We start from the raw sequence: 141,434 nt of genomic DNA on the forward strand, positions 1-141,434 counted from the left end.
TGGTCAGAACAAATATGTTGCGATTTTTTTCTTCTGGGTTCTAGGCCCGCCCCCTTTTAGAGATTTGAATTTTGTATTATTCCTCTTTCTTCTTCCCCATTGTTTCATTTTCTTGTTAAAGATATGGCTACTTTCTAGGCTATCAAGGCTGACTGATTATCAGGTGAGCTAGGGTTAGATCATCTGATTTGAATCAACATTAGACTTACCAGTAAACGACTCGCGATGTAAGCCACTTGCATTTCTGGCGAGAAAAATCTCGCGTTCATTGAAGTGATAACTGGCATCAGGTTGAGCGCACCAAACAATCGACACCATAGGTAGTGATGGGAATCGAGTTTATTATCCGGTTTGAGCTATAAAAATTTATTTCATATTCATTTCATTCATTTTCTAGACCCACAATTAAACTGAGCACATGTTGAGGGAACGAGATGTGAATAATTGCGTAAACCAGCGTCAATCCGGCGTCCAAATAGAATGCATTTTCGATGTAAAAGGTACCTTTACCCTGCAATAAAGACACCTTGGTCCATATGGCGCCAGGAAAGATGGATTAATCCCTATCTAAAGTCATAAAAGTCGGCCCTACCTCAACCCATAAAGTGGTTCTCTTGACCATTGCCTCAATTTCATCTTGGTTGGTTTTAGTGGTGCGGTACATGCGAATCGCCTCAGAGAAGAACCACAAACCATCGGTAAAAGCTACACAGTAGAGGTACTGAAAGAGTACTTGGTCACTGGAAAATTATTTGGAGACTGAGTTACCTGATTAGAGAGCTCCAATCCTTTCGCGGATTTTCCTGAAATGTGCATAAAAGCGAAGAGTCGGAAGATAAGGCAGATGAAAGAGGATAGGACTCGAGAGAAGATCGCTGCGCGTTCTGGTTTTCCGAGTTTTTGGGTTTTCCAGAGGAAATAGCCAACACCAACCTAAAGCTCTTAAAAGTGAGGTAAAATCATAAAAAGCGGATGAACTTACGTGAAGAGATGCGCAAAAGGCTTGAATGAATCCGTGAACATTGGTGAAGGATCCCTTGATCTGAAAGTTTTGATTTCCGGTCATTTTGACCATTTTCAGGAGTCTGGAGGTCACATTTCAAGTTTTCGATCACTTTGAAATTTTTCGAGGATATAAAACAGACCTAAATTGACTAATACAGTCACAGAATTTTTCGAGATTTCCTAATTTTTCAGCTATTTCCCGATATCTGAACGACACGTGGTTTTTTTTCTTTTTCAGTTATATATATTTCGTTTATTCGAAGGATTTGAAGAAGTACGGAGTGATGGTAACCGGGGAAAGAAAATAGTAAAAAACGAAGCTAAGAAGGACTAACCCGCAAGAGTTGATCCTAATGTGGGGAAGGAAAAGAGAGATAGTGGCAAGATCAAAGGGATGGGGGCAAGTCAGAAACGGGTAATCGAGATCTCAAGAAGTTTTTGGAATTGTGAGGGTGGTAAGAAGGTGGGGCAGTTCTTCACAATAGCGTTCCAAATTGGGATCGTTTGAGAAAAACAGTTCAAAGTGGTCTAAAAAAAAGTGCCTCTCAAAAATCGGTGAATAACTGAAAAACTAGGATTTTCGAAAGTTTTGGAAACGCAAAATTATTAATCTGGGCCTATTTTGCACTATCGAAAATTTCAAAAGTGATTTAAATCTTTACAACCGAGCTATAGACTTTTGAAAATGGTCGTAATGTCAGAAAATCAAATTAACATTACGATTTTCTGTGTCTTATGGACTTTATGGCTCTTATTGACCAGTATTATAATTGCCTAACCCATACTTACTGTTGCTTTCAAAAATAATGGAGCAGCCACAGAAAATAGTAAAGATAGGACCGCGTGAGCTGTGATTTGAAACTTGACTCGAAGTGGCTCCGAAATCCTCGGGAGCACCGATAGAAGGAATAACCCTCCTACCAACGCATGCGGTATCATATAAAGATGGTCCTTGTACATTTTAAAATCAGACCATATCATTGTGATTAGCCCGACTTACGGGGGGGTGGGGGGGGGGGATAACACCAGTCGAACACTAAAGTCTCGACTGGTTCTTACACGAGTAAGTGGCAAATATAAGAAGCTCTCCCTGGGCGAGCACGGAGGTTTTGGAGGGGGCTAAGGGCCACAGAGATGGAACTAGAGAAAAAGAGCGCGAGCGGCGGGGCGGGCGGTCCATTCGTCACAGCACATCGCGGGGCAGATGGCTCGCGGAAGGAAAACCGAACGTGGTGAAGAACGTGGTGCACAAGAGAGAAGACACACAGAGGCAAAAGAAACGGGACGCGCCAAGTCGTCTGGGTGGGAGGGTGATGGTCAGTAGTTGCGCGTCCCTCGGAGAAGAATTCCCAAATGCCACTCTCTTTGAGCATTTCCAATGAGCTCCCTTGTGTATATGTCACCGTTTGCGAATGTGTGCTGGTGGAAAAAAAGAAGAAGAGAGGGGATTGAATTTTTGGGAAGAACGTTAACCACAAACAACACACTTACCATAACAAACAATAATAACAACGATAACAGTGGTGTGCAATCATTCTTTGAACAGTTTTTCTGCTCTCCCTTCCAAAAACAGGAATAGCCTGGTCTTTTGATTTCCGAAGAAAGCAAACAGTGGGCATTTTTTGAATGTTTTGTGTTTTTATCCGTGTTTTCACATGATTAGAGAGCAGATATCACAATGTTTAAAATATGGCTCTGAAAACTTCTACAACCATCAAGAATTTGACCCATTCTGTGGAAAACTGATATACCATTCTCTACTATAATGGCTTGAAACTTTAAACTCCTATATCTCACTTCCTGTATTAGATATCAAAAAGTGGTCGGCTGACAAAATATTTATTATAATATTTAAAAAAATATTTGCCAGTTGACCACTATTTTATATATCTCACAGGGACCAAAATAAATTGGCTCAAAGTTCAAATTTGTAATTTTCTTTTTGTTAGAGAAATGATAACAGTAAACTTTAAACCCATATATCTTAATTCCTGTGAAAGATATCAGAAAGTGGTCAACTAGCAAAATCTTTGTTATACTATGAAAATATTTAACCTCATTATATTATTTTCACGAAAAAAAAACGTTAAAATTTTGAAACCTGGAAAATCGCTTCAGAAGAAAATTTCAACATTTCTAAAATTAAAATTCTTGAATTCTTAAGTCCAGTGTTTTTATCTCACGCTTTTGTCTCGAAGCGATTTTTCGAATTTGCAACAATTTCCTGGTAGTAGCCGCTTTTAAAGAAGGGTAGGCCTCAAAAAGTAATTTTCTCATTTCTTTGTTCATAGTAGCCCCCAGATGTTAAACTGCTGGGCCACCTGTTGAATGTGCCATGTTGCTACCAGAGCAGGGGCAGATGTAAACCCTAAAAACTGTCCTGTCTCCTCTACTTTGAAATTTTTTTCAAAACTTTTTCTCTGAACTTTGAGCAATAATTCTTCAACACTGATCTTTTTTGTTTTCTGCAATAGATTTCAAACGAGAAAAAAAGCATCTGTTTCTTCAATAAAAATTCACATGTTTACTGGTGTCCACCATTGAACCAACTCTCAGGACCAGATGAATGAAAATATTCATGTTTTGATGTATAAGAAATGTGAACTTTCTCTCAAAATTTCTTTTGCATTGTTTCATTCTCATAATTTTCTGTAAAAAGCTTATCATTCGCCTTATCATCCGCCTACGAAATGTTGAATATCAATTTCTATTTCTGAAATCGTATCAACTAATCCCAAGTACACATGTTCTGTTCAGCGATTTCTAAGTTTAGAGCCTTAATGTGAATAATCGCTTCAGATACATCATTCAACTGGAATAGGTTTATTCGAATCACGTTTTCTTTCTCTTTAATCTAGAACAGAATTTCAGATTTTTCGAATTCATTCGTACATAGTTTGAACTGTGTTCCAGACAAACCAGTTCGGAAGTTCGTGTGGTAAACAATCAGAACCCTCTAACATTTTCCCCCTGAAATTTCCCGAAAGTTTGCTTCCTTTTCCGGTCTAGACCTGATAGTGTTCGTAACACAATAGGATTATTGTTTATAAGCCAGTTCAAAAATTTATTCATTGCTCAGTAGATGAGCCTCTCCACCATAGTAAACATTTTCTTGGGCGACTCGAGATATTTTTTATTATTTTTATGAATTTTTTTTTCTTGGTCCAAATTTGAGAAACCTCTGTCAAAATGTATGTCTATCTTCATACGGCTCCATCATCTCTTCCACAACAAGAATACTTGTATAGAATCAGTCAAGCTATCATGATAGAGCTATTGAAATCCACTTGGCTCCTACTTGGTTCCTATGAAGGTGAGTCAAGGCATACAGTAAACAAGTTGGTACTTCTTTAATTTCCGCTGCACGGATATGATCAGTTTCCTTGTGTTCTCATGTGTTCTTCAAACTTTCAGCTGCTCTGAATGATCTAACGTCTTCTAAAACTCTTAGATCGTATGAAGCTATGTGGGAGATTATGTGGGAGATCCTCAACATCATACATCTCTGATGGTTGAATGTTTCTTCTTTTCTACACGTTGAATCCAGCCCCGGATAAAAAGATTAATTGTTGTCACAAGAACGTCTCTTCTGTTTCAAGTTTCATCCCTATCCTCAACAATTGCTCTTCTCTAGCCGAGAAGAGCAACTGTCATCAACCACCAAAATCTCTCCGCAAAAAAATTGACAGATCGTCCTTTTCCCTCCACCTCTTTAAATTTTCGTAAAATTCTTATCATTCAGTTGTGATAACCTCCAATCAACCTCCCCACCTTTCATCCCAAGGACCAGCAACGAATGTCTGATATTATTGAACCTACCCATCAACGTGAGTGACACATCTTGATACATCTTCATACTTTTGAGTGTATCATAAAAACCACAACCAGTTTTTCTGTTATGCATGTCGAAAGAGAAGTACAGCTCGAAAAGGATATGGCGGAAGAGAGGATTTTCTCCAATTTTCCGTTCAAGTGCTCCAGAAGGACCCCCCTCCCCCTAGTCTAGCAAATTAATTAGCGTTGGAGGGAAACGGCTCAGCATACATTTTTACATGCTTGCGCATTAGTCGAAATAACTAATTTTCTCTGTTTTTCACAGTTTTTTGTGTAACATTTATGCAGTACCGGTCAAAAACATATACGAAACCGTATTTTTCCGTTGATTTTTTGCCATTTAGATGTTTTTCAAGAGTCTTGAACTCGAATGTCAAGTTTCCGATCACTTTGAAAACTTTGGAGGGTGTTAAACAGACTTATATTGATAACTTCGCTTTCACAGAATTTTTTGACTTTTCCTTGTTTCTCAGCTATTAGCCGATTTTTGAAAGACACGCCTTTTTGACCCGCTATTGTACTAACGTGCCGAAAAGGAGTCTATTTGGCCTTTTTCGTACTGACACAAGAAAAATCAGGTGTCTTTCAAAAAATCAAGAAATAGGTTTAATCAGGAAATTTCAAATATTCTGTAAATGGAGAGTTTTCAATCAAGGTCTGATTTACAGACTCCAAAGTTTTCAAAATGATAGGAAGCTGATCAGACGAGCACCAGACTCATGAAAATGGTCGAAAATGGTTGAAAATCAACTGAAAAATCTTTACTCAAAAGTTTCTCGCACAAAAAACCCAATTTCATTAGAGGAGTTTTAAATCCCAAACATTCTAAACAACATCAAACTATGTTGTTCTTTGATGGGAGCGGGACCACAAAACGCCTACCAATGCGACGACTTCCTTCTTATCCAATTCCGGCAGCAACACAAAAAAGTAGCATTTTTATAGAGCTCAAAATAGATTGACCCCTACTTCCCACTCGTTTCTTGCTCTTTTCTCCGAATGTAAAAAGTTACTGGTTTCATTTGCCAAATAAATAATAATCGTTTTTCCAATATTTTCCTTTTTTGCGAAATGGGTGTCGGTGACTCCCCTTTTTCTCTGCCTTGTCTTTTGCTAGCGCCACTGCTTGTGTCTGTGGCCGCGTGGCGCAATGGATAACGCGTCTGCCTACGGAGCAGAAGATTGTAGGTTCGAATCCTGCCGTGGTCGAAATCTTTTTCAATTGTTTTTTTTGGATTTCAATTCGCTTTCAAGCATTTTCACTCGCAAAGTCAAATATATCTTCCTCTGATAGGAGTAAGTTCAAATTGTCAATTTTGAGTTCAATTATTAAGATTTCAGAGGAAGGTATGTAAGTTTTGTCAACTAATAAAATATTGGTCACATTATGATAAATCATTTGTCAGTTAACAAGTTTTTGATTTCTTTCACAGAAATCCAGTTAATTGGGCTCAAAGTTGACAGTTTGCGCAGGCATCTAATAGAGGAAATACATTATTACTCAATTCTGGAACTTTCTGACACAGCTTTACACAACGAATTCATAAATCAGACTATCTGGAGGCAACTGTCGCTAATTCTATCTGATCCGGGTGCCACATTCCGTCACACTTCTCTTCAGTTTCAAGTGTTTTTTCTTGATGGTTCTTTCTCCATCCAAACCAGATTGAACATGTGTTGTTGTTTCTTTTTTTGTGACCCCTGACTCATCACCTACTTTCTTTTTTTTTCATTTACCTCCTTGATGTTCGGTGGTTTCTAGCTTCCTGATGACCTTTCATTATTTTTTTCATAATTTTCTGTCGTACACTTCTTATCAGTGACACTCCCTATTGACGTAATTAGAGAAATTTCCGGAACTGGACTGAAAAATGTTGTCCCTGGTCTATAAACTTGCAGAGTTCAATTAAGGTTTTGCCCAGATAGGTTGGTTACATTGCCTCAGGGTAGTAGGAAAGAATTTAGCAGTTTTTTATGTTCAGCAGTTTCGGTTTCTGAAACCGAGTACTGTAAAAATTGAACCTTAACCTCGTCAAGTTTCCAATCACTTTAAAAATTCTGGAGGGTGTGAAATAGACCTAGAATGAAAACTCTGCATTCACATATTTTTTTGAAAATTTCTAGTTATTCAGCTAATTGCCTATTTCAGAAAGTCGCCTGCATTTTTCTAACGTTTTTATAGCTAAAACAAAAAGAGTGTCTTTCCAAAATCGGCAATTATCTGAAAAATTGGAATTTTCGAAAGTTTCTATGACTGCAAAAATTCCAGTCTAGTCTTTTTCGCATTCTCCAAAATGTTTTGAGTTATCGGAAACTTTGCAGCCGAGCTCCAGACTCCTGAAAATTGTAGAAATGGCTGAAAATCAGCTTTAAAATATTGTATCAACGGGTCCTGTATGTATAACTGAGCTTGACATATATCTGCACTGTCTACCGTATTTTCTAAAAGTTCTCATGGTAAGAATGGCCGAAAATCCATTGAAAAATAGGTTTTTACATATCTTACTAAACCTAACTGTATATAATAAATTGAATTCTAAGAACATTTGTACAACCTTCAAACCCAAACGACCCAGAAAAGCATCATTTTCTTTAAACAAATGATAAAAACCATCTAGTGGGTGACCACGAAAAAAAAAACGATTCGATGTGAGAGTGGCGTTAGGCCACACACACACACACATACACACATGAGAGAAATGTGCTCTTTTTCCGGCCCGTCTTTTCTCTTTCTTCCTTGTTTGTGACCCAAATTCGAACGAGAATATATTGAGGAAAACGAGAAAAGAGCGGCGACGATTTGTTTGCTTTTTACCACCATCGCCTCTCCTTTTCGTCGTCACACCTTTCCGGCCGCCGGGCCCATTATTGTTATCAGTACGTCGAGGCCTTTTGATTCCATTCTTTTGGGTTTTAGTTTTCAATTTTTCGCAGACGGTTATTAGAATTTTAAGACGGGTTTTATTAGATAACGTGTTATTGTGAAAAAAGGTTTCGTCGTTTTTTGAACTCTCAATTTCTCATTCTAGTGAAATCAACCAAGACAGATCATATTAATAATGTCATCATAGTTTTTCAAAATGCGTGACCTCATTATTATTCTAGGAGAGTGGTTTTGAGTCTACTGGAATTAGAAATTTCGGGTCATTAGGCTCAGAAAAATTTTGAGAAGATACAGTACCGGTCAATAAGATATAGGGCCAATAAGATATAGGGCCTATTAGGATATACAGTATCAGTCCAAAAGGCGTTCAAAACCGTATTTTGAGCCGATTTTCAGCCATTTTGACAACCTTCCGGAGTCTGGAACTCGACTGTCAAGTCTTCGGCCGCTTCCAACACTTTGGAGGATGTCAAACAGACCTAAATTAATAACTTTGAATTCACAGATTTTTCTGAAAGTTTTCTCTGTTTCTCAGATATTTGCCGATTTCTGTAAGACATCCTTTTTTGAGCCGTTTTCGCTCTGAAAATGTTAATTCGCCAGAAAGCTCAAAAATATATGTGTATATCGTGTTGACTTGTAGGGTATATTTCATTTTCCGTGAAAGATAGAAAAGAATAATCAATTGACAAAGTATTTTAAATATTATAATGAAAATGTTACCAGTTAATCACTTTTTCATACCTTCCGTAGGAAATCAGATACATGGGCCGAAAATTTACGAACTACCGTAAAACCTGTAAAAGACTTTCTTCTGCCACTTTTTACCAAATTCCTCTTGTGAAACAAAACACTAACAGTTTTTTTGTTTATAAAAAATTCCAATGTGGTTCCACCTGAAAAAATTCTCAAGTATTGCGATATAATGCCAATTCTCGCCCTCTTTTTTACCGGTTACGGTAAAGGTCTTGGGCATCTCATTTTACCGCTAGTCACAGGAAATCGCGAGATAGGTACTAGGAGAATTTCTCGTTCATCGTCGCCACTCGTTTCGTTTTTATATAGAAAATGAATACAAGTATTGTTGTATACATGTGGTTCTCCCTCATGCCTCCTCTACCGCCGTCGTCAAGATATTCACGAGGCGCTAGTCCTTCTACACCAGCTGAGGAATGTTTTTGTGAATACGATTATGCGATAGTAAAGAGGGAGAGAGAGAGAGGTAGAAGAAAAAGTAGAAGTGGAGGAATCAAACGCGAGGGATGGCCTAGAAAGTGAGGATCTTCACGGCGGGACCCCACTGGGCTTGACTGGCTTGTAATGTGTTCCGCGTGATCAGACGCCACAAGCATCTTCTCGTTACTGGATTCCGAGACAAACTAAGAATCGTCTCCTCCTCCTCCCTCCGATGTCCGATGTCTTCTTTGTCGAATTGTTTCCCGCATCCCTCCAATTCACAGCCAATTGAGACTGAAGACTGTGGATTTTTAATGTTGGGATTAGATTGAAGACGACTTCCGCCATTTGTACAAGGACAAACTTTAGTGTGATGGACTCTTTGAAACAGACCGTCCTTAAAATGTGCTTTGGACCCCTAGATTAGCCTAGATTCGAGAAATTTAATCGAAGGAAACCACTTTTTTGGTTTTTTTTCGATACAGTTTTCTTTCTTATTGTTTTTATCGCAACTATACATCTCGACCAAACTGGGTGGAGGGTGCATACTATTGGCTCTGGGTGCACATAATAAGGTTGCTTGTTTTGAGCTCTACAAATAGTAGTAGTAGTAGTCAACTACAGTTTAGTCCGTTTTTCGGGACAAGTAAGCTGCGAAAGTGCACCATGTTTTAGGAAATGGACCTTTTTAGGATGTAGCTAAAATGTTGAATTTTGTTCCTATATCAGAAGTTGATATTTTGATCTGTACTCGATTCTCAAAAAAATCAAAAGCCTCAAAGACCCAAAAAGTCTTTAAATGATTTTTCAACTTTCTCGATTGATGAAAAAAAATTTTGCGATTTTTTCTTTAAATTAAAAAATTATTATATTAGATTGGTAAAAAAATAATGCGCGTTTGGTACTAACTACTTCCAATTACAGCTGGTGTAGTTCTTCAAGAGAGACATCAAAACTTTGATCATGCGTTGGCAGTAAGTGGCGGAAAATTATGGAGAAAAGCCCTCTGATTGATATCCTCTTGTTTTAGTTTTGTGTGAGGTTGAAAGAAATCAAAAACGCGCATTACTTTCTTACCAACCCAATAAAAATGACGGTTATATTCTTCTGACAATATTATAAAGACGGCTGCAAAAAAAAATGCAATCTTGGGAATATCATTTTTTGCTGATAATAAAAACCGAAATTAGGTCAGAAGCATAGAAATCTTAGTTTCATCAAAAATTTGAGAGTTGGAGATAATTAAGAAAGGGTGGGCCAAATTTTAGATTAATGTTTAAAAAAACTTTTGGTTTTAAATTCTCACATACCGTAAACACTCTAATAGAATTCTTATAACTTTTAACTTTAAACCAAATTACCGTATTTCTTTCAATAAAACCCACCCAAACCATTAACTTCGAACCAATTTATCTCGATTACTCTAGAAGATAAGAAAAAGTGGTTAGCTAACAAAACATTTTAATGATGTAAAAAGCATTTTGTCAGTGGACCACTTTCGGATGTCTCTTACAAAAAATGAGTTAATGGGGCTTGAAGTTGAAAGTTAGGGTAGTCAATCTATTAGAGTGCTTACAGTATATTTAAGAAATTCCATAAGTCAATTTATCTCGGTTCCTTCAGAAGATAATAAAAATGGCCAACCGATGGAATATTTGTAATATTAATATAAGCATTTCGTCAGTTGACTACTTTTAAATATCTGTAACAGGAAACGAGTTATGTGAGCTCAAAGTTGAAAAGCATTATATCAGAGTCTTTGGTATTTTCTGTTGTTTTTTTTCTCCCAGTCAAACTGTCACCTTTAAGCTCAATTAATTCAATTCTTATGAAAGATATCAAAACTTTGTGAACTAATAAATTATTTATCGTAATCCCACCAATATATTTTATTAGTTGCCACATTTCTGATACCTTTTACATGAATAGAGATAATTGAGCTCAAAATTGACCGTTTGATTAGGGGCATTCTATTAGTGACTCTTGTAGTCTAAAATAAGAGAATTTCAGACAATTTTCTTATATATTATTTGAGCTCAATTATCACTTTTCCTCAAAAAATTGACTTTTTTTAAGTATTCTATTAGAGCGTTTAATGTTTTATTTTAGTAATTCAGTTTCCAAAGTATTTTTCCCTGGGCTATATTTCTAGACCCAATCCTCCTGTCCGATCTTATCTCCCCCCCCCCCCCTCAAATGTTTTTATTACGTTGTCTCGTAAACCTATAAAAATTCTATCCATCAGCCCACCCTGACAGATGATGTATATAAACTTTGCTCTAATTGTGTGCCGATGAATAGTTGTATATGATGGATGAAGCCGTGTGAGAAGAACCGTCATCCTCATCATCATCGTCTTCTCTCTTCATTCACAAGTTTTTCTTTTTCCGCGCACTTACCTCTCCTCCGCATCAAAACCAACCCATCCTTCTCTCTGTCTCCCGTCCCACTCCAATGTTTACCGTCTCGTGATTTGGCCGCGTTCCAACAGTCTGACCGCTCATCCGCGTTCTGCGTCTCACTATCGACTCATCTCTTTTTTTCCGCATACTCCCGTGGGTGATCTGTGTACTCCGCAACCCCGTCTTCCTGTGTGCCGCCTCTCCCGACGATCCGACGGTCCACCACACCAATCGGTCTGTGTGTGTGTTTGGGTGTACCAATATACGTATATTCACGACTAAACTATTTGATCGCTTTTCCTATAAGTGCGAATTTGAGACACTGTATTGTGTTTTTGTTTGCATGTGTTCAGTAGTTTGGTATGCGCGTGTTGTTGATGCCAGGCGAAATGTTGATCCGGTTGGATCCGAAAGAATTTTGCAACATCTGCCTCCATATTTACCCTTGATTTTGTACTTTTTTATAAAATCTAATTATTTGAAATTCTGTTAAAAATTTTTTTGCATTGTCTACAGTGATAGAAGTTAAGAAGCTAAAAACTTCTATTACTGTAGACAATGCAAATTTAGCTAGCTTCTCGCAAATGGTCAAAATTACCGGAAATCAACTGAAAATACGTTTTTATATATATATTATTGACCGTTACTGTAACTGAGACGATTTTGAAAACTACAAAGACGTTTCATATTCTCAAATCGTGAATTTTCAAATCTTATCATACGTTTCACTACCTATGAAACGTCAGCAAACCCGGTTGTTTCCTTTTTCTTTTTTCCCGATTTGTTTTCCACGATTCTTTGGCTTCCTGAATCTCTCATTGCACTTTACTTACTATAAATAACCATATTTACTATTCCGTCTTTTTCCAGAATTTTCATTTCACTTCATCTGTTTTAAAGCACAAACAAAAAAATGCCTTCAAAAGGTCGTGTTCCCTCTCTCTTAATTTTTTTTTTGTTGATTTGAAGCGAAAAACACGAATTCCGAATTCGTTCTAGTACTTTGCAGTTCCTTTTTCTCATGTCCGGTTTTCCAGTTTTCCTTCTGGAGCAAGTTTTTGAGAGCAATTATGATGTGGATGAAAAAAACAATGAATATTCGGTTGTTTGTAGACTTTTAAAAAATGAGAAAAAAAGCTGTTTGTTTAAACTTTTCTGACTGACCTCTTCCGTTGAAAAAGCAGTAAGTTTTGAAAATATTTCATTTTATTGTTTTTGAAATGAAATGAGTTTTTAGGCGCATAAAAGGACTTTTGATGTTCATAATCCTAAAAATCTCCGTTCACCGTCCACATTTCCTTGAGTTTCAAAATCATCGGCTCTAAACTAACATAAGCTTTAAAATCTAAAATATTTTGGTAATTTTCTGCTTCCCTTATTCAGGTCCGTTCGGAATCTACGAACCCGTAGAATCAAATCTCATTATCTGGTTCATGGCGTCTATTCAATTGCTCTTAGCTCTCAAAATTATTTACTTTCATTTTAATGATCTTACCAGATTGCTCATCTTCAGATAATGATATCACCCGAGCCCTATTTTTGGTTTTCTTCGAACAACGAGTACAAGATGCACTGAACTATATAGGAATTCGAGCAACTTTTCTCCTTCCCTCCGCCCCTTTAAAACTCATTTCTTCCACCTCGACAAGCAAATGATTTCATATTTGTGAGTTGACGTATGTTCGGAAATTTTGTGGAGAACATTTATCTGCCCCCTTCTCGTTTTCGGATTTTATAATTCATTTCAATTACGCTAGGACATTTCAGCTGCTGTCGGGTAGACGGCAAAAACTTGTTAGGGGGGCCTGGGTGTCCCCATTTGTTCACCTGGCTCATTTTCTCCCGCGGAGCACCGCTATTGTTTATGTCAAGGTCGGACGCCAAATTCGAACACTCTTTTCCGCGGAGCTTTAGGTTTTATCACACGTCACTATTAGGCAGGGGTGTCTATTTTCATTTATTGACAGAGAAAGGGAAAAGCTGAATTTCAGCCTGCTCTCTCTGTTTTCCTCTTTCTCCTGTCACAAATACACAAACTGACCCTTGGCTTCTGAAGATGAAGAAGGAAGGAGAAGTCTGGAAAGCGAAATGAACGCGTTTTGCCTACGGAACGCTCCACTCTGAAAAATAGTGAAAATACTACTATTTTCAGTTCAGGCTTTCAATTTCTTCTTCTCCTCTCCTCCCACTTTTTTGTCTATCCAAGCGCTCAATATCCGTCCATAATGAGAGTCGAAATTGTTTTGCCCCCACGTCCCCTTTTTACTATTTATTGCTAGTCTTGGTCAACATCGCTGTGCTCGTCGTTCTTTTTGAAAAAGAATGTTGCCATTGATATATGATGAGCAAGATGTTCTAGAAGTCTTTTAGAGTGAGAATCTCTCTAGAGTGGGCAATAGGCCAGAAACCATGTGGTTACGAAAAATGGTTACGAATCTTCTCCATCAGCCTAGATTCCCAGTTTAAGCTCGAATACCTCTGTTTCTGTAAGAGATATCAAAAATTGTTCAACTAATAAAATATGTGATATTATGACAAATGTTTAATTCGTTAACGTATTTTTAATATCTCTTATACAAAATCAGATGATTGAGCTTAAGTTAAAAAGCAGGGCGGCGCTCTATTAGTGCTCTTACGGTATTTCATATTATTGCTGTCAGAGAAAAGAAAGGTTGAAAGCGAATATCTTGTTGAGTTAATCTTACAGGCACAAATGCCAACTACCGTTTCGTTCAATTCTATTTTTAATATTATTCTTCTATTTTTTTTTTACTTTTTCGTCGATTTCCGGGATTTTTACAATTATTTTTATCATTTTAATAATTTTTTTCTGATTTAAATTTCAAACAAAGATGAAAATAGTTAAAATATTGAGAAAATAGGAGAATAACTGTTGAAATAGGTTGGAAAAATACGGTTCGCTCGTGAGCCTCTAAGAAAAAACATCGAACGAGATAACCGTTTTCAACCTTTTTTCCCAGAAAACGATAGTATCGTATTTTCTTTAATAGAATCCCATCGAATTTAAGCTCAATTATTTTGATTCCTGTAGGAGATATCGAAATTTTTTCAACTGATAAAATATCCGTGATATCATGATAAATAATTCATCTTCTCACAAATTTTTAATATCTTTTATAGTAATCAAGATAATTGAGCTCGAAATGTGAACACAGGGTGACGCGCTTCTAGAGCTTTTACTGTAATTTAGAAAGTACAGTACCCTTCAAATTTTGTGATAAAAACATCCTTAATCATTGTATTTTTTTTCCTTCAGAATAAGCAAAAAACGGCACATCCTGAATTCTGAATCCTGAATCTCAATCCTAAAAAAAAGGAGTCTCAATTTTCAATCAGGTGACCCTTTGCCACTCCTTCTCTTTCTCATTTTTTGCCCCCTTCTCTCCCCGACGCCTACGCGCTTTAATTCTATTCACGGTACACTATGCTGAGTGGAAACCTTTTTGGCCCGAAGCGACTGCATCTGATCTAATATTCTGGTGTATCACGTAACTCTTCTTGTTGCTCTTCCAGTGGAGAGAACACTTTTTTCCATTAATTCATCATATTCCAACTCTTTCTCTCAACTCGCGCGTTCAAGCGGATCAAATTATTTCATTGGCGCGGGATAGAATAACATGGACGATTGGCAAATGAAGAGATGGCCCTCCGCGAGCTCCGCCCATTTTCGCTGTTAATTTCAGTCACTTGAGCGATATTGTCTCTTCTCTCCTCCCCCCTCTCAACTACCAATTGCATTCCAAAAGCTTTTTGCTATATTGGTTTCTCTATTCTCCTTATTTCCTTTATCTTCATTTTCTGAATGTCCATTTTTAGAATGCTCCAAGGAGAGTAGAAGCAGATGACGTTGGCATCTATAGGCTCATCTTTTTTTTTTCAAAAAATCCGTATTTCCTGTTGCATAAACATCTAAGCACTCCGGAAACGAATTCTTCTCCATTTTTTTCATATTTCGAATGAAAATTCCTCTTCATCTCACTCAAAAAAAAACCAAAAAGTGGTGAACATTTTAATCCGCTTTTTGGGAGAGCGCGCAATTTTCAAAACCATTATCCTTCCTGGTTCCTCCAATCGGTTTTGTACGCTAAACGGTTCTCGATAGGTTTCGGTATCCGCCACTAAGAATCGCCAAGCGTCACACATACCAACTAGTTTCCTATATTTTTCTATTCCTCCTATTCATTTCTGTACTTTTGTCCCCTATTTTCACAACTTTCTGTATTGTGAAGAATTGAATTGTGTTTGGTATTCTCAATACATGATCGCCGAATTTCAGGCTATTCAACCAGTGTGAGGAGGGTGGGGGGGGGGGTGAATCATATATGATTACTGTAGTGAGTATGTGTTACCCTTTTCATTCTCAATTTTTTTAAAATTCTTTAGAAACTACAAGAATGTTTTTGGCGTTTTTTTAGACTGGTCGGAGTCATTTTTGATATTTTTCTGTGGCCCAACAGTATAGTTCAAGTCACTTTTCCATTTCGAAGCTCAATTACCTTTTACGCTAACCTTTCTCTTCAAGAAAAAAATTTCTTAGAACTCTGAAAAAATTTTGGAACACTATAATTATGTTTTCAAAAAAAAGATAATTTTGTTTACTACAATTTTCTGGAACCTATAATTTTGAATGAATTTCAAAAAAAAGAGAAAAATCGAGAAAAAGGAATTCGATTCTCCCTCAGCCTCGAATTTCAATAAGATCTTGAGAATTTTTCCTTACAAGAAACCAAGATATGTTTACTTTTCAAAAAAAAACACTGAATATTTTTTTCCCATCGATTCGAAAAAGTTCCCAAATTTTTCATTGTGTCCTAATCCAAAGTGCATTGTCCAGAAAAAAAAAGAAAGTTCGCTTCTGTTGCGTCCTATACATTCCCATCACAAATGGAAAAAATGGGATCATGTTTCCCCATCCTTCTCCTGCGCCATTCCATTTTGTATGTTCAAGAGAAGCATTCTCTGAAACCCGACCTTTCCCGTTTTCTATTCGAAATGACCCATTAATTGGCAATTTGCGATGGTTTTGATGCCACATAGCCTGAAAGACAAAATATTTTATTCTCAAAAATAGGCAAAAACTTGTCAGACGGTCCCATCTCGCGCATTCTAATGATGAAACTGCGCCTAAAAATGCGAGTCTTACAGTAGAGATAGAGAAGTGCTCCCGACCTAATTTGGTATGAATGACGTGCTCCATGCAGCTGAACTTGTTGTGTCGTCACAAAGAGAGAGAGAGAGAGAAAAAGACGTCGTATTTTGTTCGGTTTTTTTTCTTTAAAGAAAAAAAAGAAAGAGAGGGCTTTTTCACGCTATTTTCGTTTTTCATTCATGTGTTTCTAGTCAAGAACAACTCATCGAGCAAAATCTTTAGGGGCTACCCGCTCTTCTATTCTCTCATTGTCACCCAAATTGATCCCCAAATAATTTGCAATTCGTTTTGATACCCGGAACCAAACCAGGAAATGTTTCTGTTTTAATTTGTAAACCATTCCTAGTCCAACGACTACTAGGATTACCTCTTACATTGTAAACCCAGATTTTGATGAAATTGTTAGAATAGGTTAATAGAAAGACTATCTGGACACGTCTAAAAGCTTTAGAATCGGCTAGACAGAGTTTTGTGAAGTGTGAAAAGTATCGTATCTTCGCAAAATTTCATACAAATTTTATGAAAATTGTACTGTTAAAATTCTCTGAATTGGATATAAATAAGGATAGATTTGAAAATTTATGAAATATCGGTACCCATCGCGAGAGTGTTAAAAGTACTTATTTTAGCTAATTTAGCTCTAAATTTTATGAAAGTTACACAGTTCAAATTGTCTTATTTAGAACTTCAAAATGAGTATAAGCAAGGCTATATTTGAATTTTTTGAAATTTCGGGTTGCGCCACGAAAATTTCAAAACTACGGTATCTCGCCTAATTTTGGTCGAATTTTTATTAAACATATACAGTTAAAATTGTCTTGTAATGAGCTTAAAAATGAGTATAAACAAGGCTATTTGAAGTTTTTGAAATTTTGGGTCTCACCACGAAAATTTTAAAAGTACTAGATCTCGACTAATGTCGATCCAAATTCTATGAAAATTAGACGGTTCAAATTGTCTTATCAAATTTTGCAAAATGAATATAAGTGTAAAAATATAAATTTTGAAAATTTTCGGGTCCTATCACGAATGTTTGAAAACTACTGTACATCGGGAAGTTTTAGGTTCTAATGAAACTTCATATTTGAAGAAATTTCTTGAAAAACTTTTTTTTAGTTTCCAATTGTTTTTTGTTGGAAAGACAGTCTTTCAGATTTGCTAATCTTATACTGAAAACGCGATTTTTGGCACTGAAACTGATACAGCTCGGCTGAAACTGTCTAAATAGGCTATTCTTAACCTATCCTGAATTTTTTTTTCTCAAAATTTAGGTCTTGACGTTCTCTCGTGAAAACGAGCCAGTTCCTTATTTTATTGTTTACCTTTCATTCTTATTGTGCTTATACATAACATCACCAACAACATAAAAAAATATTCCTGAGTCACGGTCTTTACCAGTTTTTTTTATTCTTAATGTTTATTTGGATTACTCATCTTCACTTTTATTGAAAAAAGAACCGTCCATTCATTCCGAAACAATTATATAGTTCAAGCCGCGACCGGTATTCCAATTCTGTTGCGAATTCCAATTTCATACGAATCAATCTACCCAATGTCCGATTTAGATTGATGAGTTTGTCTTGAAAAAAAGTTGGAAATTGATGAGACAAGAAGTTTTTTTTAGATTTTTCTATTTTCACTATTTTCAATTTGGTCTTCTGATCGTAGATACTTGAGTATCTTAGTCTCCATTCCTTATTGTCTTCCTTGATACAGGATCTTCTTGTGGTTTCTGGTTCTGAGAATCCAAAAACTCAGTTCTCTTTTTTTGGTTTTCCTTTCCAGGACATTCTGACAAAAGATAAGATAACCTGTTTCGTCGAGAAATGCAAGGAGAACCAAAAAAAAAGTGTACTCGATATCTATATATGGTCGAGATGAATCGTGAGAGATAAGCAATTGTTATAATTTATTAGCTTCTAATATCCACACCTTTTCCTTCTTCTGATAATCCATCCTTCCACGTATTCCCTATTTCCAAGTCCCTCCGGTCCCCAAAACTTCTCGGAATCCACTAATGAAGTTACCCACTAACAGATCTCAGATGGTGCATCGTCCTATCTCCAACAAGTTGTTTGAATCATAAGATGACGAGAAAACACACACAACAGAGGGGGAAGAAGGAGAAGAAGAAGAAGAAAACGAGAAGAAGCAGAAGGACCCCTTGTTTCTTCCTTTTTTGCTTCTTCTTCTACTCCACCATCTCCTTCTGTTTTCAGTGTGGTTTATATGACGTGATGTGATGCGCTCAGTCAGAAAGAATGAGAGAGGACCACTGGCATTTTTCTTCTTTGGGTTGCAATTCAGTGTTTTTTTCTTTTTCCTTGTTGTTCAGAGATTCCTATAGCATGCCATGTAGCCATTTGAAACAAAACGCTCCAAACAAATTTTGACGTCCACAACGCTTCAGAATAATTGGTTGAAAGGAAAGAAGAGAGAGAGAGGGGCCCCCGCAACCAGTTGTTCTATTTTTTGCAACAGAAGTCTTTAAAGAGTCTGGAGAAGGAGACAAAGTTTATTGAATTGTCTGTCAGTTTTGTCGTCGTCTTTTTTTTTTGGTTTGAAATTTCAACTTTCAAAGGGCAAATTTTCACTTTTTCTTAGATTTTTAGTATTAATTTATCTTCTTCCTCTCCAATCTGGAACCCTCATCTGGTGGTCATCGTCTCTCGGCAAACTCCCCTAATACAGAAGCTTCAAAGATCCCGAATCATTTTCGATCTTTTTTGATCAGACAGAAAACAATCCGAAATACGGAAGAGAAATGAAAAAAATTATATTGAGAGCTCAAAATTTGGCTCAAAATACAGAATTTTTTATACCGGGCCTTCCGGGCCGGGCCCGGGCCTTGAAAATTTCCCCAGGCCCGGCCCGGCCCGGAATTTTACAAGTATGCCCCGTTTTTTTCTAATAAAAGCCCACCCAAAACGTCAACGATGACCTCAAGTATCTCGCTTTATGGCAAAGATATAATAATTTTATCAACTGATAAGTTATTTATCAACTATCTATAAAATCGTATCAGTTGACAACTTTTCGACATATTTCACAGAAATCGGGAGAATTCAGCTCAACGTTGACTGTAGGTTGGGCTTCTGTTAGAGGAAATACGGTGAAAATATTTTTCGGAATTTTTAATTTTCGGACTTTTTGAAAATTTTCCGATATCTCGATACTTCAATAATTTCGATAATTCGGTGAGTCAAAAAATCAAAACTTGACGTGTTTCGAGAAATTTCAACTTTTATAGGGCGCATTTTCACTTATTTGTTCTTGATGTCATTAAATATTTTTCCGACTACCAAGAAAGAGGGTTTTTCCAAAATTTTCAGAATGTTCGGAATTTTTTAAAACTTTCCACATTTTCTGAATAGTTTAGGATTACTGTAGACATCTCCCAACCTTTTTTCCAGTGAAAATTTTAGAAAAAATATTTGAGGCTCTCTAAAATTTCTAGAGAATTCTTCATTCTAAATCTCTGGCTTTAGTCAAACCAAAAATCGAAACTTCACGATGATTGAAAAAAAATTCCCACATTTCCATTTTTTCTTTTTTTACCCATTCAGTCTGTACATCCTATTATAATGCCAATAATTTCAAATGTCTCCTTTTGTTGATACTTCACACGCTTGGAAAATGTTCTTCAGTCCCGGATACATCAGTATCAGTACTGTAGGAATTTCTAGAAATCTTCAATTTCTATATTTGTCTCCCCCACACACTTTTTCTTTTATTCTCCAACGCCTTCATTACAATTCATGAACGTAAGTGCTGCTTCTCATTCCTATGCAGTTTCTTGGAATTTTGTGACGTTCCATTCCTTACTAGATGTTCTCTTTCTTCTCCTTTTTTCTCTCTTTTCTTAAATGGCACTCAGATGACAGCCTCTGCATTAGATCTTCCTAAAAATGACATCATACATCATGTGAGTAGGCGGAAGGACCACTTCTCTTTTTTTCGGTGCTGTTTCTGGAGTTGGAATCAATTGCTCTCAATTACAAAAACATTTTACTTTCTTTTCATTTCTCGTTTTGAACTTTTTTTACTCACACTAATCTTTTTCAACTTGTCGTCAAATTCCATATGAACCTAGAAGTATTATTGCAGAACCTACGCCGCCTCCGATGGCTACGTTCCAGCGTGTTAACATGCCCGCGCAGTTCATGACACCTTCACCTTCCACATTGAACGACATACATTTGGCATCTAACGACAGTGACAGCAGTACCAGCAGGTAAGGATCAAAAATTGAAATCGTAGGGATAACGGGAGAAAATTATGAGAACCTTATGATTTCTTACCATAACCTACAAAATGAGCTAGTTGAGAAAACGATAATAAATTTGCGGTCACTGTAGACCAGAAAATCGTTTTCATTTTTAACAAAAAATAGTGCATTAGCTCAACACATTTTGAAAAAAGAAGGGGAATAGAAAATAGTGGTTACTGTAGAATTTCGAAAATGAATTTCCATTTACAGGAACCCGTGAATAACGGCAACAAATCAAGTGTTTTCATAATTTTAAGAAATTTCACATTCCGAGTTCTAAAAATATGATCCCTTGAAATTCTTGAAAATTAGAATCTTCTTTAAATTGAGATGTCCTAAAAACTATAAAAGTTGGAAAATTCTCGAAAAATACAATTTTTCAAATTTTCAAAATGTTGAATTTTCTTATAATTTCAAATTCTTGAAATTCTGAAGATTAAAATTTCTCAAATTAAAATTCTAAAAATTCTCAAAATTCTTAAAATTCTCAAAATTCTCAAAATTCAAATTTCAAATTTCTTAAAATTTCTTAAAAATTAGAAATTTCATCGAAATTGAAAACTTTAAAAATTTAATTTATCCTACGTTTTCAGAAAGTCTACAGTTTTAGATTTTTTGAAAAATCTAACTCTCTGAAAAAAACCAAAATCTGCTAGAATTCAAAAAGTTTCATGTTTCAAAAAATTCATATTTCTTCGATCTCCTAAAAACGCTAAAAACCCAGATTTTTTAGAATTTGAAGAAATTAGAAAACTCTAATTTTGTTGTTAGGAGTTCAAAATATTCAAAGGCAGGAAAATTTTTCATCCATTGTCGTTATCTAGGGATTAATGTAGAATTTGCACTCATTTTCATAATTCTTCAGTAATGCCTTACTTTATTTTTTCAAGTTTCCAAAACTAGAAAATTCTTGCAAGATCTACCTTCAAAAGTACTTTTTCTCCTAATTTTCATTTTCAAAAAATAATTCTGCGTTTTTGGCGACCCCCCTAGAAGACGTGCAGAAAGAAAAATTAGATGTTTCTCATTTTTTCGCTTCTTTCTGATTTCTTCAAGAAGGATACAAATAGGATCCACTTTCCAAGCAAATTAGCTGCTCTTAATTTCTTCTTTGGTTGAATCTAGTACTATCTAGGACCTTGTAGTGGGCGGGACATCTTTTATTATTGCCTTCTATTGTTTTTTACGACTCAAAACAATATAATATCGAGGGAGTACTGTAGTGATAAAATTTGAGAAAAATATTCACTGAAATATACAAGAATCGAGAGTTGAGAAGGCAACATAAAACGATAAAAGAAACAAAAGATTCATAGCACACACACACACGGACAGTTTCATATTCCTTCCTTTTCATCACTTTCGATTCTTCATTCCCGCCCCACCTTGACGCCCCGGAAAATTCCAATTGACCAAGAGGCTAAAAACTACCTGGATTGTCTTCTCTCGTCCTGATAAAAAGATTATTTGACTCTCTCGGAAAATTGTTCCCGCCTCTGATTTTTCTCTTTCTTATCATCACAAGACTCCACGACACAGAGGGCGCGAACAAGGAGAAAAAAGAAACACCTTTGTCCTTTTCCCTTGTTCTTCCTCCAGCGATCTTCCCTTTTTCTTCATCTCCATCTTTTTGATATATCGTTTTGTATTGAGAAAACGATATGTTGGTAGAGAAGAGCTGTTTCGATCCTCTTCATTCATTCGCTCGCGCCAAAAGAGACACAATTTCCACTTTTTTACGTCATAATGTCCCAGCTGGGTCAGTTCAAACGAATAGGGTCAATCATTTTGCACTTATGGTCAATGGGTTCGTGTTCTGCTCATTAAAACGATTTTGATATATTGTACATTTCCCTAGAAACCAATCTTCCTTATTCCTGATAGCTTAACCTCCTCGAATTCTTATCGTTTTCTTTCTTTTAAAAGGTGCTTACCGGAACAAATTGACAGATGTTTTAGATGCAAACGTGGCGGTTCTCTGATGATGATAGCGGTTTTGAAACATGTTTCAGCTTATAGTTCAAACAATTTTGTATTTTTTTTTCTAGTATGGAGTTTTAATAAGTCTATCGTCACGATAGTTTCATATCTATATCTATGAAATTCACTTCCAAATCACAATTTTCGGTTCTTAATGACTTTTACGGCTTCACTAAGATATAACGGACCCATGAATAAATAGCAGTCCGATGAGAACAAGAAAAATTGAGTGCCATGAAGTTTACAAAGTAAATTTTTCATGGGTCCCTCGAATTGGGACCGTAATAGTCATCAAAAAACCAATTTTGTTTTGAAATTAGAAATTAAAAAATACAGTGTCCCTGAAAATCAAGAACTTTTTAGAAATAATTTTTATGAGGTGTACTGAATGAGCTCATAGAATTTATACTAAAAGATTTAACGGAACTTTTGAAGTTACAGTAATCCAATTTGGAACTTTGTGGACAGTGAACATTCTAATAGGATCCCGGCAACTTTGAGCCCACATATCTCAATTCCTGTAGAAGATATCAGAAAGTGATCAACTGACAAAATGTCATTAATACTATCACCAACATTTTTGCAATTGCCAGATTTTTGGTATCTCGACTACAAAACAAGATAATTGAGCACACATTGCACGGGTAGAGTGAGCTTCTATTAAATTATTTACGGTATTTGAATTGAGAAACTTAGATTAAGTCTAAGGGAAAAGTGTTCAGTTATATTCCAATTATAGGTTTGTGAGATGTGCTTCACGCAATATGTGACTCCTGTCACGATTTTTGCCCCTCTCAATATCCAGTTTTTCATAGTTTAGCCCTTCCGTTTCAAAATATAACCCATCTCCCCCTAAAAATTTATCTTTATATATTTTAAATTACACTCTTCTAACGCCTTTTATCCACCATCTCCGTTCCATTTGGCTGGTTCTCATCTTCCCTCCGTTGCAAAAAAAAGAAAGCAAAAAATAAAGTGCATCTTCTCAGAAATTGTAAGATGAGACGATGCATAACAATTTGTCGGCTCGACTTGCCCCTTTAAATCAATCATACTGATAGATATGAACCGTGTTACAAAAAAAACGAATAAGCAATGTGGACGGACTGTGTGGCATTTTTTAGAAACACATTTGCAAGTTAGATTTTTCTGCCACCATCATTTGCACTCATCAATTTCCACACGTTTCCCCTTTTTTTCTCTCTGTTTACATATTTTTGGGACTCCCTCCTCGCTCTCTTTTCACAGCTTTTGCCTGTCAGAAAAAAGAACAAAGTTCAGTTCATTTTTCATTCTTCTCGTTCTGCTTCACTTTGGAACTTTGATACATTCAATGAGAGGAATGATGTTCCAGGGATAACACAATATGTGACGTGTACTCTGCAAATGGATATGCAGCACGCACGTCCCCAGAAGCTAGTTGGCTCAATCATTCTATTCTCCCCCGCGCGAGCATCATTTCTCAGTGCCTGTGGGCTCGAAAACTTTTTTGCTGCTAAAATAGAGAGAAGAGATACACATCACTATGTTTCGTTAAGAATTTTTCTGATTCAGGGTCTTTAAAACTTTTTTGAGTCATTATTCAGGGATCTGAAGAGATCTATCTCCAAAAAAAAATTCTGAAATTTCAATTATCTTTTCCTAGTTTCTCGGATTTTCTAGACGTTTTTTTTTCAATTATCTGGTCACGGGGGTGTTTCCAATTTATTGGGCTCCACCCCTATACTCGAGGTAGAAGAGGTTTCATTGGAATATGTCATTTTTTTTTGTCCCCCATGCATCTCATATATTATAGAATCATTCACTTTTACTTCATTTTCTCTCTCTCTCTCTCTCTCTCTCTCTCTCTCTCTCTCTTTCATTACATTCTACCGTATTTTTTTATCTCTATATTTTCAAGAAGTCGTCGGTGAGCATGTCTAAAAATGGATCATCCGATCCGACGACGGACAAACGGGAGAGAATACGCCAAGAGTTTTTCAGAAACATTCTGAAAGGGTAAGCAGTTTATGCAACGTGTCCTTATTCCAATCATTCCCAATTCATGGGAAACCGAGGAAAAAATAGAAAAAATGTGGATGGGAAAGAATAAAAAATCGTACGGTTCTCATGATCATAAAATTCCATTCCCTCCCTATTCTTCCCTCCTTCTTCCACCATTATTTCCATTCTTTCAGCTCTGGCCTCAGTGGTAGAATCGGCTCAATGGATACATCGGACGACGGTGGCTCAACGTCATCTCGACAAACGCCTCCAGAATATCCGAGCCCGACACCGCCGAGCAACTCTCCTCCTATAACCTCTGCATCCCTCGAGGCGGAATCTCCAATTGGAGATGAATACAGCAACGAGAATGACGTCGACGATAGATGTGCGAGCTCTGGCGAAGAGAAAGTCAATATGAGCGGTCTCTGCACAGAGGATGAAGAAGATGGTGATCCGGAGATATTGGATAAGATGAAAGATTGGATTGTGCAGCAGGGATACAATATGATTCCTTTCGACAAATCAATCAAACTTGGTGCTGGAATGGTCTTCGTCCACGTCATCGATACTACTCTCCGCGTGGAATTAGGCGATAATGAGAGTAAGTGTATTTCAGATCTCAATTAAATTGTTGTGGCCTAATGAAAAATCCAGTAGTCTCGGAGCCCACCCTATAAGTGCACTTCGGGCTCAATTATTTCAGTTCCTTCAAGAGATATCACATAGTTGTATACTGATGAATTATTCAACATAATGATAACAATATTTTATCAGTGCACAGATTTTTGATATCTTTCGAATCTACCGAGATAAATAGGCTCAAAATACACGTATAGGGTGAGCTTCTATTTGAGCGAAGACGGTAGTTCTTAGTTAAAGGGACGTGGGGCGATCGGTTAGATTTTCAGAGGTGGGTTTATGGAATTTTTACTAAAAAATAGCTAATTGATGATTCAGTAAATTTTGAAAGAGATCAGACTTAATAAAAGAGACTTGAGGGGATCTGAATAGAGAATCTTCAGACAGTCACTGAACCAACAAGAAAGGTGGTTACACGTTTGTAGGGACTTGGTACCACCCAAAACGCTTACAATTATCTTGAAACCGCGTAGTAGTACTGTAGTTTGAGACCATGAAAAAAATTCTATGAGAGAGAGGTCTGAACGTTATCCCCTAATGAAGTGTTTTTCGTAAAATCACCAACATTTTATTCGTTGACAGATTTTTGATATATTTTGAAGGAACCAAGATGATTGAGCTCAAAGTACACGTACAGGGTGAGCTTTTGTTTTGAGCATTTACAGCTCAAATTAAGTTTTATGAAATTGTTATGATTCCAGACCACAGTAACCCTAGGCATTCCTAAAATAGATGTAGACATCTTGCGTGGTATCACGTCACTATCCCGTTTCATTTCTCATTTCTTTCTCCTCCCAAAAAATTGTTCTTATATCCTTCTTCTGGTTCAATCACATTATTTCCCTCTCACACGAAACAATTCTAATTGAGCCCTTCTTCCTATCGTACCAATGTCGTGCGTCTCGTACATGTGTCTATATTGGCATAAAAAAGAACCGTGGTTCCGACTCCGCCCATTTTCATTTTCTTCAGACCGAGAGCTCCATTTCTCCGTTTTTTTCAGTCAGTACGGGGCTCATGGCTCGACGAGGAAATGAGCACTTTTTTGTGCCGCTACCACCGCCGGCTTATTCTTTTTTTCATGTCATAAACGAAAAAGTCGATTCGTGTTCTGGAGTAGTTGCTCTTCTTCTTCTCTACTGTTTCTGAATATCGTGCGGGAGCCTATTGAAACTTTTCATATCATTTTTACTACAAGTAATTAGGTTAATGAAATTTTCAATTAGTTTCTTACCATAGTTTACTGTAGCTTTGTTTAAGAAATTGGATTCTAGCATGTTGACATATTTCAGTTTTGCCGGGAAAGATCCCTACATGTAGGTCCCACATCCCAAATGTCATATCTACTCAAATCCACCTATGCATCAATCTCACGTGGGTCCCGCCGTCAGAATCTCCGCTTTCTTTTTTAAGGAAATGCCTCCTACGTCATCCAAAGAACATTATTCTTTTTTTTTTCGGAGCTCATAGGGCCCCCACACTGCTCTCTGCTTCACATTAACATTTTGCTTTGTTTTTGCGTAAACCACCAATCAATTTCAAAGCGCAATTTGTTTTTCTCCCTTCTCAAAAAGACAATTTAGAGACATCTCATCTGCTCTTTCTCATTTCTTTGAACTAGTGCCACGTCATACGGAGAATGAGATTGAGGAAAAATTGTCGTGTTCCGGCTTTTAATGGTTTCTCTTTTTTCATCCGTCACATCCTTCTTGATGTCTTACTGTAGTTCCCATATTCAGCTCGAAAAAGAAGAAAAGTTTGGCGCCATGGTCCCGCCAGGCCAGAGGCGAGATAATCGAACATACTTCAACAATATTCTTCAAGAATACGGGCCAATTACTTGGGTCATACCTCCAAGATACTATCGACATTTTTCCTTATACTTTGGAATGTTTATCGCTCCGAAGCTCACATTTCGTGGGTTGGGTCCATGTGCAAAGCTTATTTATCAAGTCGAGCAAGACAATATATGTTGGTTGAATGGGTTTTGAGAGACGGAAAATTAATTCTCAATAAGATAGAAAAACGTATTTTGCACTTGAATTTTGTCGTTTTGACTAATTTCAAGAGTCTAGAGCTTGCCTACCAAGATTCAGATCGCTTTGACAAGTTTAGAGGGTATAAAAACCTCGAATAAAAGCTTTGCATTCTCAGATTTTCTTTAAAATTTCCAGTTTTTCAGCTATCTTCCGGTTTCTGAAAAAACTCCGTTTTTGTACCGGAAAATGGGTGTAATTCAAAAATCGACATATAGCTGAAAAACTAGAAATTCAAAAAAAATGCTGTATATGCAGAATTCTCAATCTATGCAAAATTTTTGATCTAGATGTTTTACACTCTCCAAAATTTTCAAAGTGATAGAAAACTTGATAGCTAACCTAAAGAATTTTGAAAACGATCAGAATAGTTGAAAATCAACTGAAAAATCAGTTTTTGTATTTCTCATTGATCGTAACTGTAGATTTTCTACGATTTCACAAATTTTCAGTTGTTCTCGACGGTTATGGATCCATCCTGATGATGGGCAAACCTGGTCAATATATTCGACCATTCCCATTCCACGTACCGCATGGAATTGGTTGTTATCAATTTGCTGATGGAAATGAGGTAAGTACCTTGTCATACTGTAGTTCCATACTCAATGGTGTAGTTCAGACTGTATAAAGTAGCTCTTTTGATATCTTTTACCGATAAAAAATAGCATATTTCAGCGTCTTACTCACATTGTCTTTGCTAGCGCTCACTTAAACCGTGTATTCAACCCAATGAACGTAAGTAGAACAATTTAAATATATGCAAAATTTGGAAAATTAACAAAACAATTCAGGTCCCTACACTTCGCTGCTTACCAGCACCAACTAATCATGATCAGGATGCACCATCAGGATCGGATGAAGAGAGTCGCAGAAACGGTGACAGGAATAACAATGGGAGTGGCAGCGATGAACAAAATTTTGAGAAAAATGAAAATCATGGAAACGCTCAAGGACGATCTGACTATGGGAATCGCAATTCGGGACGCGAGAGATCGAATGGGCAAGTAGAGGAACAAGAAAATGGTCAAACTGGCGGTCAATCCGAAGGGCAATCCAATGAACCAGTTGAGCAAGCAGCTAGCGGACCATCTCAAGACTACCGTAATCATGGACACCAGCACAATGGCCAGGATTATCGTCGCCATGGTAACGGACACTTCCATAACGGACAAGGGAACCGTCAGCAACATGGAAATGGGAATCAGAACAATCGCGGTGGCAGAAAGCCAAGAGGAAACGGGCATCGTCAGCATGATTTCCTTGCTCCTCGTGATAACCATGGACAACAAAGAAACGGTGGACAAAATGGTTACAATTGTCATCGTGAAGTTCAGAATGGGAATGGACATCACAATGGACATCGTGGACATCATGTGCAAAATGGAAATCACAATGGTTATAATCAAGGAAGAAATGGGAGCCGACGTGGGGAGCACCACCGTAACCACCAAAGAGGATGGCAAGGACACCAAGGGGAATCTAGCAGCAACAATGGCTATTTCGAGAACATACAACAATTCCCACCCCTTCCATCTCAGGATCAAGGGCAGGTGATGATGGTGGCTCCTCAAGAAATAAATCAATGGGAATCAGGACACCAGGGACCGGTTGTTGATGAAGCTCCAATGACGCTGCAAAGAGCTCAGTTCCCGTCACCAGATGCTCCGGAATTCCATCCACAAGGATTTGTCCACGAGATGCAAATGGATGACCAAATGGTTCAAATACCCAATGAAATGATGGTGGCTCAACCCATGATGAACGGAGGGATGCCAATGCAAGGGATGGTGCCAAATGGTGCAATGGTCCCAGTGACGCACGGTCATATGCAAATGCAGCCTATGATGCCACCAGTTGATGTTCACGGCAATCCAATCTACTCGGTGCCACCTCCACAGCCGGGAATGATAATAGACGGAAACCAGTATCACAACAATTGGAATGTCCATTATCCACATGTAAGTGTAAGAATGTTTTGAAATGAATCGTTATAAAATTCTTACAGCTGATACATGTCGATGTCCCAGAAGAAGCATTGGTCATGAAACAGCCAACCCAACAGGATACTCATCCGGCGTACATGATGTTTGGTTTTGATCCGGTGGATGTAAATGGGGTTAGTTGAATCTGGAAATACAACATTTTTCTAAAATTTTGCAGTTTTTTAAAAGAAAAAGCTTGATAAAATAGCGAAAACCATTTTTTCTAGTCAAATATTAAGTTTTGCAAATATACAATTACCTACTTAGGCTGATAAACAGCATTATAAGTGAGTAAAAAGCCCCGTAAATCGTTCCCCCGCTAGTGTTCGGCAGGGCGCACTTGCACACCTAGCTATCGATTTTACGTTTTGTGAGGATTTTAGTAAAACACTTAGCTTTTTTTCGCTTTTTGTCTGAGAACTGAATAAAAACTTTGATAAAATCTCATAAATTAATTTTTCGAACATATTTCTCTCATAAAAATCCTCATTTCAGTTCTTGCGCAGCATAGGACTCACCAATTTCATCCAAATCGACGACAGCGAGATCCAGTATCATGCCACGGTCAAAAACCAGGAGGAGCTTCCTTCCAAATCGTTCCTCGTGGAAATCATGCGGGAACGCTCGCAAACTGGACAACTTCTCTTCGAAGTCTTCTCGCTCCAGCCAAACACTCGCTACACAATCACAATGTGTGCCAGAATGGATGCCAGAAAGCTTCGTGGACCTCCAACAAAGCCATTTGAGTTTCGTACTGCACCAGGACGTCCAGATCCACCGAAAGATCTACGGAATATCCACCGTGGTTTACACTACATCAAAGTTGCGTGGAAGGCTGGAAATAACAACGGATCCCTGATCTTGTACTACCATTTGGAGCTCTTTGCGGATGGATGCAGCGAAGGGCAACTTATTGAGAGCAAAGAAGATACTGTCGAGATTCTCAACTTGAAGGAGCACACAGCTTATGAAGCTCGCATCACTGCATTCACTGCCCTGGGAGAGTCGTTGGTTGGGCTCAATCGAAGATTGTTCACCAAAGGTGTGGGTCAGCCAAAAAAGGCACGCAACCTTTGTGTCTTCCCTGTCTCCCATCGCTCTTTTGCTATCACCTGGGATGAGGATCCAACCAATTACTATGATCTCGAGATGTACAATTGCTCCACCAACGTTAGTAAGGTTGTGAGAAAAGATCTTGGCAGCTACCGTACCACTGTTGGAGAACTCCCACCCAGCACGTTATTCCACTTCCGCGTCAAATCAGTGAACAACGATGGAGAATGTTGGTCTGAGGTTCGTGAAGCGACCACCCAGAGAGATTTCAATGGTACCATGGTTCATAATGGAAGAACTGTCCCAATTCCACACCCCGCGTCGAAGCCGGAATTCGTTGGATTTGTAGATGGATGTCCAAAAATGTCATGGGGCAACCAGAATTCAGATGGATCAATTTATACAGTACAAGGAGCCACCAAGGAAGACCCGAATAAGTATATCAATATGTATCAAGGACCGGAGACCAGCATTGTAGTTCTGGACACAGCCATCCGCTACATGCAAGTGCTTCGTACAACACATGATGGGGTAAGGGAGATTATTTTCATTCAGAGAAAATGATACATTTTTGTTACAGATCAGATGCGATAAATCGGTTCGTGGTGACGTCACAAGGGATTCCATTTCTCTTCGTCCTGATCGAGTTCAAGATGTCAAGTTGTTCTTCGTTCGCCAAGGTGTTTTGTTGGTTCAATGGACTCCATTCGACACGGAGGTATGCATTCAGAGAGTCTTTTCCGTCTTGCATGATTTGATTTCAGAAAATGTTCATTCCGAATGGAGGCAAAATTGTCTATTACGTTCAACGTCGCTTTGCCAACACTAACAGCCACTACATCGCGTTTTTCGACGAATCGGATCAATGCGAATTGGAAAACATCCCCGGAGAAACTGAAGTCACCGTATACATTCGCGCTGCTATCCACGTCGATGACAGTTCTGTCAATGGAGATTGGTCCCTGCCAGCCAGAATTATCACTCCACGAAGTCCTCCAGTTGCAGTTCATAATGTCAAATTTGATTCCAACTCACGCCTTCTGTCTTGGGAGAGTTTTGATCAATGTGCAGATCTTCAATTTTCTGTGAACATCATCCATACTGAATCGAAACGCAGCATCATGAAACTTGTTACTACATCCAGAAATGTGATTGTTGAGGGACTCCAACCAGGAGACGAGTTCTCAGCAATCATCAACGCTACAACCAATGTTGGAAAGTCGCCAGTCGTTGCCAAAGATTTCAGTATCCCAGCTCTAAGACCAAGCACCCCAGTCAACCCAATTGTCCAGAAGGTCAAGACCAATGAGGTCACAGTTGCATTCAAAGCGTCGGAACCAAACGGATCACCAGTGACTGGATATATCATTCGATTGATGTTAAACGGAGAATTCTTCCAGGAGGATTTCGTGAGGCCGGAAGAGGTGGAAATCAATGGAACATTCAAACACAAATTCCAAGAGCTCAAGGCCAACACCAACTACACTGTGTCCATTGCCGCCAAGAATGCGGCTGGTATTAGCTGTAAAGTAGAAGTCCCCGTTCAGACAAGATCCGAGCCACCTGTAGCACCAACGTGAGTTGATGAATCAATGTTAGTATAGATTAAACCGTGTGACGTTTTTTAGAATTCAATGTCGTCCAGATGCATACCAATTGAGATTGAGCTGGGATGACACTCCGGCGAATGAGGATTTAACCTACAAGTAAGCCTTTGCTGTGCTCTTCTTTCAAAAACCTAAATTTTACAGATTGTCTCGCTTCAATCCTGAGAACCAGCAATCTAGCACCGTGTACCAAGGCGATGATCGAGTGAAGATTGTGAAAAATCTTAAAGAGGATACCAAGTACTTCTTCACATTGGTTGTCACAAATAAGATATCGGGAGCTTTTGCAACTTCTAGACAAACCGAGTTCCGAACCAAAATCGCTCCACCGCCGACCATCAAGAGGACCCCGATAATTGTTCTGAAGGCAGGAGAGACCCACACTTATTTGGTGGAGTGGGAAGACCATCTTCCGGAGCAGCCACAATACGACCAAGTGTATTGGCTTCAAGTTTCAGACGCCACGATTGACAGGGCTCCATGGGTTACTGTAAGCTGATTTTTGATGTTTTCCTCGAATCAAACTCCAATTTTCAGGTCTATTCTGGAAAGAGACCCTCATATGAAGTGGACACCAAGGATTTCAGCGGAGCTCTCCATGTAAGAGTGTTGTGTTATCGATCGGAGACCATGAAGGGAAGCCCATCCCCAGTTGGATACATTTCCAATATCCCACCAGAGGTACCAAGAGAGGAGGTAACAAAAAATGTTCATTTTATGAAAGTAAACAAGTATTTTCAGGAGCCCAACGAAGCTGGAACACCATTGTGGCAACAAGCTTTAGCGCAGTGGTTCAGAGACTTGCCTGCTTCCGTTGTTACAGTGAGTTGCTGACAAATAAATCGATATAATATTCAAAATAAAATTTTCAGGTTATCATCATGTGCATTTTTGTGATCTTCTCCGTCTCATTCACGGAGAGTCCCATGGTTTGGCTGGCCGACAAGATGAATCCGTCAAGTCATAACTACGGATCCGCATCACCATCAGCGATGCCTCCACATTGAAAAATTTATAAATTTTGGAAATATTAATTATATTTATTGGATATCTTGCTTTTTTCTTGCTTTCGTTTTCTCACCCCATTGGTTTCATCTTCAACATTTCTCCACTCCCCATCCCGATTCTTTTTTCCAGACCCCCTTTGATAGCTTTAAGTTAGACTATCCCTACAAGTACACCGGCGCATACATGGTTTCTGCTGTTTTGAACGGCCATCGATTCCCAATTTTCTATTCCAAATTCTCATTCTGAAGCTAAGCTTCTTCATTATCTTCTCTATCGCATGTCAAACCCCCCACGCTCTCCTTGTCCCGTATCAAATGCCTCTTCGTCCCCCGGTAGATAGATTCCAATTCTTTGTCCTCTCTAACAGTAACGTTGAAATATGTGTAGTTTCTGAAAATATGTGTCCCAAACTTTTACAAACATTTTTTTCCTTTTTCTGTCTCACCCCGGTTGGTCATAATTTAAAATATTTTTGTGTGTTTCACTTTTAAAAATATTTCGAATCGCTAGGCGATCAGTCTCTTCCCATCCCTCCCCACATCCCATTTCTCCCTCCGTTGATCGGACAACTCGTTGATTAAAATCCCCATTTCCAAGGCATTCAAAGCCTGCCAGATCGTTGCCGACTCGAACATTTTTTTGTAATTTAATTTGTGAAACCGTCCCCTGAAATTGCTTACAAGTTCCTAATGTTATTTTTCCCCCGCTACTTTGATGAACGCATTTTATTTGGTATCCTTTTTTATTTTTTGGTGTTGTCGGATAGAAGTCTTAAACTGAAAAAGACCATCAACCTTTCAGATTTTTCAGCGATGGAATTATTTGTAAGCTATTCCGAAATTCATCCGAACTGTGAAAAAATGAATTGGGAAAATTGGAATAAAATTGAAAAATCGTTCAAACTACTGATCTTAAAAATGTATTTTTAAAATTCAGGTGTTTTTTTTTGATTTCAAAAATTTTAACTTTGGGAATTGTTGCATCTTGCACCTACAAAAACCTGATAATCACTCGTACATCAAATCACAAAAAAAGTGCCGAAATTTGACTTTTTAAAAGTTTCATATTACCAATCAGACCTAAAAATGCTAAGTTCCTTCGGAAGATTTAAAGGCTAAAATTACTGTACATTGTCAAAATTATATGGAGCTTGAGGCGGGTGTGTGAGCGTAGTACGGTAGTTGATAATATTTTTCAGTCACAACATGCCCTTCTTCTACGTCACTTTAGATTTCAGCTGACATTTGAAACTCCTTACAGCGTCCAACAAGAAATTCAATTGATGAATGTGGTATAGGATTTTAATCTTAAAGGAAAAACCGAAAAATATGAGAACGGGTGTCTTTTAACCTCGAAAGATAAATCTGTGACGGCGAGTCAACATCACCTTCATTCCTACGTCAAAAATTGGTCGGGTCGAAATTCTTCCAGAATCGGAATTTATAAGGGACTACCGTATTTTGTCAAATGGGAGCTCACGAGAACCATCAATTTTGAGCTCGATTATCTCGATTCCTGTGAAAGATATCGGAAATTCGTCAACTGATAAATTGTTCATCACAATATCACCAATGTTTGATCAGATGTCTAAATTTTTATATTTCACACAAGATTTAAGATAATTGAGCTCAACGTTGTCGGTTTGTGCAACCTTGTGTTTGAGGGTATAGTCCCTTATACATAATTCCGAATTTTAAACTTTTTCTTTTTTTTTCAACTTCTCTACAGATTGTACAAAACACAATTCATACCTATCTGCAAACATCATACACAAAATTTAGGGATCACTTTTATGTACATCAAACCACAGAAAAATGCTGCCAAGTAAACAGAATTTGAGCGTTACATGATTCATTTTCAGAACTATCGAATTTTTTTTTCAATTTCCTGTTGGACGTCATTTGGGGATCCATCCGAGCGAAACTCATCAATTTTTTGGCATTTATTGTGTTTTCAAATTCAATTATTTGTTAAGTCTTTTCAAATCCTTATAACCTTCCAAATTCCAAATTCGTTCTGTTTCTGATTGAATTTCAAAAATTGAGCTTCTGACTCATATTGAAATACAATTTTTAGTCAGATTCGGCTCCACTTTGCAGAAAGTCAAGTCGACCCCAATCAAAATCTCCTCGAAATTTCCGTTAAATCACGAAAAGCGTTTTTTTTCTACTTTTTGTTATTGTTTTTCTCATCTTTCAGAAGCCACTACTTATCTCCAGACAGAATTCCCACTAATAGTCAGGTGCTCACAATCAGTCAGCCGAAATTCGGTGAGCCAAAATTAATGCATACCCTCCAAAAAATCTCAAAATCTGGTGTGAAACAAGCGGACTGAAACAAAGAGTACTTCATATTTCTTTCCGCTTTCAATTTTCAGAAATTTTGGTGTCTCATCTTAGATTTTATGAGTATATTACCTCAACTTGTTTTTCGCATAAAAATATTCCTCTAGAGAATTTCGAAAAAAATATTTTGCCGCTTGTTTTTACAGTATCCCTTCCTCAAAATATTCCCAATTCTCAGGGAAACAAAAACTTCCGCAATCCACTTTGAATGGGTCGGATGGGCAATCCATTTGCCTGATGACCTCATTTTTTGAGAGCTAGCCGGAGTCTAAATTCATTTTTTTCAGAAGCTGAATTTTGGACTTCAACCCCAATTTCAAGATAAGAGAATGATTTTTTGCAGTTTTACCAACATTTTCCGGTAACTTAATATTTTATGGAAAGGTTAAATTCAACTATTTTTCCAGCGCCAACACTGACATTGAGAAAGTTCCACTTGTTGCAAATGAGGAAATTATGGAACACGCTAAGGAAAAAAAGACTGTTTATCAACGCATGCCGGAAAATGAGCAATCAAAAATTCCAAAACCATCTCCATATCGAGAACTAGAGATGATGATGAACTCGAATGAGAAACACACCAATGGAGCTGTCATTGGTCTTGGAACGTTGGGATTTGCCTACGCGTTGGTTGCAATTCCAATATTGCCATATGAAGACCGGATTCTGAACTTGTATGGGATCAAGGGAAAGTCCGATGATCAGTCGGAGCCAGGGAGTCCAGCTAAATGAGGTTTTCTTAATTTCGAACATTTTTCGTGTTTTTAGAACAGTTCTTGGCAAGTTTTCATATTTTTTTTCCAATTTTAAGCTCAATTATCTTAATTTCTGTGAGAGATATCAAAAGTTTTTCAACTGTTGAAATGTTGGTGAGGTTTATAAAAGACAATTTTTCAACGTCTTTCAGAGGATTCAAGATAATTGAGTTCAAAGTTAATGATTTGGGTGGTGTTCTATTAGAGGTAATACGGTATTTTCCGTTTTTGTGAAATATCTTGGGTCAGAACAACTTGTAGCTAAAATATTTAGCAAGTTTTGAGACATGAGAGATTTTCCGGTCCGATTCCGCTCTGAAAGACTTTCATGAAAAACTCAGAAACTTCATTTTTGATGCCATGGTGCTAAATAACTTGCCGATTTCTAAATTCTTCCTTTTTTTCAAAATTAGAAATTCCTACACCCTTTTTGTATCAAGTATTTCAAGAACAGCCCAAAAGGTTTAGTAATTTCAAATGTTCTTTTGCTATGTTGTATCTGACAGTAGCCCATCTCAACCTTCGAGCTCAATTATCTCAATTCCTGTAAAAGATATCAACATTTTGTCCACTGATAAGCAATAAAAAAATCATCACAGTTTGTATCTTTCTGAATCCCGCAAATGGAAAAAAAATCAAATTTTTGTAGTCAAGATATATTTTTTACTTGTGGTCACTAACTAATTCGGTTTTCTACCACTTCAAAAATTTAACGAAAAACATTCGACATTCCCTAAAACTAATTTCTTGCAGCCGCCAGAGGAACAGCTTCCAATCTCACCTTCTCCTCTCAATCATATGCTACCGACCGAAATATAAAATCTTAGAAACTATCTAGAGGCCGTTGCCGCTAGTTTCATATTTTTTAAAACCCCTCTCATGCCAATGAAATGTTGTACATCTGAAAATTGTAAAATAAATGATTTTTAAAACAATTCTACCTTCATTATCATGACCCCATTCGTTTGTCCGCGACCTCGTCATCGCCCCAGCCGTGTTGCTCCCCACGAACCAACAGCTGCTTTCGTTCTCTTCTCCTCTGTTGGCATATCTTCTTCTCCTTTGCCTTTTTCTTTCTCCATCTTCATCTTCTTCTTCTCCTTCCATCCCACTCCATAAAAAAAGCCCCGATTACACTAGTGCGCCGTCCTTTTCGCTTCGTCGATCGCGTGTTCTTCTTCTTCTTCTTTTCTGCGTCCCGTCCGTGCCTCCCCGAGGCTCTGTGAGATGAAAAAAAAAAGCGAGCTTGCCAATTGATTTATTCTTTTTCATTTGAAGAATGTCTGTGAGAGAGGAGAAGATGATGAAAAAACCAAGAAGATGAGGCATCAATCTCATCTTCTCTGCATTCGCGTTTGCCCCCATGGAATAGCTTTCATTTGGCTTCCATCACCTTTTTGTACTATTGAAGAGAATTAGAGAGAAACTGAGGAAATGCGGCTCCCAGAATTTTAGGGTTTCCCATAATCCTTTACACTCCTTTGAACTCCCAGATGGCTGGTTGCTAGAGCAACCGTTCAAATCAGGCATCCCTCCATCTCTTCGCGGTCGATTCTTCTTCCTCTCACATGTCATAGAAATTTGTTTTTTTTCTTTTCCATTGCCATCGCATGCAGTTCGGCTGTTCAATTTCCTCGTTTTGCTTTTTCATATCATCTCTACCCGCCATCTCTTTTACCGACGGTTTCGTGTTGTGTTTGTGTCACAAGATCATTCCGTTTTCATTTTAATATCATAGAAGAGAACCGTTCTCGAAAAACACACGACACGGTTTTTGGTCGTTCGGTTTCTCAGACGGTTTCTATGGTGAAAAGAAAATGAGGAGAAGAAAAACAACGAACGACGACATGAAAATGCTTGTTTGAACAATCTGATCATACGACAGAAGTACTGCCCTCAGGGAGAGAGTGTGTAGCTACCGTAACCTGTCCGTTGGGTGAAGATAACTAGGTTGTGAAGTTAAATAAGCTATCTTTGTGGATGTTATCTACAGTTCCGAAAGACTTACGTATGAATTGGTTCAACACTCTGTGAATAAAACGTTGGTTTCAGAAAGTTGAGTATCGTCAAAATCTTGAAATTTCAACAACGTAATTGCTCTACTCGAAACCTTCCGTTCACACAATTTACCAGTTGCAGATCTTTTGTTATCTTTTGAAGGAAACGAGAAAATCGAGCTCCAAAGGCACGTATTGAATTGGCGTGCAGATTGAGTCAATTTGGTTTGACCTAGTTTTCTTGTAACGGCTGAGTTAAGTCATATCAAGACATAACGTACTTTTGGAATTTTTTAGCTTTCTCTAAAAATTCTAAAAATTTGTAAAACCTTCAAAAAAGCTAATTGACAAATTATTGCAAACGTGGGAAGAAATGGCTCAGACTGCAAAAAGTCGTCTAACTGGGGAAATGTAAAATTTTCGGGATCACTATAGACGCATAAAGTTTTAAATTTATTTTAAGAGAAAGCGCTATCTGATTACTGTAGGCTCGATTCTGAATTTGGTACATTTCGATGAACAGTGCGAAGATTCTCGAGGTCCACAAAACTTGTAACAAAGAGGTTTCCTAGCTTTCAACCTTGAGCCATTATATCTCGGTTCCTGTCGAAGATATAAAAAAATTGTCAGAAATGATGTTGTCGGAAATGTTTTTTGGTTGACTGATGTTTGATATCTGACATACTGAGTGAGATAACTGTGCTCAAATGTGGGATTCTACTAAAGCAGATACGGTTGTTAAGAACAACTGATCAGAACATACAGTGATTCTAGAAAAAAAGAAAAATATATATATATGGATTTTTCCGTCTTGGTAACTCCGGAAGGTGAACTGCTATTTCTAGAAATGAACAATATTTTGTTTTCAACTGGCCCGGAATCCCACGAAAACTTGAGAAGAAATCCCACAAGTAAAGTCCCCATTTCTTCTCTTTCGTGTATTTCTATTCTCCCGTCTCCTTGAAAAAGTGATCTGGACCGGATCAGCCGTGATATCACAGCTAATCCTTTTCATCACAAAAACTGAAACTAATCCAGCCAATCCCCAGTATAATACTCGAAATGAAAATATCCATCTTCTTTTTTCATCATCTTTCCCTTTTCACTTATTTATTTTTTCTCTTTTTTTTCCAACTTAATAGTTCCCCGGCACATGATGCGCATTCAACAACGAGTGCTCTCTTCTCAATATGCATAATTGGCTTGCCGCACATCCCGCTCCCTCCGATAAAAAATAATGGGCTCCAGAGAGAGCCGAGCCTTATTAAGCAGGTGCTTTTCCCCTTTTTCCATACTCCTCGTCATTTTCCTTTGCGGATCGATCCTGGACGGCTTCTCCTCCTCTTCGTTCTCTTCTCATTTCATCTTTTGCCTCTTGTGTTTTTTCTCCTGCTTCAAGGTTCTCTGAGGAGTATCGATTCGCATAATCTGACGGCACGGGGCGCCGGGAGCCGTCGTTTTCAAGGTTTGGTGTGACGACGTTAGGCTGAAAAAGGGCGTGAGAGCGGTCACAAGTGTGTTTACGTGTGTGCGAGACGAAGATGTGCTGTGCACATAAAGCTTGCAAAGTCGAGAGCATTTCTTGAATCACGTCTTGATGATAATGCTGGTTCACTTCTTTTTTTTCTTTTCCTGGAATATCTTGCGGATGCGAGCGTCTAATTTCTCTTGGTTTCTTCATTTTCAACCGGAAGTCTATCTTGAGGGTTTTAGTTGGATTTTGTTTCTGGATTAATTCTGAATAAAGTTTATTAAAGTTTTGGTTTCATTTTTCCCAAAAATCACATATTTTTTTCCATTCTTATTTTTTTAATCCACAGTAACAGTCAATTAGATATTAAAAAGCATTTTCATTCGATGTTTGACTATTTGACCGTCTTCAGAAGTCTGGGGCTTGGTTGTCGAGTTTCCGATCACTTTGAGAACTTGGGAGGGTGTAAAACTGATCTGGATTGAAAATTTTGAATTCATAGAATTTTTGGAAATTTCGATTTTCTGTTATTTACCGATTTTTGAAAAACGCATTTTTCACATTTCAGTACACAAACGGGTGTTTTGGAAATCAGAAAATAGCTGAAAAACTAGAATTTTTCAAAAAAAGTTGCGTGAATGCACATCGAGGTCTGTTTTACATCTTCCAAAATTTTCAAAGTGATCGGAAACTAGACAGCCGAGCTCTAGACTCCTGAAAACGATCAAAACGACTAAAAAACTTTAAAAAAAAGAATTTGTATATCTTTTTGACCGTTGTTCTGTAGTTGGATAACATTTTGGTTTGATTTTTCCTATTCATCACTTCTCTTTTTTTCAACCTTTTGATTAAGAATCAATGTTTTTTCATTATTATTCTTTTTTGTCCTATTCTGAGTCACATCATCCATTCATTCCCTTCTCCCTCTTCTTTGCCGTTAGGTTTTTTTTTCTGAACTCATCATTTCATTTCGCTGCAACATATCAAACGTTATTTTTCCTATTCGGCTGCCCAGTCTCATTACGACCCTTAAGTTTTTCTTATCCCTCTATCAGATAACATTTCTGAAAAAAAAAATTTCTTCCCTATGTATCACATTTACGTATTACTTATTCTTTCATTCGTTCTTATTATAATTTGAAAAATAACCGAGTTATTCCGCGCTCACTTAGCAAATTGGAAGCCACGTCTCCCCCGTCCACTGTCTGGTTTCGCGTCGAATCTTGCACATTGGGCGCAATACACACACGCGCGGTGTTTGCGTACGCCTTCATCGACGCATAGGCCGAACGATTATTGTTGGCGAACACTTGTTCTTTTCATGGCTTAAACAAGCTTCTTCATCGTTTTTGTGATATCGATTTTATTCAAAATTTAAAGAAAATCAAACGCGCTACGTTTTGATTGACTTTTATCCTGTTTTCAACACTTTGAAGTAAAAAAATTGTCCTTTCAGAAACCGCCAGTTTCTCAGCATCGTCACTTCATCAAATTCAAGTTTTCAAAGCAAGCAAAGTGGAGTGGGAACAAGCAAACGGTTCGGAATCAAATGAGTTTTCAATTTTCATGAATTTTTGTTTCCAGGCGAGCCGTCGGGCGGTGCGTCGTCGTCGAGTAGGTTCAATGGGCAAGAGCTGTCGGTGAGAGACGTTTTGATGGGAAATGTGCCGATACAGGACAGAAATCGTATACTTCTCGAGCAACAACATAGAGCTCGTGAAGCAGCCGACTCTCATGCGAGGTCACTGTCGATGGGAGCTGAAAGTCGCCGCAATGGGACAGGTAAGATGTTTTATAGTTTTAAACAAGACCAGCTGCACGATTTGGCGCCCATAGAGTCAACGGTCTTGTGCGATGATAAGTTTTATAAGAGTCGAAACATGCTTAACTACGTAGTATACTTGTCGATGGGCCGATTCCTAGCCGGAACCTAGGGCCGGCTGATGACTTGCTCAAAAATTGAAACCTTGAGCAAACCAGCATACAAGATGATAGAGCTCGGAGAGCTATACAACCTCAGTGAGAATCGACAGGCTCCGGGAGCGGTATTGTGGTCCGGTTCGGCATATTTTAGGCGGGCCCGTATATTGAATGTCTGCCCGCACCCGGTTACTGATTCGAATGCCAGTCGAATCTTTTCGGAGGTTGTAGAGCTCGCCGAGCTCTATCATCTGTTATGTTGCTTTCTCCATGATTCCAATTTAGAAGCAAATTATCAGCGATCTCGGGCCGGCCTGGAATCGGCCCATTGACAAGCATGTTGCGTGGGGATGAATCGGATAAAGTCTATCTCAGAAGAGACTATATCCGGCGGTCCTATGATACCGTTTGTCCCAAAACGGTACTCCCTGTCCCATCCATCCTAGAGCGGCTTCTAAGGGAATGAGACAGTGAATTAAAACTTTTGGGACATATGGTACTATCATGGAACTAGCGGTCCTATGTTGGAACTTGTCTTCTGCGATAGGCTTACTCAGTTAACCGCCGAATGTTTTCATATTTTTTTTTCCAAATTGAGTTTTTTAATGTGTCCAGTTGACACCAAGGCCTGGAGACCGGGTTTTCAGAAATTTAGCATTGAAAAAAATCCAGGAATCAGGTTTGCAACAATTCTATTGAGTTTGTCAACCTCTTAGATTTCTATTTAACCGAATTTTCTAGTTTTGATGGAGATCAGGCAGGAATGACCCCGCTGATAAAGTAGTTTTCCCAATTTCAGCACAAGACTCCCTAGAAAATAGTGCCGTGAATGTCACGAGGGGTGTTACTAGCCCAAATTTGCAAATTGCCAGAAATTTTGGTTGTTTTTGATGCCACGCGTGTTCTACAAAACGTGTAATCGAATGCTATTAAACCAGAGCTCTTAAGGAAGTACAGTCTCGATTCTTGACCATTTGAAAACTTTCGATTTTCCTAGAAACTATAAATGCGACGTTTTTCAGAGTTCCAACAAATGCGGATGAACGGATTCAATGGTCATTATCAAACAGGCACAATGCAACCAGGACCCAACGGAGCATTGGTTTACGTTCCCAACACTCACCATCATTTTGATAACCGAAGAGAATACACAGACCCCCCACCGCTTTTAGCTCCGGGTGTTGTGTCGGATATGGCAGAAGACGGAGATAATGACTCGATTCTGGACTCAATTTCAAGCGTTATTGAAGCTGGAAAGACAATAATCCATATTCGTGACATCCAGAAAGCCGCACAAAAACCGACGACTTCACCAAAACCAACTCCTATAAAAAAGGAGCATCGTCAGAAGCCGGCAGTTGCTCCGAAACTGCCAAATGTTCAAGTTCGACCGGTCTACCCAATTCAGTATCTCGTTCAGAAGACACCCAACCAAAAACAGCTTCAACCTCAACTACCGCCACCGAAACCAGCCACCCGGCCTCCACTATTTCAATTCGAAAGAGCTAACTTACCGCCAAACAACAATACTCCATCGACGAGCCAAAATCAAGCTGTCAGCCCGGTGTCTCATCAGAATTCACCAGTGGCTATCTCGCCTGTCACAGTTCAGCCTATCACAGTTCAACCGGTCATGAATAAGCCAACGAGCACCCAGCAAGTGAGCCCGGTTCAACATGTCAGCCCAATGCAACACAATACTTCACAGCCACCAACTGTTCAAAATCCACAAGTGGTTTCATTGCAGCCGAATGTCCCACTTCGAGTGAATGTTCCAAGTCCACCACAGCACATCCCTCCGATGCAGCAAAGTCTGCCGACCCAACCAGTGGCTCCTACAACGTCAGAACCATCCATCGCCCAAGTTCCACGTGCTCTACCGACGATTCCATCTGGATCCCATAATCCACCAATTCGACCATTCAACCCGGCACAACGTTTCATGCCACAGCCCTATGTTCACAAGCAGCCTCCTATCCAATTCCAGAGAGATCTTCCAATGCAACCAGTTATTCAAAAGCAATCACCAACTCAACAAGTCAGCCCAATGCAATCCTCTCCGGTTCAATCTATTTTCCCAGTGCAATCCAGCTCCTCTCCGGTTCAACAAGTCACACCACAAGTTGGTGCTACACCACCATTCTTCCATCAACCACCACCACCTCCACAATTCCTAGCTTATCGTCCTGAATCAACGAGCAACATTCATCCATCATGGGGAACGCGTCCATTTGAAATTGCCAATGAAGTGCAACAGGATCAGCAAGGTGTTCAACAAATCGACTTGGTTGGACCAGTTCCTTTGCAGCAACATCAGCAGCAACCAGAAGAGGTAGTTGGTCAACCAGTGGTGAAATTCGCTCCTCATCAAGCCTCTCCAGTTCCGCAAGTTTCACCTATTCCACAAAATGCCCTGGAGCAGCAAATTGTCCAACAAGCTATTCCGATTCAACCATTCAACCAGTATCAAGGACCACGAGAGCAAGCAGCTACTCAACCAACAGTGCCAGTTTCACCAGTCACTCTTAGTTCTCTTCCGGTGCAACAGAATCCGGAAATCTCGGTGCAAGCATTCAATCAACAAGCTTCTTCCCCAGTGCAGCAAAATGTTCAGCACTCCCCGGTCCAAATTATCAATTCTGTGATCCCCACAGTGCATCCAAATCTCCAGGAGAATCTTCACGCGCCCGAAACAATTCAACAAGCTTCACCTGTGCAACGGCGTACTCCACCTGCCCCAGGCCAACCTATTATCCATGAAATGCAAATCGTACAACAAGCTATACCGGTGCAAGCCGTCATCCCAGTTCAATCAACGCTTCCAACGACTTCAGGAAGCATCCAAAGACAAACTGTCCAATACCAACAATCGTCTCCAATTCAAACAGTGATTCATACACAGCAAGTTGTGATACATCCAGTGTCGCCAATTCCACCAGCTGAGAGTTCGTCGCGAACAAATCGTCGACCCAATAAGCCGATTTCTCCAGTTCAACCTGTTTCTCAAAACCCACCAGCGGAAGATGGGATCCCGAAATCGCCACCGGGGAGTCCACTATCAGTCCCAGAAGAGTTTCATGTAGACAAACGAAGTCACAAGGAGAAATCGTCAAAAATCAAGAAGGTGAAGATTCCTGGGAAGGATGATCACAAATTCAAGCGGCCAATTTGTGATAGAGAAAACGAAGAAGCATCATACCGGTTGTTTGCAGCGATGGAAGTCAAATCCTTATCCAGTGAGGAAGAAAAGCAACTTTTGAAAGTTCTGGAGCGGCGAGAACGGGAACATGAACGCTTGCTGGCAATAAGACCTCATCACAAGAAGAAATTCCTGGACGGGCCTATTCCAAAGCTTCCTCTCTACCTATTCACTAAATTCCGGATTATATATCTCATCCTCAAAGATTACATGTCTTTGAAAGAGATTGATAAAGTAATTGACGATCGATGGGAGCAGCAGACTACTGAGCTCTGTAGAGTCTATCAGAAAGATCCTAAAGTGTTCAAACGTCCAAGAATAAGGATCTCTTGGCCACCGGCATACTCACTTTCAAGAGCGATTCGCAGGAAAATGGATGAGGAAGATGATGATGATGTCGTCGCGCCGGTTGAGGCGAGTACGGAAGCTCAATGCTCTTCGAGTCAACCGAGAAAGTCACAACCGAAGAAATTGGAAACGAAAGCAGCTCGTAGCAAGTCGAGAGACAATAAAAAGAAAGGTAATGTTTTTTTTCAGAATTTGCATTCATTTCCAGGAGACTGAAGCTCGGCTGTCAAGTTTCTGATCAGCTTGAAAATTTTTGCAGGGTGCAGAACAGGCCTTGATTGAAATTTTTGCATCACTATTTTTCGAAAATTCCTAGTTTTTCAGTTATTAGCTGTTTTTTAGAGGCACAGTATTCACGAAAAAACCAGGCAAAAGAAGGATGTATTCCAAAAATTAGCAACTACCTGAAAAACTAAAAATGTTCCTAAGATTTTGTGAACTCGAAGTATTTAATCTAGATCTGTTTTACACCCTCCAAAAGTTTCAGAGTGATCGAAAACTTGACTGACAATCCCCAGACTCCTGAAAAAGGTCAAAATGACCGATAATCTACTGAAAAATGGGTTTTTGTATATTTTATTGACCAGTACTGTGTTTTCAGACGCTGCTTCTGTATTTCGTACGCCAGCTGCCCCACCAGCAAAGGAAGTTCGAGTTGATAAAAAATCTATCAGCGCTTCTGAGAGTGATTCTGAAGAAGAGGTCGATGACGAGGATGACAACGACGAAGACTACAACTACGAGCGTGACATCAAAGCCAAGCCATCGACTAGTTCCAGTTCCAAGAAGCGATCTGAGAGAAGAACAAAAAGTACAAACACAGCGGTGGCTCAGATTTTGGCTGATGTGGAGGTTCATGAAGATGCCCCAGAGCTGGTTGAAGTTCCAGAGCAGGTTGTGGCTCCAGAGCAGGTTGGGGCTCCAGAGCAGGTAGCTGTGGCTCCAGAACAGCCTGCGGCTCTAGAGGAAGTAGCAGAGCAGGGTAATTTGAAGTCAAATGAGATAGTAGGGAACATTTTATTATTCTAGGACCCACGCCTGCTCCATCGTTAGCTCGAACTCAACGTTCAAAGAGAATATCCGCTGGCCACGCAGGAGAAGCTAGAGAACCAAAACAACGCAGATCCGAGCGTCTCAAAAATGTGAGTGAATGCACTCTATGCATTCTAATAAAATCTATTCTTTCAGACTACATCGAGCCTCTTCTCCCGGTTGACTCTTCAAGCAGCGCAAGACGAAGAAATGTTGGACATCATTCTGGACAATCAGGATTTCATAATGGGCGATGATGACTGTGAAGATGAAGAGGATGAGATGGAGGAGGAAGACGACGAGGGAGAGTTTGTGGAGGATGAAGAAGCTGAGGAGGTGCGAGCAGTGGCTCCAGCTGATGTAGTGGCTCCAGCAGCAGCAGCGGTAGAACCAACAGCGACCCCGAAAGAAGAACAAAAAATTGAGACAGTCGAGGAGCAGTCCCTGCCCGACTATGAAGATGTGATGCTTGAAGATCGAAAGGAAACTAAAAAGGCTACCGATCCATTCTTGAATTTCAACGACATCTTGGTCAACGAAGAAGATATAGTCTCCACCGAGCAGGCAGCTAAGCCAGTTCCAAAAACTGTTGCTCGGCGATCGAAAAAGAAAGCCGTTGCAAAGCCACGAAAAGATAACCGAGGCCGTCCAAGGAAAGTGGTGACAGAAAAACCAACTCAATATGTTCCACCAGCGGAGCCTACAGCTCCTCCAGGCCCTCCAACTGCACGTCAGATAGCTTCTCGCACCAAAGCTCTACCTGTCGCAATTCAATCTCCTGATTTCATAAATCCAGGTCCAGCACCAAGAGTAAGACAAAATGTTGCAAGAATGGAGTATTCTAAAAGAGTTCCTGACGTGAGTTTTGACTTTTTCTTTTATCTTTCTAGTTCACTAATCACCTTAATTTTCAGAACGTTGTGAAGTCGCTCTTCGAGCAAATCTTGACACCCGCTGAGGCCAAAAACGTTGAGATCATGGATCACTTCCCGTCGCCAGTCGTTCGCCGTGGTATATACAATCGTGGAACACTGTGCTACGCTATCTCGACCTATCAGCTGCTCATGCGAGTTCCACAACTCTACTCCATCGTTCGAAGTCATTTGAAACAGCACCGAAGATTGTATGATGTGTTGATAGTTGAGGGAAATGAGGGCGAGAAGCTTATCAAGTCAATTGCCAATGCCAAAGAATGCTTCACTTGTCAGTTGGCTGTTGCCATCTCGGGGAGACCAAACGCTCGGGATCGTCCATTCGATACTATTGTTCCTGGTGAGTCACAGAAGTTTAGAGATTGTTAGGTCTGTGGTAAGACTGTGCAAATCGATGCCGCGGCCGGACGTGAATCAGGTCGTGGGCAGGTTGCTGTGGACATTTTTGTTAGGGCACTTTTGGGATAGGTAGGGTTCGTCGGCCTAGCGGTTTGGTCCACGTCAACCTATTCACAGCCCGGCCGCAGCTCTGGTTCCGAGTGTCTTTGGTTTGTGTTTTTTTTTTCAGAAAATCGCCAAACATTTTGCTCACGGTTTAGACTATCCAAAAAAAAATTTTCCGAGCAGAAGATAACGTTTCAATTGAAATTTAGAAAGGAAATAAAATACAATTTGCGAAATAAAATTCCCTCATTTCCAGGACTCGACGCTAAACAACAGCAATGTGTCATGGAAACCATGCAAGTGTTCTTCAAGACCCTCGACATTGAGTACATGATGGACCACCCGGATTTCCAGTGTCACGAATACTTCCGTAGTTCTCCAGTCAGAAAATTCTTCGAGATTGACTACGTTTTGAATTGTGAGCTTCGAGAGTATCATATTGAAATGCAATCCAATTATTTTCTTTCAGATGAATGCACAATGTGTGGCTACAAGAAAGCTAACGATGACAAGTCGGTATACGTCTCGGTCAATCTGACAAAACGTACAAAACTATCAATGCAGAATCTCGCAGATAGTTTGTACAAACCATCAAAAGTCACTGGATTGAAATGTGACAAGTAAGACATACTAATAATAGTTCGAATTAAATTTTAAAAAAAAAATTAGTTGTGAAAGCACCCTGCTCACCGTCTACTACAGCTTCAAATCGTTGCCGGATGTACTACTGTACTTTGTTCCACGCATCAAGGAGTACGGTGGTGTCAAGGATACGACTGCAGTGATTCTGAACAACGAGTTATACATGAGAGATGCTAACCAAATGCACAAATATGTTCTGTGCTCTTATATTATGCACGGTGGATGCGGATTTGGGGATGGTGGTCACTACAAAATCTTTGAAATCGACCATTCATCTTATAATGTTAACAATGAGTTCAATGATTCGCAGGTGAGGTTTTGGGGGATATGGTGGGCGGAGTTCTAACACAGTACAGGTCAATAAGAAATTAAGAGATATAATTTTCAGAATTTTCTGGCTATTTCGACCATTTTCCATAGTCTGGAGCACGGTTATCAAGTTTCTGATAACTTTGAAAAGTTCGGAGAGTGTAAAACAGACCTAGACTGAAAACTTTGCATTCACAGAACTTTTTGAAAATTTGTAGTTTTTCAGCTATTAGCGGATTTTTGAATGGCAACCATTTTGATACCGTTTTTGCACTGAAAACGTAAAAAAGGTGTCTTCCAGAAATCAGGAAATGGTTGACAAACTAGTATTTTTGTAAAATTCTGCAAATAGAAAGTCTTCAATCTAGGTCCGTTTTACACCCTAGAAAATTTTCAAAGTGACCGGAAACTTGACAGCCGAGCTACAGACTTTTGAAATTGGTGAAAATGGACAGAAATCCACTGAAATACCGTAAACACTCTAATAGAAAGCCACCCAAGTCGCCAAGTTTGTGCCCTTATATCTGGGTTTCTATGAAAGAGATGAAAAAGTGATCAACTGAGAAAATGTTTTTCATAATTTCAGCAACATTTTTTGATTAACCACTTTCTGATATCTTTCACAGGAATTGAGATATATGGGCTCTAAGTTGGAGGGTTGGGTGACCTTCTATTAGAGCGTTTACGGTATACGTTTGTGTATCTTATTGAGCGGTGACGTGTTTTTCTATTGTTGAAATCTATTTTCAGGTTTTCATTGACCAAAATCCAACCCATGACTTCCATCTTGTGCTTGCGATGTTCAGAAAACCGGATGCTGTCGCAAAGGACGCCCCAACTGATATCATTTTTGATGGTCGTGGAAATATAGTGTATTGCGATGAGAAGCATTGCACATCTTTGTAATCTAGCCGCGTTTTTGAGGTTCTAGAACTAGTTTAATGGTATCTATCAGTCTTCTATGCACCACACTTTCTTTTAGCAAATTCACAGACTTTCCTATCCTTTTTCTTCTTTCTTAAAAAATACTATCTTGTTCTATTGTACCGTTTTTTTTGTATCAGATCTCTCTGTCTCTGTTTTTTCTTCACGGCGGTATTATATGAAACATAATTCCCGATCCAGTTGTTTCCTTCTATCCCTGGTAATCATTGCTTGCTTGTCATTCATTTTATCGTCTACACTGCATTATACGTTTTTTTCGGTCTAAATGTATTTTCTCATTTATCCCATAAACAGGGGCTGTCCTGTAAACTATTCTAATAAATCCGTGTGAAATATTATTTATTTTTTCAGAATTTTTGAGTCTCGGCTTGTCTCAGTCTGAGTTTCCAGTGAATTTTACCAAAATTTGCTGAAATTTCAGAAACCTTTTACGCGAAAATAACCTGGGCTCATCGAGCCGGGCCATGATTAAGTATGGCTTATGTGAACAGGAAATGAACTAAAAAAGATTCATATCCTTCTCATGGTTAAAAAAAAGTGAAAATACAATAATAAATAAACTCGCTCAATATGAAAATGGCAACTGGAATTCACTACACATAACATATCATCAGCACGCGCTAGATACACAAAATAATTTACAACTAGGTCCAACATCAAAGTCTTATTTCTTCTTCATCAGCTCGGCCATTTTGGTGTCGATGGCGGCTAGAAAGTCTTCGGTGATGAGATAGGCGCCCTTTTCGGTTCCCTTCTTGGTTCCGTGGATGCAGATTGACAGGTCTTTGGTCATTTTTCCCTCCTCGACGGTGTCAATGCATGCCTTTTCCAATGTCAGCGAGAACCTGAAATCAAGGATATTGAGATTTGAGATCTATAAGAAGATTTTAGATCTGATTTGTGAGAAACATCGTTTTATCCTTGAGCGTCGCCGGCATTTTCTGGTCGGAGGATGGTCAGATTCCGGATGAGACCGCTACTAAAGCGGACCAAACTCCGACAAACTTATGACAAGGTTGTAAGCTCATAGTATTCAACTTTCAACAACAATCTGACTATGGTCTCTTACATATACATCCCTTTTTGGGTAAAATCCAGCCAAAACCTAGCCATTATCCGTACGAAAGCTGCTTGAGTGGCCTGCTTGGTTGCTGCTATAGTCTTTTGAGCTTAAGTTATGGCTTCGCCGTCTTTTGAGCAAACTTTGGTTTTGAATGGGGATTTCGGTTGCGGCTGGTTTCTTTTAAAGTAAGGCTGAAGTTTAACACCCTTTGAGCACACTTGGGGCAGTTTTCAGAAAGCTTTACCAACCTTCGGCTAAAAGACGATAGCCGTAGTCTGACATGTTGACGCCGTCTACTTCATTGCAAATCTGATTTTTGAAGAAAAACTTACGTCTTCAAAGCTTCATTCTCATCCAAAACACCTCTGTGATGAAGTCCTCTGGTCCAGGCAAAGATTGAAGCAATTGGGTTGGTCGATGTGGAGTTTCCCTGGATATCGTGGCTATTACGAGATAAAAATGTGTTTCATCGCAATATATGCGTAGCTGTATCCGTGAAAAACGGTTCCAACAAACTCGATCACGATGGCAATGTTCCGATCACATGTGCAGCCGTGATCGGAACTTTGGGATTGTGATGGGTGCAAGGTTGAGACCGGCGCTCCGATGTTGAACCGTTTTCTCAGAGAGAGCGGCCCACGATCCAAGGGTACATCAAAAAAGGGTACATCGAGGGTACATCGAGTTCTTAGGGTACATTGGTTCTGAGGGTACATTGGATCTTAGACTGTAAGGCGTTTTAGCCTAAGCCTATAATTTTGAGCAGAAATCAAAATAGTATGTATAAAAATATTGATTTACTTTTTTTGCCCACCTACATGTACCGAACAATCCAATGTACCCTTGGAACCAATGTACCCTAATAACTCGATGTACCCTTGGATACTGGGCCAGAGAGAGCAGATTTTTCTCGTCTTGTCTCACTCAATTACCCACCTTCTGATGCTCACGATAATGACGAGTAACTGTTCCATGCGCTGCTTCTGCTTCCATTGTCTTTCCATCTGGACACATAAGCACCGAAGACATGAGTCCAAGGGATCCGTAACCTTGGGCAACAATATCACTTTGCACATCTCCGTCGTAGTTCTTGCATGCCCATACAAATCCTCCGGAACTCTTGAGAGCCTGCGCAACTTGGTCATCAATCAAACGATGCTCATACCAGATCTTGTTGTTCTTGAACTCGGCCTCATATTTTCTGAAAACCTTGTTTTCCATGATTGCTAACTTGAATGCTCACCTTTCATAGATATCTTGGAAAATATCCTTGAATCGACCATCATACTTTTTCAGAATTGTGTTCTTTGTGGAGAGATACAGTGGCCATTTCTTCATAAGTGAGTATTGGAAGCATGAGTGAGCAAATCCTTTGATGCTCTGAAAAATACGATATATCATCTCATACATCTTCTTCTTCGCATACCTCATCAGTATTATACATAGCCAATCCAACTCCTCCTGAGTTCTTAAAGTCAAACACCTTGTGAATATCCTTCGACCCATCAGCATTATTCACAACCAATTCCAACGTCGATCCCTCTGGAATCACCAGATCCGTGCATTTGTACTGGTCACCAAACGCATGACGACCAATTGTGATGGGCTCAGTCCATCCTGGCACCAACCGTGGAATGTTTTTGCAGAGAATCGGCTCACGGAACACAGTTCCACCGAGAATGTTTCTGATGGTTCCGTTTGGTGAGAGCCACATCTTTTTGAGTTTGAATTCTTTGACTCGAGCCTCGTCTGGTGTGATGGTGGCGCATTTGATACCGACGCTGTACTCGAGGATCGCATGGGCGGCGTCTACAGTGACCTGAAAGATTCGAATTGTTTTTAATGAATTTGTTGGGCTAATGGATACTAAAATTGAAGAAATCGGCTCAATTTTTAATTTGGATGACCTGTAACATTTCAAAAGTGTGGCTCTAGCCGGCAATCAATGTTCTATCCAATTTTAGCTAGAGATTTCGGTAAAAATACTGTATTTCTTGAAGAAGAGCATGTTCCATTTGTGCAGTATCAGCTTAATTATCTTGGTTTTTTCAAAAGATACCAAAAATTTGTGTACTGACAAAATATTAGTCGTATAATCACCAATAATTCATCGGTTAACAAATTGTATAGAGTGAGCTGCTAGTAGTGCAATTACAATATCTTTATTCCATTTTTTTGAATTTCTAATTCAGGTTTTCTTAAAGCACGACATTCACTTTTCTCGTTCAGTCATCGTGAATCCTTTGATAAAAGTGTCCTTCCCGACAGATTTGAGCATATTTTTGAATCAAAAGTGGTAATCTGACGAAACCTTCGGTTTTTGAAAAAGCCTAGCCCAATTTTGGACAGGAAATGTTGAAAAACGGATGTGTAGCGGACCATGATCAGGTTTTGATAAGACTTTTTCTGATCTTATAAGCGGCCTGATCCGGAACATAAACAATTTTCTTTCAAAAAAATGGTCGGCGCGCCCGAGTATAGGTCACAAGTAAATTGAGTTCAAAAAACTGGTTTTCATGACGAGTTTGATTTTTGTGTTCAAAACCAACCCATCAATCAAACCAATCCTAATTTTTCTCTTCTTACCTGATCATTAGTATCATCTCTGTATTCGAGTCCAAGGTCGTAATACTTGATATCGAGATCCAAATATGGGAAAATGAGCTACAAAATATATTTTTTCAAATTTCAAAAAATCATTGTGCTTACCTTGTCCTTAATTTCCTTCCAGATAATTCTTGTCATCTCATCTCCATCCAAATCCACCACTGGATTCTTGACCTTGATTTTCTGTCGTTCTTGGGTGGCAGCGGTGGCAACATTGCGAGCCAACAAGACGTTCCGTGAACTGAGTCTGCTCAACATCTCCTGAAAAAACGAATAAATGAGTTAAATGTAGTTGTAAACAACGTGTGTGTGTTGACGTGGAAGGTAGAACGATAGGTGAATGAATGAAGAAAACGAGAGTGGACGTACGCGCAGGCCGGTCAGTTTGATAAGAAGGACATGACATTCTTATCTTGACAAACTATCCAATATTGCACGATTAGGAGGGTAGGAGAACAACGAAAAGAAAGGAAACAGAGGTCAGATATTGTTTTGTTTATTGCTAGGGAGGATACGAGGATACAACAAAAAGAGAAGAATACGTAGACGGACCTTGGGGTCAAATGGACCACTGTGTGCGCGCGCACACATATAACACACAAGAAGAAGAAGAGAAGAAAGTTCTGAATTGCACGCTATATGACGCCACATTGCGGACCGTTGCTCTGGGAGAACCCGATTAAAATGCAACGTTGCGTTGAATAAATTTTCGGTGGTTTCCCTTGAAAAATTGTTCATTTTGCATTTTTTTTGCCCTTCTCCCTTTTTTCCACGTATATTGATTTTTCCAGGATGATCTCCGTCAAACGGGGCACCTGGATTTTCCTCTTCGTACTTGGAGTACTTACAGCCATCACGTGTCAATTTACAAGTGAGTTTTTACTGTATCTTTTATTTAAAAACCGGTCAATTTTTCAGATACCCTCACCTATCTTCATGTTATCAGCCACGTGGCCATTCTCACCGCAGCGCACTTTGCATTGGCATTTCCACCGGAGGAGCTGCTCGACGGATTGGGTCTCACTTTGTATGATTTGTTTTCGATTATTTATGATCAGAGAAACTATTCGTACATCGATTATGCTGCAAAACGGGTGCTGTTTTTCCATGTGTTCGTGGCATCGTATCCAGCATGTGAGTTGATTATTATGGCAAGTTGAGAATTCAAAAAATCTAGCAAAAAAACAAAAATTAGTGAATAAATCAAAAGCGCGTTCACGTCTATTGATTTGTTCGCAAACTTTGATAGTATTTTGCTTCACGAGACTATTTGTTCGTGAAATAAAAATAACATAAACATTATACAAACGAAAGAAATTAGCTACTGGGCTGTCGGCTTGTAACTTCTCGTCAGAAATTGAGGCGGTTCTGCTTTCGGACGGATTTGAGCCGGGTTCTTGCCGGAACTTACCCAAAAACGTATAGCGAGCGAGGCTCTTGTCATAAGTTCTCCGGAGTTTAGTCGGCTTCAAGACAGAAAATTCAATTTCAAAGACATACCGTACGTGCTCTAACAGAAGCCCACCCAATATGTGACCTTTGAACTCAATTACCTCGGTTCCTTTTAAATATATTGAAACAGTTTTAACCATACTTGCAACGGGACGGGCCGGGGCGGGCCGGGCTTTTTTCAGAGTTTTCAGGGCCCGGCCCGGCCAGGGCCCGGCCCGGCCAGGGCCCGGCCCGGCCAGGGCCCGGGCCCAGCCCGGCTAGGCCCGGCCCGTCTGGGCCCGGATTTTTGGAAAATTTTTTTCTGTATTTCAAAAAATTTTTTGGGGTCAACAGAAAAAATGGACGATTTTTCTAACAAGAAAAAAATTTTTCAAGATAAGAGTGTGCATAAAAAATAGTTCTTTTACAAAGAAATTTGAAAAAATTTCTGAAATTTCAAAAAATTTTTCACATTTGGAAAACCCGAGCCCGCCGGGCCGAGGAGTCACGGGCCGGGCCGGGCCGAACCCTGGAAAAATTTTCGGCTGGGCCCTGATTTTGCAAGTATGGTTTTACATAGATAGCAAGGTAATCGGGCTCAAAGTGAACGTGTAGGGTAAGCTGCTTCGTGAATTTGCAAAATACCGATACTTAATATTTTAGTCGGCATCTGAGGCAAAAACTAGTAAGGACAAATACTGCCTATGAACCTGTGAAACATACTATTTTAATTTTTTCAGTAATCTCCGGTTACTTCGTTCATGGACAACTCTTTACTACCGCAATCAACACACGTCGCTTTCCAGAACTCTTCGACCACCCATGGCTTTGGCTTCTAGTGTTTGTCACCTCTGTGATAGGTAAGAATCCTCTTATTTTTCTTCTGATATCAAAACATCACTCATTTTTAGGATTGGTGACTTACTACTACAAAATCAGGGAATACACTCAATGGTCAGCGTTCCAATACTTCATGGATCATCCGGAAACGTTGGACGGCGTGGAGACAGTGATCAATGATCCTGAAACCTTTCGAATCAGACTGTCACGTGTGTGTTTTCCAATCGGATTGTTTTGAAATATTCATTTTTCAGAACGCACGCACGTCTACGTGACCCGGAATTTTTTCATCTACTCATCGAATTGGAGGTTTGTAGCAGTCAGGATTATTGATGTCAGGCTTCAGGTGGATAATACAAGAATGCCTATGGTAAAAAGTTATCATATTTGTTCACGAAAAAAAAGAAAAAAATTTAGATTATGAATATTCACGACGAGGAGGAACGGTTGCGGGCAATGTTCATCAAAGTCAACTTTAATGTTCCGTACTTGGCACCATTCACTATGACGTAAGTCTTAAGTGAGAAAATAGCTCATTTACTTCATAGAACATAAGAGCAAAAAAAATTTAACTGTCAGAGCTACTCGGGCGTGGGTTGATCAGATCCTGAATTAAACCACAACTGAACACCATCAACCTCTGAGCGAGACCCGCCTTGGGCAAATAATGTTGAAAAACTGGCAAAGATTTGTCTATAATTCAAATTCCTATCATTTCTGACTTTTTACAAGCCCACAACCGATTAACTTCGGGTCTATACCAGAAGAGAAATCTTATGTTGGGACCCTCGGGCTCAGTATGAAATTATTAGTCCCAAGGAAATAACCGAAGAGCTGGGTCCGAGTTTTGAGCAGTTCCTCTATTCAAAAACTATTTAAAATATGTTGTCGGTCTAGCTAAATCCAAATTCTATGCTTGGCTCAACTTGGCAACCAAAAACATGCAGGTGCCAATAACAACAATATATCTAATTATAGTTTTTCAATTCTCGGAAAGCGAAATATTTCTCATTTACCAGTATCTAACCTTTGAGATTCAAAACTTTTCATTTCCAACCACAAATTGCCTATTTCAGACTACGCCAAGACTACTATCATCAACTGAACGAGATTCTGGAAATTCCGATTTTTGTACCACCTCATATCACGGTCCCGATGACGATTATGGAGGAACTGAAAGAGGTATCCCAAACGTTCCCCTATAATTCCGACCTAACAATTTTCAGGATTTCGTCCATCGGATTCGTAATAACAGTCGACACACTCATCGTGTGAAACGTAGCGAGCAAGATCCGTGCTTTGCATGTGGTAGCGAAGAGAACATCATCAAAATTAGCAAGTCTTGTACAGGCGAAGAACAACGACTTCTGTTCCATGACGTTGTACTGAATCCAACTCCAAACTGTGAAAACTGCACCTGCCGTCCATTGTGGTAAGCGTCCAAAAGAAAATGAAAGTCTTTCAACGATCTTGAGGTCAATTACCATACTGACCGATTAATTATGGGTACAAGTAGGGAAAGGGGACACATGAATGGGAGATGACAGCTGGGGTATAGATTCAAGAAAGAAGCTTCTTTACATATGCCATCTGATACCATAATCAGCATCGCTTGCAAAACGATAGTGCCGCGCGCGATCACGGAAGAAAACGACTTAATTATTGTGTCTTTATTCAGGTGCTGCGGATGTATTGCGCAAATTTTCATAACACGGCAGAAAATTGATAATGTGAATCGATACGAGTATCATCGAGGGAGTGGAAAGTGTCCGACGTGCAGGTAAGAATTGATTGAAATGTGCCTAGGACGGAATTCGACAAAAATGAAATGGAGATACTGTATATGCTCTAATAGAAGACCGTGACCTTTGAGCGCAATTATCTCGGTTCCTAGGAGAGATATAAAAAATATGTGAACTTATAAAATATTGGTGATATTATGAAAATATTATTTCATCAGTTAACAAATATTTGTTATCTATTATTGGAACCAAAATAATGAGTTCAAAGTGCACGTAAAGGTTAGGATTAAGCATGTAGAGTATGTTTGAAAGACTTCATTGATCTGATAAGTCGTGATAATTTCCAGCTAAAGTTATTATTTCAAAAAAAAACTTCATAGAACATTTTTAGAAGTTCGAAAAGGGTTGATGAAGAATCCAATATTTGAAATCGACATACAAAAATGAAAATTTTCCAGCAGTGACAAAATCTACTTTCCTCTAAAAAAAAGCCTACCCAAACCTTAAACTTTAAGCTCGATTATCTTGGTTTTTGTGTAAAGTATCAGAAATGTGCCAATTGATCAAATATTGCTGATATCATGATACTAAACTATTAGTTGACACATTATTGATATCTTTCCCAGCTATCGAGATAAATGAAGTCGAAGTTGACGGTTTGGGAGGGCTTCTATTAGAGAGATATCCACCGGTTACAGTATTCATGTGGAAAATCAAAATTTCAAATTTTTCACTTTGTTAAAAATAACTTGACAGCACAAGTATTTTCATGAAGTTGTAAACTTTGAAAATCGATACCAGATGCCATCTGGCAGATGACAAAAATTTTAGCTTCATGTTTGTTTCATGCAGAAATAAAATTTTCATGGATTAGATGAGTATTAAGGATTTATTTGGCTTTTAGAATTTCTTGATCCCCTGAAAACAGAAAAAAGCTTTTTGCCTCTCTTTCAAAAATTCCTCTATCGCTTCTGTCGATTCTAACACAATCAGAAGTTTGTATTAGAAAGTTCATAACCTTTGTCTTGTGACGCATCATCATCAAAAACATTTATATTACAAAAATACATTTGCCTCCATTCCACCATTTCTATTAAAAATCGCAAATCTTTTTCAGAAAGACATTCTGCATTCGAGACGTGCACTTTGTCGACTTTGACTACATTGCAGAGGAAGAGGAAGCGTCGACTTAAAATGATATTTTGAGAATCTCCTCTCACATTTTCCTATTTTGTCCGTCTTTCATGTATGATTGCCTTTTTTGCAGCCAACACTTTTCTCCCATCCCCTTCCATCTATCTATCTCGCATGTATATTTGTAGAATTCTTTGATTTTTTTTTCTTCCTCTTCCTCCACACGTCCCATCATCCCGAAAGCACATTTCCGCCAACTGCTGTCCGCGTCTTTTCTCCGCTTTCCACCAAACCCCTTCGTTTCACGAACGCCATTGGGCATCGGGTGTACAGATGGTAAATGTCTGCCGCGCGTACCCCCACGCGTTCGTCTCCGAGCCCCGCAATTGTTGTGGGTCAAGCAGCTGGTTTTTCCGCTTCTCCCGGGTGTTTGACCGGGTCAGGAATCTCCTTTCACCCTCCCCCCTCTCTTTCACCACTCTCTGTATCCCAGACATTCCGAACTCACCAATAGTTTTTTTCCTTCTTTTTTTTCCCGACATTTTCCATCCAATGGACACTTTTTTCGAATTTAACCTTTTCTATCTAATTATCCTAGACTCAAAACTAAAGTTCATGTACCCACATTCATTTTAATGTGCTGGGAAACAAAAAAAGAATAGTGTAATCGGGGAAGAGAGACGCCGAGCAGTAGTCTGATCGAGCAGTCATTCTTTACATTCTTTTTTCTTTCTCTTTACTCTGAATCTTTACTCTGAACCCTCGCCGCCCCACATGAGTAACCGTTTCTTTGGCGCATGGTGCCAGTTCTTTTTTTCTTACTCATCCTCCTCTCACTGTCCCCCTTTACTTCTTTAACCCAGTTTCTCTGAACTACGGTTTTCTTGTGTTAGCGTCTTACCCGGCTTTTTTCTGAATAATGCATTTTTGAACATAGCTCTTTTGCAATAATAAACTTGGTGAGACAAATTGGTGCAACTCTAAAATATACTCCTTGGATAATAGACTGTGCGCAGTGTATTGAACAAACAAGAGGGGTCAATGGACCTCCGACAAGCAAACAGAGTCGAATAGTCGCAAAACTTATTGAGTGACGTACCTAGAACTAGATTCGATAAAGTTTGTTATTCGGTCAAATTCTTAGGTTTTTGGAATATAAAGTTTTAAAAAATTAGTTTAAAAACTATTTTTTTCACAATGTTTAATTTTCTGCTGTCGAAAATTCTAAGTTTGAGAAAAACATGTGTTCGACGTTTAGCATTTTATTGGTTTTACTGTGAAAACAACAATTTTCCAAATTTTCCAAATTTTAGGCAATTTTCTCTGTCTTCCATATTTATCCATATTTATATTTATCGTAACACAAGTAAAGGGAAGACATTTTTCAACATTCATGGGGCTCTGTGAATTGCATACAGCTGAAATTTATTGGCATTTTCTTGAGGTGTCAGGTTGAAATTTTGAGATGTTAGGCTAAAACAAAAAATATGTGTATTTTCATTTTTTTTTTCATTTTTTGAAGATTTTCACCGTTTTTTCTAGGTAAATCGGTAAAAATTGATTAAAATGGTAATAATAACTGAAAATATTTTTTAAAATGTTGAAAATTGGGCAAACTGAAAAATAACATTTGAAATAGTCTTAAAGAATACGGTAGTTTGCGTTATCGCATTTAAGAAAAATTTAACGAGTTGTCCGCTCTCAACATTTTTCACAAACATCGATAATACTGTATGTACCTGAAAGACCACACTATACGTGCACTCTGAGCTCAACTATCTCAATTCCTGTGCAAGATATCAAAATGTTGTCAACTGATAAACTATTTGTCATAATACTACCAATACTTTATCAGTTGATAAATTTTTGATACATCTTATAGGAATTGAGATAATCGAGCTCAAAGTGCAGATATAGGGTTTAGGTCCATTAGAGCTTGCTGATAAATTGTTTGATCAGATAGAGGTAATCCATTTTGCTGGGTACTGTTGATGAAAAGTAGATTAGCATACAAGAACACCCATTCCTTCTCCTACATTATTTCTTTGATTGCATATGATAATTTTATCAGTCAATTGACCCCTACCACCCCACTATCCAATCCCACGTTCAAGTCATTCCCCTTCTCTACCCTTATCAGCATACACAGACACACTGTCTTCTTCATTCATTTCCACTCCTTATAAACGAACACAACACCGCCACGTATCGATCCAGTCTAGTGCTGTTGCTCCTAGTTGACTCTCAATGCGCATGCTCACATGCTGCTGCTCTCTCGCACATACACATCCAAATAGGTTTAGTTTATAGGAGACCCAGTCGGATATATAAGCCGTCATGGCAGCGACCACGGCGTCGTCAAAGTCTTCTGCTCAGGGAGCGATGAGAAGGTCTGCGGGAGGAAATGGAGCTGGGAGAAATGGTTTAGCACCTCCCCAACCGCCACGTGAGTTAATTTTTGTAAATTTTGAGTATTAATCATTTTATAATCTCAATTTCAGACATGTATGTAATGAATCGAAGGGTGACTAGAAGCCAAGCTCGGAATGGTGCTATCATTCAAGCTCTGGAAGCTCCACCACGTAATCCAAATGCACCTGGACCGTCTCAGCTACTCTGGCAAGTACCAGAAACTCCGCCACGTAACCCAAATGCACCAGGACCATCTCAGCCATTGTGGAACCCGGGAACTTTAAACGGACTACCACCACCTGTGCTGCCATGGCTAGCTCCAGAAGACCAACCACGTTTCCCGAATGCTCTAGGACCACCTATTCTACCGTGGATAGATCCAGAAGCTCCTCGACCGATGATTCCAATAGTTCCAGTAGGAGGAGGAATCGCTGAATACCAACAACAGCAACAACGAAGAGGGGAAATAGAAGAAATTGTCTTGTCGAGTGATGATGACGATGAGGATGAGGAGCCAGAAGATGAGAATCTGATGCAGAACATGAGACGACGAGCAGTTCAACCGCAGCTTTTGATGGACAAGTTCAACAGATGGATGAGACTTGGATTCTTCTTCTGCACCATTGAGAGTAAGTTTTTTTTTTTTGAAATCAAAATATATAATTTTAAATTTCCAGCTCTCATTGACAATTTCGACGGAGAAGCCAAGGCCATGGAGGCAGAAGCCAACAAGAAGTGGCGAGAACTTCTGCTAATCTATGGAGATGGCCATGTACCAGGACAGGATGGGTATCCATCATGTGGGACACCTAGAATTAAGCACGAGTTGAGACTGATGTCGAAGCATATCGATTTCTTTGCAGGTTTGAACTAGAAATTTGAAAATTCGTCAAAATAAAAAAAAATTGCAGGCCTCCTCTGCAAGTTTGTCACCGAATTCGACAATTCTCAATTGCGATTGAACAAAATGCGAAGAGCTACAGCGTTGATAAAAGGAATCATGGTTTTCGACAGGGAGCGTAGGGTGCCAAGTGAGTTTTGGAGAAAAAAAAGATCAGATTTATGAAAAATTGATTTTTCAGTTTACAACAACATGTCTCCTGGTATCACAGATTTTGATAGAGAACTCGACATTTTCAAAGTCAACGCAGGGCTGTTCATTGAGGTGAGTATCCTGAAACGTTTTTGAGTTACAGTACCACTCAATGAAAAAACTAATTTTTCAGTGGATTTTTAGCTATTTCGACCATTTTCACAGGTACGGAACTCGGCTATCAAGTTTTCGATCCCTTGGAAAATTTTGGAGGCTGTAAAACAAACCTAGACTTTAAATTTTGCATTTTCAGAACTTTTTGAGAATTCCTAATTTTCTAGCTATGTGCTGATTTCTGAAAAAGACCTGTTTTTAGCACCAAAAAAGGGCCCAAATGAGTGTCTTTCAAAATTTGGCAAAAACTTGAAAAACTAGGCATTTCCAAGGTATTCCGTGAATGCAAAGCTTCCAATCTAGGCATGTTTTACACATTTCAAAAGTTTCAGTGATCGGAAACTTGACAACCGAGCTCCAGGTTGCTGAAAATGGTCATTATTACCGAAAAATTAGTTTTTCTACATCTCATCGACATATACTGTGATTCCCTCATTTTTCAGTATCTCCGCACCTACCAGCAGTATCCTACACCTCGTCCGAACATCGCAGTGCTACTTGCAAAACCATGATATTCAATTTTCGTGGCATTCTTTGACAGTTTTCTGTGTAATTCTTTTCTCCCGAGTTCTACTTAATTCCCAAACCATTGTCTTTTTTCTCCTTTCCTTTCTAGTGATTCTCTGACGCAAACCAAGTGTTGTCCTTTTTCATTTCCAGTAAATAAATCTTATATTTGGTAAAATCTATTAAACGGATACGCGCACCAAAAATGCGTCAACAAGAGATAGTGCACCGGGTGACGGAGACGCAGAGAACACCGCAAACACGCCAGTTGCCTTCGTCTTGCGCAGTTCTTCTTCGCGTTCACTGGTTCTTTTTTCTATTCATTTCACAAAAAATGCTATGGCCAAAGCGAAAAACAACGTATTTAGTTGCATTCTCTGTAATTATTTTACTCTTGTTCATTTTGAGACCTAAAAAAATCCCTAATTCCGTGCGACCTTGGCCTACTTCTAATAATATTGTGATTTATAACAGGGTGAGTTGTTATGTTCTTTTTAAAAATTTTAAATTTCACATTCAGATTCCTAAAACAGGCTCAACAACATTCACAAATGCAATCGCTTATGATTTATACAAGGAGAATGGTTTCAATGTTCTACATGTGAATATGACCAAGAATCGACAGGTATTATCCTCTTTGAACGTAAAAAAAGACGGACCATTGTTTGTTCAGGTCATGAGTCTTCCCGATCAATACGTCTTCATTAACAACGTCACAACGTGGAGGGAGAGATTACCAGCGTTTTACCATGGTCATGTTGCGTATATAGATTTTACAAGGTGAGTTTCGGAAACTTTCTCAAAACGGGTATTATACTGCTACAAAAAATCAAAGCCAAATCTCGCAAAACGACGAGTACCCTAACTTAAAAATATTTTTATAATTAGTCAATTATTTCATTGTTGAAAAAGTTCATTTTGTGGATTTTTTTTTGGAGAAAAATGACCTGCAAAAAGCAGTTTAAGACAAGAAAATTAATCCTGAAAAGAAAGATATTCTGAAATTACGGTAGTTGTCGCTGTAGGACCTTCGGTCACAACAAATGGCTTTCTCGTAAACAGTTCCTGACCAGAATAATATTATTTCTCAATTTTTTCAGATTCGGAGTCGCTAACCCAATCTACATCAACATCATCAGAGAGCCACTGGAACGACTACTCTCCCACTACTATTTTCTACGGTATGGGGACAACTTCCGAGTTGGACTGAAGCGTAGCCGCGCTGGAAATAATGAAGTAGGTCAAAAAATCCTTATTTCGCTTACCCCGAGAAAACATTTCAGACATTTGACGAGTGCTACTCCCGAGGCGGCAAGGATTGCGATATGAAACAGATGTGGATGCAAATCCCCTACTTTTGTGGACATTATCACTTTTGCACGTGAGTTATTATCACTCTTCTCCATCTTATGTATATATTTTCAGAGAAGTTGGAAGTGCTGAAGCGTTGAAGATGGCAAAGCAGAACGCCCTGGAGAAGTATCTGTTGGTCGGAACAACGGATCGGATGCGAGATATGATTGCATTACTTGAAGTCACCGTTCCACATTTCTTCAAAGGAGCACTTGGACATTTTGATCAACTTGATGGTGAGCTTTTGATGTTGCTGGTATAAATCGACTGTCGTCTTGTAATTTCTGGTCGGAAGTCGAGCTATTCGGATTTTAGGACCCTCGGTCAAGTTTTAGTCAAAAGAAAAACTAAAAGAAGTTGAATAGCGGACTGTGATGAGAAGTTTGTCAGAAGTTGGAAGTGGAAACACTGCTGGAAATTTGTCATGAGTTTGGAGAAATATGGTCTGCTTCTGTAGCGGCGAACCCGGAATCTGACCAAACATAGCCCAGAAGTTGCTTGTCGTGTACTCAGACGTCGATGGCAATTTCTAGTCGAAGATTGGTTAGATTCCGGATAACACTGCTACTGAAGCCGAAGGAGCTCTGACAAACTTTTGATAAGGTTCCGATCCACTAATGATTCTACTTCCAACTTCATATCAAACAATGGCCCACTATACAGCCATTTTTGAGAAAGTTCCGACCAGAATCATGCCAATATCCGCCCAGAAGCCAAACCATCCTCAACTTTATAAGTTACAATCCGACAGACGAGTTGCGGGTGGAATAGAATCGTCGACCACCGGCGTCTGTAAATATTGTTGGCGTTTGTACATTGTCAGTCGTGGCTCAGGTTGTTCAAGCTTGCCATATATCAAATGGCCAAGGTGTTGCAAACCGGATATTCTTGAGCTATGCTTTGAAAACGCACTGAACGATGTTACAGAACATGACCCAAATCAAAAGCTAGCAATCCACTCAGAAAATATATAAATTTGGCGTGCGCTCTGAGCGGGATAGCGGAGTGTCGTTGCTTTGGTGTTGAGAACCTTTAAAAGAAGGTGGAGATGTCTAACGTTTTTTGATGGGAAATCGAGAAAAATGGTTCCAATATCGGGAAAATGTGTTGGGAAAAATACAATAAAAGCACTCGACTGTTGGTTTGTAACTTCTGGTTAGAATTTTAGAAATATTCAGTTTTTAGGCAGATATTGGCCGCCTGGTTTTGCTCGGGACTCGCGCAAAAATAGCTGTATAATATTTGGTCAGATTGTTGGTTTCATCCGGAATCTATCCGGCTCCGAGCAAGTGGTGACGGCGACGTCCGAGTAAATTCTAGAGTTACAGTTGTTCTAATTATTCTAAAACTCTCTAACTTCCCTACTGTTTCCAGAAAATCGCGCCCATCTCCGCTACACAAAGAAGAAAATCCCACCCAATGAGCAGACACTATCCATGATCCGGCGTGATGAAGTCTACAAAATGGAACGCGAGTTTTACGATTTTGTGAGAGATTTGTTCGATGCTGTTTTCAAGTGAGTTTTGAACCCAATCCTAAAAAAGTGCTTCTCGAGTGCTCTCTTTAACTTCCGCTAAAACTCCGGAACATTTCAGTATTCTAGTTCAGTAGAACCACCAGAAGAGGGAGGCTCATTTTTCCCTCTCTTCTTGAAAAAAGAAAAGGGTTCAATCAAATTCATCAAAAAAAGCTCGAAAAGGGAGGGAGAGTTCATTAGAAATTCTTTCGCAGAAACGTTTTAGAATTAGAAATGACGACTGAACTTTGAGTATATAAGGAGAAATAAATGAGTTGTGGGAATTACTAGAGAAGGAGGATAGCTCAAAGTAATTGGAAATGGAAAAGGGAAGAAAGACTAAAATAAATATTCAAAATCCCGAATACCGTAATACCTGTGATAACAGGACCTTCGGATTATAGAGCCAATTTATTTCGGTACCTGTCAAGAAAATGAAAAATTTGTCAACTGACAAAAGTTTCAGCAGTTGACTTATTTTAAACATCTTTCATAGGAGCCAAGAAAAATCAACTCAAACTTGACTGCAAGGGGACCCTCCTATTATTAGGTTGGAAAGAAAGTAACTGTCCATTTTTATATTGGGAATAACACGAAAGCAAGAATTATCCAAGATTGTCAGTATGCACCGTCGTGGTCCACGACATGCTGACAACATTCAGGAAACTTGTGGATACCATACCTCCAAAAGCCAGCTGGCCGCTAATCAAAGTATTTTTTCAGTCAAGATTTTAGCTCATCTACAGTGTTGAACTATTTCTCTCCAGATGACGTTGTATATTTCCTTATATGCAATAATGAAAGGGTCAATTTAGGAGTTTGATAGGAAAACCATTCAGCAAAAACGGCCCAGTTCTTACTTGACTTCCTGTGGAACATAGGATCTCGATCTCAGTTATTTAAAGAAAGTCAATTCAGTCCTAAGCTGCTTTGGATGGACGGCTGTCCACGCTCCTTAAACTCCAGACTTGACTCTTTCATAATTTGTTATTCGGAGATATTCAACGTCATCTGGAAGGAAAATAGTTTCACACTGTCGATGACAAAAAAATGGCTTTTGAAAAATACTTTGATTCGCGGCCAGCTGGCTTTTGGAGAGATGTTATTGACAAGTTACCTGAATGTTGTCAGCATGTCGTGGACCACCGTGGTCCGACCACGACGGTGCATACTGCCAATCTTGGGTAATTCTTGTTTTTGCGTTATTCACAAATTAAAAAATGGGCCGTTACTTTTCTTCCAACCTAATATAAGTTATTCTTATAAAATCACTAATTTTTCAGAAAAGCAACGAATGGAACATCTCGAGCTGTGGATCTCACAAAAATGCCACTACAATATCACTTTGAAAAAGTCAAGCCAGCATAATCATTTTCATTTTCACCATTATTTCTTATCGCTAGCATTTTCTCTATTATCTTGCACTTCTATCAGCTTTTTTCCGAATAATTATGCTCCTTTCCTCCCATATTCATTTCCATATGTAATTATTCACTGAAAACTACCCTTCTCTGCACTGGTGCTGCTTTTTTTTTCGCCATCCCCTCGCTTAGTATTCCATTGCGTTGTGGCTGTGCTTCTTCATCATCTTCTCCTTCTACTTCTGTGTGCCTCTTATTCCCCAACTTTCGCCTTCTACTTCATTTTTTTTTGTCTTCCTCGGGTCCACCGATCTGTTCTCACTGCTTCTTCTATTCGCTTCTGATGCCATATGGTTCGTTGTGTTTTTTTGTTTATTTTTGTACTATTTTTATAAACTGGATGAAATCCGGAGAATCTAACCAGTGATTCATCACGGCTCGTGGTAGAATATGATTGGGTGTAGTGTACACATATGTCGACACTTACACTGATAAGAACGTTTTTGTTTTCCCATATCAATCGATTTTTCTTCTCCTGCTCTCATGAGCTGGTGTATGAACATTCTAAGGTGTTTCTGGCACTGTCTTTGTTGTATTCTAGCACCACTGAAAGCGGCATGGAGGTATCTGGACAACAAGTTTACCATTTTCTCGGTTTGGGTGGATAAGGTGAGTTTTTTTTGAAGAAAAATCGAAAAAGTCCAAAAACACGATTTCGAGAAAACCAGAATAAAATTTTTTCAATTGTCTAAAACAATTTTTTGTTTGATCCCAATAGTAACGGTTAATAAAATATCGTAAAACCTGTATTAGAAAGGCGTCTCTAATATAAGGTCTTCTTTCAAAATGTGTTGTTTGAAAATAGAAACTTCCAAATTTTTACAGAAATTTGTTGTAACACTCTTTTTTAATCAAAAATCCGCTCAATTTAGTTAGATTCTTAGATTTTCGTAAATAGAGAATAAGAATTTTTCTATCGAACTTTTTACTATAAAAAACAGCCGGTAAGGCAGAAGGGCCCCTCGAATTGGAAAGCCACTGTAATAGAAGGGCCCTCCGGAAGTACCTCAAAACAACAGAAGGACCGGCCTTTCTGAAACAGCTTTTACGGTATACAAATATGGAGTGTTCAATTGATTTTAGGCCATTTTGACCGTTGTCAAGCTTCCGATCATTTCGAAAATGTTAGAGGTATAAAACAGATCTTGATTGAAAGCTTTGCATTCACATACTTTTTTAAAAATATCTAGTTTTTTAGTTACTTTCCGATTTTTAAAAGACGCCTGTTTTTTCACGTTCTCAGTAAAAAAATCGGCCAAAAAAAGGTGTCATTCGGAAATTGGCAAATAACTGGAAAACTAAGAATTTTCATAAACCCCGTGTATGCAAAGTTTTCGATCTACATAGGTCTCAGCTACATTCTCCAAAACGTTTAAAGTGATCAGAAACTTGACAGCTGAGCTTCAGACTCCTGAAAAAAATTATTAGAAATTAACTGAAAAATGTGTTTTTGTATATCTGATTGGCCCATACTGTATATCATTTTTTATTGAATTTTCTTCAATCCTTAGTTTTTCAGATAGTGCAAGACCGAAACTTGCTGAGCGTTCCGGAAACCGTCTGGCTTTTCTTCTCCTACAGCGTCTATCTCAACTTTATATGTGCACTCCTTGCATTTGTAAGTACTAGTTGGCTCGTTTCCAACATGTCATTTCTGTCACTTGCAGATTGGCGGTGTTCTATGTTTCACGCTAGGGTTGTACTACTCAACGTTCTACACTAGAATTAATTGTGAGAATGGACTCAACATTTGGATCCCACTGAACAATTTGGTTTGTAATTTTTGTTTAAAAAATTCTTCGACAAAATAAGAAACTATTCAGATCGCCACATGGACTGGATTCTTTGCCGTCAAGGCACTCCATATCCGATGGTCCGCATTTGTTCACCTGGTCTTCACTGCCACGATGACGCCACTGATGCTTATCGCTGCAATCTTCGCAACCACACAAGTGCCTGTGTAAGCTTTCATATCCATCAAGTTTATACACAATTCATTTCTAATTTACAGTTGGTACGAAGAACAACGAATGTCTCGCGGCGGCAAGAATTGGGGATATTGGAATGCGAATGGCGACATCGCGTTGGCAATTTGTTCTTACACAATTGGTAAGAGACTAATTGAAATGATGAAAAAAAAATGATGGAATGTAATATCTCTTCTGTTTCAGTGTGTCTGTCGGTTTTCGAATTGTTCGTCTACTACAAGTACTGGCTACCGGGAGGACAGATTTTGCGAACGCGGAATGTCTGAGACGAAGATTTTTAATTTGAAACTTTTTGTTGATACGGGGATTGCAAGATATTGTTTTATTTATGAAAAATTAAAAAATTCTAATAAAACTATACAAAAAATCAATATCCTGGGGCAGTGCGTGGTGGTGGGCAGTGATCGCAAGATCCCTTTGGTCCTGGTGTTCCAGCGGCTCCGTTCTCTCCGTCGGCTCCATCCTTTCCTGGCTCTCCTTGTCCTCCGTTGTCTCCTGGTGGTCCTGGTGGTCCGTTGCGTCCTGGATGTCCAGCACGTCCGTCTGGTCCTGGCTCTCCTGGTGCTCCTGGCTCTCCTGGGCCTCCTGGTTGTCCTGGTGGAGATGGTGCGGAACGAGTTTGTCCGTTTTGTCCTGGACGTCCGGCTTCTCCGTCTGGTCCAGCCTCTCCTGGTCCTCCACGTGGTCCTGGTGGTCCGCGGTTTCCTCCACGTCCTTGTCCACCTTGCTCTCCTGGTCCTCCTGGTGGTCCTGGTGGTCCCTTTGGTCCTGGTCCTCCGACTGGTCCTGGTGGTCCAGCTGGGCAATTGAAGCAGAATTCTGGTGCCTTGTAATGGAATCCTTGCTCGTCAGCATCGGCTCCTGGTGCTCCTGGTTGTCCGGCCTTTCCGTCGTTTCCTGGGGCTCCCTCTTGTCCTGGAACTCCGGCTGGTCCAGTCTCTCCAATTCCGCAAGAGCAACAAGTTTGTGGAGTTTGACGCTTTTGTCGGGAAGTCTCACGGATAACAGATAGTTGTTGGATTTCTCCTCTGAAATAAAACATTATAGGAATGTCTTATCACATTTCATGACCTACCTAACGTAAACATTCTTGGCCTTGCAGAACATAAGTTCTTCAGAAAGACCCGATGTGACCGATTGCATATGAACGCAGAAGATGGGTACAGCAACAACAACAATCAGTGTGGAGACAGTTGCAACTGCCACTCCGAAGAAGGCAAACTTCTTCAGGTCAGCCGCCTCTGCGAACTTTGCCTTGGCTTCCATTGCACTGTTCGATGTGGTTTCTCTTCTCACCAACCACTACTTTTATACTTACTGCCTAACGGAACAAGGAACTTTGCCACGCCTTCTTAAACTTGTGGATTTTTTTCTTTGCAATCACTTCCGCGCGCTTCGTCTCTTTGCAACATGCAATCTATGACTACAGGTTTCTCTGACGACCTTTCACAATTACTGCGTATCATTTTTCTGTTGGGTATCATGGAATTCGGTAGTTGCTACAGTAGGAAAAAGATAATATCTGTTTTTTTTTCTTTTCTCTTTTTTAATGAAATTGATATTTTTAACGTCGATCATTAAGATGAAAGTGAAACCAATGGGATGGTCCGTTTGTGATGATATTTTGATTTCGAATTTGATTTCAATCGGTGCAGCTAGACACAGATTTCACGTCTTCAAGCTTTAAAGATGCGTAGTCAGAATTTAAAAATCGTAATGCCCAATGTGTGAGTGGCAAAAAGTTGGTGTACAGTTCGAAAATTTTTTGAAAATCAGCCCTCAAAAAATAATCGTGTTGGGCCTGATCATAAAAACACAAATTTGAAAACCGTTTCAGCTTTTCAGAAGGTGATTTGCCAGTTCGTTGACATAAATAATCGGTTCACGTCGTGAACTTCACGAAGTCCTTCTGAATGGACAAATTCAAGAAGCTCCTCGAGATGTCAAAATTTTGGTCATGTTCTTGTTTACCGGATTACTATTCTAGTCATCCGTCGTAAAAATAACTGAATGATGATAACCGTTAATGTTCTATTAGAAGCCATGACTATACTTCGACTCTAAGCTCAATTTTCTCAGTTACTTCGAAAGATATCAAAAATATGAAACTGATAAATGATTTATCATGATATCATCAATGTTTTATCAGTAAACTAATGTTTGATATCTTTCAAAACAACGGAAATAATTGAGCTCAAAGATAGGATACGCTTCTTTTGAGCAATAACAGTGACAGGCTCCGCAAACACTTGACCATTTACATTTTCATGCTCTTTAAACCATGCTGAATTGCCTGAAAAATTCTAATGAATTCAAATAAGAGGTTCTATAAAACTCTTCCTTTTCGAGAAAAAAATTCTGAATGTATGGAAAGACTTGTGTAAATTACAATGCGATTTTTGAACTTTCCTAGGCAACTTGAACTGTTTTTTTTTCCTTTCTCATTTAGTTTAATTGCTGTGATTGGCTATTTCGATTACGCACGTAGTTTTGTGGTCATAGATACCGTAATCTGTATCTCGTATTTTTACATTATCTGATTTTTGCATTTGTTTAACTGGAATTTTTTCGGGATCTGATATTCCAAAATAATAATAAAAAACAGATTGAGGGCAAACATCTTTATTTGCATGAGATTCACTAAAATTAAAGAGCACAAGTGAATTAATATCCTGGGGCAGTGCGTGGTGGTGGGCAGTGATCGCAAGATCCCTTTGGTCCTGGTGTTCCAGCGGCTCCGTTCTCTCCGTCGGCTCCATCCTTTCCTGGCTCTCCTTGTCCTCCGTTGTCTCCTGGTGGTCCTGGTGGTCCGTTGCGTCCTGGATGTCCAGCACGTCCGTCTGGTCCTGGCTCTCCTGGTGCTCCTGGCTCTCCTGGGCCTCCTGGTTGTCCTGGTGGAGATGGAGCGGAACGAGTTTGTCCGTTCTGTCCTGGACGTCCGGCTTCTCCGTCTGGTCCAGCCTCTCCTGGTCCTCCACGTGGTCCTGGTGGTCCGCGGTTTCCTCCACGTCCTTGTCCTCCTTGCTCTCCTGGTCCTCCTGGTGGTCCTGGTGGTCCCTTTGGTCCTGGCCCTCCGACTGGTCCTGGTGGTCCAGCTGGGCAATCGAAGCAGAATTCTGGTGCCTTGTAATGGAATCCTTGCTCGTCAGCATCGGCTCCTGGTGCTCCTGGTTGTCCGGCCTTACCGTCGTTTCCTGGGGCTCCCTCTTGTCCTGGAACTCCAGCTGGTCCAGTCTCTCCAATTCCGCAAGAGCAGCAGGTTTGTGGAGTTTGACGCTTTTGGCGGGAGGTCTCGCGGATGACAGCGAGTTTTTGGATTTCTCCCTTCATGTTGAGATTCTTGGCTTTGCAGAAAAGAAGCTCATCGGAGAGTCCAGAGTGAACGGTTTGCATGTGCATGCAGAGAAGTGGAACAGCGATGATGGCAATCAAAGTGGCAACAGTGGAAACTGCCACTCCTGTAATACAACAATTTAATCATCAAAAATGACCAAAAATAAATAATTACCGAAGAAGGCGAACTTCTTGAGTTCATCTGCATGCGCAAACTTTGCCTTCTCGTCCATTGCACCGAAATGTGATTTTACTTGCCGGCCAAACACCTATTTATACTTGCCATCTAGCCGAAGAGACGATGCTTGCCACGCCTTCTTAAACTTTGTGGATTTTTTTCTAACGGTTTTTCTATCTGTAACTGACATGCGTCTCTTTGGCGCGCGTACACTTTGGCTTCCACGGCAACTTCTCTCAATTACTTTCTTATCATTTTTTGGAATCTTTACTAAGTTACTGTGACGACGACGAAGACATTGAGTGGACGACTGGCAATAGGGAAGTGAAATGGGCAATCGAACCATATCAAGTCGTCTCGAAGTTCCAAATGACGGTTTTACGACACATATGATCTCGTACGAGGTTTAAAAAAGGGAAAAAAAGAACCAGACCAAAACAATGGATTAGCACCAATGAAACCTGAAAATGAATTGGTCTGGATTATCACTTGTATAAAAGCATAGCTACCGTGAAAAATGTAATAGAAGGGCACTCAAACTTTTCACTTTGAGCCAGAAAAGTGTTATTGCTTAGAAATTGTTTTTAAATCTGAAAAAAAATTCAATACAAAAGTGAACTTTGACTTGAATTGTCTTATTTTTCCAGTTTCTGAATTTCCTCTGATGAAAATCAATCAAAATCGTTAACTTTGAGCTCAATTAACTTGATATCTGTCGAAGATATAAGAAAGTTGCCAACTGATAAGTTGTTTATTATATTATCAGAAGTATTTCATCAGTTGACACGTTTGTGATATCTTGGATAGGAATTGTTCCATTTTATTCCTGCGGTGGCTAAGGTAACTCTGTTTTATTGTAGCTGAACATTCACACAACCAAACGATTTTTTTATTTCCAGACATTCTAGACATCCGACTTCACAATTTTTCTTGAGTAAATAAAGTAACATCTGAGATGACCTAAAATTGAAACCTGAAATTCCAGAAATTCCTTTTTGTTGTCCCAAAATATCTCCTTTTTTTCCCACTAATTTGTTTCTTCCCGTTACGCGACCCGTATTTAATCAGTTTCAGGTCTGAACTGTTGTTGTTTTCAACCGGTTTCACCTTCTTCTTCTCCTTCTAGAACCTTCTATGTTCTCCTTCTCCTTCTTCTCATTTCTTTTTCCTTGTTTCGATCAGAAAGCAGTAATAGGACAGTCGGTTGCGATGTCAACGACAATCAGTCGCCATCACTCAAACCTTCGTCTTCGTTTCTCCTTTTTTCCCACTTTCTCTTCTTCTCTCATTTTTTTTTTCTCAGTAATCCTGAACGATATAGCAAGTAAAAGTGTAAAGTTGCGCCAAAAAAGCAGAGAAGAAAAGAGAATGTGAACTCTGGGTTCGCAGTGAGAACAGAAAAGAAGAGGAAGACGGAGAAGTCATGCCATAAAAAAACAGAAAAAATAGAAGACAGAAGAAGGCGAAACGACTTTATGAGATGATGATGATGATGATGATCGGTGATAATAGCTTTCAGAATGGACAAAACTTTCAATTACTCACTTTCAATTTACGGAAAAAAAAAGAGAGATACATAATTTTTGTGAATTGAAAAAAAAACGGATAGTGTCATGAACAATTGAATTTTTGTTCAAAGAAACCGGAATTAAAAGTCAAGATTAAACGTGGCATATGCTATTTTCACACTAATGCTCGAAATATAGGAAGAGGTACAATACCAGTCAATTAATAATACAAAAACGTATTTTTCAGTTAATCTTTGATCATTTTGATTACTCTCAAGTGTCTCGAGCTCGGTTGTCAATTTTCCGATCGCTTTGAAAATTTTGAAAGGTTTAAAACAGACCCAGATAGTAAGTTTTGCATTCATAGGAATTTGAGAAAATTCCTAGTTTCTCGATTATCTGCCAGTTCTTGAAAAACACCTATTTTTCACGTTATCAGTACAAAATCAGGCCGAAAAGAAGCGTTTTCCATAAAACGGCAGCTGGAAAACTAGGAATTTTGAAAAAATTATGTGAATGCAAAGTTTTCAATCTAGGTCTGCGTCACACCCTTCAAAATATTTTATGGTCATCGGAACCTCGACATCCGAGCCCCAGACTCCTGAAAATGATCAAAATAACCGAAAAATAACTGAAAATTAATGTTTTTTCATATTTTATTGACTGTTACTGTACGTAAATAAATTCCTGAAATTTTAAATTCAATATAAAAATTCAGACATGTATTATGACGACTTAAATTTGGAAAATGTAACGTTCCCATGCAAAACTGAAATTTGGCTGAAATTTTCAGCCCCTTTTTAGCTCTGAAAAGTATATCTCTTCATATCTATTAAAATGAGATACCTATGTTCCAATTTTAGCGGGAATTTGACCACATTTTTCGGGATTTAGGGATTTCATTCGAATTTCTTCATTTTGATAAAACTAACGGTACATTTTCAGCAGAACTTCGAAATCAGCATCCACAAAAACCTAAAAGGCTATTTTTATCGTTTGAACATATAAAGTTTCCCAGTGCTTGTCACTTTTCCAGACCACCCAAATCACATCCGGTGTCCGACACAGACACACATACTCGATCACGATCTATTCTTATCATTTCGGGAAGAAGAAGGTGGAAAAAGCAAGACAGAAAAAAAAATAATACTTGAGGGATGACGAAGTCCAAACAAAACGTAGTTAGTGTAAGTGTCACGCCGAGGCTAAAAAGTTGTCATTTAGGTCAATGTTTATCGAGAGAAAGAGAAAGAGCACAACTCGGTTTTTTTTTCTCCCGCGGTCCTGTCCACGTCTTGAAAACCAAGCTGCCTGTGTTGGGTGTGTGTGTGTGCAGAGAAGCGAAATGTAAAGATTGGAAAAAAGTATGGTAGAGAGGTAAGAGCTTCCCGACAATGTCCACTACATGTCAAAAACGGTAGATGGACAGTGAGGAAGTGGTAGAGAAAATAGAAAAACGTCCGATTGGGCTCATAGGTTAAACTGGGAAAGTGCATGTTTGAAATAGTCGAAGGAAACTGTGATCAATTATTTCTGAATTTAAAAAGCAATCATGGAAACGGCTCTAAAATTGGAAAGCTGTGAAAATATTGGAAATAAAAGTTTTGCTTGAAAAAGAGACAGGGAAAAAGTTTGAAAGACAGTCGTTAGATCGTAAAAATTTCAGGTGCCTCTCAGTTACAGTCCTCGTAGCTCAGCTGGTAGCAATAAGGCATCTTTAACAGTTTTCCGGACGAAAACTCTGGAATTGTATTCGAAATGTCCCACAAACTCTCAAAACTTTTAAAAACTAGGAATTCCCCGCCTGAATGCTTATATCGCCGATTCAAGACGATAAAAATTTGGGGTTACTGTAGAAACTTCATTCGGCTCAAAATTGGCTTTTTTTATATGCCGTTTGATTCATTTTTATGAAGTTATTAAGATTTTCGAAAAATAAATGTCGTGTTAAAGGTGGGGGGACATGAAAAAAATAATGTTTTCGAAATTCCGTTCAAAGATGCCCCTCGAGGAGTTGAACTTGTGAGGGCGATGATTGAGGGTGCGGCGCCGCTACCGACTGAGCCACGCGTGCAAAGAGAAAACGCATACCCGTTTGCATACATAAAGGCGAGGACGACAGATGTACGCAGAGTGACATTAAGCGTTGTACACCGTGACGGTAGAATGCATACTCTAGCTACAAAAAAACTACGAAAAATCTCCTGTCCCCCCACCTTTAAAAATGCATCTAACAAAAGCTAATGTTCTCGATTCCTGTTCAAGATATCGAATACTTGCAAACTGATGAATTATTAATCATTAAATCATCAATATTTTATCAGCTGACGACAGTATGTTTTTTCTCACAAGCATCGAGATAATCGAGTTCAAAATTGACGGTTTGTGTGGGCTTCTATTAGAGGAACCTCAACTTGGAACTCAATAATTTTGGTTCATGTGAAAGTTATAAAAAATTGGTCAACTGATAAAATATTAGTAATATCATGATAAACATTTTATCAGTTTACCCCTTTTTACTATCTCTGAAAAGAACCATGATAATTAATCTCGAAGTTGATGGCTTGAAGACACGGTATCTAGTTTACTTTAATTACTGTAAAAATCGTACACTTTCTGTATGTTGTTTACAAATCAAAACTCAAATTTCTGTTACCTTGCTCACAATGACCTATCCTTGTCCAATTTGTTTCTTCTCCTTTCCATACCCATATTCTGCATCCATTCTTCCTACCGAACACCCGTTCACAACATCTTTTTCCTACGCATAGCTTGTTGAAGATTAACAAACTCGCGCTAACCGACTTGCAATGTGTTAACAACACAATTCTCCCTTTTCTGCCTCTCTCGCCTCTCGTCCAGCTACATCTCGGTACCTTGTACCTCTACCCGAGCCATTTTTTGACCTTCCTCAAATCAAGCACCCGCCCCACGCCGCGAGAGCTCCTCCTACCGCGAGCTCCGACCACCCTGTTTACATTTCCGGCCCGTCGGTCACTCATTTCACGAAGTTGACCTTCATCTAGCACTTTTTGAGGGGAGCTTTTTCCGAGATATCCCATTCATATTAAGCCTACTTTTTCAGCGAAGCCATGAGACTGCTGCTCCTCATAGCGACCTTAGTGCCATTTGTGTTATCACAGGTAATCATTTTTTGCTGTATTGGAGTTTATAAAACATTTCTAGTACTATATGCAACCCCAAATGCGTCCGGTGATGCAGCCTCAGCAACAGAGAACCATGTATTATCCAGTAAGGACTAACTGCCAAAACAGGTGCAATCAGCAGACTAGATACCGATGGAATGTCAGACCAACCAGTGAGTCTTTTTTCATTGGAAGCCATAAATCTCCCATTTCTAGACATCCGACCAAATCTTCAAGTACAAATCCGCACGATCCCTTCTCAACCTGGACCAATTCGCCCAATCGTGAATCCAGGGCCAGTCCCAACTCTTCCAACTCCACCACCAAGCACTTTGCCACCAATTACTTATCCAAGACCAACTGCTGGAATCCCTATTACAATTTCTCCAACAACACAAGAGACTACCACCCAGGTATCCCATTTGTCTCTAGGCTAGCCTGAAATCTTGAAAATTTTCAGCCATCTACCACAACAACACTTGAGACACCAGCTCCTGAGTCCACTCCATCCATGGCTCCATCCCATACTGACCCAACGCCAGCACCCGAGACCACAGTAGCCCCAACAACAAAGTACCTGCGTCCGGAGCGCAAACAAACAAAAGCCAGTGAGTTGTTTTTTGTAACTCCCACCACCTTTGCAACCTCGAAAAATGTATTAATATTTGTCTGGCGTGATTGAATAGTTCAATTGGCTCTCTCTCTGACCTGGCGTGAAAACCCAGAGAGAGAGAGAGAGAGAGAGAGCACTCAAAAGATAATTTATATGTCAATAAAAACAAACAAATAGATATAGTATAATAATAATAGTTCCACCCTCCCTTCCGAATGCATCCCTCCACCCACGTTTGCAGAATACTTCAACCCATGCGCTGTCGGCCAGCCACTTCTTAACGAATTCTCCACTCCAATCTCATGTAACTACTTGAACCAACCGAACGGTGGATGCCCTGAAGATCACTTCTGTCACACGGGCGCCTCGTTCTCAACCACCGCGTGTTGCCCGTTGATTTCTTCTGAAGACCGATGTGCTCAACGTAGAGATACGGGAGAAGGAGATGAGCTAGTTGCTAGATGGTACTTTGATAGTCAGGCCAAGGAATGCAGGCGGTTTTTGTACAAGGGAATCCGAGGAAATGCTAATAACTTTGTCACCAAAGCGCAATGTGTTGATGCATGTGAAGCAGGTGCAGTAATTCTAATCATATCAGTTTCAGAGGGCATATAATTAAGAGGGTTCAAGGATTCGGAGGTACAACGGGTCACAAACGATATAGTGACACAAAAGCCAAACTCGGGGCTTAGAATTCGAATTTTTCAAGTAATTTGCACCCCCGACACAAGGGTTTTGTAACCTCAAATCGGCATGTACTCCAGTGACCCCAAAGTTTTCATACCCTCCGAGTTCCAGAATCAATAAGATATACAAAAACGTATTTTATTTCAATTGATTTGCCATTCTTATCATTTTACGGAATCTGGAGCTCGGCTGTCAAGATTCCGATTACTTTGAAAATTTTGGAGGTCATAAAACGGACCTCGATTGAAAACTTTGCATTCACAGTATTTTTTGAAATCTCCTGGTTTTTCAGCTAGTTGCTTGTTTTTGTACTGAAAACGTGAAAAAAGCATAATTTCTTCAGAAATCGGGAAATAGCTGAAAATTTTCTTTCAAACTGATTTAGACACTCACCGGTCAAGCTGCTGACCCCTGAAAGTGATAAAAATGACCCAATATTAGGTGAAAAACACGTTTTCATATATATTATAGCTGGTACTGTATTGGAGCGTACGACGATTTGATGTTTAAATAGGTAGAAAGTGAGTTGGGAGTACAAAATACGAATTTTTCAGATATTTTGTCCCACTAATAGACAATTTTTACGTCTAAATCGGTTTTTACCCCAATGACCACCAGAATTCTTGTACCCTCCGAATTATATGCCGTTCCAGAGCTCAGCTAACCCAAAACCATTTCAGAAACCGTGACCGATGAGACAAATCCATGCAAGATCAGTAACGCGGCCAAGTATAAGAACGGTAGTCGCATTATTTGCGGTCCGAACGATGACTCCATGTGTCCGAACGGCTATTACTGTCATATCGGCGAGAACCCGGAACTGACGGCTTGCTGCGAGAACAGTGGACGTGAGCATTTTTTTCTTTATTGTACCTGGCTGTCCATTTCTATTTGTTTTCTACTCCGCTTTTCCCCCAGTACCTTTTCAAAATTTTTGTTTATTTTCATTTTACAGTGACCGATCCTTGCTTACTCTCCATCAATGTTGGCCAAGGTAAAGCCCTACTCAAGCGATTCTACTACAACACTTTCTCGAAGAGATGCACCGAGTTCATGTACAAGGGAACCAAGGGAAACGAGAACAACTTTTTGTCATACACACAGTGTCAAGAGAAATGTCAAAGTAGGAAAATCAATTTGACTAGAAATTTTCATAAAATCTCATTTTTCAGAATGGGATAATCCATGTCCAGTGGCTGTCAATTATGCTCAAAAGAAGGAATGTGGAATGGACAACGGCAATAGCACTGACTGCTCTGCTGGGCAATGGTGCCACATCGGAGCCACTAAGGAATCTTCAGTTTGTTGTCCAGGAGCATCTCCAGATCCATGTTCTCTCCCGATGTTCGCTGGAGAGGGAACTGGCAATCTCACCAGATGGTATGCGGACCCAGCTGACAAGTCGTGTAGCCGCCAGTGCAAGTCGTTCACTTACAACGGAGCCAAGGGAAACCAAAACAACTTCCTCACCAAACAACAATGTGAGTCGAAGTGCAAAAGAGAATGCAAGAATCCATGTGGATCTGGAACAATGCTAATGACCCCAACCAACGAGCCACGTACCTGTAGTCCAAGTTCCCCATGCCCCAGCTCCCATTGGTGTCACGTTGGCATCACACCAGATACCACAGTCTGTTGCTCAGCTGTACAGAACACTTGTGAACTTCCAATGACCAAGGGATACGGTAACTCACATTTGACCAGATGGCACTTTGATAAAAACCTTAACAAATGCGTCAAGTTCATCTACAGTGGAGAGGGTGGAAATCAAAATATGTTCTTGACCCAGGAAGACTGTCTTACTGTATGTCCAGTTTTCGAGAATCCATGCGGTAGTGGAAAGCCGCTATTGATTGGAGCCAAGCCAAAACTCTGCTCACCAGATGAGAGATGCCCATCCACTCATTTCTGTCATATTGGAGTTGAAGGATCCGAAAACTACTGTTGTCCTAAACGTGAGTATTGATACATTACCGTTCCATGAGATCGAAAAATCAATTTTTAGTTTTTTTTGCTAATTGCCCATTTCTGAAAAACACCTTATTTTGTACTGAAAAAAACGTGAAAAAGCAGGTGTCTTTCTGCAGTTGGTGGGTAGATGAATCTGTGAAAGCCAAGTTTTAAATCTAGCTCTGTTCGACACTATCCAAAATTTTCAAAAGGTTTAGATCGACTCGATCTCTACACTTTGGAACTAAAAAATCAATAGTTTAGTTTTTTAAAGCAATTTTATTAATTTCAGACGGTGACCCTTGCCAACAGCCACTTGCTATCGGAACCGGAGGATTCTCAATCACCAGATACTACTACGACAAGGAAACCCGCAGATGTCGTGAATTTGCCTACGAAGGACAGAAGGGAAATGCCAATAATTTCTTGACCGGAGAAGATTGTGGTCTCGTGTGTCCAGTACTTCCAAACCCTTGCAGTTTGGGCGAGCCACTGCTCAGTCTGCAGAAAGAGCCGGTGATTTGTGGAGGAGAAGACACCTGTCCAAACGGATACTATTGTCATGTCGGAGGAGCGCCAGAAACGACCAACTGCTGTCCTGGAAGTTTGTAATGTTGAACTTGACCCTCATCAAGTTTCTTATACTTTCAGCTCGTCGTCCATGTGACCTACCACTTGAGGTCGGTCAAGGCATCGAAAAGCTCGAGCGTTGGTTCTTCGACGGCGGAATTCAAATGTGTCGTCCATTTGTTTACAAGGGAATGAAAGGAAACTCGAACAACTTCCTAACCAAACAGTCGTGCCGACAAGCTTGTAAGGAAATGAACCCGTGCGGTTATGGCGATCCGTTGGTCGACACCGCTGGAGAACGCATCTTGTGTACCGGAGGACAACGAGTGGATAGTTGTCCACAGAACAGCTACTGCCACGTTGGATCAAGTGCTTTGACCACTTTGTGCTGTCCAAAGAGAAGTGAGGAAGTTAGCTATACTATACCAGTCAATAAGATATACCAAGATGTATTTTTCAGAGGATTTTCGAGCCTTTGGACATTTTTAAGGGTCTGAAGCTCGGCTGTCAAGTTTTCAAACATTTTGAATTTTTTTGTTGGGTGTAAAACATTCCAGTTTGAAAATTCTGCATTCATATAACCTTTCGAGAAATCCTAGGTTTTGGTGTTTTTTCAGAAACCGGCAAACACAGTTAAATCTGCAATATAGCGCCGTAGACTTTCTATTTTTCTGATTGGTGTTTTGAGAAGATGCGAGGTAGGAAAAGTGTGTTTTCAACTTGATCAACAGAGTACCAAAGTAAAAAAATGGTGCGAAATTTTTATATTTCACTGCTACTCTGTAATCAAATAAAAAAAACTTCACTTTGCTCTCTGCAATCAGCTCACAAGGGTTACGTTGTATTAGAGGTTGTTCTAATACAGGTGGTGTTATATCACATTTCTTACAATAGCCGAGAAAATGCAATTTTCTCAATCTAGGTTTATTTTACACGCTCCAAAGTTTTCAAAATGATTGAGAACATAACAACCTAGCTTCGGGCTCCTGAAAACGCCGGAATTCAACTGAATTTATTTTTGTGTATTTTATTTACCAACATATTAGCCCGGAAGATATTTTATAAAAATTGCTTTTTTAGAAATCGACCCATGCGACCAAGCAGTCGAAGAGGGAACTGGTTCTGAAGACTTGCCAAGATGGTTCTTCGACCGCAAACAAAACCGGTGCGCTCCATTCACCTACGGAGGAGTTGCAGGAAACGAGAACAACTTCATTAGCCAAAACACTTGTATGGAGGCGTGTCCAGAGTATAGAAACTATTGTCCACATGGAATTCCACTGATCGAAGGCTCCACAGTAACCTCCTGCGGAATTGATAAGGGATGTCCAGAAGGATTCATCTGTCATATGTCCTCAGAATTCAACGTCTCCATTTGCTGTCAGGTATGGAATAATTGCCGAAATCTGACACAAATTAAGTGTATAAATTTTAGGATCCAATGGATTTCTGCCTTTCGGCTCGCGACTCGGGACCATGCAATAACTTTGAAAAGCGATATGGTTATGACGCGAATACCGATACCTGTGTTGAGTACCAATATGGTGGATGTGAAGGAACACTGAATAACTTCCACTCGCTCCAAAGATGTACAGAGATTTGCTGCAAGGAGTACAAGAGAAGACATCGATTGTAAAATTCTAATTTCTAATTTTTTTCAAAAACTTTCACGATACCGGTAGCCCCTCTGTTCATTTTTTTTTTCTTCCTGACATTAAAAAACCAAAAAAATTCGAAGATTGTTTTAATTGAGTTCTATTAACGGATCTCTCCTCCATTTTCTCTCATTGCGTCTAATTTTCTGTGGATGATTATAATCAGATTATCACCTTCTCTCTTCAACCCCTTGATTCTTTGGTTTAACCAGCGTTACTCAGCTCTGTTTGCTCAGTGTCTGCCCCCGTTCTTTCTCGTTCCAATTCAATTTTTTTTACTATTTTCCTTCCCTCAATCATTTTTTTCTCTCTGACCACAAACAAATTTGTACTAATTTAAAAGGATTTATTTATTCAGTGTATCAATTGAATAAACATTTCATTCTATAGTAATAATCACACCTTAATATACATGTGTTCACCAGATGAACCTGATTCATCTAGTCAGCTGTTGTATATGAATCGAAAAGTGAGAAAAGAGACAAGGGAGGTCTCCTCCAGTTTTTTGATCTTCTTTTTTTTTCAGGACGGGAATAGAAATTGCATATCAGTTTTCGCTTTCTTTCTTCAATTTCGATTTCTCATCTTCTTGGTTTTCCCCGATTTTTTCCTTCATCTCAAATTACCTAGAGATGCCCTTTTCCTAGTTTTTTTTCTAGCACTTTCTCCTAGAGTAATTAACCCTTCCATTAGAAATCTTTCCTTCACCACCACCCTACCGAAAAGAAAAAAAACGTTCTCGATAATTGCCGTGAAGTTTGGCCAATCGATGAGTCATTTCACTACCTCCCTCATTTTCTTCTTACTCCCCATCAAATACTAAGCAACAAAACAAATGGACAGGTAGAGCGCCCTCCTATTGATCGCTCATTGTTCTTTATTTTCGAAAAATGTTTGAGAAATGTTCTTTTTTCTCAGCAAAAAGTCATTCTCATGCATTTTTCTCATCCCACACAACGTCATATTGTTTATAAAATTGAGTGGGAGAGTTTAGTGCACTATGATAATATACACATGCCTTCGCTTCTCATAACAAATGGAGAACCAGACTGTACCAGCTTGCAGATCAGGCTCTCTGCATAAACACATTTCGCTGTGATTTCTGTCTGGATTTTTAGTCTACGTATTTTTTTCCGTTTTTTGTTCTAGTGAAATTTCAATAGTACTCAGGTTTCTGTACTAAGTGAGCCAGTTTTGTTGGAATTTTAAGCTAAAAACGATGAATTGCATATAACTTATTACTGATTAGCTTCCCATTTAATGCAAAACTTATTTTGAAACTATATTGAAGTTTCTGAGAAGCACTCAGTTAAAAAAACGAAATTTAATTTAATTTAACCCTCACATTTTCAATGTTCTTGAAAATTTTAAAAGCTGAAAATTTTTCAACAAACTAAGGTATTTCCTCTAGAAGAAGACCGTCCGATTTGAGGCAAACTTGAGTTCAATTATCTCGATTCCTGAAAAAGATAGCAAAAATTTGTCAATTAAAAATTTAAGCTTCTTGAAGGCGTCCAAAAGTCTTCCTGTTCCGATGTTACAAGAAGTTCAACTATCCCTATATATCCTACTTTGATTGTCTCCGTGATCACAATTTAGAATCCTTAGAGTACCGTCCACTTCTATCCAATCTAGTTTTTATGTATAAAACTCTAGTTTCCCGGGAAATTTCAATTGCCCATAATCTATTCATTGTCCCGTTTCATCATAATCATCTAAGACGCCACCCATATTACATTCGCTGTACATTAAAAAATGCTTCAAAACTTTCTGCTCAATTTCTTACTCTCCGTATTATATCCTGCTGGAACTCGCTTCCGAAAACCGTGTTCCTACCCTTGATTTCATCCATCTCTTTTAAAACTAATTAAAGTCATGTTAATTTATCTTCTTTCCTGTTCCTAGACGAACATAATTTCTAACTCATTTGTTTAATTTGTAACACATTGATTTTATAAGTGACTGTTAGTCCTGAATCAATAAATTATTATTATTAATAAAATATTGGTAATGTTATGATAAATAATTTATTAGTGGACGAAATTCAGATATTTTCAACGGGAATCAACATAATTGAGCTCCGAGTAGACACCTTAAATGGGCTTTCCGAGCTTTTACGGTAGTTTATTTCCTCTGATTTTAGTGCGAAATGAACTTAACAAGCTAGGTTAAAATTTCCAAGAAGCATTTAAAACACAAAAATTAGATTTTTGAATTTAAAAACCGAAATTAGACCTTTCACTTTTTTCACTAATTAAAAAACTCAGAAGTTTAGAATTTTTTTGAAAAAAGTTTTTTTTTAATTTTTTGACTCACCAAGATTTATGATTTCCAGATTCATTTCGATTTTTTTTTCATTTTTTGAAATATTTAGAAGATTCGAACTTTTCACAAAATTTAATACCGCATTTCCTTCAATAAAAGCCCACCACAACCGTCAACCTTGCACTTAATTACCTCGAATCCTGTTAAATATATCAAACATTTTTTTTAACTGATAATATATCTATCATAAAGTCACCAGTATTTTATCAGTTGACCTAATTTTAATATCTTACACTGGTATAGAAATAATCGAGCTGAAAGTTGACGGTTTGTTACATATTAGAGGAAATAAGGATTTTTTTCGAAAAATTATTTTTGCTCCAGGAATCACTGGTATAGAAAAGTATCGCAAGTTATAAAAATCCAATAATCTTGAAAAAATAAGATATAATTGAGATGAATTGAAAGATGAGAAAAACAGAGTAAGAGAAAACTGGCGAGACAACTGATCGCCAATCACACAAACCAATTGAAAGAAGAAGATCTCTAACCCGCCTGACGGGAACACGAGTGAAAAGAGATATAGAGAATGTCATCCCAAGATAACATCTTTTTTTGGCACCCATCACCTCCAACACACACTCTCTTCATCTCCATCAACAACAATCGAATCTTCCAGAAGATATTTTCCCCGTTATATCGTCAGCCATAACGCGCCGCCGAATTGGCGCAATGTTCTGCCCAGATTCGTATCTATAATCCCATCCGTTACATCATTTGTATCGCTGCCTGCGTATCTGTATCTCTTATTCATCTATCTTTCTCTTCATTTCTGAAACATTGTACAAAACTAACCATGGTTGCTTTTCAGACCGATTAAGACAATTTGTTTCTGACCTTCGCCAAAGGATTAAAAAAGGCAAATGTTCCTCTATTATTTTTCCGTCCACTTCCTTACAATGATGCATTGTCCGAAATGATACCCTCTTATAGTTCCTTCCTTTGCGTCGTCTCTATTTTTCTATTTTTCGTCAATTGCGACGTCCACAATTATTTACTTTTCCACCGCCGGCATTTTTTTAGAACAAACCCTATCCCTCTCGTTTCCTTATTTCCTCTTTTGATTTCGAAATTTTTTTGATTTTACAAAATTTTTTTTCATCTGTCTTTTCAATTTTTGCAGCTGGAAAATTGAACGATCTCGAAAAACGCACACAAAGAATGGAACAATGAGATTGTCCGTATTTATTCTACTCATTTTTATTATCAGTCAGGTTTACACAAAGTGGGTTTGAAAAAATTGGAATTTATTGTTAATTTGAAAAGTTTGCAGCCCGGTTATTGTCTTGCCACCGTTTTTGAAACTACATGAGCAAAATGTTATTACGATAGTCAATGTGAGTTTTTTGTTTTTGAGATGTGGAAAGGGAGAATTGTTAATATCTGAAATTCTGAAGTTCCGAAATCGAAAAAGGTCAAAATTCGAGGTTCTGACGTTTTAAAAATCTGAAATTAATAAGTTGTGAGATTCTGATTTTTCTCGAAATTTTGAGATTCTTAAAAGTTGACACTCCGAGATTGTAAAATTTTTGTAAAATCTCGAATTTCGAAGTTTTTTGATTCCAATACTCCAAGATTTTGTAACACAAAAAAAATTCAAATCTCGAGATTCTGAGATTCTAGGATTCTGAGATTTTGAAATTCTGACATTCCGAAGTTTCAAAATGCTGGGATTTTAAAAATAAAAAAATCCATTTTCCAGGAACGATCTGTCAAATCAGTGGTTCAAATTGAGCATGGTGGAGAGAAAACCAATAAAGAAATGACCGGTATGTATTTGTAATTTTTAGAATACCTGAAAAATTTTCAATTTTCAGGAGATGTTCAAACAATATCTTTCCACACCAGCTCCCGCCAGCCAATGGCTCATATCAAAATAAAAGTAAATGATTTTTTTTCCAAAATTTATTATTTATGATTCGCGGACATTTAGGTCGATGGGAAAGTCGAATTGGATCAAGATGTTCCGGTTCGTCCAGACTTATTTAATGTGCATATTCATATGGATAAAACAATCTACAGAAAGTCGGAAATTGGTGAGCATTTCTATTACAAAATTGTAAGCAATCAAAAAAGAAATTTCCAGTGAACGTAAGAATCCTCCCACTCACTCATGCTGGAACTATTTATCGCGGTGATCTCAATATTTGTTTAGTTGTGAGTTTTGTTTCCCACAAATTTCCAAGTCTTTAAATTTTCGAAATTTTTTAGAATGGAAAAGGATTCGTAGAGTCTTCAACGATGAGAACGTCCAAAGTCGATGAAACTAGCTCTATGATAATTGAGAGGTTGGAAATCCCATCTCACACGTTTTTCGGCGATTGGATGGTGAAGGTACAGCCATTGGAGCTTGGAACAAAGCGGATGGATGATATATTGATTTTCGAGAAGATTTTTCAAGTTCAGGATTACGGTAGGGAATTTCGAAAATGAAAAGAAAACAGTTTTTTTTCTCAATTTCAGATCTTCCCAACTATAGGTTATACGGATTTATAACGGATAATAGTCAGTTGGATGACACCAAAGTTACAATTGAAGCAAAGTGAGTTTTAAGCCTATAGCCCCTTTTGCTCTCTTGTGCCATTTTTTGACCTTTTCGGCTTCAATATTCCATTGTTGTCCTAGATATTTCCATGGAAAACCCGTGAATGGTTCGGTCCACGTGTACTGCCGTGAAGTTGGCTCCTCATCACAAGACCGCAGCCATCTGACTCACATCAAGTCAGGAGAGGTGAGCATCTATTTTATTATTAACATAATAAGTCACAATGAGAAGCAAAACCCAAAAGTCCCGACGGAAAAAATAGGGGAAGACATAGATCACGGATGCATCAAAATAATAATACATAATTTATCTAGAGGGTCTGAGATATTGTGGGCTAAAGGGTTTATACACGATGTACAGTGTTTGATCCACCCGAGTACAGAATTGGGTTTATGAATGAGTTGAGAAGAATGAGAAGTTCAAACAGGTTGCCCCCATTTTGAGATATCGATTCGTAGAATCCTTCATTGACGAATCTGGAATAATAATAAAAAATGAGTTTTCTGGCTCCAGTTCAACATACCTCGACAAACTCAGAATATTATATGGAAGCCAGAGAACCACGTGAACAAAAATAATGGCACACGCATTCTTGAATACAGTAGTTCCTAGCTGTCGCCGCAGCGCCGTTGTTGGCGGGTGACGTGTCGTACCAGCCAGTGGGACTAAAAAAGAGAACAATTATTGACAAATGGATATCAGGTTTCCATACCACTTGCGGATTGCTGGGAAGCATGGCTTTTGTGGCGGAAGATGGTGACACAAACGAAGGTCCTAATCCGGTCGGTGATTTTGCCCCAGAATATTGTGCACAGTCTGAAAATCGTTTGGTTTTCGAAAAATTCTGGTTTTCAAAATACTAACGTTTCCTGACGTTCATCTTCATATGAGTTTAACGCACTGAATGGCCAAAATGGAATTAGCCGGCTCATCATACGAGCGTACGAGCAGAATGTGATGCTCAGTGGGAGCCAGAAAGCCATACACTGATGATATGCCTCATATAACATTGAATAGAAATTGAATTTATCCCGCCGCGCTGATTCTGCCGGTAGCTCATGAATCTCAATTGCAAACACTGTGACACACTGCTCCCAATCTTCCGAACTAGGACGGTACGTTTCCCAGACGATCAGCTGAGGCAGCGCGGCGATTATGGCAATTATCCAGACAAGATACAATAATCTCTTGGTTCGTTCATGTTGGCGAACGCCTGAATGATGATTTTTTGTTTGTTGGGAGGGGTCATGAGACGTTACCAATAATGTGGTTACTGTAGACAGAGAGATATCTATCCAGAGCGATTCCACAAACAATGTTAGAGTTGGAAAAGAAGGCAACGGAAGATGTAAAACGATAGAGTTTGCACATCACGGAACCATATTTCCATTCAAATTGGAGCAGCCAGATAGCCTGAAAATTGAGATTTTCAAAAAAATCGAGGTACGGTATTGTGACGGTGTACAGTGACTAGTGCACCGTCTGACTAATGTGCAGTTTTCCTATACCCTATCGTTGGGCTGTCTCAGCTTGCGCTACTGTAGCTCAGATGGTAAAAGCGCGGCACCTTCATCGGGGAGCCCACAGGTACAACTCAAAAAGTTCTAAACTGGCAAAGTGTTTTTGATATTCTGATAAATGCTTTATCAGTTGATTCCTCTTTTATCTTTTACAAAAACCGAGATAATTAGGATCATAGTTTACGGTTGATATGATATCTTCTTGGATTTCAATGTAACTGAAATTTGCTACTGTTTCTTGACATTCTTGAATCCTCAAATTTTCGCTTCTCTGTTCCTTTCTCGTTTTCCCACTTTATAAGATCAGGGGGTTTACCAATAATTTTTTATTATTAACTCAACTTACTCAATTTTGAAACGTTGGCTAACTCACTTTGATAAACGCGTACACCCACATAATCATGCAGTCACTGACAAATAGACTTTTCTTGAATAATAGAAATGATTTGTTGGTCCCCGATTGACCACTAGGTGTCATTGGTTGCTTGACTCTGGAAAATGTTTTCTTCAAAATTCTATATCAACTTCTTCACTTACCGATTCAGTTTCCATAGCTTGTAGATCATGAAAATTGCCACTAGGATGTACGCTGCATCGAATATTAGTAAAATTAAAGCCTCAGTTAGCTCTGACCACAGTCGGTCCGGGATTACTGTAGACATCCGAGTGGATGTCTCCAGCATCTGAAAAAAACTAAGAATAGGAATAAAGAGAATTACGAAGTCAAATCATGGGCGGAAAACTGAGAAAACACCGGGCATTGAGAATTCAAAGATTCAGGGGTAGTTATTCTTAGCTCCAAGAACGAACCACGATTCCTGTGCCCCTCTTTGTTGTTGTCTTTAAGAAAAACAACTCGGAAGACGTCGGACTTTGTCATTCTCGAACTCCCCCTCAATTTCCTTTTCAACAAAATTCAGCTGCAATTCCCCTGTCTCACTTTGTGTTGATTTTTCCCTTCGCCCTTGGAACGGCGAAAATCACAAACAACGTCCAGAGAAAACTTGTTTGTATGCACTAACTAGGTAAATTTATGTATGGTAGGAGAGGGCTGGCTTGTAGGAAAATGAAAAAGGGAAAAAAGAAAGGAATGGAAAATTAGAAATTGATACGTTCTCAGCATTACGAACATAGCTGGGAGGCAGAACTTTTGATGTTTTGTTGAACACACAGTAGTTAGTACTTGGGAATAACATTAGAATACTTATGGATCAGTTTAAAATAAACAAAAACAGAAGGTTTCACCCTTCTTGTTTCAAAATTCCTGCTCAAAGAGCCAATAAAAAAGATTCTCATGAAAAAAGAAGAAATGAGGAAGTGAATGTTTTATTTCAGCGTAAAAAGAATATGAAAAATCTAAGATGCTCATAAAGCAATTTTTAAAAAATAGAGTCTAAAAATCCTAACTTCACGTACAATGAAGTCAATAGACTGAAAACATAATTTCAGAGTTTCGAAATGCGTTTTCGGATAGAACACGTTCTGAAAAAAATCCAATTTTTTGAAAAAATTATTTCAATAAATGCAAAGTTTTCATTCTAGGTCTGTTTTATAACCTTCAATATTGTCAAAGTCACAGGAAAACCTTGAATCCATGCTCCAGATTTTTGAAAACATTCAAAATGGCTTGAAATTAACTAAAAAATACGGTTTTGTATATCTTATTGACCGGTACCGTGTCTCATAAGGAAAATACGTCCCAATTTTTAGAAAATATTCAAAAATCAAGAGATATTCTTTATCTAATGAATAGCTCTTCAAATTTTCAGTCAATAAAAGCAATCTGAGAATAACAGCCAAAACGACTACAAGAAGCAAACAGCGTGAGAGCAAGCCAGCGTAACTCGATTGACAAAAATTGACCACGGAGCACCAGTATCCTCTGAAGCCAAAAAAATATTTTTAAAAAATTATAAAATTGCTTCTAAATTGTCTCTAAATCATGTGATGAGGGGAAGTGATTTCTAATTCGTTGACTATGAATGTGCTAAATCTTTATGACAACTTAAGTGGCATCATTTATTCCGACTACGTAATACAAGTGGCTGAAAGAGAGAAGAGAAAATAAGCTGAAAAAAACGACGTGAAAAAAGAGAGGTCACCGGTTGTTTGTTTTCAGATGGGAGAAGTCGAAAACCGCCTATCGGCTAATTGGAATCTATTGAAAATCTACTTAAAAAATTGTTGAATTCTAAAAGGGCTCCTCGGGCTAGTCTGGAAATTTTTCAGCGAAAATTTCTTTATCTGATTTGCGTGCATTATGGGAATGAACTTTTGAAGCTCTCACACTTAAAAATAAGTTCATTGCTCATTTTGTGGAGGAAAAAAGAAAGAAAAAAAATGAAAGAAGGACCAGTGTTCTTGGAAATAAAGTGAGCAAAAATGACGGGAACTCATCTAGAGACCATATTTTTGCAATTTTTAATTTTCAAACGGACTAGGAAGCAAAAAATTTATTTTTTTTATCCTCGTTTATTCAACTAGGCGTTCGTGTGCCTCTTTAGGAGTAAATCCGTCTATGTCTCTATGACTAAGGAAAACATGACGAGCTTGAAAAAATAAAGTTTTGCAAAATGCGGCGTGTGAGGCTATAAACATGTGACTCATCATAACCGAAAAGCATTTTTGGGCGTACCTATGTTGTTCCATTAGGCTCCGAAGGACCGCTCGTTTTGTTATTCTGTTTTTTTTCGTCAGCTAGTCAAGTCTATGAAATTACTTTTCGAAAAATTTGATAGAAGGAAGTTGGATATATAAAAGGTTGGGAAAATAGTTTCATTGTGCCGGAAATTGCTTTTTTCCCCGCACAATTGTACCATTTAACATGACACACGGGATCTAGGATCATGATGTTTTCCTATTCAAAACGTAGTTTAGTGGTGTTGAAAATTGAGTCATATAAATTGAGAATTTGGGGTATAGGAAGGGAGGGGGATAAGGATCACATGGATAGGCTTATTTAGGTGTTAGATACCAAACCCGAGCTGTTACAGAAAAAACAACTAGAGGGTTTTAACAATGTTAAGACATTAGGATAGAGTTTGAACGATTGCTTTATTTGAGTTATGAAATATTTCGAATTTTCGAGATTCAGTACTTCAGAATTTCCAAACTTAAAAGTTTTAGAAAATGAATTTTTGGGAAATTGCTAATTCAAAAATGCGAAAATTTCCAAGAAATCCAGAATTTTCAACAATTTCAAAAAAAAATCTGAGATTCGGAATTTCCTGTAATTATAAGTTTTTGAAAATGAGATATCAGAAAATTCTAAAAGTTTTGGAACTCAAGAAAAAGCGGATTTTCAAAATACCAAAAATTCAGGAATTTTGAATTCCAAAATCTCAAAACTTGAGTTTTCAAAATATTTCAATTCTCAAAATTCGAAAATAAAACTTTTTGAATTCGAAACCAATAAGTTTCCAAAAATCCGAATTTCGGAATATTCCAATATTCCAAATATTCAAAGTTGTGAAAGTCAGTATTTTGATATAGCCGAATATTCTAAACTTTTGAATATCGGAACTTTGAATTTATCCAAAAATACGATATTGAATTTTCTAAATTTTCAAAAATCGAAATTTCAGATCACACCCAACTTTTTGAATTTGGAACAAAAGTTTTTAATATCTAGCCTACAGTAATTTCTTTACGAAAATTTCCTTATCAAAATTTTTCTTTGAAATTCCAAAAAATCAGGAATCCGTTTCTTACTACTCGTGATATTTTTTTCTATATATTTTTTGTTTTGTACATCATTCACCTCACTGAATTCCTCTTCCAGCAATTTTCCCAAGCGAAAGGTTCTGTTTGCCCTTCTAATTAAATTCCACCCCACACATATATCCTCATAGCTTTATAATAGAGCTAGAAAAATGCAAAACGTCTCGAGTAAGACTGAAACGAGGAAAAATGAAAAGAAAAGGAACCGCCCATTCTTTTCAATCAGAAAAGAAACTCACTATTCAAGGTCAAAAGAAGAAAAAGGAAATGAACTGGTTTCCTGTGCGCTTCTACCAATAAGGGACCACATGAGCAAATGAAAAATGAAAAGAAGAGTAATGAGAAGGATGTAAAAAAGAGACACCACATAATAAATGATCTCTAACAACAGTGGTACGCTTTGTCATCCTGTCTAGAAACGTAGATCCAATATAGAAACGGTGAAAAAATGTCTACAGACAATGAGATAGGGGGATTAGCCTGAAAAATGTTGTCTTCTGCGTTCCCATTTTCCGCTAAATGTAATGGGATTAACGAGAAGGGGTTCTAGAATAAAAACAAATGTGATAAGAGCAGAAAGGCAATAAGTGGTGCGAAAAACACGATAATTGCCATTTAGTTTCATCCCGATGGCTTTAAAGTTCACCATTATTTTTTTTCTGGGCGTTTCGAGAAGAACCCTGATTGCTCATGTGCATTTATATTACCTCCAAAGCTTCTTGGTTTTAAAAATTTTTTTTGAAAACGAGAATTTTCAAAAAAAAAACGAGCACGGAATTTCTTATTACCTAGAGGTGCCGACCCCAGGGATTTTCGGAATGGTCTTTTTAAATTTTTCGGGATGTCGAAAATTCCGAAAAATTTTAGAACTTTGGAAGTATGGAATATCCCGATTTTGAAATTTTCGGGATTTCGGAAAATTCTATTTTCGAAGTTTTGGAATATTCCTATATTGAAAAGTTTGGAATTCCGGAATTTTCCAATTTTGGAAAATTCAGAATTTTGGATTTTCGGAATATTCTGATGTTCAAAATTTTGAAATTTCAGAACTTCAAAAACTCGGAATATTCCTATTTTGAAAAACTTGAAATTTCGGAATTTCGGAATATTCCGATTTTTAGGAATTCGGAATACTAAATCTTCGGATATTCTGATCTTGAAAAATTTAAATTTTCCACATTCGAGATATTCCAATTTGCAGAAAACCGGAAATTGGAAATGTTCCAATTTTCAAAATTTCAGAATCTTGGAATATCGGAATATTCCGATTTTCAAAATTTTCAAAGATTCGGAACATCGAAATATTCTGATTTTGAAAAATTCGGAATCTCGGATTGTTCCAATTTTAAAAAATACAGAATTTCGGATTTTCGGGATATTCTAATGTTCAAAAATTTGAAATTTCGGAATATTCAATCTTTAAAAATTCAGAATACCGAATCTTTAGATGTTCTGATTTTGAAAAATTTAGAATCTCGCACATTCGAGATAGTCCGATTTCAAAATTTCGGAATTTTGGAATATTCCGATTTTGAAAAAAAAATCCGAATTTCGGAATATTCCAAATTTGAAAAGTCAGAATTTTGAAATGTCAAAACATTCCAGTTTTAAAAATTTTGGAATTTCGAAATATTCTGATTTCGAAAAGTTGGTGTTTTGAGACTTCCGAAGTTTAGGAATTATTTGATTTTCCACATTTAGGATTTTTTGCCATAGTCAAAAAATCTCCAAATCTGAAAAAATAGATTTTCAAAAAAATTACGATATGGGTTTTTGGAATCTTCGTAATTCAGAAGGCTGTTCCTAACATCCCTGAGCCGACCTGCTAGGTAGAAAATACAGTAGTATTTTCAAAAAACTCGAAAAAGTGCTTCGATTATATCTTCTGGTATTCTTAGAACCGCCGTGAGAATATGATTCGCTCTGAGATTCAGAAATTCAGATTCAAGCTAAAAAACCAGACTTCTAAATTGATTGTGAAAAACCAAAAGACTCCAAAACAAAGGGAATAATAGAGAATGACTTGGAACCCCACCAAAAAACAAGTGAACCATAACCAGAGAAAAAAATGGGGACCCATAAAATAAACGTTCAGAAAGCATAGTTGGACAATAACACAAAGTGTATACGTGGCACATGAAGGCACACATAAAAACACAAGATGTAAACATAAAACAATGAGAAAAAAATGTCATGGACAACGAGAACACACTCTCCGTTGTCCCTAGTGCATCCGAAAAGTGGGCCCCTCCTACTCGAAAAGTGGGCGGAGCTTTAAGCGGTGAACAATTTCGTCGGCTGGATATCTAATCGTGCTAATTACATTGTTCGTCATTAGATAACCTCGGGCTGTTTATTGCTCATCCACCGGCAAAAATGCAGCAGAAAAAAAATAGGTACAGAACTCAGAACTCATAATACGGAAAAGAAATATGCCGCCGAAAGGCTTCCGGGTCTCGTAGGCGGTTTTAATAACCTGGAGGTTGTCTAAAGATTGGGTAGACGGGCGGCGGAAAGCAGAAAAAAAGTTTTTTGGAGTAATTTCGGCGAATTGAGTTTAGATTCCTAGGTCCAGATTTAGACCAACCCCTCCTTCCTGCCCAGCTTACTAATTTGCATGTTGACGCCACTACGTATATAAATTTCAACCAAACGGATTCTGGCGTCGGCTGTGTAGATCAAACACCTCGGATTTTGAGCTCATCCTCCTCCCGCGATTTTTGTTTTTCATAATCCATCTATAATAGCTGGGGTTAATGTGCACATCTTGCTCTCTCAAATGACGTTCTAGGCTTGTTTCTTTTGTTTCGAAAAAACTTTTTTCCCTTTTTTTCTCAAAAAAAAGGTCGAACGAAATGATGTCATTGGAGATGATTCATTTCATAAAACTCATAAATTTCTTGTCTAGTGCATTTATCGCTCATTTTATGAGTTCTTATGGTATACGGTACCGCAGACCGCTTTAATTGTAGTCATAAAACGTTCAGTTCAAGACTCTGAGAATTCGGTCATTTTGAATTTTAGTATTCTCTCGGTTCTGTTGACTCATCAAAACTGGTTTTGTCCATTTAATTAGGCCAGACAAAAGTAATGGGTACAAGAGTAATGGGCCCATTATGCGTGTAATTTCATTACTGTTTTCAGATTTTTGAAAACATCGAAATGAGTAATTTTTGATTTCTTAAATTTCCTTCAGAAAAAAGGAAGTTTCACATTTCGTGTAACATTAAAAATCCCAATTAAGATATTTTTGTTTGCTGAAGAATTTGGAATTCTTGATTTTAACAATAGTACTGTATCGGGAAAAAATGCGTAATTTCCCAGTTTTTCGAATTCTAGTATTACATTAAAACATGAGAACTTTGTGTTTATTGAATTTGCTTTTAGCTTAATGCAAAACCTGTAATAAAGGAGCCTTTCAAATGTCAATTTTGAACTCGATTATCTCGATTCTTGTGAAAGATATCAGAAAGCTGTCAACTGATAATTTGTTTATCGTGATATCACTAATATTTCATCAGGGTACACATTTTTGATATCTTTCACAGAAATCGAAATAATCGAGCTCAAGGTTCACGGTTCACAGAGGGAGTACGGTATGCCTCACGGTAAAAATTCTGAACGTTCTGAATAATAATCTTCTTAATTTCCCTAGACTCGCAAAAAAAATTCATACAGATATGAAAGTTTTTAAAACAATGCAATTCAATCCAAATAATCGAAGGTCCAAATAAATGTCGAAAAAATTGGAGTTGTAGTGAGAGCGCTGGCTTGCATAGTAGATACTCGAAAACAGATACTCGAAAAAATAAACGCTAAGAATATAGAAAAAAAGGAAAAAATAATTTAATTAGTTGCCGGACGAAAATCCATAGAGGAACGGGTTGATGAGAGTAATGAGAATTTGGAGATCTTTGAAGATGTTGGCGTTGGCGCTGAGGACTCTGAAAAATTGTTTTTGTTGGTTCGACTACTTTCAGCTGTTGGTTTTTTGACCGAGTCCAATAAAAGAGACAGAACAAAAGAGTGTTTTTGAGAGTTTTACGACTACTCGTAAACCTGTCAGGAGGACTTCTGACAACCTTGCGTAATCCTTTCTTCCCGAAACTCACTCGAACAATCCCTGGCTGATATATTTGACTCCGCCAAGTGCATTGTAAGGGAACCAGAAGAGGAAATGGGTGAAGATGACGAGCATTGTGGTTCGGAACACACGGCTGCGCATTTGTTTCCGCCACATTGGCGTACGAGCCGACGCGGTGGACGTTGCTGAATCTTCTGCAAAAGTTTTTAGTTGTTTTTTCGTGAAATCAGGTCATTAGCTACTCACTTCCATCATTTCTCCGCTGTGACTTCTTTTTCTTTTCGGTACAGCATTTGACAACCTAAAATTGGAATTTTCAATTAAAAATTCGAAATCTCTGAGTCAACTACAGTATCTCCCAAGTTTTGTTATTCTTGCTAGCTATTCAGAAGCAGATGGAAAAGAAAACACACCACCCAGTGCCAACAATAGGGTGAGAATATTTTGAATTAATATAAAAAACCCAACCTTAAGAATGCTTCCTTCCTTTTTGAGTAGCCCGTCTTCCACATTGACATGAACAATGAGATCTGAAATGTAAACGTAAAATTAGGCATCGACGTGTTTACATTATTTTCTCCTCACCTTTTGGAGAATCATCAGCTGCTGTCGGCAGTGGACCGGTGATATTTTGTGCTCCTGGCTTCTTTTTCGAGTATTTTACTAGTCTGGAGGTGATGTAGAAATAGGCAATGACAAGAACACTGAATGGCCCCCAGAACACGATCAACTGAAATTTTCCCTATAATTATCTTTTCGTGATTCCATTCTCTTACCAAGTGTAAAATGTTGTAGAGGTTTTCAAAAGTCTCGGTGAGAAAAAACGAGTCGTTTGAAAAATATCGAATCTCCATGTCAAAATGGCGACGGATCTGCCAGACATCGGTACACTGGATGAAGTCGGGGGAGACTTCAATTGTTTGGAAAAAGAAGAACTGTGGAATACTACACAGAAGCGCGGCTATCCATGAGGTCCAGGCAAGGAAGTGGACAAGGCTCACCTGCAATGTCTTGAAGTTTTTTTTTTGGAAACCGAAAAAGGATTCAAAATGAACTGTAGTACCGGTCAATCAATTGTGATTTCGATTTTCCAGTTTTTGCCGTACTATATACAATACTGGTCAATAAGATGTACAAAAACGTATTCGTCAGGATTTGCGGCATTTTTGACCATTTACAGGAGTCTGGCGCTCGGTTGTTAAGCGTCCTATCACTTTGAAAGTGATGCAAGGTGCAAAACATACCAAGATTAAAAAATTTGCATTTACAGAACTTTTTGAAAGACCCTAGTTTTTCAGATATTTGCGGATTTATGAAAGACATCCCTTTTTGGCTGGTTGGTACTGAAAACACGAAAAATTTTTTTAAAAGAAAACTCCAAAAATCTAAAAACTGGGAATTTTCAAAAGTTCTGTTCATTCCATATTTTCAATCTAGGTTTGTGTTACACCCTTCAAAATTTTCAAAGTGATCGGAGATTTGACAGCCGAGCTATGACCCAAAAGTACTGTATATTCCTAGAATCTAAACAATCGGTGCCTGATTTCGTATTCAATTTCAAAAAGTTCGCAAGCAACAAAATCAAACTAAAAACACGGTCCACAAGTGAAAATAAATTAGAACTCACTTTGCTAGACTTGGTGTGAATCTGATTAGCATAAATGACATTTCTCAATCTATCCAAAGCGATACACATCACGATGTTGGACGAGCTGTACAGAGAGAACATGGAGAACATCTGAATACTAAGTTTTAGTCCCCGATCACATCATTTAAAGAACTGTCTTACTTGGTAGAGTCTGCAAGCATAGTCGCCACCGACCCATCTGTAGGTGATAAGCCAGATCAGTTTTCCAAGCGAGTAGGTCAAGATCAACAGATCCGTGATGTTAAGGTTGATTTTGAGCAACACGAATCCACTTTTCACCATATCCCGTTTCGCCGTTTTCCATTCTGCGATCAGTTTTTTGAGAATGATTACGTTCGCTGGAACACCGAACAACAGAACTAATCCCAAATAGGCGATTTCGATATAATCACTGATGAGATAGGTGGGAGCCACCGGATTGATAAGCGTCGAGTTGTCGGAGGCCTCCATAACTCTGCCAAACATTGTAAATTGATACAGAGGAAAAAGAATTCCAAGAATACGAGAATTGTCAGCGAATGAAAGATTCCAAGGAATCCGGGAAAAAGAAAAAAACAAAACAAAACAAAATTTGATTAAGATTCTGGAATATTATAGGAATACTGATTTCTGGTTAGAATTTATGAGAAGGTAAGGAAAAATAATATTATTTCAAGTTAGTTATGTGCAAGCGAATTGCCTGAAAAAAGGGTCGAGGGAAGGGGGGGGGGGCAGGTGGAAGCAGAAAGTTGTTATTTTGACTATGAGGTTAATTTTGTAGAATAGAAGTCAATGGGCGTGGTCAAAAGCATAATTAAGAATTCAAAAAAAAGGTAGCCTGGGAAGCAAAAACAGCTTTTATTCCTCGTTTTGTGTGCCATTTTCTAGGAATTTCAACGCTGTAACATTCTATTATTTTTTATTGCAATATATTTTTCTCAAAAAACAGATACAGACAAAAGAATCAAAAGGAGCACATTGGTGGTCTTCACTGGGTCGGCGCCTTTTAAAATGGCACAAAATCATAACATATTCTTGTGCCAAAAAAAACTGTAAAAAGTGAAGAAGCGAGCTAAATTTCAAAAGTAATTCAAAAAAAGGGAAAAAGAGCTTTCTGAGATTATCCCATACTTCAGAATTTCGAAATCAGGGTAAATATTGGCGGTCTTTACTCAAAACTGGGAGAGAAGAATTTTCTAAAACCTCCCAGATTAGTTTCAAGTGCTGAAAATAGTGGAAATTGCGTCCTCTGAAATTATCTTTACTAGAAATTTGAAAAGTTGAGAAATGATGGTCCACATACAGTACCATTCAATAAGGTATAGAAAGGCGCATTTTTCAGTGAATTTTCAGCCACTTTTAAGAGTCTGTCTGAAGCTCGATCCTCAGATTTACAATGACTATGAAACTTTTCAAAAGTCTAAAGCAAGCCTAGATAAAAAATGTTTTGTACCAATAACGTGGAAGAAATGGTGTCTTTCAGTATTCGGGAAAAAGCTAAAAATTTAGGAATTCTCAAAAAATTCTGTAAATACAAAGTTTTCAATCCAGATCTATTTTACACCCTCTAGCATTTTCAAAGTGATCGGAAACTTGACAACCGAGCCCTGGAAAAGGCCGAAAAAAAACTGAAAATTATGTTTTTAGATATCATATCAATCGGTACTGTATTCAGAACGTAGCTATTTGGAAAAAAAGTTCTGATTGCGCCTACGCGGGTCCCTAAGATCTAAATGAATATTGAATTGTACTTCTGAGAAATGGGTAAAGAGAAGTGCGCATTTTGTATTCTTCCTCAAAGAGTGCTCCAGCGAAAAATAGAGCATAGAAAAGGACGGCGGGAATGATGTGCAATGGTCGAGAAACGAGCCGCGCTAATTTGATTGGCAAATTTGATAGGAACCAAGAGACACATACATTTTTTTTCGAAAAGAACGAGAGAGAAAGGAAAGAAGAAGGCACCTTATATTTTTATGATGTTGTTTAGATCTGTTGAAAAATAATAAAAAATAGATATGAAAAATTTTGGTTATTTGACTCAATGACCACAATTTATCGTAGTGACTAAAAAGAAAACATCAGAAATGGTTGTGTGCTGGTGTTAGCCGGATGGTTCAACAAGCCACCGGAAAACAAAAGAGTGCTTCAGATTAAAGAGCATCAGTTAATTTTTTTTCTAACTGGATTTAAAGGAAGTATGATTTTCAGGATTCGTCACTTGGCCATTCTTCCCAGGGTGGTCTGTTTTTAAGCTTCCTTTTGGCTTTCCGCCCTCTCATCCTATTTCATCTCATCAAGAAATCCGTTCAGCAGTCTAATATATTGGTATAATGAAAAAAGAAGAGGAAGAAGGAAATAAAACGCGTCGAAAAAAGAAAGATCAAGAATCTAAGGTGTTTTGTCTAAGCCTGGGAGCCTCTTGAACATTATTGTTTCTTTCAAAATGGATGAGAACGCATGAGATGAGAAGAACTGGTGTAAATATGACGATAGGTTTTGCTCGAGCAAACTTTTCCTATCTCTTCCTACTTTTTACTCCTTTCTGCGAGGATCGCATAAACAAAACTAATTTATGCGTTTTTTGCGAATCTCTACAAGTGAGAGTTCCATGTGAGGGCATACTCGGGAGATTTTGAATAAGGATCTTTGGTGGTATAACTTTTATAGCTCTCCACAACAACCCTGCAAGGGTGGCTGCAGCCAAAGTTTTTATAAGAGTTGACGAAAACACAAGTGTAATCCAGGAGGTAATGGTTCTGTCGAAATAATTCTAAAAAAAAGAAAAAAAAATGTTCTCGGAAAAATTTTGCATGATGTTACCAATTCAAAAAACCTACGAAAACAAAGGGAGATATATGCAAAATTATTCCGCCTAACTGTCTTTCTTTTTCTCTAAGTACCCTTAAATGAGAAATGGAAGAATCCGATTTTTCCTAAAGGATGTTAGTTGGATAATAAACGAGAACACGAACTGTGAGCGCAAGATTTTAATGACATTTTCAAGATATATTGGAATTACCATATTTGAACATTTCTGGAAATTTTAGAGCCTGCCCGCCAGTTTCAGCCCAGTTACCGTAAATACTTTGATGGAAGATAACCCAAACCGCCAACTTTGAGCTCGTCTATCTCGGTTCCTGTGGAGGATATCAAAAAATGGTTAACTTGCAAAATGTTTATTATAATATCCAAAAAATTTTGTCAGTTGTCCATTTTTTGATATCTGCTACAGGAACTGAGATAGACAATCTGGAAGTTGGCCGTTTGCGTGGCCTTCTGTTAGAGTGTTTACGGTATATTAGTTTCGGTAGCAAAAATCGCATTTTCAGCGCGAAAATAACGATTTTCATAGACGCTTTTCGTAATGTCTAGGACTTTTCAGATCATGAAAAAGAATAGAGTTATTTTCAAATAAAGATCAGACACACAAAAGTTTGTCTTCATTTTGAAATTTCAAAAAATACAAGGGCAATCGACCTCAGGATTCTGCTTTCTGACAAAACTGGCTGCTTAGTAGAAATTCGACTTATTTAGCAAAATTAGTTTATAAAAACAGAAGCCTTATGCATTTAGGCCGTTCCTAGTATTGTAACCAAATAATTGGTAGATGGAAAGTCAAAGAGATATTTGATCATGATACTTGGATACCCTGAAAACGTTGATTGGATATAATGACAGTATCCAGAACTTGGAACTAGAACAATTCTATGAATGTCGAGCTCTGTCACACACGGAACTTTAAGAAAAAATCTGCTGAAACCAAAAAATTGGTTGAGCCGAGCCGTCGAAGATAAAGAAGAGTAGACAGCTTCTTTCTTGCAAGTGTGGGAAAAAATGAAACTGGGGGACGGCGAGGACGGAGATGCGCATATATAAATGAGTCATTATTTCTTAATGAGAGCACCCAAAAACACTATGATCACCAAAAAATGAATGCGCATCAAACAAAAATGAATATCATCTTGTTGTTTTTTTTCAGTTTGACAATGGTATTTGGTTTTCTACAGTCGATCTTGGCAAGTGCGACCCAACGAACCCCCTGCCAAAAGAGGTATGTCATTGAAGGATAGGTTTGAAATAAATTAAATTGAACGATTGAACAAAATTGGATTAAGGAGAAGGAACACAAAATAGAAGAAAGAACCTTTTTGAGATTGATTCTAAGAGAATCCTACGAAGAGAAGAAAAATATATTTGTGTAAGGTCGACGTTAATGAGAAAGGGAAGTTGTTTGTGATGGTAAAAAAAAAGGAAGTGAGCAGGAACTGGGGTGGGGTGAAAACGAAAGCAGAAACAAGTGTGCAATCAATTTGCCCGGACGCCTTATAGGGAGGATATGAAGCGTCCCAGCACATTTTTCTCCTTCTCTCTTTATCTCATGTAGTTTCTCCTATTCGTCATTATCCAATAGATTTAACGTGACTCGGCTAATACGTATATTAATCCGTAGCGCACGTTTTCGTGACAATAGAAGGAAATAGGTGATCTTAAATCTACAGTAGGGTCTTGAAATAGGTAAGTTAGTCATTAGAGATTTAGAACAATACAAATTTAGGTTTTTGGTGATTCAGAACACATCACTTTTTGATTCACAAAAGAACCATTAATTTATAAATTTCAGATTTTCGTCGAGTCCAGAGAAAATGGAACTGGCTATCGGCAAGATTTGGTGCTCAATTGGGATGTTATGGCTCCAAAATTCACTATCACAGCTGCCCGACCCTATTTTACTAAAGATACAGAGAATGTGATTTTACTGGTGAGTTAAAAGTCAAAAGTATTGTTACCGTAACCACTCTAATTGAACGTTCCTCAAACTGTTCAGTTTGAGCGCATATATCTCATTTTCTGTAAAAGGTATCAAAAATTTGTTAATTGATAAAATATTGGTGATATTATGATAAATAATTTATCAGTTGACAGATGTTGACATCTTTTACAGGAACTGACATAATTGAACTCAAAGTTGACGTTTAGCCAACTGAAAATTACGCTTTTCTATCCTCTACAGTACTCTCTTTGAAAAAAAAACAAGGTTTTCAAATTTTTTAGCAAAAAAAAACGACGAATTTTCAATTGGGATTTTAAATGTTACGGGGAATGTAAAACTTTGAAAATTCAAGAAGCCAGATTTATAAGAAGTTTTGCCGGGGAACATACCGTATTCCCTCTGTTTGAAGCTTACCCAAGCTATCATCTTTGTGCAAACATAACTAATTTTCTGTAATAGATATCAAAAATTAGTCAATTGATAAAATATTAGTGATATTGTGATAAACAATTTATCAGTTGGTAAGTTTGTGATATCTTTCACGAGAATCATGACAATTGAGTTCAAAGTTAACGGTTTGTGTCGGCCCTTATTACAGTAACCCTGTTCAAACAGAATTTTGGAATTTCCAAAAGTTAGGGGGAGGAAAACAACTAGAAGTGAAATCGAAAAAGATTGAAATAGCTAAAAAGTCATTTCAATTAGGCCACGCTCCTTTTTCCTCCTCTATGCTTTTTAGGGGTGTCCCATTAGGTTTGATGGTAAGTGTCAAATGAGGTATAACTTAGCGAAAGTGCGTAGGAAGTGATGGGACCATAAATGAGGTGTGAAGAAGAAGGCGGATTTCTAGTCTTTCAAAAATAATAGACGACAAAAAGAAATACACCCGATACACAAAGAAGATTTCTAGTGTCTTATTTCAGGTTGATGGAGATGGTATCGCTCATGGAAATGTGAGCATCTTCCTCGAATCCATTTCCGAGAAGAATAGTGTGATGCGAACAAAAGAAATTAAAATGAGCTCAAAAATCGGAGAGGCGCTGAAAATTGGTATTCCGAAAGAGTGGAGGGACGACGCCAGCGTTATTCGTGTAATTGTAAGACAAAGATCCGCTGGATGGGAAAAGGTAAACAAAAATTCTTTTTACTTCAGGCAAAACGCCAAATTCAAAATGGCTACAGTAACGAGACAATGTTATACATCCCAAATCTCAGTGGGACTTCTTTGATGTCCAATTTGATACAACCAGAAGATTCAAAACCGTTCTACACAGACGATGAAATTATGAATGTGCAAGTGGCGGAGACAGGGAAAGATATGAATTTTGTGGTGAGTCAAAATCTGATATATAAGTATTAAACGTTTCCGCGTACATGGATTTGGAGCAAAGCCAGGAAAAATAAATTCTAGAAAATCTTATAAGGGTTTAAGGAAAGGGTGAGACAGTCTTATACATTAGTGTTAGAGACGGGTTGAAGGAGGATAAAACCTTGAGTTTAGGATTCAAATGGGTTAATACTTTACTTGGAAAAAATTCGAAAAAATAAATAAGCTCTAAGAACGAGCTCAAAAAAGAACTTTTCTCAAGAAATCCATTTGTTTCAAACACACATGATATGTATTATTTATTTATCTATTAATGTTAGAAAGGGTTGAAGGAAAATAATAAATTCTTGAGTTTAGGATTTGAAATGGGTTACCACATTTCTGATAAAAGCTCAGCTGATTTACTTTGAGCTTAATTATGTCAACTCCCGTGGAAGATATTAAAAATCCGTCAACTGATGAACTATTGGTTACCGATATTTGGTAAGCTTTCAAGAGGAAAAACGATAATTTCACTATACTTGGAAGAAAAACTCAAAATGAGAATGAGCTCAAAAACATTCTTACAAACACCCATTTTTCGGAACACACATGATATTTACTCGACCTTAGTTCTCTCAATAAATTTAGCTCTATTCTCGGAAAATTATCCGGAATAATAGGATGAATCTAGATGAGCAAAATGAATTAAGTCTTGTCTTGTCCCAGACGTAGGTGGTCCAAAATGAAAATGTGAAAAAAGAACGTCATAACAACTTTTTTGTGGAAATACTAGGATTCTTGGGAAACCGAATTTTTGAAATAGCGGAATATTAAGGATCTCTGAATTTGCGTTCTGTACATGATAGCTCATCGATGATTCCAATCCGGCGGATCATCTCCCACCCCGGTGCACAACAACGGTCTAGCGCCCAAATATTGTTTATCGTTCTCGAATTTGAAGGATTTTCTTTAGATTTTCGCATTATCAAATGAATGTCACATTTTGTCAAAATGGCTGTTCAAAATCATTGATTAAAATTAGATTAACGCATTTTCTCTAATAAAACTGAATCGTCAGATTTGAGTTCAAATATCTCAATTTTTCTGTAAGATATAAAAAATGTGTCAACTAATAAATTATTTAACATTATATCATTGATAGTATATAAGTGTATAGTATATAAGTTGACAGATTTTTGATATCTCTTATAGGATCCTAGATAATAAAGCTGAAACGGTACTGTAAGGAAGATTGTCTATTAGAGCAAGTACGGTTTGATTTGAGACACATTGAAAGTTATTTTTTAACTGGATCTGTAATAATGACTTCTGTAAAAAACCCAAAAATTTAGAAATTTAAATGAATCGTCTTTTCTTAGGAATTCAAAATTAATACAATTGTGTCAATGCGCTGACGTACGCGCGTGCCTAGAATTTCAAATTATAGGTTCTATTCATCAATTTTGGTGGTTTTCTGAAACGACCCTCGGTTCGAAAATTGAGAATTTTCAGAATCGGGTAAAAGCTTTTGTTACTGTTTTGGCAAAAGGAGTGATTTAATCGCCGTAGAACCTGTAACAGAAAGGCTCTCTTACTTTGGACATCGAGCTCAATTATCTCGCTCCCTATCAGAGATATCAAAATTTTGCTAACTGATAAAATATTGGTGATATCATGGTAAATAATTTATAAGTTTACTGCATATTGATATCTTTCAAAAAAAACCGAGATAATTGAGCTCAAAGTTAGCGGTCTGCGTGGTCTTTTATTAGAGCAAAATACGGTAGAGCAGAGAATGTTATTTTTTACGACTTTCTAATTTTTTACGACACATATGGACTACGGTAGCCATTAGGCTGTAAAATTCGAAGGATTACGGTAGAACAATAATTATCCTTTCAATTGCAGTTATTTAGGTTTCTTTTATAGCTTTGCTCCAAGACAATTACAGTTACTTTTTTACGACTTTCATATTTGTATGGACTAGGGTAACAATTATGTTGTTAAATATTTATGGTGGATTACTGTAGAACTATAATAATTTTTTTATTCGCAGGTATTTCGGTTGTCATAATCTTTTTTGAATTCCCGACTAGTTTGCTAAAAATAGCCACATTATTTGGGCAAAAGTAGAGGGGAAAAGTACAACGTTCCAAAAGAAAAAGTAAAAGTAATAAAACATGAAAACGAATGACATAAAAAGTTAGAAGTAATGAAAGGAATGGAAGAAGAGCGAGCACTTCAAGTGGAAATATATTTCTTGAAAGGTCATGCTAAAAAGACACGAGCGTAGAAATTTGGTTTTTGTGTTCCAGCGTTCCATCTAAATATCATACTTGAATACATTTTACATAATAAGATCAGGAATTCTTTTTTTGAGGGAGTGAAAGGACTTGAACTTGGTTCATATCCTACCAATCTATCAAAACATAATTAATAATTCCTGAAATAACTGAATCGGGTCCCACGCCTTTTCTCAAAAATTAATTTTGGCTGAAATCGTAACAAAGGGAAAAAAATAAAAAAAGAATAATAATAACCCAAAGTATTATTCTATTAAAAATCGAATTAGATACCACTCGAAATTTCGATCTAAATTTCGATCTAAGTGTGTAAATCGAAAGAAGGGAAAATATTACATTAGTTGCTTTTCACAAGAAATGTGAAAGAGAATAATTCTTGCTATTCTGAAGAAAAGATTTGTTGAAAATGGCGAGAAAAGGAAAATGGGGATGAGAAATCAAAGAATGAATTGGGAAATTTAGTGGATTTTTTTCTTTTTTTTTCGCTATTCTAAGAGGGATTCAAAGGAAATATTGTTTACTACCTATAAGCGTGAAAAAGTGCATTCAATCTATTTCCAGATAATCTGCAACTCACACACCATACATCGCGTTCCGAACGACGTCAAAAACAATGTGCTCCGTGTGAAAATTACCGACAAAATGGAGGGAACCTGTATTCTGACGGCGTTTTCCGCGGATTCCACCTCCGATTTCATGTTGTTCCGGGTACACAACTTTTGTGAGGTTCGTTTTGTTTTGTCTCTCGTGGAGCGCGAGGTTCTTCAATTTTTCACAAGTTGTATATTTTTGGTGATAGCAAACATGGCGGATAATAGAAACGGAAAATGAATAAGTCAGAATTGGTGGTAGAAAAAAACGTAGAATAGCTAAAAAACAAATCAAGGCTTTTTTCAGGATTGCAAGGTGAAAGTGTCCAAAATCTCGAATGGAATGAGAAGAGAGCTAGGGAAAAATGACGCGATTCAACCTGGGGATCAGATGGAATTGGAGTTTACAGGCCATTCAGAAGCTGTTGTTTTTTATAGAGCAATGGATGAACGATTGAGTTACATTGCATTGGTAAGAAAATATATAAATTTGAAACTACAGTACCGGAAAAAATGTCGTATTTGCTCTAATAAAAGCCCGCCCGAACAGTCAATTTTGAGCTGAATTACTTCGTTACCTGTGAGAGATATCAAAAATTTGTCAACTGACAAAATATTGGAGATATTATAATAAATAATTCATTTGTTGACAAGTTTTTGATATCTACATCAGGAATCGAGATAATTGAGCTTAACGTATGAATTTTTTTATCGGAAAAAAAACTGGTTATCATGTTTTTAGAAACCATTTCAGTGGAAGAAAGTAAAAAAATCAAAAATCAAAAATTTGTCAACTGATAAAATATTGAAGATATTATGATGCAAATTTTATTATCTTTCACAGAAACCAAGATAATTGAGCTCAAAGATCACGTATATTGTGATTTTCAGTGCAAAAACAGGCACACTCGGATTCCTGAAGAATATATTCCAGAATTTTTCCATTGATCTCAAAAGCTTGGATTGAAATCAGCAAAAAAAAACATATCGTTTTTAGTAATTGACAACTATTATGCTAAATTCTAATCTTATGAGATATGCCATTTTTTACCAATTAGTGCCGAAAAGCACTGAAAAGAAATTTGTGCCACTTCGAATTTACATGGTTTTGTTGAATTGTACAAAAAATTTAGAAAATTAAATATTCAATTTCGTTCAGTATTCTCTGAAATTTTCAGTTAAATCGAAAAAAAAAACTGAACTAAAGTTACTTGTTTTCCACTAAAAACACCGAAATATAATAATTTTTTGTCCGGTGTTCCCAAAGCACAATTTCCAGAGAAACGACTACATGACCCACGAATATCAGGACTATTTGATTTTTGGAAAACAATCTTCGGGTGCTAAAATTCTGAATCTCGTCGACGAGGATAGGGTTGAAGAGGCGATGAGTATGTTTTTCCGTACTTTTTTTCACTTCCAGACGCTTTGTTTTTCTTCAGAGGACGTGTGTTCTGCAGCGGGAAATCAAATTCGTTTTAGATGTGAACAAGGGCAACGGTCATCATCCCTAGTGTCCGAAAAATGCTTAAAATATGTTTTGAAAAGCTGCTATAAGAACTCATCGGGTTAGAATTAGAATTAAAATTATTATTTTTAAAAAAATTTATATTTTCAGTTACCGCGCTCCCTATCCTGAACCCATTCCCTACTGAGAAATCAGCTATTCTGACGGCGAGCTCAACGAACTGGTTAGGCAAAGCTCTTTCTCGTTCCAAACTCCAGAATGCTCCTCATGCCCTCACCATCAGACCGTGTGTTTTCCTGCATGTTGATTTACTAGTATATTTAAGTTACTTAACCTTGTTTTGGAATTGAGTTAACTTTTGGAAAAAAACAACTAGTTTTTATAATACATTAGATTTACCTGGAACCTTCTGATATATTAAACTCAATAATCTCAATTTTTCAGCGAATTCCATGATACAGGACTGACTCCACCGAAAACGAAAGTTCGACAGCATTTCCCTGAAACCTGGCTTTTCGATGCAATCGTACTAGAGTGAGAAAAAGTGTCTAGAAAAAAGAGGACAAAGGGGATTTTCAGACGTAATGGAACAAAAAATGTTGTGGCTACTACACCTGATAACGTTGGACAATGGGCACTTAACAGCGCGTTTTGGTGGCATGGAAGGGTTTCCTTGTTTCCGGGAGAAACAAAATACATACAGACTACGAAACCGATTTTTTTGGAGGTACAGTACCGGTCAAAAAGATGTGCAAAAATATAATTTCCTGTTTAATTTTGGCTTTCTTATCATTTTCAGAAGCCTGGACCTTGGCTGCCCATTTTCCAGTCTTAGATTGAAAACTTTCCATTTGAAGGATCATTAAAAATGTTCTTGTTTTGAGGAGTATTTTAAAAGTTCTTAAATTCAAAAAATTTCCAGATATTGACTTTTTGGAAATGTGTAATTTGAATGAAAAAGATTGAGAACAAGACTGTAAATTCGCTAAAAAATATAGAAGGGAAACGGCTTTTAGAAAAATTGAAATTCGTCATGCATCAAAGTTTCAAATGTCATATGGTTTTCTTTCGATCCGAGAGCGATAAAAAAAGCATGACCTGGACAGTCTTAATAAGATAGTGTTGATTTATTCACAAAAGTCCACAGAAAAATTGGAGTTTTCAAACTTTCGGAAATTTTTCAAAAAATGATTTCGACCATTTTTCGTCATTGAGTTTGGTTGGCAGGTTCCAGTTCTGTATTAAAAATTTGAAGAGTGCAAAACCGACCAGGATTATTTGGTTGGAAGGAAAGTAACTGTCCATTTTTTAATTAGTAAATAAAACGAAAACAAGATTATTCCAAGATTGTCAGTATGTACCGTTGTGGTCCACAACATGTCGTCAACTTTTAGGCAACTTGTGGATATCATCCCTCCAACCACCAGCTGGCTGCGAATGAAACTATTACTTTGGTACATTTTTTCTCGCCGATTTTGTCAAAGTCCTTAGGCTCCAGATGACGTTGTTTATCTCCGAATAATTAATAATCTGATACAACAAAATCAGAACTTTCACGGGGGTAAAGGAAAACCGTCTAGCCAAAGCGGCTCAGGTACGGCGTGACTTTCCGTGCAACATGAGATTTTGCATTTTTCAACGAAAGGCAAGTCAGACTTGAGCAGCTTCAGCGGGGCTGTTCTCCCTCATTTTCTTATAGTCCCGATTCAGTTCTATCAGATTATTGGTTATTCGGAGATGTACAACGCCATCTGGAGGGTGACGAATTTTGCACCATTTATGAGAAAAAACTGAAAAAAATAGATATTCTGATTCGCGGCTAGCTAGCTTTTGGAGGTATGGTATTCACAAGTTACCTGAATGTTGGCAACATGTTGTGGACCACGACGGTGCAAATTGCTAATCTTGGCTTAGCCCGGTTTTTGTATTATTCACAGATGAAACAAGGGGCAGTTACTTTCCTGCCAACCTAATATAAATTTGAGGTTATAAAGTTTTTCGAAAATTCTTAGTTATTCAGATGTTTACCGATTTCTAAATAAAACCTGTTTTAATTCACTTTTTTAGTACTAAAACGGGCCAAATGCTTTTTTTCACGTTTTCTAAAGAAGCACGGAAAAAAGGGTAACCTTCGAAAATCGGCTAATAACTGAAAAACTAGGAATTCACGAAAAATTTTAATCTAGGTCTATTTTACACCCTACAAAGTTTTCAAAGTGATCGGAAACCTAAAAGCCGAGCTCCAGACTTTGGAAAATGGTCAAAAATTGACTTGAGATTATGTTTTTGTGTACCTTGAACGGCACTGTATCTACTGACTTTCAGGTTGATATGCCCAAAAACGTCTACGTCAATGAAACTATCAGCCCTCTTCTCACTGTTACTGGAATAGACCTCGCCAAATCTCGAGAAACATTTGTGATATGCTTATCAGAGCTTCCAAGAAAAGTTTGTGCTGATCAAGGAGCGAATGGAAACAAAGGAGACACATATTACATGAAAGTGGAACTGTCTAGAAACTCACCCATACAAAGCAAGTATCTGATGATGAAGTTTCTATCTCCAGGACTTGTCAATATGACTGTGACTCTTAAAACGTGAGAAAATTTGTTTCTATGAAAAGCTATGAAAAGTTATAAAAATTCAGAGAAAACTGCGAGACGGGAAAAATACTAGATGCAGTGCGGAAACAAATAGAAATACAGGTGTTTTAAAATCACAAGACGAAATAAATACATTTGAGTTTTTTTTTTCAGAAACGGGCAGACACCGAGGAATACTATGAACGTCATATTTTAAACCCGAGCAAACCACTGGTAACAGCAATGAACGATGATCCGGTGTCCACAAGTAGCAAGGATACTAAAATGATTAGTAAGGCTTGGAAACATAGATATTTGAGAAGTTATACTCAATTTTCAGCATTTTCCGACCAACACGCGTCGACGGATGATCCAGAGACTATTAACACTCTTATCACGTCAAATGTTCCAGATACTGAAACTGTTTTCTTGTTCAGTATAACGTTATCAAGTGGGACATGGCGACAAAGGTTAATAATGAAATTCCAAAGCTTTAGAATTCCTCCCACTGTACGATCGAGTTGCCACAATGTCCTCGCAGACTAGATTCAAGAGAAATGGGCAAAGAATGCTAACTTCAGTTATCAAGGAGCTGTCAGTGGTACTGTACAAGTTCAAGAAACTCAAGCTCTCGGGATACACATCTTTCCAAATGGAAGCAGAGATTAATGATTGTGAGTGAAAGAGGAAATGTTAACGCTCTGATAGAGCTTTGATTTGTCTTTGACAGCTTTTTGAATAGCTGTAATTGCCAGAAAAATCATAAAATAGAGATAAAATAACTACAATCAAAAGAGTATTCATAGTTCTACAGTAATCCGTCATAAATATTTCACAACATAATTGTTACCGTAGTCCAAATAATTATGAAAGTCGTAAAAAAGAAGCTATATCTGCTCTGGAACAAAGTTATAGGAACCGAAATAATTGCTATTAGAACGAATATTTTAGTTCTACAGTAATTCGACTCTAAAACTTATTGACATAATTTCTACCGTAGCTCAACAAGCCGCTAACTTTGAACTAAATTATCTAAGTTCCTGTGAATGATAACAGACTTTTGTTCACTGATAAAATTTTTATTATATTGTCACCAATTCTTTTGGTTAACAACATTTCGATTTCTTTCCCAGCAAAAAAAATTTTTTTGATAAATTTTTGAGAATTTTTTCACAAAAAAATTCGTTAATGAGAAAAAAACTGTTTTTTTGCTTCAAAATTTTAGTTTTCAAGCTGATCCCAACTTCGAAAATATGTCAGAAAGAAAATAGTTTTAAAAATTTTTGTTTAAGCGTTAAAAATTAGATACTTACAATTTAGCTTAAAATTAGATGCTATACACAAATTTTTTCAAAAAAAAAAGCTATTCTTTCAAAATTCGAAACTGACGCTAACTGTCCAGGCCTTCCGGGCCACCCGGGCCGGCCCGACCCGTTGCAATTATAAGATTTTTGAATGATGCGAACTATAAAAACGTTGGTGAGACAATCGCAAGCATTTTCTCAGTTAGCAATTTGTGAAAATCTTTCATGGGAAACAAGATTAGTGAGCTTCAAGCGAAAATATAAAAAAATACATTTATTATGGAGAATTAATATTACAGTGATCAACGAAATGATGCAGTTCTCTAATTGCACTTCACGGAAAGAACCATGCGCCTATAGCGAGTTTGGACGTCCACAATCATCCAAGGATATTTCCATATTGTAAAAGAAATCACATCTCACTTATCAAAAACTTTAAACAATTTCAGATTGACTAGCATTGCTACCAGCCTTCTTTGCGAAGCTGACGTTGAAGAGAACCGAGTGCTCGGCTCACTGAAAACAATCACCGACTACATTCCAAAACTAGGACGAAAGGATTTCAACGAGGACCTGAGTGACATCATAGACGTCGAAAACACCGAGGACAAAAAATACCTACTAGTCTCATTTATGTATCAGGTTTCACGCGATTGCTCAAGCTATCGCAGTAGTCTGAGGAATATGGTAGGGGAAAACACGGAACATCGGCTTGACAGTATCTTATTTCAGACAAAATCTTTCGGGCAGTTACATAAATATTTTTATACACTGGATGAATCTAATGTGAAGGATGGAAGAGCAGCGGCAGCGATTGCGTTTATGGCAACAAATGCGACCGCAGAATTGATGAGAAGTGACTTATTGTCAAGAATAAATAGTGAGTAAATGGGAGATTTGGAAGAAAATGATGTAATGAAAGCTAAAACAAGTCTTATTATTACTAAACTTATTGAAATTTGTCAATCTGAAACAACAAGAAAAATGAATGATGCGGCTCTGATCTCAACTTTGAAATTCTGAACTTTTGAAATTTTGAACACTAGACAATTTTCGGAAGATAATTATGGGGTGAGACCAGCAAAATGACCTCGTGTCTAGAATGTTTTTTCTTCCTCTCCTCTTTTTCCGCAACTAATTTAATCCTTGAAAAGCGAATTTTCCCAGAAGAACATCCTCCATACTGGAAGTGTAGTGGATACGAGCCGAATCGAGTCGACAAATTGAAAAGAAACAACGAGTCGTTCAGGCGGAGACGAGAGGTGAGAATGGTCGTTTCTGGAAAACGAGTCAAACTAGAAAACAATAGAAAAATAGATTAAGGGCTATTCCCTGAAAATGAGAGTAGAAGGTCTTTAACACGCCTATCCACCAATGAAAAAACAATTAGTAGCACTTTCATGGCTTTTCTTGTTTTTTTGCAGAGTTGTCAAGTCATGGTCAACAGCTTTGCACTATCCGCAATAGTGTCTGCTTATGCGGAGGGAACTGAAATTGACTGGGACCGACTAGCGGATTGGATTTCCGAGCAACAAGGAAGTGATGGATCATATGGAAGTCCGCTGACGACTCTAGTGGCAACAAGATCGTTGTATGAGAAACAAAGGAGGACAGTCGAGATTGGGTTTAATGATCATTTGGAGGTAAGAACCGAGGAATGAAGAAAATCCTCCCCTTTCTAAAACAATCTTAAAACTGCAGGTCACCGTAAGATGTAAAGGGTGTGCTGAAAAACGAGTGAATGTCACAGAAAGCCCGATTGAAATTCATGTAAGCTTGCTTATTGTTTTTTCAGTTGACATATCATGTTTCAGATTCCCAACAACATTCACTATGTAACTTTAATAACAAAAGGACACGGAAAAGCTGTGGTGGCTGCGAGGATTGTGGCCACGAAGCGGCCAAGACCAAAGAGAGGACTGACGCAAGACGATTACTATCCAGTGCATTTATCGATTGATCAGACAGTGCAGGACAATTTTGTGCATCAAACAGTTTGTTTCAAGTAAGGAGTGTAAAAGGATTGAGGCGTAGAAAGTGCAGTAAATTCTGTGATAGGATGCACCTTGAGCTCAATTATCTTGGTTCCTTTAAATGAGATTAAATATTTGTCAACTTATGAAATAGTGCTGTTATAATGATAAATTTTTATCAGTTGGCCAATTTTTGATATTTTTTGCAGGAATTGAGATAATTTAGCAAAAGTCGACGTATAGGGTGGTCTTACAGAAAATTTACGGTACATGATCTTAGAGATCGTTTAAGATGAATTGTCAAATGGAGAAAAGCATGTCACAAATTAGGATCTTGTTTTCTATGATCGCTTTTTCACTGGCATAAAAATTTTTAACTTTTTTAAAAACTCTCTTTTCGAGGCAACCCGGAGCATACGGAATTTATGAAAAATTTAAAAAAAAATTTTCATAGTTACACGTCTACTTTTAGTATAATATATAATGCCACCCTGTTCAATACAGTTATACCACACTTGCGCTAATAGAAGATCATCCAAACCGTCAATGTTGAGCTCACATATGTTCATTCTTGTGGAAGAAATCAGAAATGCGTCAACTGACATAATGCTTGTCGCAGTATGTTGAATAATTTACTAGTTGACCAAATTTGTGTACCTTTCACAGGAGTCGAGGTAATCGAGCTCAAAGTTGACGGTTTGGGTGGGTTTCTAATAGAGTAAATACGATATGTTTCGTACGTAGGGAGTAACGCAGAGAAAAAGTTTTAATGAAACGTTATAATAAACATATGCAAGTCTTAAACCATCCAAATTTCAGCGTCACCAATCCAACTATCAAAACATTAGACATATTCCACGGAACCTACACGTTGTTCACTGCGACCCCGGATCAGTTATATTTCTTGGTATCTCTCAGAAATATATTTTTTTTCCCCTCAAATTCCATTTCAGAATGACACGTACGCACCTATCAACCCCTCATCATCCGCCCTCGGTCTCCATTTCATCATCACCAATATCAAAACCAACCAAACAATTTGTTACAAGGTGGCACTTAGCGAATCGAGAGGTGGACGGAATATTCCTTACAAGTCTGCGCCGGTCCCAATCCGTGCCACTCATCCTGTGCAAGGATTAGTTGGAATGCTACTCATTGCTCATCCCGATGTGCCAAAGTCCGATGTGGTGGTTCGACACAGACGTCATCATTATACAAGAACGAGATTTGTGCGGAGGATTATAGACGAGTCCGCAGTGGATACAGTATGCTATGATGGAGGTATAATTAAATTTCCGCGAATACTGTAATAGAATGCCGCCATAGACTTGCACTTTGAGCTCAATATCTCGGTTCCTATAAGATATCAAAAATTTGTCGACTGATAAAATATTGGTGATTCTATGAGGTAATTAATCTCAAAGCACAAGTATATGTTGACTTTATTTTAGTAAAGTGTTTACGGTACGTAAGAAAAAAACAATTTCTGCTTCCAGGAGAATGTTCATGTGCCGAAACAACTTGCAGTGTGCAATGCAACAAGTGTGATTTTGATAGTCCAAAAGTTTTGAGAGATGTGCTATCCAGTCCAGGCTACTTTGGCATCCGATTCGAGCTTAACTCGATCAGCAGCTCTGTTATGAATGGAGCTAACTATACTATTTATAATGGTACTGTTAAGGATAGTAATGGTCTTGGAGCAAGCGCATTTGAACTTTCCAGTGAGTTATACTTGAAATTTGAAATTTAAAAAAGATTTTTTCAGAGAAAGTTAGAGTGTGGCTTCGTTCTTGTAATGTTGGTTGTAACCCAGCAAAAAAGACTTTGAAGCGGGACTACTACGTTTTGGGGCACGAAGACGGCCTCAATTCAGATTCCTATGGACGGTGAAAGATTTTCAGATAGAATAAAATTATTTTAAAATTATTTCAGACAAAACTACATTCTCAATCATGCGGATCGCTTGGAAGAGAGTTCGTACGCGTGTCAAAATTTGAACTCCGCAATTACGATCAGATATTAAAGTAAAAGTATAAAATTCAAGGAACATCCAGCTACACAGACATTCGACTTATATTCTCTTCTTCTCTTCACGGGCTCTCATCTCATTTTACTATTTTTCTTTTTTATTTTTGCCACATTTTTAGCACAGGAAAACAATATGTTTATTTCATGGATTTTTTCTTCTTGTTAATATTGATATTTCACATATAATTTAATAAATATTATACATCATAGATGTTACCAAGTTGGAATCTGTGGATTCTGGAAAAGAATGGAAGGAATAGGAATACAGAAAAAAATACGTAGTAATTGAAAACCTCGTTCGCTTCAGTTTTGAACTACAATAATGAAAGAAATGGGAAATGAAAGAAAAAATGTTGAAAGACTGAGAAACTTTCGAGAAATGTGAGAAATGTTTTTTCGATTGTTTGTAATGGACCCATTTTTGTGGACTGACCAAATTTTTTTGTGGAGTGACCAATGAAAGAGAATTTAGAACACATTGGTGTGAGCCACCACTGTCGGCATAACAATGTCAGCTTCCCACCGGAGACATTTGTCATGAATGCTCAAGTGCTCATTTGTTGAGGGAAACTGGAAGGGGTCCGCTACAATTAGACCTCGGCCGATTAGCACATCCACAGCGTCTTCAAGGAAAGGTGTGGACATGTTTACAAGGAAATCGACAGTCTGAAAATTATTTTTGAAGTGGGGAGATATTATCGTTGTCTGACAAATAAAGGCTGAGAGTGGCTATCTCTTCAAATTTTATTAAAGGCGCAAGAGCGGAATAGCGTTTCTTATATGAGCTTTTTAAATATTATTTCACTATCATAAAAAAAATTGAGAATTCGAGTTTCGTGACATTCAGAATGTCTTTAAATACGTATTTTTCAGTTTATTTTCTGCTATTGTTGCCATTGTCAAACGTCTGGAGCTCGACTTTCAAGTTTCCGATCACTTTGAAAATTACGGAGGATGTAAAACGGACATAGATCAAAAACTTTGCATCATCCACGTATTTATTTTGAAATTCCTAGTTTTTCAGTTATCTGCCGATTTCTTTAAAAAACTTGTTTTTCAAGTTTTTAATACAAAAACGGAACTTTCGAAAAATTATGTGAATGCAAAGTTTCCATCTAGGTCTGTTTAACACCCTCTAAAATTTTCAAAATGATCTGAAACCGCTGAGCTCAAGACATCTGAAAATGGTCAAAATGGCCGTAAATCAAATGAAAAATACATTTTTGTATATCTTTTTGACCGGTACTGTAGGGCTCAGACTACCCAAAATTTGGAATTTTCAGTTATGTGTTTTCAATGAAACATAACCTAAAATTGAAAAATTAAAAAAAAAACTTTTGTAAAAATTTCGAAATTTCAAAATTTGGAACTACTCTATTCTCAAAATGTGTTCTTTCAGGAAAATCATATTTGAAATCCCTACTATTATTTTTGTAGACTGAAACCTATCTATTGGCCTGTATTATCACGATCAAAACTGTCTGGTTGTTGAAAACTGTCAAAAAAGACTCAAATTACCTTTTGCGACATGAGCCCAACTTTGCTATCCACCAAGTTCGCTTGAGCATTTATCATGTTGATGTATCCCTTGACCCTTTTATTTCTCATCTCCATTGTTAACGTGAACTCAGTCTCCACATTGATCGTAAGCATAGAGCCTTCTACAGTTTTCAATGGCGGCTCTGCGAAAACCTGAAAATCCAAAATTTACGTTTTCCAAATTTGAAAGCTATGTCTTTACATTTAACGATGCATTCAAATAAACCAGCGCTCTTCCTTGCTGCAGATCAATGACTGGAGGTGATAGAGTAGATGCTTCAACCGACAACGTCCGATTTGGGACCTGCTCGGCGAGCTCTGGTAGTACTGTTCCAATACACAACACGTCACAGCTAGTTTTCAAGAACGGCGACTCGATCTTTGTTCTAAAAAGAAACTTTCGAATACTAGCTAAAAAAGACGGCGTACTTCAAGTGCCCAGCAAAATGAGCTGCAGCAATAATGCTCTGTACGGTGTGCTCATCAATGAACATGTCAATCATTCTGGTGGATCTTGGGAGGGCTTCTGAACAAAATTAGGTTTAAATTCAGATATCCAGGTGGAGAAATCACTCACCAACACTAGCCAGTGTGGAATTCTCGACCATACCGCTTTCCACAAACTCGTCATCCCAAATTAAATCACTTCTCATTCGAACGTCGACGTGGTGCTGGGTCATTGCAATAGATTGCATAGTTTGAATTAGTGTGACCTGAAAAATGGGAATTAGGAGTTTTGGCTCTAGTATGAAATTCTGGTCCTCAGAAAAAATTCTGGTCCTTAGATAAAATTCTGGTCCTTAAAAAAAATTCTGGTCCTTGAAAAAAATTCTGGTCCTTGAAAAATATTCTGGTCCTTAAAAGGTGTCCATGAAAATATATATTTTTCATCGGAAAATTTCGTAACATCCATGAATTTTGTTATTTTAGTTTGTTTTCAAAAAATATTCATGGTAGACGTTGAAATTTTGTTATCCGAAAAGAAATCAATGTTGCAAGTATCAACGTCAATTGCACCCATAGTCCATATTCTAAAGGAACATCAGGAAAATTGAAATTATACAAATTTTGAGTTCCATCAAATTTAAAAAAATCTAGTTGATAAGAAATAAGAACTAAAAGTACCATGTCTATCAGATGCCACAGGGCAAGTAACGTTCCAAATATAGGTCGAACATTTGAATTACGAGACTTATGTCAATTAAAAAAAATATTTGGCTTTTCTTGATTTAACGGTGGTTTCAAGAATAAACATTGTTTTTTTTTGTAATGAACGAGGATTTTAAAAATAGACACTTCGTGTGATTTGCAAGATATTGTGAGACTTTAATAGGTTTTTCCTTATTTTTACTTTTTCCCGAGCGGCCTTTACGGAAAAAAGACCGTACTTATTTCTTATAACCTACGTACAAACTTGTTGTGCAATAGTCATATCCGTTATAACAAAATTTTAAAAGTAATGAGTCTTACGAGATGTATGGTGTAGAATGGGCTACTTCTGTTCACATGTTGTCGGAACCGTTTAGAATAACTTAAAGATGAATTTGAGATTGTACACTAATTTAAGAAGCTTCAGGCGTTTACATGTTTTTGAATAAGAAAATCGAAATATTCAATCCAAACTATACGGATATTCTTTCTTCTTTTGAATGAAGCCGTCAAGACAGCCTTCTTGAAAAAAGATGTCTTGAAACTATGGTTAACAAATTACATCCAATAAAAAAATTTTTATATCTGTAAACTCAAAATTTGTATAATTTCAATTTTCCTGATGTTCCTTTAGAAGATGAACTATGGGTGCAATTGACGTTGATACTTGCAACATATATTTCCTTTCGGAAAACAAAATTTCAACGTCTACCATGAATATCTTTTGAAAACAAACTAAAATAACAAAATTCATGGATTTTACGAAATTTTCCGATGAAAAATATATATTTACATGAACACCTTTTAAGGACCTGAATTTTTTTCCTAAGGACCAGAGTTTTTATTTAAGGACCAGAATTTTTTAAGAACCAGAATATTTTTAAGGACCAGGATTTTTTTAAGGACCAGAATTTTTTCTAAGGACCAGAATTTTTTCTAAGGACCAGAATTTTTTTAAGGACCAGAATTTCATACTAGAGCCGAAGTTTTAAGGTGGGGGGGGGGGCATGACAAAAAAGTATTATCTCTACAAAAATTATTATCTCTACGAAATTGAAGACCTAATTCTAGAAGTTCTGTGAAGCTACCAGTTGATCTACTGTGGCGGAAGCTGAAGCGAAAATATTCAAAACTCACATCTGGAGAATGACTGATTGTGAGATTGGTGGGGAACTGATAAAGCTGAGCCTCCACCCATGGCAGCCAGTGGTTTCTCATCATGTCACAGTACTCCTGAAAGTGAATGGTTTTTTAAAATAAATTTTCAGAAAACCTAATATTTCGAAATATTACCTCTTCCAATGTTCTTCTGATGGCACGTGTGACACTTTGTCGGAACCAGTGAATCACATCAGCGGCTACACTGCCCTAAAATACGAGAAAATGAGAATAATAGTTTTTTTTTGAGAAACAGTAATACCTCAAAGGCAACTCGCAAGTCTCGAATTTGCGCAACACAGTGATGAACTTCCACTTCGTTGTCTTGGGTTATCTGGAACGATTTGTTTATAGAACATGCCACCATATACACACTCAATCAGATTTACGAAAACGAATTTTTTTTGGTTGATTTTTGTCCATTCCGACTTTTTTGAGGAGTCTGGAGCTCGACTGTCAAGCTTCTAATCGCTTTGAAAATTTGGGAAAATGTAAAAAGTCCTTTCAGAAATCAGCAAAAAGCTGAAAAACTAGGATTTTTTGAAGAATTCTGCGAATGCAAATTTTTCAATTTAGATCTGTTTCACACCCTACCAAACTTTCAAAGTAATCGGAAACTTGACAGATGAGCTCTAGACTCCTGAAAACACCCAAAATATCCAAAAATCAAGTGAAAAATACATTTTTGTATATCAGTCTGGTGCTGTAAGTAGATGCCTCACCTGCATTGCAATTTCACTAATCAAGCCTGTCATTTGAGCGTGAATCTGGCCTTGGAGTGGGATTTTGAGCATATGCAAAAACTGAGATTCCACAGACCATTCTGCAGAAACCTGAGCATATCCACTCAGTGTGGACATGTACAAAAATGAGTGATCGGATGGTCGGAATCGAATAAGGGGAGGCACAAATCGTTTAATTGTAATGTTAGTTACTGTCATTTCTCCTCCGGCGAACGAGTTGTAAAAGGATTGCTAAATTTTTAGGATCAGGAACAGTAGTCTGAATTTTTTTTCTTACTCGAATCTCGGGCATTTTCATATGTGGTCCAGCCATAGAGAGCCATTGTCGTGTAAAATTCGCTGCTTCGTGTAGACCAAATTCGTTCACTCGTAGTAATAAACTTCCGGTTAGCTGAAAAACTCACTTTCTGTTTTCATATGGTTTTTGGTGCCAAAAACCTGTTTACCTGTACTATACAAAATATACTAGCAAGTTTGAAGAGCATTTTCTTGTCCTGTAGCTTGTAAAAAAAATAAACACACACTTCACGCACCTAAAGTTATGTTTTTCTAAAGTTGATTGTCCAAAACAGAGGCTAAGAGTGAAGAACGAACCCAACAATTTTTTCGATGGGATGAGGGGGTCAAGTTGCAAACAAAACGAACGATACGATGAGGCTCACGAGGTTAAATAAATTGGAAGACGAGATTCGCGCGCAGGAGTAGCCCCGGAGCAGAAAAAAAATTGAGCACATACCAGCTGAGACGACGGATTTGATATGTTCTCGAGAAAAATCACAAAAAACTGAGCTGAGCCGGTTGGAACGGTTCAGGAGTCTGGGGGCAAGAGAAACATGATATGTTTGTGATTGTTTTTATACAGGCGCCGACACGAGTGGGAAGGTGAAAAAATGGGATAAGAGAAGGGCAGAAACAGAATCTAGGGATGGGAGAATTCCAAAGATCTCCAATAAATTGTCTGGGCTTGTTTTAGACCTGTTTATTTGTATATGGTATTTAGGGAGATGAGAAATTTGAGATGGGAAAATTAAATATGTGAAAAAAACATGGCTATAATTAGTGAAAGAAATATTTTGGAACATAAAAGGAATTTAAAAAATAGCTAGTCAATATTTAGAGGGGGTTTCAATTTAAAAAAATGATTTTTTTTTAATATTTCAATTCAGAAAGTGAAAAAAATTCAGGTGTGATTTTGGTTTCTATGAAAACTGTGACAAACTGTTTTTTTTAATCTTTTTTTTTGGCTCATGTAATGTAAAACGATCTTTGTAAGTTTTTCGCACTATCAGAAACTAAAGTTCAGAATTTCAAAAAGAAGAAAAACAAAAACTGGCGGTAAATGTTTTGAAAAAAACAATAATAATATTATAAATATGATACTTGTCAAATCCCGAACACTTTTTCAAATTGAAAATTGTCAAAACAAATCATTTTCCGATTTTTCGTTGTTTTGGCAAAACCATATACCGTATTTCCTCTAATATGAAGCCTCTCAGACCGTCAACTTTAAGCTTAATATCTCATTTTCTGTAAAGGATACTAACATTTGATAAATTTGTAAATTATTTATCATGATATCACCAATATTTTATCATTTGACAAATTTTTGATATCATTCACAGGAATCAAGATAAATAAGCTTAAAGGAGACAGTTTGGGTGAACTCCTATGAGACGAAATAAGGTATATATCGTTATCACAAAAACACCAGGAATCGAAAAAGAACCATTTTAACAAATTTCATCCGAAAAAGGTTATCAGCTGCTCTTGAAAAAAAAACGAACAACTTTCCTAAATGACCAGCACTTGAAGGTTCAAAATCAGAGAGATGAGCTTTTTCTCTTCCCCTACTCCCGAGAACAAGCGTGCACGCAATCGGGAGGGCGAACAATGTTTGCTCCGTGTCCCTGCTATCACGTTGGCGTGAAACCAAATACACCCTTTACAGTGGCTCTCCTACTGTGAAACAACACGAAAATCGGTCCAAAGTAGAGGTGCGAGCGCAAAAACTTGACAAGTCGTCACAAACAATTCCACTTCTACTTCTGTCTTGCTCCCACCTACCCCGCCATTTCTATTCATGTTGTTGCAAATGGTTTTGAGCACCGACAGAACGGACACAGAACGATCAAAAAGCCAGAACACAGATTCATGAATGTTGAATATGTTCTTATGAAAAGAAGTCCGGAGTGCAAAAAGTTCAAAATCTGGCTCGAAAATTTGAAGTGAGACGATAAACAAAGTTTGGAAATGTTGTGCTTTTCAAAATGAAATTGAGAGAAAAGCAGAATTGAAGAAGGCAAAATAAAAAATAGTTTGAAGCAGAGCAGGCGGGCGATATTTGATCAAAACGAAACAATAAAGAGAACGGGAGGAGGAGGGGGTCAAAAAAAGCCTTGCGCCACGATTGAAAGAAGTTTGGAGCAAACGATAATATTTGTTTAAGATTCGTTTCTGATAAGCCGCCCGCTCGGCCGCGCAGGTTAATTTGACCTAATGACCGCTCGCTTTTTTCTCATTGGTTTCGTTCTCCTAAAAAAGGGAGATGAGGCGAGATGCAAACTGTCTATTTTTGACAGGCTAGGGATGATAGTGATATAGATGACAACTTAGAAGAGCAGTGGAACAGATTCTCAAGAGAGATAAGTACATGAAAAGAAGGGTGACTAGAGGGTCGTAATTAATATGTGCCTATTGACACAACGCAATAACCGACTAAGTTTAAGCCCATATATCTGAGCTCCTAGGAAAGATATAAAAAAGCTCAACTGACAAAATATTTTTAATGGAATAGTTAGAATTTTGTTAGTTGACTACTTTCTCATGTAAATTTCACTGGAAATCTGATCTGTGGGCTCAAAGTTGACGTTATCGTTGGCCTTCTGTTAGAGAGTTCACAGTATATCAGTATTTGGGTTTTTAATGAAAAAATAACAATTTTGGTGTCCTAAAAAGTCGTCCAAACTTTTTCGATTTGTTTTAATTTTTGGGAGGATATTAAACGAAAGTAGAAATTATGATTTGCAATTGACGCCTATTTTACAAATACCCGAAGTTTCATTCTTGCTTAGTGTACTGAACGCCTTCAGATCAGTGGGATAATTTTGAAACACAATTGGTAGAACCTAGAATTAACATTTTTATACTGAAAAATTCAAAAAATGATATATGATTGGTCGGTACTGTAAATAAATTTGTAAACCGTATTTCCTCAAGCAGAAGACCCACCCAAAACGTCAACTTTGAATTCAATTATTTCGATTTCTGTGAAAGATAATAAAAACTGGTCAAATAATAAAATGTTGGTGATATTATGATAAATAATTTATCAGTTGACATTTTTTTTGATATCTCTTCCAGAAATCGAGATAATTGAGCTCAACGTCGACGTTTTGGGTGGGCTTGTATCAGAGAAAATACGGTAATTATGAAAGTGGAAAATTTTAAATATGAACGTCGATTTTCGAGAAGTTATTTTTTTTGCAAAACCACAATAATACATCTTCATGGCGTTTATTTTGAATAATGCTTATCGACAACTTTTTTTTTGGAAAAAATGTGAAAATTCAATAATCAACATTTTGAGTATAGAACTTTTCTAAAAAATATAAAAAACGTCTAAAAAATTCGACAGTTTCCAAAAACGTGTTATATATGTAACACATATGAAAGAAACCTGTAAACACCTTGTACTGTTTATTGGTTTTGTTTGTTTATTGACCCGAGTAGTTTGGTTTATGCAAATTCCCAACCGAGAGCCGACTTTCTTACGGCCCACCCACCATTCTTGATCTTGATCATTGGAACGTTGAGCTTTTAACTTTGAGCGGATTGATTTTTGAGAAGTTTCGTTTACAAGGTATTTGTATGTGCTTTGTGTTCCAATTCATATTTGAGCAGTTGTTTAGTGACGGGAGGTTTAATGATGCAAGGATAAAAGCGAAACGCAAATTATCGCACGTTCAGGGTTCAACAAAAAGCACCACAGTAATCTGCTGGGAGCGCTAAACGATGGAAGTATTCCTCCTCCGCGGGGGTCACTTTTGCTATATTGAGCGGCGGCAGCAGGAGTACTATTCGAAACAGACAAAGAAGTTGTTTGTCCAACAAATTGTGTGACCAATTGTAACATTTTTGCACCACACCGCATCGGAACAGAGAGAGAGAGAGAGTCTGGAATTTGAATAGAGTCTAGCGGGAATTTTTGTAACATCAGAATTTGGTTTAAATATGTAAAGACAAGTTATATCTTAACTGTTTAGAGAATAATTTTTGAAAGATACATTTTATTTAAACATGTTCCGGTTGATAAAATCAGAAAACTGATCCCAAGAGAGTAGATATAGAGCACAATTTTTTTAAAAATCAAGATTTCGTCCAAAAGAATTAAACTCGAGGAATGTAAGAACACCATTCTTAAGGAGATTTCTGTTGTTTAGTCATCCAATCAGAAGTTTTAATTTCGTTTAGTGGACTACATTTCAATTCATTCGATTGAAATATTAAATTGACATGACTCAGCAAAATATCTCATCTGGAGAATTCGAAAAAAAAATAGTACACTACGTTAAAACCCCCAATTAGCATGTTAAATCTTGAAACCGAAGATTATTCAGAGCATTATTGTCAGCCATTTTTGAGAAAAGTGCATGCCCTTTTGATTAGTACACTGGATGACAATATTTCTTTTGAAGTAGTAGATTAGATGAGTGATAGGATATTATTAAAGGGGAGGGGTTTGATATGAGAGAAATATACGATTTGAACTGAAAGATATGGTGGATAATGATAATAGGAACTTACGCAGTGACTGAGGATCGCCTGACTGGTACCTTTTGATTAGTGCACTAAGTGACAATAAATGTTATTAGGTGATAGATTTAAATGAGTGATGGGAAATTGTTAGATCGGAGGGGTTCAATATTAGAAAGTACTTTGGATTTGTAGTGACAGAAACGGTGGATAATAATGAAATGAAATTACGCTGTGACTGGAGATCGACTGGCACTGTAGGTATAAAGTACAATTTAAAATAAAATCAAGATTTTGGTAGAAAAAAACAAACTTCAATGAACGAAGCTGTTGGGGTGTAGTCAACTAATTAAAAGTTTTGATTTTGTTTAGTGGAGAAAATTCAAAATCACTCAAGTGAAATTTGAGGTTAATTAGAGAGTCACTCTGCCTCAGCGAGAGCTTTTAAATTAGAAATTTTCGAAAAAACGTGCGTGACCTTTGGATTAGTACGATGGGTGATAATACGGAAAAAATTAGATTTGAACTGATAGAATAAGTGGATAATAATTAGAAGGTGATGTGAAAAGCTAATTTTCCAGCACTGATGCCATTTTACATTTACATTTAGTTTCAGCTATTTTCGAAAAAAAGTGCATGCCATTTTGATTAGTACACAAGGTGACAATATATATTTTGAAGTAGTAGATTAGATGAGTAATGTTCAAATTCAAGTGAGGATGGGTGAAACATTAGGAGCAAATTAGATTTTTTTGGATATGAAACAGGGATAATAATAATTAAAAGGTGATGGGCGTGATAAATTATGCTGTGGCCGGGACAGGCTCAGTGGTTCGAGCATTTTCAGTGTCCGGGGCACGATTTTCCATTTCAATCTCAACAATTGGAGTGACTGATGCTCGATGCTTTGACATCGCTTTTTCCTTCAGTGTTTCTGCTGCTTCTATGAGATCGGCAATAATTTTCTTCACAACCCAAATATCTTCCTTCATAGTCTGTCCTAGATACAGAAGGAGGTCATAAACTAGCCTGAAAAGAAATAAAAATTTTTATCAAATTTTTATGAAATTCAGAACGCACAAGTCTAGCATTGGAGAGATGACGGTGATGTGGTAGCTGATGGCATAAATGATCCATTGGTTCTTAAAGTACCGGATAACGAAGAACAATATGGCATTAATTATATGAATCAAGAAAATCCACAGACATCTCACTGACCACCAAACTTGCGCCGCCTTGGTAAGAGGTTCAAAGTAATCATCCGGATCCGTGGACTGAAGATTACACGATTTCATTAAAACTCACCCGCCTTTCTTACCTTGAATCGGATATATTGCACAACGATGATACTGCAAAGAACCGAGTTGATTGCGGTTTCGATGAATGGCATCCAGTTAACAAACAGTTGTTCAAAACAAGTTTGTCCAGCGAACTCCAGAATTTCCAAGTTGGAGGTTGACACGATTCCCAGGAGTTGGCAAAGCGCTGAAAAACATTTTTTAAATTCCTTTAAAATGAAATTGCTCTCTTACGCAAAAAGGAAATTCCGTACAAGAAACTAGGAAGCACGACGAATGGGATGAAGAGGCCAAAGAAATATCTAAACAAAAATTATCTGGATTCTCAAAGTTTAAAATTATCTGAATTCTCAAAGTTTAAAATTATCTGGATTCTCAAAAAGAGCTTATTGATACCTGCTGAACGTTATAAGCGTGACGTATGTGTGATATACAGTATAGACTCGGTTGCAAAACAGGACGAATCTCAGAAATGAGCTGACAAGGCATAGATACATAACTGCAGCTTCGAAGTACGGTGCACAGATCCAGAACAACGGCGGGTAACTGGAAACAACTCAGTAGGAACAACAGGTAGAAGTTTTAAATTTCAGGGATGTTTGGAATGGCCTTTTCGGAATTTTTCGTAATGTCAAAAATTCCGTTCTTGACGAATTCAGAATTTCAAAATCCATATTCCTCATCCAAGAAGCGCAACAAAAAATTGATGAAAAATTGACAAACAGATTTTGAAATTCCGAAAAAAAATTGAAAATATTCTTGTCTAAATTTTCACAATTCCCATTTCCGTTCCGAAGATCCCCGCCAACTTACACCATCCAGAGCGAGACGAAAACGAATTGCAGAAATCCATCGACAGCATTCACCAAACTTTTCGCTTTGAGAAAATCGGAAAACACATAACCTTGCAATAGACTTGCTTCTCGAAAGAGTACGTAGCACAGCTGCAGCCGAACCGGGACCATCTGAATATTCAAAATTGAAAGAAAGTTGTTTTGGTTGTCTGCTGACCAGTAGTGCCATTCCATTCTGAATTGCTGTCAAGTGAGCGGGAAAGAAAGCATCCAAGACGAGAGGGTACTGCATCGTCGATGTTGGCGTCGACCCGTTCGGAGAATCCATCGTCGGCGAATCCAGCAAATCTATCATCTGAAACCAAAGGGTATATGAATATTACGAAATCATAATGTGTGAAAATACAAGTTTGAAATTTCTATTTCGGAAGAAAATGTTACTAATTATGTCCCGAAAGAAATCAAATCCAGATCACATGCTCGTGGTATTCAGAACTTGAAAAACACTTTTTAAGAAAGAAAAATTGCTTACGCAGGTAGAGAAAATGGCAAATTTCAAAAATGTTGACTAATAATCATGAAATTACTGGTTGGAATAGTTAATTTAAGAATTTTCGTTAGAAAAGACGTCAATAGAGGGACCTCTGGAGGATTTTACGTTGTTGATCTATTTTGCTCCTAGGTGCACAAAATAAAACGAAAAAGATCTAATGAGCAATGGGATGTTTGAGCTACTACAAGGTGCTCATCCATTTGATTTCCTCATCCATTTTCGTAAACGCTGTAATAGAAGGCCGCCCTTCACGTGCACTTCAAGCTCTATTATCTCAATTTCTAGAAGAGATAACAAAAATCTGTCAAGTGATATAATGTTTCTCGTAATATAAAAGACATTTTATCAGTTGAAACATTTGTTATATCTCTTTTGGAAACGGAGGTAATTAAGCTCAAAGTTCAAGTATGAGGTGACCTTCTATTAGAGTGTTTACGGTATCCCTAATTGCCTCCTACGCTACAAGCAGACATCGTAAACAAGTAACTTGATAAACAAAGTCAAAAAGATATAAAGTACTTTTTTAACAGATCAGTGACATAATTATGGGGCAAAATTGCTTCACTAGAAAGTTCTATAGTAGATGGAGAAATGTCACTTGAGATGGAGAATGACGAGAGGCAAAATTTGAATTAGAGAATTTCAAAAAACAGATATACATAAAATAATTTGAAGGTAGAGAAGGCCAAATAATTACGAAAAATTAAAAAGTTCACCTGGTGGAAGTAACACAGTATAAGCGTATGAGAGGGTTCTTAGAAATAAGATCCACTTCGAAAAATTACCGTAAGCTCAATAAGTGACTTTTCGAGGATGTTTTGCGATTCACAGCTCAATTTTCCTGCTTGAAAGAGGTTTCGGAATAAAAACTACTGTAACCTAAATTTTTTCTCAGGTTACTGTGATTTTCATTTTGTTTCGAAGCTAATCTAGATACTAACTCGAGCTTTTCCTTATTGTTACTAACGTTACTAAACCAGGAAACTAAAATTAGTGAACTCACCGGTGGATCTAACACGAATTGTTGCGTATTGTGATCATCTGATTTGATACTAAACGCTATAGAATCCATCTTCTTCTTCAGATACTCGTTTTCAGAAATATCTCATGTCGGAGCGCAGCCGGGCACGCTGCTTTGTGCTACTTCTGAAAATAAGGTTAATGGAGAGTTTCAGAGTCAAAATGAGAAGCTCCTCCCCTTCCCTCTTTCCCGCTGTGCTCTACTCTCTATCTCTCTCACTCTTCCACCTAATCAGCCACATAATTATAGGTTACACGCCGTTTTTAAGAAACTAGTGTATCAGGAACAAAGATGTTTTTCGAATTTGGCTATTGCTTTTGTTAAAACTGCAAAAATATCTAGGCAAAAAATGAGAGAAAATGAGATCCAGATTGATTTAATATCGAGATGAGATTTAAAAAGTTTCTATCAGAAGAGAGATCACAATTCGCGAATTATTCAGACTAACTGTATTCGACAAGTATAATTTTTCAAAAATAGTGAATCAACTAAGAAGATGTTTGAAGGTTAAAAAATCAATAATTGATTTTTCAAGTAGCTTTGTACATATTCCTTAAAGGAGCCTAGAAAACCGAAAAAAATGGAACACTGAAACGAAGATGCAGTCAAGAAAAACACTTCAGAAGTCGCAAAGCTTCTCAATCAGCTCCCAGCTCCAAACGCCCCAAGTCCCGCGACGCGACGGCGTGCTCAATGCCTCGTGCCAGGTACGGGGCAAATGAGTAAGTGTATAATTTTCGAATTCGAAGTATTAGAATGTCTTTCTAAGCATTCAATTACGGGGCTCAACTTATTTTTTTTGAGTTTGTGTGACCTCTCTGGGGATTTCAAATTAGCTCATGATTAGTTGACTTGAAAACGCTTTAAAATATTTTTAATTTCAAAGTTGGAACTAACTTTTTACAGATTGTTTAGTTAACTGATTTGTCAGGTGCTATAAGATCCGTGGATTTTCCATAATCATACCAACAGCAGAGACCAAGAAAAAAGACCCAAAAGATAAATAAAAATGTTTTGTCCCGTCAATCACACTACACATTACAGACATTTTTAAACTGCTACGAATACACTAACAACAAAAAAAGAAACCTCGACAGGGGGAAAAGGTTGAAGCAAATTGGATTATCATAAAACTTTTAGATTCATTAGCTAAGTTCAAAATTTCAGAAAAATGCGACTTTGAAACTGCAAAAAAGTATCCTTCCTAAATTTGGAACATTTGAGAACTGAAACATGTAAAATAGTGAGATTTTTGCAACTAAGGCACCCTATACTCCCACTTTGAGCTCAATTATCTCATCTTTTATGAAATTTCTAGGTGCATACTTAACGTTGGGCCGAAATTTTAAAAATTAGCAATTTTTGAGAAAAAAAGTTTCTATGTGAATGATTCAAAATGTTGATTTTCTTGATTGCTAGCGGATGGAAACATAAAAAGAACAAAATAAGCTTCATATCTGATTTAAGATGTTTATTCAAAAACAATCAACAAAATATTGAAGCTTATCGGGCATTTCCTCTTCTTTCTCCCTGAAATTTCAAAAATTAATGATAAGCCAAATTTTCGAAATGACTTACTTGAGATCTTCTCACTTTTTGGATAGCTTCCTCTGCATCTCCTTCGAAATCCTCATCATCCTCGACCGCTTCTGGTTCTTCCTCTTCTCGTTGTCAACTTCTTCCTTGCTCTTCATTTTCTTTCTCTTCTGCATCACAGTCTCTCTGAAAAAATTTTTGAGTTGTACTCGACAATTGGTTTATCAACTTCGATGTTTTGAAAAAAAGGTTTGAAAACTCACCGCGACGACATCTCGATAACGACGACGATTTGCTAAAACTTGTGTCATTCTCCCTTTTTGGACCCTTCTACCAGATTCCTTTCGATGATGTTCTGCTTCAGCACTTTCAAGCTGTCCTTGGGTTATATGAGACTCCTCGAGACCGGCTACTTCCTCCTCCTATTGATTGATTCGGTCACTGTATCTCCAAGAGCTTCTCCTTTCCTGATTTGAGCTGGAGAAGCGAATCCTCTCGATTCCATTCGTTTCTTCAATTCTTCATACTTTTGACTTTGACTACTTCGTATGGAGAGTATTTTTGGATGATGATCGCGATATTTTTTCTAGACTTTTAAAAGTTTGTGATTTTGAACAGACTTTGATTGACTAGTTTTTGGGGCGTTATTATAACAGGGATGTTCGGAACGGGATTTGGAAGTTCTTAAAATTCAAAAATTCCTAACATTTTCAGAATGAAATTCCAACCAGAATAATTTTCGATGAAAATTTGCGGAGGGAAATTTCAAACGGAATAATCCCGAAAGCTTTTTTCGGAACTTTATTTGGACCGGAATATTTCCAAAGATTTTTTTCCGTAATTAGAAATTTTTGGACTACGTTATGTCAAAAGCGTCCGCGAAAAATTTGCTTGCGGGTCTCAAATAATTCTAGAATTTCTATTATTTTTTTCCGCTGTCGAAGTTTTTCTGTCAAAGTTTACCTTTTTTGGCGTTTTTGTGATGAGAATAGAATTTCCACTATGAAATATGAATTTTAAAATAGTCCAAAAATTTTGAGATTGGATTATTCAGAATATCCCAGATCCGAATTTCTCAAAATGGAATTTTCGGCTTTTCGAAATGTTCCGAAAAGACCATTCCAAACATCCGTGGTATTATACTTATGTCACGCACTGTGCATTAAAATCCTAATAATGTTGCTAAGAATTTCGAAATCTACAATAAAAAAAACTCACTTTTTAAAATGAATGTTCCACAAAATTTCTGGGAAAAAATTAGAATAATATAGGAGATAAACAATAATCAGAAAAATAAAAAGAAACTCTCCAAAATCCATTCATTTTTTGGATTTTCGGAGAGCTTCCGAAAGACGTCTATGCAGAAAGTCGTCTGTGGGGGGAAAATGAAGCAAGGTCTGTCGAATGCGTACGGACGGCACATAGCGATTTTTCCTTTCTCTGTGTCTCTCTGTGGTTCACACTCCCTACAATTCGCCATCTGGCAATTCATGATGTGGATGGGTGTGTGGTTGTTCACCGCACCATACGCTCACCTCTCTCACCTTCCCATCTAACAGTACGTCATGATGACCTTGGTTGGGAAGGCTCATAACTGTCATAATCTCTAGACAAGTGTTTTTCCATTTGCCGAGATGGAACATTCCACTTTCCAAACAAATCAAAAAGAGTCAAAAAATTAAAAATAAATTTTAAAAGTTAAATCCTGTAGCGGTATCTTCAAAATGAACCAAGTTAGGTGGAACTGGGTGTCCATTGTCAGCTATTATATGTACATCGAATTGTGAAAATTCTGAGATTTTGATAGTTCTAAATTCTGAAGTGTGCAGTCATGGAGACTTTAAGAAGAAAGTACAAACCAACCCCATTTGTGGTTCCTTGTTTCAAATCGCAAAAGTTCGAAATTTCCACAGATTTCTGAATGAAAATGTAGTACAAAGAGTTGATTAGCCATTCACAAGTTTTCATTATGAGCTTGGGAAAAATATGTTTCCTGGAGAACTCTGAAAGAATAAGCCTTGTTTTGGTATTTGGGTGAATGTTTGAATAAAAAAGCGCTTCGTAAAACTGAAAAGATATGCAAATCAGCTATCGTTTTTGAATTCACTTTTAAAACATTTTTTTCCCAACTTTCCCTTACGTTTCTCTACAATTTCGAAAAATTGTTGTCTGCTCTTTTTTGCAAAAGATGTAGTACTCAATCAAATCTCTTTTTTCTGGAAAAAAATTTCCAATTCATTTTTTTTTTGGAAATGAATCAATTACTCGCTACGTTTTCGTGTATTCCACCCTTTATTTTTTATAACAAAGTTCAAAAAAAGTGTGATTAAATGCACTCCCCATTTTTCATGCTCTCTCTCTCTCTCTCTCGAGAAGCCGAGAAAATTTACGACCTTCTGGAGGCGTGGCAAATTGATTTGGTTTCTGGAAATCTTTGTTCTTCTTTTTCATTCTAAAAAAGTTCTTCTCGTGCTTGTACATCATTTTTCGCTAAATTTTCTGGTCGCAAATTAGAGCAAGGAGGGTAGCCTCCCGGAAGAAATGTCGCCTTGTGTTCTTCAATTCCTTTATTGATGGTTATTCCTGCTCGAACTAGTCAGGCTGGCACATCCTCGTACCGTATAACCAAGTGCACTGCAATTTACATGAATGGTCATATTTGGATTATTTGAGCTTTTTGTTTAAATCTGACATTCCTAGCTGACAGGATTAGTGTCAGAAAAAAGCAAGTCTAGTTTTTGTAGGTTTGGGCTTAGTTTCGATTTGTTGCGTGTGTGTTTCCACTTAGTCAAGAAAGGGCGCGTTGGTGTATATGTTAGTTGGTCCGCTGACTTTAGGCTCCGCCCATATTCCGTTTTTTGAAATTCGGTCTGATTTGGGATATAGTTTGGTACTTGTTTTTTCTTCTCAATCATTATCCCGTCTCGATTCAGATACTTTCTAAGTCGGTTTAATCTAGGCTTCTATTTATCTAGAGCAAGATGATAACATAGCCCAGGTACTCTCGGTGTTACATTAGTTCTGTGAATCCTCTCCGACTTAATCTCACGAAAAAGAGTTCTCCATATAATCCGTGCAACGCGCCTATTCAAAAAGTATACATAGCCCTATAAGACGTTTGAGAAATGAGCTTCTCAGCTCATAAACCTAAATTCACATCTCATCTCTTTTCTTGCTTTTTGCTCCTGTTCTTTCGTCGTTCTCTCTTCTTCTCGTCTCATTTCCCCATTTGGTTTCCAATTTTTACCACATCGAAAGGACACATAGACAAAAAGAAGCGCGTCCGTTTTTCCTCTTTTTTTGAGCCCAGTCAGTGGCGTTCAATATCTCCGTTTCGCCCCCTTTCTTCTTTTTAAGCGTGTATGCTTCTTCCCATGCATATTTTTCATCGGTATTCTATACTTTGGGTTGTTCTCTTTTCTGTGTTTAATGGTGCTCCCCAGGTATTCTTACAATATGTTGTTTTCAGAGCATGCCTCCAGAAGACATGTTTGCAACTACAGTATTGCCAAAGATGTCTCAAGGAGAACCATTAATCTTTCAGGTCAGAGCATTTTCAGAATGTTTAAAATCGTGATTTAAATCAAAAAGGGAGGATTTCCGAAATTTAGATATTAGAAAATCTTGTAATTGAGAAATTGTCAAGTTTTAAAATCACAGTTTCGAAAATCCGGAAACTGTGAATTACTCTACTTTCTTTAATAGAAGCCCGTGGACTTCTATTAGAGGGTGGGCAACTATTAGAGGTGGATAGAAAATGGAAACTGATCGAATTAAAAAAAATCGTGTTTGCTGTAACAAAAGCCCGCTCTCTACGTGCAATTTGAGCTTATTTATCTTGGTTCTTTTGAAAGATATTGGAAATTTGCCAACTGAAAAAATGTTATTCAGATTATAACAAAAATTTCATCAGTTGACAGATTTTTCGGGCACTTTATGATAAGGGGGCTTTTAAGAAGTCATGTTTTAAATTTGAATTTTTTGTATCTATTGTGAAGACCAGTTCAATTTAGAGCACGTCAACATGATGGCGAATCATTCAATTTTCGAAAAAAAATTTCATCTGAAAATTATTTTATTCAAAATTATTATATCAAAAGTTACACTTTTTTTTGAACAGGAGAAAAATTTCCAAGGCAGTCTCCTTTTTTTCAGACAAGCTTTCTATCATCACGGACCCCACAATCATTTTGGAAACAAGTGACCAATTTGATGAGGAAAATCCACTGTGTGCTTTCCTCTTGCCATTGCGTTTTTTCAAATCAGAAAAATCAAAGCAGCCACACGTTCTTGGTCTCCCAGAGCTTCCTCAAGAATTTGAGCAGGAAGATTGTCAAAGGCTTCCAGCATTCAAAAACCTCATGAAAAGAAAAAAGGAATCACCAGGAGTCAATTTGAAAACAGGTGATTTTTATGTTTCAAGCAAATATCCTGTATTAAGTCAAAGTAAAAAGTTGAACTTTGAGAAGCTAGACTTTCGTATTTCCAAAAAAACCGTTATTTTTTATTCCCAATAAGTAAGCTTTGAATACATATGAAGTTCTACTTTTTCAGGTGCTGAGTCGGACGAACCTGACCAAACAAACCGACTTTCTATTTCCGACTCTGAAGAACTAACAATTCCTTGTGATAGCAGAAGACTTCCAATCTTCAAAAGTATCACGAAAAGATATAGAACAGAAAACTCTTCACCAAAAAGCACCAACATTCAAAATGAATCGACAGGTCCCACAGAAACATTGCAGGAATCAAATTTATCAGCTCATGGAGTAAACGACGCTACAGAAAACTTCGAATTAGAATCTCAACGACCAGATTCTCCAACTAATGTAGCTCTAGACTTTAATGAAAATGAAGAGGAGCTGGAAGCTCATGATCATCTGAATGCAGCTGATGCAAAAGGAGTCATCCAAAGAGAGTTAACTTCTATTCCACTTAACTTACAACAACTCCCATTCTATTACATGGCGTTTCTCACACACTACCCATACTTCCAAGGAGTACGAATTCCGGCGATGGTCCGTTTCAAAAGTATCCTCTCAAATCGCCCACCGGAGTGGCTCTACCCGTGTGCCATATTCTACGCCCACGACTTGGATTTAGTCGTATTCAAGGAACCGGACCATGTTTTCACGGATGTGGAGCTTGTTCGCCTACAACAACATGTCGATAATATTTATTACGAAAGATGCAGAATTTTGTTTCCTGGTCCAGGTAACTTATAAAAAAAGAGTTTCTTCCAATTATCTTGGTTATCAGGAGAAGGAACGGCACTCATCAGACTGACAGATATCTCAGAGGGATGTTGCATTATCTACAAATATGGAGGTCATGTGAATCGTTGGGAGGATTATGACTATGAGGAGATCAGTGAGTGACTATTCATTTTTTTTTGGATAAAATACCGTAAAACACTTCTTTTGAAATACACTTTCTTTTGAAAGATATCAAAAAGTGGNTNACTAGTAAAATGTTTATCAGGATATCAGCAACATTTTACTAGTTAACCACTTTTTGATATCTTTCACAGAAAATGAGATATATAGGCTCAAAGTGGACGATCCGGGTGTCGTTCTATTAGAGGTTTTACGGTATATTATTTTTTTTTTGGATAAAACCTATAATAGAAGCCCCCTCCCCATACTATCAACTCTGATACCATGTAGCTCTTTTTTTGGCAAAAGGTATCTACAGTACCGGACAAAAAAAAATCAACTTTTAGTTTTACGAGGGTATCTCGAAAACTATGAGAGCTAGGACTCTGAAATTTTGTACGTATGTTTTTGAAAAGCTCAGAAATACTCCAAAAAAAATATCAAGTCCGCAGACACAATATCAGACGCGCAATTGCAAAAATTGAGAAAAATGGAATTTCGCTTAACAGGCAACAGTTTCATTAAACATTACAAAAAAACAAAAATCACTTAAAAATAAAGCGGGAAGAAAATGAAAATAGTTTAATACTTGGTTGGGTATCCTTTGTTGTCAATCACGGCCTGGCAGCGTCGAGGCATGCTATCAATCAGAGCATCAATTGTCGACTGTGGGATCTGCAACCAAGCATCTTGAAGTTGAACGAATTTCTGGTCCGCGTTGGAGGCAAATTTTCCTTTGAGGCGTCTCTCCAGCTCCTCCCAGAGTGGTTCGATAATATTCAAGTCGGGACTTTGGCTTGGCCAAGGCAGAACGTTCACATGACGCCGATTGAACCAATTCCGAACATGCAAGGACGTATGTTTTGGGTCGTTGTCCTGCTGATAAGTGAACGACCGACCGATGGACTGACGAGCAAATGGTCTCATATGATTCTCCAAGATCGATTCATATTGGAATCTATCCATTAGACCCGAAATGCGGACTAGAGGTTCCATACCGTACGCCGAAAAACATCCCCAAACACAGATCGATCCTCCACCATGTTTCATGGTTGGCGTTTGGTACTGGGGCGAGTACCTGGTGCCTACCGGACGTCTGATCCACTTGACACCATCACTTCCGAATAAATTGTACTTGGATTCGTCAGACCAGAGTACGGATTTCCACTCAGCGCGTCCCCAACCAACATGAGCCTTTGTCCAGTCAACACGGATTTTTCTGTTTTTGGCATTGATGAATGGCTTCGTGGCTGGTCTTCTTCCATTCAGTCCAGATTGAGCCAGTCGACGTCTGACAGTTCTGACGTGAGGTACGGGAGTCATTGGACCATCCACGATCGCTGAAATTTCCCCAGCGCTCAATCTTGGATTTGTTCTCGAGGTCATCACTATATTCCGATCGGTGAGATGATTGGTTTTCCGTGGTCTTCCCGGAGATTTTCGAATGACAACGCCTTGTCGCAGCTGAAACAAGAATTTTACAATAAATAAACATGATTCCCTAACCTGATATCTCTTATAAATCCTAGTAATGGATGATTTTGCAAGGTTGAATTGAAGAGCCAGATCGTTGCGCTTCAGACCCATCTGGATGCCCTGAACGACCGCTTCTTGGACCACCAAAGTAGACGTTTTGTTGTTATGTTTTCTACCCATCTATAGGAACAAAACTCATTACAAACAAACCGAAAAAAATTGAAAAAAAAACAAAAAAAGTGAAAACTCTGAAAAACTGAAAAATTCGAAAATATGATTTTTTTAGCAATTGCGCGTCTGATATGGTGTCTGCGGACTTGATATTTTTTTTGGAGTATTTCCGAGCCTTTCAAAAACATACATACAAAATTTCAGAGTCCTAGCTCTCATAGTTTTTGAGATACTCTCGAAAAACTAAAAGTTGATTTCTTTTTGTCCGGTACTGTAGATGTGGTCAACAGACAGAACGCTGCCGATTTTTAATAAACAATTCATCAGCTGACTACTTATACATCTAACTTAAACCGAGATAAATCGGCTCAAATTTAAGAACTAGGAGCCTTCTATTACAGGTTTAAGATAATCCAATCAAACAATTTAATCATGATATTTTGAACTATAAACGTGAATTCGAAGCATTTCAGACAGATGCATGAATCTTCCCATAGATCGATGGCGCGATGGCCTGTTGAGGTTTGAATATATTCCCATGCCAGTGGAACAGCTTCCGATACCACAGGAGAGGGATGATGAATTCTCCGAATTTGAGGATGACTCTGGCATCGGAGAATCAGATGAGGAGGTGGCTGCAGAAGAAGAAAGAGATCGTAATTAAGAAGAAAAAATAAATGGATTCTCGGTTTGAAACCAATTTAGCGCTTTTATTTTTCGAAAAGCATTTTTTTTTGGAAAAGTTTCAAATCCCAGTCATGTCTTAAATTATTTCCGCCCCATCACTCTAATTTTTATTAATGATTTTTTCTCGTATCGAGAAAATAAGGTTGCATGCTATTTATTTGTGACCGTGTATATACCTAAAAATTGGAAAAATGACAAATAAAACTTTCTGAACAAGATCATACTAGCTCTCGAATTAGAATAAAAAACATTTCTAAAAAAATTCTATGACAAAAATCGTTCAAAATGACATACCGTATTTGCTTTAATAGGAGACCACCCTATAACGGCATTATGAGCTCAATTTTCTTGATTCCTTCAAAACATATCAGAAATTGCCCAACTGATACATCATTTATCGTATTATCATTAATGTTTTATCAGTTCACAGATTTTAGATAATTTTCATGAGAAGCGAGATAATTGGTCTCAAAGTGCACGATATGAGTAAGATTTGATTAGAGCAAATACGGTAATGAATTGTTTCCCAGAGTGACGAGAGTGTTTTGTGAGTTTTTTTGAAACTTGCTCGAAAGCGAATTCGAAAGTTGGCTCCAAAAAATCCGATCTGGTTGGGTTAGTATAATTACGCATCCTGCGTATTTTACTCTTTTGCCATACAAGAAAACGTTCCCTGAACATTACACGGGCTGCCCAAACGTCGCCTAGATGTGGAAATTAATGAACAAACATTTCAATCAAGATAGGACCATATTCTCACAAGCTGAAGTATTCCCCCATGAGTTATAATACTCCAATTCCTCACAACTCCACTTTGTCTTCACCTATGTGTGTCTGCTTTGCTTTCCCGGAAAACCAATTTACTCCTCCAACCTACCTTTCACGTCTTTACGACGCCATTATTTTGCCTGTCATCTGCTCTTTTGTTCTGCCATGCGCTCCGTTGCGGAAATCGAGTACGAGGAGAACAAGCCGACTTCGAAGCGCTCTTTTTTGGAGCGTTCACTTTCCTTTTTTTCTTGGAGCGGCATTCCTATTTTTCTTTTGGAGGATTTTTTAAATACCTTTTGCCATGAGTCTTCACTTTTGTTTTTCGCTCTAATGCCTCTTAGGTTCTCGGTTCATTTTTTGATTCTTTTAATTTCTATTTTCAGGTTTATTTCTGGGATTTAGGTCAATTTTCTGCTCCAAATTGATTTGAAATGAGCTGTTTATGTCATTCAGGGGTCAACACGCGCGCCAAGTTTGGACCTTGGTCCCTTTCTCGTGGTCCACTACGCGCCAAAAACTGGTTTTCAAAAAAAAAACAAATCTCTCATTTTCACTTTATTCTTGTTTGTCTCGAAGTCAGATTACGCAACTTGTTTGAAATACCAGCAAGCTGGTGCGCCTTCGACGCGATTTAATCTTGCTTTCTTACTGGTTTGTGGCTCCGCTCCTCCTCAATTATTCTTAAAGGGTCACGTAAATCTATATTTATTTTTCAAGCTTTTCAAAAGTCAACAGCCATACACCGGGACAGACAGACGCGTGTAGTGTTTTATATATAAGGAAGATATTTGTTCATCAATTTTATGTTTAGTAGTTCACTGTTTTTTCGTATTTTTGAATTTTTGATTTCTTTTCCCAACTGACAGTACTTTCTGTAAGTTTTTTGTTCAAAATTAAATTTTCTGAGTGTTTGCACTTGTTCGAGATTAGGGACTTAATAAGTACTTGGAAGAAGAAAAGAGAACATAAGAAGAAAGTTTACAAAACGATGTCACATGTCCTTTCATGTGTTTTTCTCATTACTTCTTCTGTATCTCTCTGTGTTCATAAGAATTTCTTCTAATGTTTCGCGGTTCGAGAAAAGATGAAAACTAGGACAAAGTTCGTTCTAAAGAAATTTTTGCATACTCAAAGAATCTGGGGACATCTCACAGGACCTGGCCGTGTCAGAGATTTTCAGGGCCCTGTCCGATTGGCTCGGGGTTTTTCACATAAAACATTTTTGAAATTCTCATTTTCAATAATAACTGGATAGCATAAGTTACACATGCAACGTCAAAGATATCCAACTAATATCTATCAGCTTGGATTTTTCTTTTCAGTCCAAAAATCCGTTGGACGGCGCAAGCTGTGCTGTCCACCAATTTCACAAATAAAAACGGCCCGATAGCTTAGCGCTGTCTTAATACCAATGTCTGTCATGTCGAAATGCATACCGTTACTCCAAAAAAATTCCGAAAAATCTCCTCTTTTTTAACTTCGGAACTTTGATCGAAACTGTTCAAGAGTTCACCTGATAACAACGTCAGTTCAACCCCACTTAGTGTAATCTTGAGAAAAGAAGGAACTGCCCTTTTTTGACCATTCCATTAAGTGTACGAACCTCTATATCATCTTCTCCTCTCACTTTCCATTTTTCAAATGGCAATTGCGTGTGCGCGTGTCAGTCACCATCTGCCTTGTTTCCTTTCTCAATTTTCTTGGCGCAAAAAAGTACACGAGGACAAGATAAAATACACTCTCGAGTTGTTCGGCATTCTCTCATTTGCATACACACTTTTTCAGTTGTTACGAAATATCTACAGTACCTTTCATAAGTCCCCTCCTGTTTCGTGTATACATTTACGGTTTCTGAGCTTGTCTGATGATATGATTTTCAGAAAACTTAAAAATTCAAAATGTGTTTGAAACGATTTGCGTGCTGTTTGGAAGAGAATTCGGAGGGCAAGAAGAGTAAGTCACGAGTATTGGACCAGTGACCGTAACTAGAAGTTTTTTCAGTGGATTCGAAATTCTTCAATCCCGTCACC

The 141,434-nt window shown here is 37.9% G+C and overlaps 21 protein-coding genes and 1 non-coding gene across 22 annotated transcripts in view; 13 read left to right on the forward strand and 9 right to left on the reverse strand.

Moving 5' to 3' along the window:
* Positions 1 to 1,965, reverse strand: part of CBG17387 — a gene marked incomplete at both ends in the record, with an annotated part of 2,351 nt that extends 386 nt beyond the window's left edge. The window contains 6 exons of the mRNA XM_045239160.1: positions 210 to 356; positions 404 to 511; positions 593 to 721; positions 769 to 933; positions 983 to 1,042; positions 1,795 to 1,965. Coding sequence (XP_045096189.1) covers positions 210 to 356; positions 404 to 511; positions 593 to 721; positions 769 to 933; positions 983 to 1,042; positions 1,795 to 1,965 — 780 coding nt within the window. The remainder of the gene's footprint in view (positions 1 to 209; positions 357 to 403; positions 512 to 592; positions 722 to 768; positions 934 to 982; positions 1,043 to 1,794) is intronic.
* Positions 1,966 to 5,975: 4,010 nt separating this feature from the next.
* Positions 5,976 to 6,048, forward strand: CBG29038. The gene has a single exon. It is a non-coding gene (tRNA).
* A 14,547-nt stretch (positions 6,049 to 20,595) lies between these two features.
* Positions 20,596 to 20,709, forward strand: CBG27532 (the record flags this gene model as incomplete). The annotated part of the gene is made up of 1 exon (XM_045239161.1): positions 20,596 to 20,709. The coding sequence occupies one exon, from the start codon at positions 20,596 to 20,598 to the stop codon at positions 20,707 to 20,709; it is 114 nt and encodes a 37-aa protein (XP_045099982.1).
* A 3,927-nt stretch (positions 20,710 to 24,636) lies between these two features.
* CBG17392 lies at positions 24,637 to 36,109 on the forward strand (the record flags this gene model as incomplete). Its single annotated transcript, XM_045239162.1, has 16 exons — positions 24,637 to 24,719; positions 24,899 to 25,308; positions 27,835 to 27,995; positions 28,058 to 28,117; positions 28,174 to 29,340; positions 29,388 to 29,498; positions 29,860 to 30,948; positions 30,998 to 31,135; positions 31,182 to 31,993; positions 32,046 to 32,123; positions 32,169 to 32,514; positions 32,562 to 32,846; positions 32,897 to 32,953; positions 33,183 to 33,224; positions 35,665 to 35,738; positions 35,785 to 36,109. The coding sequence occupies 16 exons, from the start codon at positions 24,637 to 24,639 to the stop codon at positions 36,107 to 36,109; spliced, it is 5,238 nt and encodes a 1,745-aa protein (XP_045096190.1).
* Positions 36,110 to 39,777: 3,668 nt separating this feature from the next.
* CBG17395 lies at positions 39,778 to 45,483 on the forward strand (the record flags this gene model as incomplete). The annotated part of the gene is made up of 5 exons (XM_002643959.1): positions 39,778 to 39,841; positions 41,057 to 41,137; positions 41,185 to 41,382; positions 42,543 to 45,239; positions 45,392 to 45,483. The coding sequence occupies 5 exons, from the start codon at positions 39,778 to 39,780 to the stop codon at positions 45,481 to 45,483; spliced, it is 3,132 nt and encodes a 1,043-aa protein (XP_002644005.1).
* A 121-nt stretch (positions 45,484 to 45,604) lies between these two features.
* Positions 45,605 to 49,332, forward strand: CBG17396 (the record flags this gene model as incomplete). Its single annotated transcript, XM_045239164.1, has 7 exons — positions 45,605 to 46,049; positions 46,097 to 46,209; positions 46,256 to 46,957; positions 47,014 to 47,371; positions 47,732 to 48,095; positions 48,145 to 48,427; positions 49,177 to 49,332. The coding sequence occupies 7 exons, from the start codon at positions 45,605 to 45,607 to the stop codon at positions 49,330 to 49,332; spliced, it is 2,421 nt and encodes an 806-aa protein (XP_045096191.1).
* A 703-nt stretch (positions 49,333 to 50,035) lies between these two features.
* Positions 50,036 to 53,299, reverse strand: CBG17397 (the record flags this gene model as incomplete). Its single annotated transcript, XM_002643961.1, has 7 exons — positions 50,036 to 50,216; positions 50,767 to 50,864; positions 51,371 to 51,635; positions 51,678 to 51,814; positions 51,861 to 52,253; positions 53,021 to 53,098; positions 53,144 to 53,299. The coding sequence occupies 7 exons, from the start codon at positions 53,297 to 53,299 to the stop codon at positions 50,036 to 50,038; spliced, it is 1,308 nt and encodes a 435-aa protein (XP_002644007.1).
* Positions 53,300 to 53,833: 534 nt separating this feature from the next.
* CBG17398 lies at positions 53,834 to 58,247 on the forward strand (the record flags this gene model as incomplete). Its single annotated transcript, XM_002643962.1, has 10 exons — positions 53,834 to 53,912; positions 53,960 to 54,175; positions 55,213 to 55,332; positions 55,384 to 55,521; positions 55,567 to 55,682; positions 55,730 to 55,821; positions 56,389 to 56,494; positions 56,539 to 56,744; positions 56,991 to 57,092; positions 58,172 to 58,247. The coding sequence occupies 10 exons, from the start codon at positions 53,834 to 53,836 to the stop codon at positions 58,245 to 58,247; spliced, it is 1,251 nt and encodes a 416-aa protein (XP_002644008.1).
* A 2,278-nt stretch (positions 58,248 to 60,525) lies between these two features.
* CBG17399 lies at positions 60,526 to 62,319 on the forward strand (the record flags this gene model as incomplete). Its single annotated transcript, XM_045239165.1, has 5 exons — positions 60,526 to 60,634; positions 60,690 to 61,463; positions 61,512 to 61,631; positions 61,683 to 61,765; positions 62,251 to 62,319. The coding sequence occupies 5 exons, from the start codon at positions 60,526 to 60,528 to the stop codon at positions 62,317 to 62,319; spliced, it is 1,155 nt and encodes a 384-aa protein (XP_045096192.1).
* Positions 62,320 to 62,519: 200 nt separating this feature from the next.
* Positions 62,520 to 66,551, forward strand: Cbr-hst-2 (the record flags this gene model as incomplete). The annotated part of the gene is made up of 8 exons (XM_045239166.1): positions 62,520 to 62,789; positions 62,835 to 62,939; positions 62,988 to 63,094; positions 63,415 to 63,550; positions 63,598 to 63,695; positions 63,740 to 63,903; positions 65,042 to 65,183; positions 66,467 to 66,551. 8 exons carry the CDS (start codon positions 62,520 to 62,522, stop codon positions 66,549 to 66,551), a joined length of 1,107 nt encoding a protein of 368 aa, XP_045096193.1.
* A 536-nt stretch (positions 66,552 to 67,087) lies between these two features.
* On the forward strand, positions 67,088 to 68,858 carry CBG17401 (the record flags this gene model as incomplete). Its single annotated transcript, XM_002643965.1, has 6 exons — positions 67,088 to 67,213; positions 68,124 to 68,222; positions 68,272 to 68,376; positions 68,428 to 68,564; positions 68,616 to 68,713; positions 68,776 to 68,858. The coding sequence occupies 6 exons, from the start codon at positions 67,088 to 67,090 to the stop codon at positions 68,856 to 68,858; spliced, it is 648 nt and encodes a 215-aa protein (XP_002644011.1).
* A 101-nt stretch (positions 68,859 to 68,959) lies between these two features.
* On the reverse strand, positions 68,960 to 69,858 carry Cbr-col-179 (the record flags this gene model as incomplete). Its single annotated transcript, XM_002643966.1, has 2 exons — positions 68,960 to 69,620; positions 69,668 to 69,858. 2 exons carry the CDS (start codon positions 69,856 to 69,858, stop codon positions 68,960 to 68,962), a joined length of 852 nt encoding a protein of 283 aa, XP_002644012.1.
* A 1,398-nt stretch (positions 69,859 to 71,256) lies between these two features.
* Positions 71,257 to 72,158, reverse strand: Cbr-col-178 (the record flags this gene model as incomplete). The annotated part of the gene is made up of 2 exons (XM_002643967.1): positions 71,257 to 72,050; positions 72,101 to 72,158. 2 exons carry the CDS (start codon positions 72,156 to 72,158, stop codon positions 71,257 to 71,259), a joined length of 852 nt encoding a protein of 283 aa, XP_002644013.1.
* Positions 72,159 to 76,703: 4,545 nt separating this feature from the next.
* CBG17404 lies at positions 76,704 to 82,213 on the forward strand (the record flags this gene model as incomplete). Its single annotated transcript, XM_002643968.1, has 12 exons — positions 76,704 to 76,754; positions 76,798 to 76,930; positions 76,974 to 77,170; positions 77,218 to 77,365; positions 77,612 to 77,944; positions 78,738 to 78,905; positions 79,013 to 79,180; positions 79,230 to 80,012; positions 80,300 to 80,611; positions 80,659 to 80,979; positions 81,658 to 81,962; positions 82,013 to 82,213. The coding sequence occupies 12 exons, from the start codon at positions 76,704 to 76,706 to the stop codon at positions 82,211 to 82,213; spliced, it is 3,120 nt and encodes a 1,039-aa protein (XP_002644014.1).
* A 4,106-nt stretch (positions 82,214 to 86,319) lies between these two features.
* CBG17405 lies at positions 86,320 to 87,103 on the forward strand (the record flags this gene model as incomplete). Its single annotated transcript, XM_002643969.2, has 6 exons — positions 86,320 to 86,326; positions 86,375 to 86,439; positions 86,491 to 86,593; positions 86,644 to 86,714; positions 86,769 to 86,970; positions 87,021 to 87,103. The coding sequence occupies 6 exons, from the start codon at positions 86,320 to 86,322 to the stop codon at positions 87,101 to 87,103; spliced, it is 531 nt and encodes a 176-aa protein (XP_002644015.2).
* Positions 87,104 to 87,445: 342 nt separating this feature from the next.
* Cbr-gnrr-7 lies at positions 87,446 to 89,305 on the reverse strand (the record flags this gene model as incomplete). Its single annotated transcript, XM_045239168.1, has 7 exons — positions 87,446 to 87,578; positions 87,626 to 87,767; positions 87,815 to 87,918; positions 87,967 to 88,315; positions 88,362 to 88,515; positions 88,996 to 89,113; positions 89,160 to 89,305. The coding sequence occupies 7 exons, from the start codon at positions 89,303 to 89,305 to the stop codon at positions 87,446 to 87,448; spliced, it is 1,146 nt and encodes a 381-aa protein (XP_045096194.1).
* Positions 89,306 to 96,192: 6,887 nt separating this feature from the next.
* Cbr-gnrr-6 lies at positions 96,193 to 98,539 on the reverse strand (the record flags this gene model as incomplete). The annotated part of the gene is made up of 8 exons (XM_045239169.1): positions 96,193 to 96,286; positions 96,455 to 96,620; positions 96,673 to 96,727; positions 96,895 to 96,956; positions 97,012 to 97,156; positions 97,203 to 97,427; positions 98,054 to 98,164; positions 98,216 to 98,539. 8 exons carry the CDS (start codon positions 98,537 to 98,539, stop codon positions 96,193 to 96,195), a joined length of 1,182 nt encoding a protein of 393 aa, XP_045096195.1.
* A 1,961-nt stretch (positions 98,540 to 100,500) lies between these two features.
* On the forward strand, positions 100,501 to 116,376 carry CBG17408 (the record flags this gene model as incomplete). The annotated part of the gene is made up of 26 exons (XM_045239170.1): positions 100,501 to 100,629; positions 102,033 to 102,104; positions 102,675 to 102,812; positions 103,748 to 103,921; positions 103,978 to 104,154; positions 106,998 to 107,162; positions 107,334 to 107,498; positions 108,306 to 108,594; positions 108,645 to 108,780; positions 108,939 to 109,028; positions 109,074 to 109,221; positions 110,820 to 111,091; positions 111,142 to 111,199; positions 111,251 to 111,527; positions 111,574 to 111,750; positions 112,680 to 112,782; positions 112,830 to 113,260; positions 113,548 to 113,642; positions 113,805 to 114,023; positions 114,082 to 114,165; positions 114,195 to 114,385; positions 115,173 to 115,260; positions 115,307 to 115,634; positions 115,850 to 116,074; positions 116,119 to 116,239; positions 116,286 to 116,376. 26 exons carry the CDS (start codon positions 100,501 to 100,503, stop codon positions 116,374 to 116,376), a joined length of 4,443 nt encoding a protein of 1,480 aa, XP_045096196.1.
* Positions 116,377 to 116,849: 473 nt separating this feature from the next.
* Positions 116,850 to 121,455, reverse strand: CBG17409 (the record flags this gene model as incomplete). Its single annotated transcript, XM_045239171.1, has 11 exons — positions 116,850 to 117,047; positions 117,900 to 118,073; positions 118,123 to 118,306; positions 118,350 to 118,446; positions 118,498 to 118,633; positions 120,207 to 120,302; positions 120,363 to 120,437; positions 120,490 to 120,561; positions 120,950 to 121,201; positions 121,248 to 121,361; positions 121,417 to 121,455. 11 exons carry the CDS (start codon positions 121,453 to 121,455, stop codon positions 116,850 to 116,852), a joined length of 1,437 nt encoding a protein of 478 aa, XP_045096197.1.
* Positions 121,456 to 126,525: 5,070 nt separating this feature from the next.
* Positions 126,526 to 129,439, reverse strand: CBG27533 (the record flags this gene model as incomplete). Its single annotated transcript, XM_045239172.1, has 7 exons — positions 126,526 to 126,751; positions 126,803 to 126,996; positions 127,041 to 127,207; positions 127,255 to 127,322; positions 127,834 to 127,985; positions 128,032 to 128,169; positions 129,371 to 129,439. The coding sequence occupies 7 exons, from the start codon at positions 129,437 to 129,439 to the stop codon at positions 126,526 to 126,528; spliced, it is 1,014 nt and encodes a 337-aa protein (XP_045099983.1).
* A 1,424-nt stretch (positions 129,440 to 130,863) lies between these two features.
* CBG27534 lies at positions 130,864 to 131,100 on the reverse strand (the record flags this gene model as incomplete). The annotated part of the gene is made up of 2 exons (XM_045239173.1): positions 130,864 to 130,918; positions 130,982 to 131,100. The coding sequence occupies 2 exons, from the start codon at positions 131,098 to 131,100 to the stop codon at positions 130,864 to 130,866; spliced, it is 174 nt and encodes a 57-aa protein (XP_045099984.1).
* Positions 131,101 to 134,380: 3,280 nt separating this feature from the next.
* Positions 134,381 to 138,610, forward strand: CBG27535 (the record flags this gene model as incomplete). Its single annotated transcript, XM_045239174.1, has 5 exons — positions 134,381 to 134,468; positions 135,080 to 135,328; positions 135,479 to 136,138; positions 136,184 to 136,294; positions 138,420 to 138,610. The coding sequence occupies 5 exons, from the start codon at positions 134,381 to 134,383 to the stop codon at positions 138,608 to 138,610; spliced, it is 1,299 nt and encodes a 432-aa protein (XP_045099985.1).
* Positions 138,611 to 141,434: the final 2,824 nt, after the last annotated feature.

The sequence above is a fragment of the Caenorhabditis briggsae genome (assembly GCF_000004555.2).
Source record: "Caenorhabditis briggsae complete genome, chrX, whole genome shotgun sequence".
Lineage (NCBI taxonomy): Eukaryota > Metazoa > Nematoda > Chromadorea > Rhabditida > Rhabditidae > Caenorhabditis > Caenorhabditis briggsae.